Source organism: Cucumis melo, chromosome 11 (assembly GCF_025177605.1).
Source record: "Cucumis melo cultivar AY chromosome 11, USDA_Cmelo_AY_1.0, whole genome shotgun sequence".
NCBI classification, from domain to species: domain Eukaryota; kingdom Viridiplantae; phylum Streptophyta; class Magnoliopsida; order Cucurbitales; family Cucurbitaceae; genus Cucumis; species Cucumis melo.
Window position 1 is genome coordinate 3066447 of NC_066867.1, and position 143129 is coordinate 3209575.

Consider the following 143129-nt stretch of genomic DNA (forward strand, 5'->3'; position numbering starts at 1 on the left):
ACAACAAACAAATTAACAATAATGTATTTTGTAACTCAATTAGTTTAAAATACCTTTTATGAACAACTTTTAATTGGTTCTTGACACGAACTTAAATAAGTCAGTTGACTTATGGTAATTTTAAAGTTCCATCTTTAAATTTGCAAATTCAACCATTTTGTTGATTATTCCATCCAAGATCTTTATTATAATTAGAATGCTTTTTTCATTATAATTCAATCTTGTTTTCATGTGTATCGTAACTTTAAGCATTAATCGTTTCCTTTTTAGAAAAAAATGGTCCAAGAAAATTAGTTAGTTAGTCTGAAGAAAGTTTACAGACTATCTAATAAATCTTCAAAATTTTTCGATTTTTTATTTAATAAGTTCATGAACTTTCATTTTTAAGTGAATAGGTCATAGATCTATTTGACATTACATTTTAACATTCACAGACTATTTGATGTAAAATTGAAAAATTAAGCCTCGTTTGATAAATATTTTATTTTTAAAAAATCAGCTTTATAAATATTACTTTCTTAGGAACCCTCTTCAGTTATGTTACAGCAGTGAAAGAAAAACAAAGTAATTGATAAAATAGAAATTCATAAGCTGAAGAGAAAAGTTTTTGTAAGAGAAGAATATAACTTCCATTGCTCAAACAACTGAGTAACTGTACAGTATTATCCTACTCTACTTCCTAAAATTATAGGTGACAAAACTGTCAATAACATTTTCTTTTTGTTCTTTCAACTTTCAAGATGTGTGCAGCTTAGCAGTGAGATTTATGAAAGCATCCTCTCGGCATGGAATCGTCAAGCCGCCCGTTGGGTGGCAAAATCCAAATTCTTCTTCTGATCTATTGAGCAGATCTACAAAAGAAGGATGCTTCAAGTATGATATAGGGACGACAAATCTCTTCCTTTGAATCTCTCCCACGTAAACTGCAATATGGCCTTTGGGAACATCAGATTGATTTCTGGCTGACATAGCTTGCATTTTCAAAATCTGCTTGGCGTTGAGAAGAATCGATGGCAGACGGATTCCCATATCGAAAATTTATGTGAAACAAGAGAAGAGTGAGCGAGTTTGAGCGGTGTTTTCCTTGATATGGAACTTGATTTAGAAAATAGAGTACTCGTTGGATAAGAATGGCTTCATTCTTATGTGTATTTATAGCAGATATGAAGGAACTACTTCTTCAAAGGCTCACATGGGTTTGCTCTATCCATTAAAATTTCATTTGCTTTCTAACTGGTCCCACTTTTTCTAATAAAGAGAGGCCAAGAAAATTTCACCAAATGTGTCAAATGAGTAGGAACATACCATGTGATACTCTCCAAATCTCATGAAGTGCTCCATTAGTGGACCTAACTAATCTGCGAATCAGTTGAAATATGGTGATATGATATGATCTAATGCAATTTCCTCATGCTAGGAGGTCCGATCACAAGGATATGTTGGCTTGATTTTACAATCTATCTGTTTTGATGTGTTATTCCACCGGAACAAGTTTAGTTGGGGGCATACATATCCAACACACATGGGGCCAAGAGAAAGGATGAGTGGGAAAGGAAATTCTTGTGAGCTGACGAAGTCATGGTACGTGGGTCTTCTAAGTTGTCTGGGAGACCACTTTTAAAAGACCATTAGCAGTGTTCAGTCAACATTTTTCCTCACGATTCTATAAATATAGATCGTGGATGAGTTTCAAATACCTGAAATTTCGCAATTCTACTTCCAACTACTTCGACACCGACCAAGGTCAAACTTGAGATCCGTTTATGGCTTTTCGACTGTTGCATATAGACTTGACAATGGGGATTCGTTTATCATCATTCCTGATTTCTTGTGCAAAATAAACTGTCAAAATGGTAGTGGGTTTTAACATGAATCATCAGATGTTCCTAGAGGTTATTTTGTAGTATATCTGGGAAATCTTCAAACGAAGCTATTGGTAGTTCCCATTTCATTCCTAAAGCTTTCTCCAACAACTACTCAACCAGAGAAGAAGGTTTCAATTTCCATCATTAACAAGAATGTCTTACAATTCCTTGCAAGGACTGCTTCATTGATCTCGCTTCTCTATTAAAACACTCAAAGGATGAACATGACAAAATAACCATTAATGAATTCTTGACATATTCTTTCTTCTAAGTTCCTAACTCGTTTTCTTTCTATTTCCTGCTTGAATGTTGCGTATACATACAACTTCAAGCCTTAGGAAATCCGATGGGTTTCTTTGTTAGTAAATTTCTTACCAAAGCATCATACTAATAGATTTTCAGTATCATTTCCTGTTTCCTTTGCTTATTCTTTGATATTCGTCTGTTCATTGCAATCAAAATTGCAGAAGTGGATACTTGTTGTACATATTTTAAAAATGAACTGATAGACAATCTTCACAATATAAAAAGGTCAAAATTCAAATAAGACAACCATATTCTGTTACATTGAAGAAAATGCAGGTGGAGTTTACAATAACTGAATCTTGGATTGAGTGGTACCACTAGTGGAGAATGAGTTCATACCCTTTGTCATAGTCATTATGAGACCTTCCAGAAAATTGCTCCAAACTGCTGTTAAGTTATATGCGACAATTGCTGCTTGCTGCTTTTCGTTCGTTCGTTCGTTTTTTCAGATGGATAAGCTGAAATTATCAGCGACCATAAGTCCACGACCATAATTGTACGTTTCTTCCATCTCTCTCAACACAAGCATCAGAACTTCTTTATGAACTGGCTTTCTTGACCTATGCCGCTTCTTTTTTTCCTTCTTAATAATTTCTTAGATACAAAGCTTTATGTCTAAATATCTCAACATTGATCTTATTGTGCTTGTAGATTTTTATGTTTCTGTTATTAAAAGTCATTGTAGAAAAAGAAATACATTTATCTATAGCTGTTTCTTCAAGATAAATCATTTCTAGTATTTCTCGGGTTTATGGATAATAAAATATTGTCCACCACGATAGGATAACATATTAACTTATAAATGTAACACTCCAACCATAAGAATAAACGACCTCAATAGTATTAAAGTAATCTTAAGAAAAAGGTTTTGAAGCAAAAGATATGCTCGGAATTTTATTAAACATCCTTTGAAGCCTCATTTGTCTGGACCAGAGTAATAATTTAGATTCCTTCAGTACAAATCCCCTCCCCTTATTTGTAATATAATACTCAAAACAAAGTTAAAAGAAGCATTTGACATCCAACTAAGAAGAAATCATATCTATCACATTGCATTTGACATGCTACCTCCTCTTTTTCATTGCAGCTTTTGCAAGGAAGGGAAATCTTTTATATTGTAGCAACGATGAGCATCACAACTCAACTCAGAAGTTCTTGGTCAAATTTTGTTATAAGTGAATTATTTTGAAGGTTTGTGATAAAACACTGGCAGGAATAAAAAGATTAACTGGTGATATAGCACACAGAGAAAAAGAAGTAATCAGCAAAAATCAAAATTCATGAGCTGAAGAAAATTTTTCATATGAGAAAAATGTAACTTCCATTGCTCAAACAACGAAGTTACTGTACAGTATTATCCTACTCTACTTCCTAAAATTACAGGTGACAAAACTGTGATCAAGAACATTTCTTTTTTGTTTTCTTTCATGACGTGTGCAGCCTAGCAGTGAGATTTATGAAAGCATCCTCTCGGCATGGAATCGTCAAGCCGCCCATTGGGTGGCAAAATCCAAATTCTTCTTCTGATCTCTTGAGCAGATCTACAAAAGAAGGATGCTTCAAGTATGATATAGGGACGACAAATCTCTTCCTTTGAATCTCTCCCACGTAAACTGCAATATAGCCTTTGGGAACATCAGATTGATTTCTGGCAGACATAGCTTGCATTTTCAGAACCTGCTTGGCATTAAGAAGAATCGATGGCAAACGAATTCCCATGTCAAAAATTTATTCTAAACAAGAGAAGGGCGAGTGAGTTTGAATGGTGTTCTGCTTGATATGCAATTTGATTTAGGAAATTGAGTACTTGTTGGATGAGAATGGCTTTACTTCATATGTAGTATTTATAAACTAAAAACCGAAGAGGAAAACAAAAAGATTATACCAGATAGGAGCCTTTGAGGACCCACTTCTTCAATGGCTCACATGGGTTTGCTCTATCTATTATAGTTTCAGTCACTTTCTCACTGGCCCAACTTTTCCAATAACAAGAGGCGAAGAAAATTTCACCAAGCAACATGCCATGTGATACTCTCCAATCGACAATATAAGTCTGCCATTAGTGGATATATTGCAGTGGCTGAGACTGAGAGTACACTGGTGGACAGGATATGCATTAACTCAACAAACCAAGCTGTGAATCAAATGAAATCTGAGATATTGATGGGATATGATTTAATGCATTTGGTACATGTGAAGTCACTTCTCTCACCCAGAAGCTTTGTCCATTGATGAAGCAATTTTCTCTTGCAAGGAGGCCCAATCACAAGGATATGTTGGCTTGTTTTCCATATTCCTTACAAATCCATCTGTTTTGATGTGATATTCCAACGGAACAAGCGTGGTGTTGTTTGGACATAGAATTACAAATTGGCCTATAATTTAGAAGTTATTCCATACATATCAAACACATGGGAGGCCAGAGAAAGAATGAGATGAAAGTAGAAAATTCCTTTGAGCTGACATGGTCAGGTTAAGCGGGTCCTCTAAACAGTAAGCTCATGGCAACTCTTTTCTTCGTAACTTTATAAATATTGATGCTAAATGAGTTTCGAGTACTATTTTGAACTCTAATATATCATGATTCTACTTCCAACTTCAAATTCAATCAAGGATAAACTTCATGTTTTGTTATATTTCCTTGATCATTGCAAATAGATTTAACAATGGAGACTCGCTTGCCTTCATCCCTGCAGTATATGTGGGAGATACCCACAAGAATTAATTTGTGGTTCCTGTTTCATACTCGAATCATCCTTCATTCTAACAACTACTCAAGAAGAGTTCGGTTACCATCATCCACATGGAGGTCTAACGATTCCATGGAAAGAGGGCGCCTTCATCAATCTTGACTTGAACGTTGGTTAAACTGCAACAGTCTTGAAGGACGAAGATAATTGAATGGGCATCAACCAATTTCTTACACATTTTTTTTCCTTCTGACTTGATTTCTTCCTAACTCCTGCTTGAATGTTGTATAGACATACAAACTCAAGCCTTCTGGAATGTAAATGAGTTTCTTCATTGGTGAATTTCCTACCAAAGCATAATACAAATAGATTTTTCAGTTTCATTTCATATTTCTCTTACTTATTCGAAATTCTGTCTGTTCATTGCTCTCTTAGCTGTACATGTTTAAAATGAAACAGAAAGACAACCTTTACATACAACAAGGACAAAGTTCCGTTAACACGACCACATTCTGTTCATAGAAGAAAATGCAGGTGGAGTTTAGAGTAAATCTTTGATTGAATATTGTACAAATGGAGCTCTTTCTCTCATAGCCATTGGGACCGCAAATATATGCAAACCGTGAACTTCACATTTTTTAGTAATTGAGATTTGCATTAAAACTTTCTCCTTACTGATCAGTAAAAGCACCAACAAGGTGACTTCCATTTAACAATCAGAACAAACTATTATGAACCTTGCCTATGTTCCTTCACTACCTTGCCTGTTTCAAGAGAATAGTTAAGCAGCGTACTTTAGAAGAAAGATTAAGAGGGGACTTCCTACTAAAAGACAAATTTGTTGCACCATTGGTTTCGACGTCCAGATCAATAGTAAAGTACATGTACTACTAATACATCATGCACATAGTGGTGTGGTAAAAAAGGTTGGACAATTATGTCAATTAAGTTCACCATTTTCTTTGAGTCATTAAGATGAGCAAAAGAGCTTGTATTGAGATGAGATGAGTTCTAGATCTCTAACTTGGCTAAATACAGTTTTTGTCAACATTAGATGGAAACAGAGAGCTCACTTCTTCATTTTGGTGATAAATGCTCTTTGCTTGAGTTCTGTCAAATGTTTTATCGTAAAATAAAATGAGAAAATACAAAGAACATATGTATCAGAATTCACGAGTTTTGGGATAAAGTTTATCTGTAAACAAACGTAATTTTCTATTACTTCTGTTGTAACCGAGTTGACACAAATTTATACACGTTACGAAGATCAGGAAGAAAAGCAAATTAACAAACTTTTCTATCCCCTAATTTACAAAAAAAAAAAAAAAAAGAAGAAGAAGAAGAAGAAGAAGAAGAAGAAGAACTGTTCAGCGGCATCTACTTTGTCTAACTCAAAATGAACAAAACTATGTTTGGCAAAACTTGGGAGGTTGAGGAAGGTATTTCATTTGTACAAAAATCTTTCAAGAACTATGTAGCCTTGAAGTAAGATCCATGAAAGCATCTTCTCTGCAGGGAATTGTCAAACCTCCCATTGGATGATTGTATCCAAACTCTTCTTCAGCTCTCTTAAGTAAAGCCATGAATGTAGGATGGTTCAAGACGGATATCGGAACTAAAAACCGCTTCCTTTGGATATCTCCAACATAAACTGCTATATGACCTTTTGGAACATCAGACTGAACATGCTTTTTGAGAATTTGCTTGGCATTGAGGAGTAGCAAAGGCAATCGGATTCCCATGTCTAGAATTGGTTCAAGTGAGAGAACTATAAGATGATTCTGAAGTGGGAAATTGGAGTGATTGAAAGAAGAATTTGTAAGAGATTTAAGTTGGGTACTGGTAACTTCTTTGACATGTGTATTTATAGAGTTAAAAGAGGGAAGCAAGTGGAGAGTGGATAGCAGCTTGGTGTGTTAGGGGGCCAGTTCTATTTAAAGCTCACATGGATTTGTTCAGTTGATTGTTTTACACTCACTTCCTCAGGTGTCTCAATTCGTAGTTAGATTAGGTCCACATTTTCAAATAAAGAAAATATATGGTTGAAACGAAAGAGAGCAGAAAAGGAAAAATAAGCAGGAAACATATCCACGTGATAAGTTATAACTATCTACTAGTTGCATTAGCAATGTTATGAGACACAAAGCAGTTGCAGAAAAGTTGTTCAATCCAAAAAGAAAAATCAGAATTCAAACTTGTTCTTTAAAATTAAAATTAGATGCAGTCTCTTTTTCAAAGTGACGTTTTACTTCTTCATAAACACAAAACATAAGACAGTGTAAATGTTATTTATTTGATGGCCTCCAAGACAAATCCCAAATACTGAAGTTTCATATTTTACAGTAAATATATATCATAAGGAATTTCTTACTATGTCTTATATAAGACAGTTCTCCCAAGGAATTTCTCACTATGTCTTATATAAGACAGTTCTCCCAATCTCAGTCATCAATACTACATAATTAACTGGAGTTGGCACATAGGATGGATAAGGACCTCTTTTATTAGATCAAACCATGAGGGAACTTTCCATCGGAAATTTTAAATTGGCACATAAGAATCAACTATGCTTCGGATATGTTAAACTTTGAAGTTTGAATCTTCAAGATGCTACCCAGTTTCTTAGTGATATATCAATTTTTCTTAGTTCCATGGATTGCAAGTTAACCATCACAAATAAAGCAGCAAGAAAAGGCTATAAAGAAATTGAGGGTAAATTTGTGTATCCTTTTAATTAATTTCTGTTGGTAAATGCACCATTACAATGGCATTCATTTACAGGCAAGAAGGGCATTCCATTCTACAAAATTCTACTATAAGTCCAAAAAAAAAAAAAAAAAAAAAAAAAAAAAAAAAAAAAAAAAAGAGTCAGAAACAACCAGAAAAGGTTGTAAAAGAATGGCAAGTTGTGCTCTGCTGTTAATCCTTCAAGATACTTGCAATTTTGAAGTGAGATCAACGAAGGCATCTTCTTTGCAAGGGATTGTTAGGCCCCTTTGAGGATGATGGAAGCCAAACTCTTCCTCTGCGTGGCTGAGCAGTTGCTGGAACGATAGATGATTTAGGTAAGATATTGGAACCACGAACCGCTTCATTTGAATCTCTCCCACATAAACGGCAACATGGCCTTTTGGAACACCCAATAGTTTTTTGGTGAAACCTGACTGCATCTTCAGAATTTGCTTGACATGAGGAACCAAAGATAGAAACCGAATCCCCATTTTCTCGAGATGAAAGGCCGTCAAAAAGATCTAAGGTTCTGATCTGATTGGTAAGAGCAATCTACAAGAGGAATTAGTACTTAAAATGAGTTGAATTTTCTGTTTGAAGACTCATTTTGATGTTTATATTTATAAAGTTTCTGAAGAAAGCGCTATGCTGGTGACTGTGGCCTTTCAAGTGGCTAGTTGGGGTGTTGATGCCTGGTGGTTGGGTATATTTCAGTATACCAGTTCACATGGCTTTGCCCAACTCTTGAAAAGGCCACAAATTTTCTTCTCCCACTCCTTCATATTGTACTCTATACCACAATTCAGGTTCATTGGTCAATCTTTTCCATATATCACAAGTCAAGTCATGGATACTTCAAGACCAAGTCCATTCCATTGGAAAAAGAAAATGTTGATTCTTGGAGTTGAAGAGAAAATATACATGTTTTTTGTCATACAGTGGTTTGAAAATGTTCAAAGAAAACTTCAGATCAAAATAAAACTCTTCAAAATAATTCCATATTTATGAAAAGTAAAAGTTGAGTTATGTTCTTACAATTTAACAAGTTATGTAGTTTTTGCTTTTTCTTTTTATGTAATCATGTTTCTAATTTTTTTTAGAGAAATACTATTCAAGTTCAAGTGTTCAAAACATGTCTGGTAAGTATCAAAGTAGGGTTCAATAAGTGTTGGAAAAAGATATACTACTTTAAGAAATGTTTATGCAATTCAGATTGAGCATTTGAGTAGAGGACGATCAATATGCCCATGTGATTGCCAATTTTTGCAACTTGATATCCAGGTTAAAGGAGTTCATCTATCTATAAATCACCTTACTTTGCCAACACAATATCCCTAACAAAAGCTTCATTATTAAAAAATCCATAAACTTCATGAGAGTGTGACATTTGATTTTCAAGGAGAAAACATTACTACTAATGTTTCAAATGACGTTCAAAGTATTTTTAAGTGAAAAACGTGTTTTCAAGTACTTCATTAGTCATTCCAAATAGGATTTTACTTGTATTTGTCAAATAATCAAAAGCTAGTGGTTGACACCATCATGATTACCCGGAAGATACACTATTTACACTCAAATTTATATTGCTTAGTTTGAACACAGGACAACCAGTCCACAACTCTTGAAGGGTTTTCAAGTCCATGAATGAGGATGGATTAAAGTTAATGAGATAACAAACTGCAACTCTCCCAATCCTCTTATGCCATAGAATAGTTTGCTCTTAAATCTTCTTACTTCACAATGTATATCTTCGTGAAATGTATGATCTCTTGGTCCAAACTACCTTTTGATAGAAATCATGTATGAACCTGTTGGCTTAATTTTCAACATTTCGGTACGATGCACAATCCCCTTAATCATTTACCACTACCCAGTCTGATCTTTGGTCAATGGAGTGCTTAAACTCGAGCTCTTGTAATGAAGACTAAATAGAGTAAACACCATTTTTAAACCGATCACCTATCTCATATACAATTCTTCAGCTTTTCCCTTCAACTTTGAATCCTTGCCAGCTCTGAACAATTTGAGAGAATTTGGACAAAATATAAGTAGCTATTCAGTTTTCAAGCAAATCTAATGAACAGTTAATAACTCTTTTTCTGAACTCGAATATCGATTCTAGCTATGGAATGCAGGACGTCCTTGACACGATCATTCTAAATCCATGGCATCACAATGCAACATCTTTTGACTATGTTGATCCTCGGTTGAAATAATGAGATTGCTGCTATTTGATTTTCCAATTCATTCCATTTCGCACCAAATTCCTTCTAGAGAGACCAAATAACTCTTGCTCTTTTCTAGACACTTTATACAATATCACAAGGGGATAAGACGAGAAAAAGACAAGAATTATCAAGAAATGAAGCATGAAAGAGAAACTATGCAGCTTGTAAATCTGATCTTTCAACGACGCTTTATATAATATCAACATAAGATGCCATTGACATAACATATCAGGAAAGCGAAATGAGTGGAGAGAACTGACATGGATATACCATCTAGACAGAGATGGCTGATGAAAGTAGAAAAGTCAGACCTACAGAGAAACATTATGCATACCTCTTATTATATACAAGCAAACACATATTAAACAATCCTGAATGATAAACCTCTAAGATTATAGCATACTTGAGACAATTATTTTCATTATGTCCGGAAAAATGGTTTACAAGTGAACTGGCATTTCATTTAATGCTTGATTGGTCTTTATCAAGATGACTTCATTTCAGTTTTAATACCCACTGTTGTATGTTTTACCTCTGCATTAGATTAGAGAGTTAGGACATGACCAATAATAAAACCTTCTCACATGGGTCTGTCATCAGTTGATCTTCGACATGGCGTTTGGTTTTGAAGTTTTCTTGACCTATTATTTTGGACGATAACTTCACCTCATTTGAACGAGTGGGACTGCTCACCAGTAGGTAGGGTACATGCTAAAGTGAATGTATTCAAAGCCAAAAAGCAACCCATGTGAGCATTCATGAAGTAGGCCCTCTTAAACACCTACTTGACACTATTTTCTTCTCACCACTTCTGTATTCTTGTATTTATAAATACAGATGAAATAAACTTCAATCTTCAACTCAAATTTCAAACACATCCTCATTTCAAGTGCAACACCTCCCAACTTCTAATCTCCATTCCAGCAGAAAGCCTTTCAAAATTCGTCATGGGAATCAGACTACCTTCACTTCTCTTCAATGCCAAGCAAGTTTTCAAAATGCATACTGTTTCTTCTAGAAACCAATGTGGTGTTCCCAAAGGCCATATTGCAGTTTATGTGGGAGATATTGAAAGAAAGCGGTTTGTGGTTCCGCTATCATACTTGAACCATCCTTCTTTTTCCGCTTTGCTCAAGAGTGCAGAAGAAGAGTTTGGATTTAAACATCCAACTGGAGGTTTGACAATTCCTTGCAGAGAAGATGTCTTCATCAATCTCACATCCAGGCTGCAAATATCCTGAAAGAGAGAAGAAAGACATTTGTCCACACAATTTTGTCAGATTCCCTCCATTTTTTCCCCATAGTTAAGAGTAGAAATCATTAATCAATGTATAGTTAGCTTCAAAGTGTTAATGATCGGGTAGCTGAAAGGTGATAGCACATTGCCCATCTACCTGAACATCATTTACACAACTTACCATTCAAATCTGTAAACATGGAAATAGAAATACAGAGTCATATTATCTTACTAAAGGACTTCCCTCCTTGGTGAATTCTTCAAATTCATAAATTTTTAAGTTTTTCTATTAAATTCTCATGAGAAGTTATTTGGATATATGGGATCACAAATCATTTTACCTGATGGCACCCGTAAGATGTATAGTAATCAGAAAATTAAAAATGTTCTCATTGAAAGGACACCGTTATCATTCAGAATCATCCGATATTGAGAGCCGAGAAGGATGAACGTTTATTGTTAAACTCAAAATTCCCTTACATTAGAAACATGAAAACTCAAAATTTTCATAAGTCAAACCCAAAGCCATAACCATATGCATCCATTTGATATTTATTGATAAGATACATAGTCTGTCTTCTCTCATTTATCAATGAAGTTGTTTCTCTTCTACAAAAATCACATAGTTTTCTTGCTTCATACAAATAAAAGTGAAAATTATGTCCTTTACTAATTTTACTCTTGCGGATCCAGTTGATTGAAGAAAGAGTCCTATAATCAGAGGGAGAGAGGCACAAGTATAATGGGGAAGTAGGTCAGAAATAGTACGGACTATTTGTTTTCTTGAAACGGAAACAAGACTTTTTACTAATACAATTAAATGAGACTAGTGCTCAAAGTATGAAAGTTGAGTGTAAATGCAGATGCAAACTGTGAAAACTATCAAGAACTAAAACTTGACAATACAGAAAGAGTAATACAAGACTAATCCGAGTAGAAGAGTTCATGTCTTGAGAAAACTGCAAAAAAGAAAAAAAGACGGCATCGGATTAGTATGGACTGTACATAGTGATGCCTTTTTTTTACAACTATTTTGTTGAATACACTTGTTAAAACTATTTTAATGCAATTCTTTTATGAACATCCTCTGCTTTCTGCTAAGAAGTCAGATACCAATTGCTAGAAAATGTTTAGGGCCAAGACATAAGAGTTAGTTAACAGTCCTTCTAAGCAGGAGTCGCATATAGTACACGAATAAGTTACAAGAACACATCATGAATTATAAATATCTGCATTTTAATTAATCATATATTACTTAAAATTCGTGACAATGCCATTCATTCACATTCTGGAAGGCATTGTTCTTGGACTTCCTAAAACATTTCATTCTTAGTTTACAAATTAGTCGAGGATCATAAAGAATGTCAAAATTCAATAAGTTTCCATTTCGCTATTCATTGTCTAAGAAACTTGCAATCTAGACGTGAGATCAACGAAGGTATCCTCCTTGCAAGGAATTGTAAGTCCCCCTTGAGGATGTTGGAAGCCAAACTCTTCTTCAGCATATTTAAGCAGTTGTTGGAATGAAGGGTGATTCAAATATGATATCGGAACGACAAATCGTTTCTTTTGCATCTCTCCCACGTAAACTACTACATGACCTTTTGGGACAGATAACTGGTTTTTGGTGAAACCTGATGGCACTTTTAAAATTTGCTTGACAAAAAGAATTCTGAATGGCAAATAAATCCCCATTGGAAAGCTTGCTTGTTCTATTGGTGTAGAGAACCAAAATTAAAAGTGAAATTAGGGAATGAATGTGTTTTAAGCTTAGTGTGTTGTTTGTTTGATGTCTTTATTTATAGTGTTGGAGAAAATAGTTTTGTTGGTGACTGGTGATTTTCTAATGGCCACTTTAAGACAGGTGGTTAGGTATCTAAGAGAGCTATTTTAGAGATCTGCTCAACTTAGAAATGACTTTCACATCTCTCTTAGTTGTATGCAATGCCAGCCAAGTTGTTTGGTTCAAGTGATTGTCCATTCCAGCAACCAAACTTGGTTCGGTGAACTGAACCCTTAAACAAAGAGTGCGTTAGGTAAAAGAAACATGGCATCGAGTTGTAGAGACAAGATCACCTTTCATAGTAAGAGAAATGGTTACATCATTGGTCAATGTCCTAATTTAATTTGGACAAGAGAGACACGAAATGCATCATATTAGAAATACCGATTGCATCATCTTGTAAATCAGAGGCTGAAGCCAAGTACATGTACGCCTAATACATCAAGACAAACCATTTAATAAGAATCTATTCATGTTTTTATTTGTTAAATCTAATAGTTTCATCCACTTAAAACAAATTTTATAGCTGGAAGGAGCTGCATATTGATGAGGGACTGATGATGGATGGAATTCTGATGTTAATACTTCTACTTTCTTCGAATCGTCATTTGTCTATTTTCTTACACCTGTGTGTCAAATCCTGTTTGATCTTGCGGATATAGTTACTGTTGTAGGAATTTCAGGGAAGCTTCTGCACACCATTTTCAATGGGTACAAATCTTTTCAGGATAGGTAGAAGGTGCAATCTTGCTTCTTTCACATCAATGATCGAAGCTTGACGATTAAGTTTATTCAAATAATTTAAACATGCTAAACCATGTTAAACCACTCCAAAATTAAAAGAAGCTAATGAGTGAAGACAAATTTAATATCATATTATCTAACTCTCCCTTCACTTGTGAGCTTGAAATATGAATAGAACCCAACAAGTGGGAGTCGATATTAATTGGAGAGGGTAACATAACAGGGTTTGAACATGGGACCTTCCTAGATCACTTGCTTTGATACCACCAAGATTTGAAAGGAATAGAATATTTTGCATTCCAATGATTCAATTGCAAGATACATAGCCTTCTTATATTGGAGAAAGTCTCATTACATAGAAGGAAAGAATTATAATGAGAGAAAATAAAATAAAATCATTGAAGATTTTACAGCTGATCATCTTATTTACAACCTGCAGTTATTTAATGACATGATAACAAAGCATAGGAAAATTAGATATCCCAAAACCCTTGATCGGAACGAACTTAATTTATGATAAAGTTTAACTTTTATTACGATGTAAAGCCCAGTTAAAACAACCTAGACATATTTTTGCGTAATTGACAAGTTTTCTATTCATTTATATGAGCTGACTATCTAACCATATTCTACTGACTTACTAAAACTGGGTGAGAGAGTTGCTAAGGGAATTTCTTCTCCATAATCTTTCAAGAACTGTGCAGCCTTGAAGTGAGATCAAAGCAAATCCTCTGCCTTTCTCCTCAACATTCATAATATTTGATTGGCAAATTTAATTATATATTAACATATTTGAAAGCAGAGAACTTTTTTGCAAAAAGAAAATGCTTGCTTTTTTGCAACTGTCAAGTGGCTTTGTGAAATTCTGTTTGGTGAAAGTAGAATTTTAGGATCTTCAGTACGGTGAACTAAAAAATAAGATGCTTAGATTATGCTGAATTTATCTATATTTTTCTCTATCAAGTTCTATTGGTCAGTGTTCCTTTACAATGTCACTCATTTACAAGAAGACGCTCATTCTACAACATCATACTGTAAGTCAGAAAGCAGAGAACTTTTTCCGTCAAAACTGATGAATTGCCCTTTCCTCTTCATCCTTCAAGATACTTGCAATCTAGAAGTGAGATCAAGAAAGGTATCTTCTTTACAAGGAATTGTTAGGCCCCCCTGTGGATGATGGAATCCAAATTCCTCCTCTGCATAGCTGAGCAGTTGCTGGAATGATGGATGATTCAAGTAAGATATTGGAACCACAAACCGCTTGCTTTGAATCTCTCCCACGTAAACCGCCACATGCCCTTTAGGAACATCTAACTGATTTTTTGTAAAACCTGACTGCATCTTCAGGAGTTGCTTGGCATGAGGAACCAAAGATAGCAATCGAATTCCCATTTGTTTGAGATGAAAAACGTTCTGAAGTATTGATCAGATAGGAAAAAAACGAGCTAGAAGAGGAAGTCACAGTTGAATTTTCTTTTGTTGAATTTGGTGTTTGAAGCCTCATATGGTGTTTATATTTATAGAGTTTCTGAAGATAAAGCTGTTACCAATGAGTGATCCTTTTCCAATAGCTAAGTGGGGTATTGGAGTCTGGTGGTTGAGTATTTGTATGGACCCTCTCACATGGCTTTGTTTAGCTCATTAAATCTTCTCCTACTCTCTTTTTCTTGCCTCCACTCATTTTCTGTGGATTATATCTTTTTGTATCACAAATTTATATTTTTCTGGCCTAATTGTTCCATTCATCACATGCTATTGTCCGAGCGCATTAGTTCTTTCACTGAATTGGATAATTCAAACAAGTGAGTATCACGTTGATAAAGAAGAACAAATATATTTGTGATTGACTTTCTATGGAACAGCCAATTTCAGCATCATTCAGCCGGTGTACCAGGGACAAGACCTTTAGTAGTTAGTACAATGGGAATGAAGAAAAGTAACTATAACACTATAATCACCTCTTTTTAAGACATTCCAAAAACTTCAGCACTGATTACTGTTCAGCTAAGCAATACAAATGGTTACCATTTTTTGAACATGTATGGAAGTATGAACTTAACAGAATTTTACTCATGAGTTACGAAGATGTTTTCTTCTGTATCTTTGCACAAATTCTGAACTGTTGTAATAAGTTTTCTTCTGTATAGCTGGCAGGCTTTTATTTTTACCTCTTAGTCAAATTATTGTACTCTTCTGTTTTTCTTGCTTTTGGCTTGTTTTGTCCGTGGTTATTAACTCTTTGTATCTTAGTTTTTGGGATGTTTGTATGAGGAAGTCCTTTACTCATTTTGTTCTGATTTTCTTTTATCTGTTGATCTAAGTCCGGATATGATGAGAGTACTAAGGAAATGTCATTCTAGTTGAGATGTCCAATGTACTAGCTAAACCTTAGGGATTTGAACATCGTCTCTTCTTTTTAACATCTTGTGTAATGTCTATTCATTTTCTTAATGAAGAAGTTTGTTTCTTTTTTCAAAAAAAAAAAAAGGGGGTTTTGACACAATGAAGCCATGAATGGATGGATCTTAAAGGAAGAGCAAGAATTTTGCCGAGATGTGTCACCTCTGTGCTTGTGTGGGAGCTTTGGAAAGAACAAAACACGACGATGTCTTTAAACAAAAGTCCCTTACTTTCGGTGATTTTTGTGACCTTTGACAAATTATATTCTTGCTGTGGAGTCTTACACATAAAAGGACTGTATTGATATAACTAACTTTACTGCAACCCATTAGCTTATAATCATATTCTTTTAAGTCTCTATGGATTATCAAAGGTGGTTGATATGATATTTCATTACTAAGGTTATGAATGCAAAAAAAGAAAAAAAAAAAGACTTAACTTCCATTGTAAACACGATTTCTTCTTTTTCCTATCCAGATATTTATCTGGATGGTTTCGATTAGTTAACTGAAAATTGGTGCCCCACATTGCAAGAAAAAAATTGTAACCTTGCCAATTAAATTATCAGAAAAACACAAGGCAAAGAAACACAAGTTTTTTGTGGACAAAGAATTTAACTTCATTTCAACTCATGTGTGTCAAAGTTTCCGTTGACAGTGATATTCAATTCTATCTAATATAAACAAAATTGAAAAGAAAAGTTGTCAAAACTGTCAAGAGAATATTCTCTATGGTCTCAATCTTTCATGAAATATGCAATCTAGAAGTGACATCAATGAAGGCTTCTTCTTTGCAGGGAATGATCAAACCTCCAGTTGGATGGCTGAATCCAAACTCTTCTTCAGCTCTACTAAGTAAATTCACAAATGAAGGATGATTCAAGTAAGAAATCGGAACAAAAAATCGCTTTCTCTGGTTTTCTCCGACGTACACCGGAATATGGCCTTTGGGAACGTCAGACTGACATCTTGTAGAAACAGACTTCATCTTGAGAATCTGCTTGGCACTGAGGAGGACCGAAGGCAAACGGATTCCCATGTCTAAATTTGATTGAGATAAAATGTGCTTGCACTTGAAAGAGAATATGTGAGAGATTTGAGTTGGAGATCAGCTGCTTGTTTTTGGAGTGTATATATAGAAGGAGAAAGGAGAGAAGATAAGAACAAAATATAGCAGATAGATGTTAGAGCTAACCTACTTCATCAAATACTCACATGGGTTGCTTTTAGTGGTTGAAGTACAATCGCTTTCAAATTTGATCCAATTTCTGTTACTGTGGACCCTCTTGTCCCAATAAATGAAGTCATATTCAAACATATCCATCTGGCTGAAAATCTTAGTAGGTATTTGATGCATGTTGCAAAATATGTGGTGTGTAAAATGATGCATGTTGTACTGCTATCACAAGAAGCAGAGGACTTAAATGCCTAAAAGGATGCTTGGGATCTGAGGCTTGTCATTAAGGAAGTTCACATGTATGTTTGCTGGTGCATAATAGTAAGTGGTAACATTGGTTCCCAGCATACCAAAATCGTTTACAACAATAACTGGCTTATCAAGCTGTCTTGCTGAAGTTTGATTTGAAAGGAATCAGAGTATTTTTTATGATAGATCACCATTTTGAATGGATTGTTTTGGAGTTGTTCAGATTAATCATTCGTCTTCCTGTTGCTCTCTTTCCAAGTTTTTCACAGACTTCTCCATTCAAAACTTATGCTTAAATTGGAATGCTTTTATTTTTCCAGCTTAGTATTTATGTTGTAATTGTTATAGTACTTTATTTTATTTATTTATTTATTTTTTGTTCCATTTTATTTTGATCCTTACTCCCTTTTCCTTTCCTTTGAAAAATAAAGGTCGAGCTCTCTGCTTTTAGTAAGTAATAATTGAGCTTTATTGGAAGTTGAACTTGATTCTATTGTAATAACTTGAATTTGATACACTTACAAAAGTTAAATGTTAAATGTATAAATTAATATAATTATTAATTCAAAGTTTTAATTCATAAAATCTGAAATGAAAAAGGGAACTAGTAGGAGCCACAAGAATTAGCTGAAGTAGTTTCTTTTAAGTTTTCTGTTATTGTCAGAACCAAACTCTCTGCTGTTATAATGAAGTCTTCTTCACTATGAAGGCAGCAAATCCATTTGTCACTTCAATTAAATTTGAACATGGGCATTAGACTGTCTTCCACTATTCTCACTATCAAGAAAATTCTAAATATATCAGAGTAAAAAAAAAGAATCTTTTAACATGAAACAATTTCAAGGGATACAATATAGTTAGAAATTCCATCTTCAGTGAAAATTTGCACATGAAGTGAAGGATGAACCATGTTCAAATTCTGAGACAACTACTTAGAAGTTCAGTAGAGCATGCTCTAACTCATATGGAGAGACAACCAGTTGAACAATAACCAAAGCGCTTGAATCTCCACTAAACAAAGCATATTTAGTAGTTTCGTTAAAAAAAACATCACATGAGACTTATAATTGTATCAACAAAACCTCTAAACTTTTGTAGGTTAGCCAATTTAAACCTTTAGTCAGAATTTCCTTTTAAAATTGTTCATACATCAACTTTCAGTTAGAGTTTGCATTAGGCAGAGTAAGAGTTAGGATTTATAGTGAACAAAAGAAGTCACATAGAAGTTGATGCTGAATTGTTTCTGTATAAACTTTTTTATAATCACAATTTCTGTAAGTAATTTTTCTTTACAATGCCACTCGTATACAAGTAAGAAGGCACTCTAATCAAATACATTCTCTTGCAACTAAAAAAGCAAGTGAATGGAGAAAAAAAAATAGAAAAAATTTGTCATAAATGACAGATTGCCCTTTACTCTTCATCCTTCAAGCTACTTTCAACCTAGAAGTGAGATCAACAAAGGCATCTTCTTTGCAAGGAATTGTTAGACCCCCATGGGGATGGTGGAAGCCAAACTCTTCCTCTGCACGGCTAAGCAGTTGCTGGAACGATGGATCGTTTAAGTAAGATACCGGAACCACGAACCGCTTCCTTTGAATCTCTCCCACGTAAACCGCCACATGGCCTTTTGGAACATCCAGTTGGTTTTTGGTAAAACCTGACTGCATCTTCAAGATTTTCTTTGCATGAGGAACCAAAGATAGCAATGGAACCCCCATTTGTGTTAAGACGAAAGATTGAGAAAGAGATTTGAAGTTTTGTTCAGATTGGTACAGAACCAAGTAGAAGAGGAAGTAAACAGTTGAATTTGGTTGTTTCAGCCTCATAGTATGTTTATATTTATAGAGATATGAAGAAAGAGCTTTGAAAGTCATTGGTGTTTATCTAATTTGTAAGTGTGGTATTGGAGTTTGGTGGTTGGGTATTTGAGTAGACACTTCCACATGGCTTTGCCTAACTAATCATAGCTGATCCTATTATCCTATTATCCTTTTCTTTCTCCACAGATATTCTATGGCTTATATTTGTTTGTATATAAGATTTTTTTGTTTGTTGGCTAAATTGTTCCATTCATTATCAGGATTCACTGTCCAAGCACCTTAGTTGTTACACCAAATTAAATGAGTCAAGATAGAGTGAACGACAATGAAAATCGGATAATAGAATATTCTTGTATTTGGATTGCAATGGATGATTTCATTGATGGTTGTACTTTGCTAAAATGTCTTGAATCTGTTATCTGACGCTCTAAATGACCATGTACAGGGGTCTCACATCAGGATACAGGGGTGACACGCTCTTGTAGGAGCTCAAGGACAACATACCAAAACCTAAGGTGTATATGCATTTTCTTATTTATGTGTTTAGCCCTAGGGTTTAGAGAGATGTGATAGATATAAACTCTCTAATCTTAGATGCCTCTACAACTTTTATCATCTTACATTTCTCTCTAATAATAAATTGATCTCTCCATCTACTGTGGATGTAGCAGCTAACACACTTATTGAGACATGTAATCTTCATGTCAATCTTTATTGTCTATGTTTTCTCCCTTATCAATTTCATAACAAATTTGATGTTCAAGTTGAGAAATAACGAAAAAAGGCATAAGCATCAAATTATAAATTAAAGAATATTTTTGCTCTCATTAACAAATTTCTCAGTCCTTGTTTAGTAGATTGAGTGTTGTGAACCATGCAAATTGAAATGAGATTTTAATCGATCTAAATTGCAGTGAGTAGGTCAATTACATCGCATTGGCTCAGTCAATGTATCTGTATTAATTTTCTGACCGACTTAAAAGCTTAAGCAAATTGGTCATGGATAAATTTAATATTTATATCAATGCTCTAGCATTGCTCTCACCTTTGACTAGAAAATTTTTAAATCACTTCCAAACAAGCACTTCATTATTTAGGATCACAACTGGAATTTGTGTAATAATATTGTTAAGTTTCTCTTGAAGGGAAGTTGATATGATAATTCATAACTAAGGTTTTGAGTGCAAAAATAAGATTCGACTTCCATTGTAGCCGATGTTTGTCATTGTTTTACCTTACTGCATCAGAGATTTTTGCTTCTTCCTGTGGAGAGATTTATTCGAATGTTTTCGAAATGTTAGCTTAAATCTTGTAATGTTAATAGCTTATAACTTAGCATATGCAAATTGGTGCCCCACATTTCAAGAAAAAAAGTTGTAATCTTGATTAAATTATCAGAAAAACACAAGGCAAAAGAATAAACACAAGTTTTTTGTGGACAAAAGAATTCAACTCCATTGCAACTCATGTGTGTCACTTTACACATTGAAGTTCCCTTTACATTGATATTCAACTCTATCTTCTATGGACAAAAAATGAAAAGAAAAGTTGTCAAAACTGTCAAGAGTATATTCTCTATGTTCTCAATCGTTCATGAAATATGCAATCTCGAAGTGACATCAATGAAGGCTTCTTCTTTGCAGGGAATGGTCAAACCTCCTGTTGGATGGCTGAATCCAAACTCTTCTTCAGCTCTACTAAGTAAATGCACAAATGAAGGATGATTCAAGTAAGAAATAGGAACCAAAAACCGCTTTCTTTGGTTTTCGCCAACATATACCGGAATATGGCCTTTGGGAACATCAGATTGACATCTCGTAGAAACAGTTTTCATCTTGAGAATTTGCTTGGTGCTGAGGAGGACCGAAGGCAAACGAATTCCCATGTCTCAATTTGATTGAGCTCTTGATATGAATATGGAAATGGTAAAATATGCTTGTACTTGAAAGAGAATATGCGAAAGATTTGAGTTGGAGATCAGCTGGTTGTTTTGAGTGTATATATAGAAGGAGAAAGAAGAGGAGATGAGAACAAAAGATAGCAGATACATGTTAAAGCTAACCCACTTCATCAAATACTCACATGGGTTGCTTTTAGTGGTTGAAGTACAATCACTTTCAAATTTGATCCAATTTCTATTACTGGTGGACCCTCTTGTCCCAATAAATGAAGTCATATTCAAACATATCCATCTTGCTGAAAATACTAGTAGGTATTAGATGCATGTTGCCAAATATGTGGTGTGTAAAATGATGCATGTTGTAATATCACAAGAAGCAGAGGACTCAAAAGCCTAAAAGGATGCTTGGGATCTGAGGCTTGTCATTAAGGAAGCTCACATGTATGTTTGCTGCTGCATAATACTAAGTGGTAAAATTGGTTCCCAGCATACCAAAATCGTTTACAACAATAACTGGCTTAAACAAGCTGTCTTGCTGAAGTTTGATTTGAAAGGAATCAGATTTTTTTTTATGATAGATCACCACTTTGAATGGATTGTTTTGGAGTTGTTCAGAATAATCATTCGTCTTCCTGTTGCTCTCTTTCCGAGTTTTTCACAGACTTCTCCATTCAAAACTTATGCTTAAATTGGAATGCTTTAATTTTTCTTGCTCAGTATTTATGTTGTATTTGTTATAGTACTTTATTGTTTTTGTCTCATTCTATTTTTTATTTCATTCTATTTTGATCCTTAGTCTCTTTTCATACCTCAACAACAATAAAAAAAAAAGGGCTTGTCAGGTGGTCTTAATTCTCAATTTGAAGTTTTAATTGATACAACTCTAAATGAAAAAGGGAAAGTAACAGGATTTACGAAATTGAGTTGAAGCGGTGCCAGTAAATTTATTGTTAATGTCAGAACCAAAATCTGCCTTCAATTTATTGTTGATGTCAGAACCAAAGTCTTCTTCAATATATGAAGGTAGCAAATCTTTGACACTTCAATCAAATTTGGACATGGGCATTAGTCTCCCTTCCACTTTTCTCACTGTCAAGCAAATTCTATATATATCAGAGTCAAGATTTTTTTTTCTTTACTAAGAAATAACTTTTCATTATATGATTATCAAGTTTGATAAAAAATAGAGAGAATTGAGAATTGTATTCAATATTGTTATCAACATTACCATGGGAAGAGAATTAATAGAGAAACCCTAACAATGTCCAATGGACTTGAGATCTGAAGAATACAAAATTAACCGTACATTTAATAACCTAATAATAATGAAAATGAATAAATCTTCAACATATATATATAATTTTTTTGAAACGGATACAACCTCTTTATTAATATAATAATAATGAGATAAAAGCTCATAGTACAAGAGAATTATACAATGAGCATGTAACCAAGGATCCGAAGTGCACCTAGGCATCTCAACTAGGTTGACACCCGAATAGCACCCTCATCATATCCAAACAAGCTAAAAACTAAAACAAAGGAGTAATGTCCGGAAGCAAAACAAAACCAAAAGAAGTACAAAGAAATACAAATACAAATAAAAAGACTAAAAGACTATATCAAACTAAACATCCATCAACTCGCATTGAGACAAACTTGAGATCCTCGGAGAAGGAACAACGTGAGGAGGCTAAAAGTAAGATAATCTGAATCATAAAGAGATGCATTATATTCTGAATTTTCATCTTCACTGGAATTTCACACATGAAACGAATAATGAACAATGCCAATATATTGAGATAACTAATTAGAAGTTCAGTAGAACATACTCTAACTCACCTGGGAGAGACAACCAGTTGAACAATAACCATAGCACTTGCATCTCCACTAAACAAAGCATATCTACTAGTTCTGCTTAAAAGAAATATCAGGTGAGACTAAACTGTATCAATGAAACCTCAAAACATTCATAGGTCGGTCAATTCAAACACTTAATTAGAATTTCCTTTGTGAATTATCCGTGCATCAACTCTCAATTAGAGTTTGCGTTTAAGAGGTAGAGTAAGAGTTAGGATTTATAGTGAACAGAAGAAGTGACATAGAAGTTGATGCTGAATTGTTTCTGTATTAACCTTTTTTATAGTCACAATTTCTGTAAGTAATTCTCCTTTACAATGATGCTCAATATACAAGTAAGAAGGCACTCTAATTTATAAACTCTCTTGCAAGTCAAAAAGCAAGTGAATTGAGAAAAAGAACAAACAAAAACTGTCATAAATGACAGATTGCTCTTTACTCTTCATCCTTCAAGCTACTTGCAATCTAGAAGTGAGATCAACAAAGGCATCTTCTTTGCAAGGAATTGTCAGACCCCCATGGGGATGATGAAAGCCAAACTCTTCCTCTGCACGGTTGAGCAGTTTCTGGAACGATGGATCGTTTAAGTAAGATATTGGAACCACGAACCGCTTCCTTTGAATCTCTCCCACATAAACGGCAACATGGCCTTTTGGAACATTCAGTCGGTTTTTGGTAAACCCTGACTGCATCTTCAAGATTTGCTTGGCATGAGGAACCAAAGATAGCAATCTAATCCCCATTTGTGTTAAGATGAAAGGTCGAGAAATATTTGAAAAATGTTTTAAGATTTGATCAGATTGGTACAGAACCAAGTAGAAGAGGAAGTTAACAATTGAATTTGGTTGTTTGAGCCTCATAGTATGTTTATATTTATAGAGTTAGGATGAAAGAGCTATGAAAGTTATTGGTGCTTATCCAGTTGCTAAGTGGGGCATTGGAGTTTGGTGGTTGGGTGTTTGAGTAGACCCTTCCACATGGCTTTGCCCAACTAATCAAAGCTGATTCTATTATCTCTTCCTTTCTCTCCACAGATATTACATGGTTTATATTTGTTTGTAGAAATTTTTCTTGTTTTGTTGGCCAAGTTGTTCCATTCATCACAAGCCATGGTCCTAGCACCTTAGTTGTTACACCAGATTAAATGGCTCAAGATACAATGAAAATGGAAAAAAAGAATATTAGTGTGACTGGATTTCTTTTCAATGGGTGAACCATTAATTTTTTTATTTTGTTAGAATATCTTGACTATATTATTTGACGTTTCAAATGACCAAGTATAGGGATCTCGAATCAAAGTATAAAAAATGGACTCCAAACAATAAAACAATTTGTTTTATTTTTTAGAACTTTTAAGTTTTATAATGGCATAAGTTACAATAAATTTTGTAGGTTGATTGTATAATGAATATACATCATATTCATATTTTGTATATTAATACCAAATTTATTGAGAGAAAAATGCATATAAAAAACGTTATCATATACCAAATATGAAATATATAATTAAGAATAATATACTTAAAGTATAGCCTTGATATTTCAATTGCATATCAAATTTCAAGTATATCATTTATGTGTCAATAGTATATCACCATTCGTTCATAGTGTAATAACCACTTTCATTGGATTAACTTCTGTAAACTTAGATCACATGAAATTGTTTTTTTAAAATGTAAACATAGCAGTTATTGTTTTTTTTCTACATGCATCTCACAGATACAGTGGAAGAATCGTTGCACCAATTTGATGAATAACCCCTCTCCATCCCAAATAGATGCATCCAAATGGCGTCTATCGATATATAGGATCTTCTACTCTGATTACCATGTAAAATCATCAATTGACTCAAATTTTTAAGGGATAAAAAGATAAATTTAATATTATATCAACACTTTAATATGTTAATTTATTTAGAAAAATACTTTAATATGTTCAATCGCCAATTGATCCAAAAGCTTAAGATGATAAATGATGGTAAACTTAATTATATTAACACTTTAACACTCTTTCTATATACTAAAAAAACTTCCCGTCACTTGAGGGATTGAAAATTTGTAGAAGATCCAATAAGTGAAAATCAATGTTCATTGAAAAAGAAATGACATTACAAAGGTTCGAAAACATGGCCTCCTACTATGATATTACGTTAAATCACCCATCAACTCAAAAGCTTAAGTTGATCAGTCAAACAACCAACAACAAGTGCAATCTACTAAAACATAAACTCAACATCATTGCATTGTTCCATCTTTGGATTTAGGAGGTTGTTAACTGCTTATTAAAGTTGTGCTTAGAGAATAAATCAATGTTTCATATTCACTTTGGTGAATTGTGAATTTTTTGCATTGGGACAAGCTTGTCCCTCTGTTCCATCTGAAGGAAGTGATCACTGCAAGATTGCTACTTTTGGAGAAGATATTGAGTACTCCATCACTCTTCATCAATGAATATAAACACGATTCATTGTAGCTTGCTAATCATAAAGAACTTTCAAACATTATTTTCTTAAAGTGTTTTGCAATCTGTTAAGAAAATATTGTATTCATTGTTGTGGGTGCAATATTTGGCAATTCACCAATGTCTAATGTCTCAAACAATGCCAAAACTCCAGTTTCTAATAACAAGATTCCCATTTAATAAAATCTGCTTCCCTCATTTAATAAAATCTATTTGTTTACTTTATGAAAAGTTTCATTTCTTGTTAAAATTGGAAAAAGAAATCTTTCCCTCAAACCCAAATCCTTCATTAACAAAGTGGAGTCTCCATGTAACTATTTGGGTCTTGCTTCTTACTTTCCACAAAAAGATCAGTGTTTTTGCTGAATAAAATTGTTCCTTTTCCTTTACTCTCTCCTTGTATGACAAAAATGGACTTTCCTCCTTCCCAATGAATGTCCATAACCTATTGATATTAATATTCTGTGCTGAAAACACGACATCCACTAATATAACCATTAGCTTAAAGTTTTGGGTTCTTTTATCATATGTGATGGGTCCTTGACATGATTTTATCATATAAGAGCTCAAAGATATAACTCTAATTCCATGATCGCCTCAGCAACTCTCGGTATAACATTAACAGAGAACCTCTAAATCAAGCACGTGTTTTCTATTTTTCTTTTTCATACTTAAAAGAGAGCTTAACTCACTATAGTTGCTGAAAGTATTATATTCAGCATTTGGCTTAGTTACAGTTTTAGCTCTTTTTTAATATCAGAGGACATTGAAATGATATTTCAACAGTGAGGCCTTTTTCTTTTTCGCACAATGATCTTATTTTCACTGCAATTTATAACTTTTTATTGATGTTCAAGTGGCTTTGTAATTCTACCACCTTTTCATTTCTAATTGCATCTATATATACAAATTTTACTTCATAGTAACATTTAACTTATCTCCGACTGAAAAAAATTAAAAAAATAATGGTCAAAACTGCAAGCAGGATTGCTCTTTGTTGTCAACTTTCATGAAGTGTGCAATCTAGAAGTGACATCAATGAACGCTTCTTCTTTGCAGGGAATGGTCAAACCTCCTGTTGGGTGGTTGAATCCAAACTCTTCTTCAGCCCTCCTTAGCAAGTCTAAAAATGAAGGATGGTTCAAGTAAGATATCGGAACCAAAAACCGCGTCTTCTGAACTTCCCCCACGTATACTGCGATGTGACCTTTAGGAACACTGGATTGACATCTCCCAGAAATGGACTGTGCTTTGAGAATTTGCTTGGCACTAAAGAGAATCGACGGTAAACGAAATCCCATGTCTAAATTGGATTGAATTGAGGGATCAATGAAGAACTTTGAATGGTAAGTGGTACTGCTTGAATGAGAATGTGTGAGAAGATTTGAGTTCGAGATAAGTTGTATATTTGATATGTATATATAGGAGGAGATATGAACAGAGAATGAAGATAGGTGTCTAGGACAACCTGCTATATCAAATATTCACATGGGTTGTTCAAGTGATTGAAGTACACTCAATTTCAAATTTGATCCAATTTCTGCTACTGTGGACCTACTTGTCCCAATAAATGAAGTCATATTCAAACATTTTCAACTGGCTGAAAAATATTAGTAGGTATTGAGTATAGGCCAAATGAGCTGGAATTAAGTTGAAATATTGAATAGTTCAAAAATATGTGGTGTATATCAGGATGGATATTGTATCATCAGCGGAAAATGCTATATATGTCTGAAGGATGTTTATAATCTGAAAGTTTTGTCATTTAGGTGGTTTAATTTGTTATGGAATCGAAAAATAAAGAAAACAGACAAAAATTTACTTGGTTCTGTATTTGTCGCTTCCACGGATGGAGGGAACAACAATTTTATTAAAGAGAAAATTTATAATACAAATGCAAAATTCATAATACAAATGCGATGTGTCTCTAGGATAGAGAGTTTATGCCGTGTACTTCTCTAAATCCTAAGGTTAAAATCATAAATAGTTATAGCAAATATGAATTCAACTTAGGTGTTGGGCGAAGTGGAACATACAAAAGTTCCACCCATCTCATCTCAATCCAAGAGTGACTGCTCATTCGAATAACTTCTCATAATGCATCAAAAGAAGCGCAGAAGGACCAAGCACCAGTGACCCATTAGCCAAATCCATGTGTGGTTTTAAAGACTTTCAGACATAGAAAGCAGCTCTTGTTTTCAAGTTGTTAAAATATTTGTTAGAATGGCTTGAATATGTTATTTGTTGAGTTTTATAAGCATTGGGCCTCGGGTTTAATGTAGTTTTATATATGAATCCTCTAATTCCATTGACACCTCTATATCTGCATGATATGATTTCTGATATCCTCCTCTAGTCTCAATGGCATCTTTATTTTTCTACTATTTCACTTTCTCAACAATATGAAACAAAGAAAGACAGATGTTATGTGGTGAAAGTAAAGTTTGAGGATCTATAGAATATAGACAAGAATAAGCTACATAGGAATTGATTCTGAATTGTTTCTGTATGCACATATATCTACTTTTGTTGGTAAACAGTTCTTTACAATGCAACTCATTTATAGGCTATGGCTAACGATGGAGTATATTCTCTTGCAAGTCAAAAGGCAAGTGAATAGAGAACATTTTGAAAAACAAATGGTCAAAAAATGAAAGATTGCCATTTGCTCTTCATCCTTCAAGATGCTTGCAATCTAGAAGTGATTTCAGTGAAGGCATCTTCTTTGCAAGGAATTGTTAGGCCCCCTTGAGGATGATGGAAACCGAACTCTTCTTCTGCGTGGCAGAGCAGTTGTTTGAATGACGGATGGTTTAAGTAAGATATCGGAACCACGAACCGTTTCCTTTGAATCTCTCCCACATAAACTGCTACATGCCCTTTTGGAACATCTAACTGGTTTTTGGTAAGTCCTGACTGAATCTTCAGGATTTGCTTGGCATGAGGAACCAAAGAAAGCAAGCGAATCCCCATTTGTTTGAGATGAAAGACTACGAAAAGATCTAAGTTACGATTGGATTGGTTCCAAACCAACTAGAAGAGAAAGTCAAGTGAAAATGGTATTTGAATTCTCATATGATGTTAATATTTATAAAGTTTTGAAGAAAGCTCTAGCAGGTGAATGGTGCTTATCAGTAAGGTGTTGGAGTTTGGTGGTTGGGTATCTGAGTGAACCCTTCCACATGGTTTTGCCAAACTAATAAAAATTTATCCAAATAAAGCTAAGGAAGACATTTGAGTGGACCCTTCCACATGACTTTGTCCATCAGTTTATGTCTTAAGCCACACTATCTTTTGTAGTATACTTTTGTATCTCAGAGTATTAGTCTATTTACATTCCTTTAATGAAAAGTTTCTTATCTTTTTCTAAAAAAAAAAAGAAAACATTGCTTTGTCTATTCTACCCTCCACACATATTCTGTGGTTTATATTTGTTTGTATCACAAGATTCTATTCTGCTGGCCTAGTTGTTCCATTCATGGCAAACAACATTGTGCAAGTAAAGTTGTAGCAGTAGAGATTAAATGAATCAAGATAGAATGTATCACATCGATATTAGAAGTACAAAATATCCATGTTTGGCAACCTGTCTGTGGAGGAGTCAATTGGTGCATCATTGAACTAGTGGTGGAATGCCTTGGATTTGTTATCTGACACTTTGAACAACCAAATATCCATTGGAATGCCTAATTTGTTTACATATTTGTCATCTTTATGTTATTTACGTCCTTGCCTTAGTACATTGAGCATTGATTGACAGTGAAGTCTACAAATTGGAACAAAATTTGCTTCACAGGACATAATACACTTAGCTCCACTTAGCTCCATGTTGTAGGACTTTTGTTGTAGCATTTGATTATTGAGTACCTCTATAATGCAAATCAAGTTCATTTTTTTAGAGTACAAATAGAAGTGAGAATTTGAACTTGAAACCTCTTGTCTTCAGATAAGTGATATTTGAGCTAAGCTGTTGATGGTATTCATCACATGGGAGAATGTTAGATTTGCAGTCGCAGCTGCAAAGTCATTTTCTTTTGAAATACACCCAAAAAGAGCATCTGATTCTAAGGTAAAACTTTTACTTGGTTCAATATGAACAAATACCAAGGAAATGTTTACATGTATAAAGACTTAATTGAATACAAGTCAAATATAACTTTCAGTAGATTTTATCTCATAAAAGAGTCATAAAGATAATTAGTAATGAATAAAGCTTTGTTTGAAGAAATGTTTCATTGCAACTGATATTTGTCATTGATGTACAAATGGCTTTGTAACTCTCCACTTTTTCTAATCTAACCATTTACATACAAAATATCTCCGATACACTAAAATGAATAGAGAATTTTTTTTTTTGTCAAAACTGTGGGGAGAATTGCTCCTTGTTCTCAAATCATTCATGAACTTTGCAATTTAGAAGTAACATCAATGAAGGCTTCTTCCTTGCAGGGAATTCTCAAACCTCCAGTTGGGTGGCTGAATCCAAACTCTTCTTCAGCCTTGTTGAGCAAGTCTATGAATGAAGGTTGACTCAAGTACGATATTGGAACGAAAAACCGCTTTCTGTCGGTTTCTCCCACGTACACTGGAATGTGGCCTTTGGGAACAATGGACTGACATCTTGCTGAGACAGACTGCATCTTGAGAACTTGCTTGGCAGCGGAAAGAAGAACCGAAGGCAAACGAATTCCCATGGCTAAATTGGATTGAATCTTTTTGGAAGTGGTAAACTTCAATGCTTGAATGAGAATATGTGAAAGATTTGAAGTTGGAGATTAGTTGTTTGTTTAGAGTCTATATATAGAATGAGAAAAGAGAAGGTATTGTGACATATGAATAGAAGATGGGAAACCAAGAAAGTTGGGTTCATCAATGGCTCACATGGGTTGCTCCATTGGTTAAGGTACATTCATTTTCTCATTGGCACCAATTTCTGGTAAGATGGCCCCATATGTCATAATACGTGAAGTCATATTGATCTAAACAAAATGGGACACAAAAATTGTAACTATTTCAATTAGCATTAAAATCATGTCAAGAAAACTACATTAAATATAGATATATTAGTTAATGATGTAATAATAGTTTCATGTGAGATCAAACTAGGATTTTTTTTTATAAATAATGTTACTTTTAAAAAAATGTCAAAAATATGGTAGAAGAAAAACTATTACAAAAAGTTAAGTCATCTACTCGGTTCATAATGCGTTGTTATGGATCAGGTACACGACAAGGCAATGAAGACATAGACCCAGTCCATGACTTCGATGTAAAATGTGGGATTTTCCTAATTACTCGTAAAAAAATATTTTTGAAAACTTTTCTTTTTAACAAACTTAAATTTTGGTTAATTATATATATAAATACCATCTTTACTTTCTTATTATCCAAAACAATTTACCATATATAATTATATTTATTCAATAAATAATAATATAAAATATTTAGATAAACAAAATCAATTATTTCAATCTTATATATTTTAAATATACACTAAGCTAATTTAAATTTACATTCTGAAAATTTTAATTATATTTCTATCTAATTTAAGATTTTAATTATATTTCTATTTAATTTAAAATTTTAATGGAAAATTAAATTGTAAATAAGAATAAGAGTACAAACTTACTATTTTTATTTCATTTTTAATTTATAAACTTCATCTCTTTTTTCATATATTTTTAAGAAATCCAACCTTATATTTCGAAATTTATTTAAAAAAATTATAAAATTTTTTAAACTATATATAAATAAAAATTGTAATTTTTGAAATAATTTATTAATTCTTACAACAAACTTATAATAATAACAATAATAATAATAATAATGAGGGTACTCGATTCTCAAAAAAACCGAACCGATCAAACAACGTTAGATCACCAACACAGAAGTAGGGTTTTTCATCGGCACATAAAAACCCTCACTTCTTCTTCATAAAAACCCTCACTTCTTCTTGACCTAATTCGCGCCGTTGATCTCCGGTTCGATCGGTTTCTACGCTGTAATCTCAAGCTGTCTCCTACCTTATCCTTCCCTCTCTTTTTCTTCTTCTTCTTCGTATATGCATATCTTCAAATTTGCTGCTTTTTTTGTCTGATTATTCATCTGGGTTTGTTTGCAACAGGAAGGAGGAAGAATTTCAAATCAAGAAGAAAAATGTCAGCGTGAGTGGAATTCTGTTTATTATACGAGCTGCTAGCTTCCCTTTAAATTCATATGGTTTTTATTTTTTTAAGCTGTTGAATGCTCGCCCCCAATTCTTTTCGTTTTTTTGCTTGTTTTCTTTGTATACTTGTAGTCATCAGCGATGCCTTGTGTTTTGTAAAGTGGAATCTGCAGGTTGTAATCAATTATTTGAGTGTCCACTTGTCTAGATTATGAATATGAAAAAAGTGATGAATGGTAACTTGATTGGTGAAGGTGGAGCAATAAATGTAATGCTTTGAGATGAATATTGTATGTTATGGACTTAGTACATATTGAATATTGAACTTTGAACTGAAATATGTTATTTGTTTGTGGATTTGTTACAATACTTTGTTGGGGATTGATATATATTGTCTTAGGAGCCAATATCTAATGAACTACTATTTAGCATCCTTTTGCTATTGGATCAGTTTTTGTTGCAAGTAGCTATATATTGCCTTCTATTGCTTGATTGCCGTATTGTGCAGTGGATATATTATGATCCCTTATAATTAGATTTCTTATGCAGTGATGAAGGTGCAGTTGTTGCCGAGGCTCCGGCCCCAGCTCTTGGTGAGCCAATGGACATTGAGACTGCATTGCAACTTGTTCTTAGAAAATCATTAGCTCATGGTGGGCTTGTTCGTGGTCTACATGAAAGTGCTAAAGCAATTGAGAAACATGCTGCTCAGCTCTGCGTCTTGGGAGAAGACTGCAACCAGCCAGATTACGTTAAACTCGTCAAGGCACTTTGTGCCGAGCACAATGTAAACCTGATGACAGTTCCAAGTGCAAAGACCCTTGGCGAATGGGCTGGTGTAAGTATTTAATCTGTTTAGCCACTGAGATGAAAATGTTTTAGCTTTTGGTGTTTTTTTTTTTTTGCTATCTCTGCCATCGGTTGTATTGTAATTGACAATTGTTCTACTATGATTGAACCTGTACCTGCCACTACTTAGCTAGATGTTTTTACCTGCTGATACTTAGCTTCATGTATCACGATGTGTTTTTACTTGCTTGCCTCGATTCAGCTCGTTTTCTTTCTTCTTCTTGGTGTTCTTTGAAAGGCTAATTATTCTATTCACGATATCAGTTTGTATTGCAGTACTCTCATTTTTTTTTTGTTGTCTTGTTCTCTGAAATTCCTTCAGTTACCGTTTCTTGTATTTTCGAGCATCTGTTTTTATTATATCAATGAAAGGCCCTGCTTCTTTTATGTATATATCCATGCAAAATCCACAAAACCTTTTCTCACTAACATTTCCATTGGGAAAATTCGTTTTTTGCTTGTGATATTTGCACTCTACACCATATATTTTAGTTTGATTTCAAGATGTGATTAATATGTGCATATTAGCACTCAGATCAAAAGTTTTCCCTTATCTGAGTTCTGGATAATGAGTTATTTTCTTAATGTTTGGTCTAATGCAGCTTTGCAAGATTGATTCCGAAGGAAAGGCTAGGAAGGTTGTTGGGTGCTCTTGTGTTGTAGTTAAGGTACGTTGTGTTCATCACCTGTGGAGAAAATGTTCTATCCCATCTTTTCTTTTATTCTCGATACAGTTTTTGTTTACTTGAAATTTGAATTTCCATCCCCAGGACTTTGGGGAAGATCATGAGGCACTTCACATTGTCCAGAAGCACGTGAGTTCAAATTGATTACCCGAATGGTGGTGTTTATTGGTATCACTAAGAAAGTTTTTGATCTTTAGTTATGTTTAGGTTGGTTCCCTGCTGCTGCTGAACACGTTTTTACCCTGTAATGTTTTTCTTTGTTATATTGATTGATGGAAAAATTTTCGGCAAACAGAAACACAATTTGTTTATCAAGAGTCTCCTTGCCAAGGGTATAAGGGAATTTAATTTTATCATATGCTAACAAGTTTTAGGATTTACCTATTCCCTTTCTTTTTGGAGGTTAATCCAACAATCTTCCTGAGTTTTTTTACCTATAAACTTAACATGTGAGCATGTTGATCATGGTTGCGTGGGTTATTTCTAATTTTTAATTAGTTACAAAATGTAAGCATATCCATATTGGAATCCTAATGGATAGGAAGAAAATGGTTTATTATACATATTGGTGGGTAAGTACGGACGATTTTAGTATGGGCTAAATTATATATAAAAAAAAGTGTTCCTGTACTTGGCGTAAAATGTTGTAATATTATTCCATGATGTTTTATAAACTAATCTTTGGTTTAGAGATTCAAAGGTGTGTTTGAGACTAATTTTGAGATGGTTAGGATTGCTTTTCTCTTTCTAAAATCACTTTTCTTTCAAGTGATGGTCTTTGATACAAATTTAAAAAAATATAAAATTGCTTCAAATAAATTTTGGAGGAATTAAGTTTGTTTAGATATTGATTGAGTTGCTCTCAAGCCAATTTAGCTTTTGTAAAGAATTCGTCGGACATAAATTGTCCGTCATTAAATAGTTTTAGTGAATTGTTATTAAAATAAACATTTTATATATGTTTTGAATTGTTTTTAATATCTATATATAAACACATATTTATATAAGACCTTTTATAAAAGACTGAACTCATCTCTTGTTCCTTGGATAAGAATTTATCAATAAAATAAGTAGAAATATATTTTATACAATTATTAATTGAATAATTATAAATTGGAACAAAACATAATTATTAAAAATTAATTTTAAATATATGAAAATCACTTAGGGTTGGGTAGCAAACATAAAATTTGATTGTATTAAATCTCTTTTTCAAAATTTACTGTTCTAATTATCACTCTCGAACATATCTTAAACCTGAACGCAAAGAAACTATTTTTTCTTTGCAAACTTAATTTAAAAAGCTAATCTTATTTTGTTTTTTTGAGTATCTCAAATTTTTAAATTTGTTCTAAATGTCTTTTTCAATTCTAGAACTTAAAATAAAAGCATTTGTATTTGGCTAATGACTAAGATTTTGAGTATATGTTTTAACACGTAGAAAATGAATATGATTTCAAGGCAAAATAAATTAAACTTCTGATGAACTTTGCAAAAAAAATGGCTTCAAGGGATTAAAGTAGCACGACAAGCTTTAGGTATTGAAATATACTTTTTAATAGTTTAGAGATAAAACTGAAATTAATTTGAAAGTTTAACAACCAAACTAAGGATGAAACCAACGAGGACAAGCTGAAATTGATATAGTAAGAGCGAGGATCAAGTCAAGAAGAACAAGTAAGGAGAGAATCGAAAGTGGAAAAGAAAGCAATAGTGAGTAGTGAGATCCGACGTTGGAATGACACGAATAGAAGGTAAAAAAAAAACTTGCGTTTATAAAAGTGTGGTTTATTCATTTTGACCTCCAACGAATAGTTGGTTTGTAAATTTTTGTAAAGAAGTATTTTGTAAGTCCACTTACCAAAATAGAAATAAACTTCAAATTTCATAGATTAACATGAGATTTAAATCTTTAAACAATGTACTCAACTTTCAAGTTGAACTTTTTTTAATCCTTTCCAAGTAAACTCTACAGTATTCGCATGACTTAGACAAGACAAAAAAACAAAAGAACAAAAAGGTGATTTGGGGAATTAAGTTCACACTATATGATGGCTTAATATACTAAAGAGTTTCTTAGAATTATGCATAAGTTTTTTTCCCTCTCCATCTAGAAGAGAAATTATTAGAAAGGTTTGAAGTCTTGATCTGGTTGTCAAAAGAATCATCTGTCTTTTGAGTCTACTTTGTTGTTTGAAGACTCGTCAACTGGTTAACTCGAAGAGTACTGATGTTCCAATGGCCAAGTGGGACTTCGGAGACTGTTAGCTTCGCTGAGTGTTGAGTAGGATTCTTCACATGGCTTTGCTGAATTCAGAAACATAACTGATGTGATAACTCCAACCCATCTTATAGTCCAAGCTGTTGTATTGAATTGAATGCTTTAAGACAGTGCATTAACTAAATTGATGTGGAAAAAATAAAATGAAATCTCCATGTGATCTGCTTATAATAAAAGGGGTTATTGTTGCATCCATGGACCCTGATGTCTGATTTGGTACATGCCATTGGCTCTATTGGTCCTAGTTCATGGAGCCTCTCGGTTTTGGAACTACGACGGTAGCTGGAACTATGACCGTCTTTTACTAATGTAATGTTGTAGCATTGTCAATTCGATTGGATTAGTTACCTTCTCCATTGCGATATCCTAACTATTACTAGAACATCTAGTTGCCTCATGAGATTGGTCAAAGTACGTGTAAGTTAGTTGTTTGAATGAATGCTTGAATTTATTAGTTGTATTTGTGTTTATGCTATTTATGATTTTGGTTCAAGGGTTTAGCGGAGTGTGCTAGATGAATTTTCTAACTTTATAGACACCTATGTTTCATTATCAATAAAAAGTGGTACTTTCTCTTCGTGGACATAGCTAATACATTGTTAGTGAACCGCGTAAATTTATATGTCGATTTTTCTATCATTTACATTTAAATGTTTTTTTTATTGTCAATTTTATAACGCATGTCAATATTGGGTGAAATATGATAACTTATAAGGGGTTAGTTCAGACATGGGCACAGAAAACTAACTCATCATGGAGCCTGAGCTTGTTTTGTATGAATTTGTTGTTTGTTTGTATTGCTCTAATATTTATACAGAAAATCAATATACAATGGTATTCTACTTTGGTTCTCTTCAAACAAGAATGAAAAGAGAAGTTGGCAAAATTGTTCCACACTCTTTTGGTAGGAAATTATAGATTTTGTTTGCTCTACTTTTCACGAGGTATGCAATCTTGAAGTGAGATCAATGAAGGCATCTTCTTTGCAGGGAATTGTCAAACCCCCACTTGGATGGTTGAATCCAAACTCTTCTTCAGCTCTGTTGAGCAAACTTAGAAATGAAGGATGGTTCAAGTATGATACCGGCACCACAAATCGCTTCCGTCGATTCTCGCCCACGTAAACTGCAATGTGGCCTTTGGGAATGTTGGAGTGACATCTTGTTGAGACAGCTTGCGTTCTGAATATTTGCTTGGCATTGAGGAGAAGCGTAGGCAGACGAATTCCCATTTCTGTATTTGATTTAAGTGAAAGAAAGAGCCAAAGAGGAGTGAGTTTGAGTGGTTTTGTCTCTAAGAAATTGTTGTAAAAATGAGAAGTTTCAGAGCTTGAATGAGAATTTGTTGATATTTGGAGGTGAACTTATAATGGTAATGAAGAGGAGATGAGCACCAAAGATTAGGAAATAGGTGTCAAAGAGGACCCCCTCCATCAAATGCTCACATGGGATTGCTCTATTGGTTGAAGCACTCTCATTTTTAAATAGTTTTAACTGTTCATTTTGTCGAGTTTTGGCAAAAGTGTAGTTTTCAAATTATTCCAATTTGAAGTACTCTAAGCTTAGGTATATACTAGCTCAATTATGTGAGAGATAGTGCTATTGTAATTGGGAATGGGGAGAGATGTTTGTAAGATTGTAACAATGTTTCACATAGTGAATTTTTTAGTATGGACTTTTCCTTGGTTGTTTTTCTTTAGTCAGGAGTTTTTCCATGTTTATTCTCGTGTTCCCAGTTTTATCGCCTTCGTTTAATTTTTCTACAGAGGTTGGTTCTTTCCTCCACAATTTCTCTATGCCCCATGTTTTGGTGGTAGACCCTCTTTTGGTCCAAGAAAAGGAAGTCATAGTCCAAACAAGTGGCCAAGAAAATTTCAAAACTAAATGGCAGATCTGTTTGACAAGCTTTCTAATCCTCAACAACTTTCTGTTTCAATGGACCCATTGTAATAGCTGAAAATAGACTAGAGAACAGTGAGATAGGGCCTAAATCTCAATCAAAAATCAGACAGCGCCACAGGTCGTCACCATGGAAGTCATAAAAGATGTTGCAATTTCCATCAGCATAGGGGGCATAGTGTCTGAATGATGTTTATATTTGAAGACTTTGACATTCAAAGATTTTTATTATCTATGTCGCAAAAACTAAAGAAAATCGGCACGATCTCGTGATTGATCTCCTTGACTCCTCTATGATGATTAAGGAAAGTAACCATGGCACTCTTCACTATCTGGTCAGTATGCTAATTCTCCTTCAGTTCTTAACATCTTATTGCTATAAGGAGCTATAAGATTCAGTCATTGAGTTCTTAATATCAAGCAATGGTTTCTTGGCAGCAGCCTAAGTTGGAAGAACCAGAAATGTAGGTTTATGAATCCAATAACAAACACAATCAGCATTAATTCCAAGAGTTTCTAAGTAGTTCCAAGACCAACCGGAACGGAAATGCAATTGTAAGTTACATGCAACCTTCTTCATTTCATGGCTTCTGTTCTATTACATTAGTCCAGAAACGCTTATCCAGGTTTGTAAATTTATAGATTCATGAATTGCCCATTTTAAATTTGTTCCAAAACCACTTTTGTTGTTGTGGAATAAAAAGTCTGTCATATTTTATGCATGTATTTAGTTTATTCGAAAAGCTAATCCTTGCTCATACATGAGCTTCCCTGGAACGAAATAACTAAGCAGAATCGAGAATCTCAACTTGAGTAATGTACATATTGGTGAAAATTTAGTGCCCCGAAAAACCACGGATTTTCGGATGGTGATACAATGTCTAAGGATCAGACAGAAAGGCATAATCAATGGGCAACAAAGATCCTTCTTTTGTAAGTGAACTAGAAAGTTCTTTCTATAGTTTTCAAGTTTATTTTTCTTGAGCAACATTGCATTTGGGAATGGAGATGAAAATATAAAGTTTATATATGGAGTAAAAGGTTAAGTTCATTGTGAAAAGAGATGTGTCAAAGTAGGTTTATTCTTTTGCTGCTGCTTCATAGCTTGACTGACTTGTCATTTTGTTTAAAAATTGAGGAAGTTTATTAGTTGATAATGTTTTTTGCTTGAATTTCTCAGTTATGCCTTAACTGTGGCCATGTGTAGTTATGTTTTTTTCTCAACTCTAACAGCATAAATGAATCTCAACTAGTTTTTTGGTATACCCTTCTCAGGATAGGTTGTAACTATAATCTCTCTGCTTTGACCCTCTAACTTTATCTCCTATGTATACATATTAACATCTCAAGATCTTCCGGCTCATGACGTCTCTAACATTAAACGCATGTTTGGAGTGATTTGGTAAATGGTTAGAAACATTCTTCAAATTACTTTTTTAAGCACTTAGAAAGTCATTTTAAACTTACTCTAGATTGCGAAGATGGAATGATAGGATTCGAAAGTTCCATTTACATCTCTCATGATAGAATTCAAATGTTGTGTACTTTTAACTTATTGAACTTATAATTATTAAGCCATCCTTTACTAAGCAACACATCAACAACTCAAATGGTCCATCCTGTTGGGTGGTTGCCTTGAGAAAGCTAGTGATTTTATCTTTCAACAAAACTCAACCTTGAAATGGGTTTGTAGTTTTTTAAACAGAGAGGATCTAAGTAAAAAGTTGAATAAATTTCTTCGAAATGATAAACTTGTAAAACACTCAACAGAAATACAAAAATCCTCAAAAGACACACCAACTGTAGGTTGCTTGACTTCAACCCAACAAACCCTTAAAACAAAGTTTCCATACTATATCTCATTAAAGAACTAGAATAACCAAAAAGATTTGTTCTTATTTAAGAGGCAGGGTGGCTTGATACCTCAACCTCTTACTAGGTTCCACCTAAAAATATCTCACCTCTCATTTTGCACCGGATATCCACCATCAGCTTGATTTTTCAGTTATATCGGTGGAATGTGATCAAACCTCACATTAGCAAAGAAAGAGAAGAATCGTAGGCATATAAGTAAGGGGCTACAACTCCATTGATATGAGACATGTTGGGTAAAACAAAAAATAAAAGTATGGGAACTTATACGTAAAGTGGACAATATGGAATGCCATTATTGAAATATGTGGAGTTTTATTGTTCCTAATATAATGACAAGATATCCATCGATCTGACAATTGTTCAATGAGTCAAAAGAAAAATATTATCGATTAGATGTTAACTTTTTCTTGTAAATTATTTTGACAAAGACCCTTTTAGCACTTTGAAATTAGAATGGGATAGAGATAGACAATCTTTGAACTAGGTACTCTTCTTTAATATCCTTTGTTTTCCTTTTAGTCCTAGTTATTTAAAGTTTGTTAGCCTAGTGTCAAATCCATTTCACTTTAATGTTTTGACTTAGATTCTTTAGTTGCAACTTTCTCTTTTATAATTCTTATTAATCACCAAAGACTTCCCAATTTTCTCAATTCACTCTGTTTGATAAGCTAGTACGTTCCTCTTCTCCTATCTACCCAAAGAATCAATTTAATACCTTGTCGTGACTCCCTTGTAAAACTGGTTTCTATTTTCCTTTTATTAAAGTATCGATATAATATTAAATTTTCCTTCACCTATTAGCTTAAGCGTTCTGGTAACTTAATGATTTAACATGGTATTAGAGTAAAAGACTCTCTAAACCTCTACGATGTTATTTCCTTCTTAGTTAATATTGATTTCCACTTGTTCAGTCTTCCACAAATTTGATATAATATTAAATTTACTTTTTCACCTATTAGCCTAAGTTTTCTTTGGTCATTCAGTGATTTTAACACCTCGAATCTTTCTTTTCTTCACCATTCTGTATCTAAAACATTCTTCAAATTGAAAGAACTTGTAGTTGGGTTGGCTCTCAAGAATATCCACAAACAAACCCTCCACCCAATGCAAATTGATAGGAAATGAAAGAGAATCTTCTTTATTCTTTCACATTGATCTCATTTACAATTAAAGCCAGTCACTAATCTAATGGAAAAGCACTTGTTTTCAACCCCACTGATTGAATTCCATGGGAACTTTCATCCTTATACCATTCTTGAGGAGAAAATTGAAACCACCCCAAGTGAAAGAAAGATTCTTTCAATCAAAAGATTTTGATAAGAAGCCAAGCTTTCATTGGAAAAGAAATTCAAAGAAGCCAAACAAAAAACAAAAGGCAAGACAGAGCCCAAAAGAACTGCAAAAGGGGGCTCCAATCCAACAAAATCAAATCAATATCACAATGGGGCATAAACTTAGCCCCCTCCCTAATATCCTCGCTTGATCTCTCGATCTCTCTAAAACTACTGTTCTTTCTATCAGAGTTATTTAGTACCTTGATATAGATAGATCAGTTCATTTTTTATACATTAGATTCAAAAATTTCAAATTCTCAAAATTTTGTTGGATCATTTCATGTTACAAAGACAACAATATAATTTATATAATGATGTCAATAATGTAGGTAGAACATGAGTCATTCTACGTTTACGAAAAATAAATTTAACCAAGTTGTCATGGTTTATTGATGCTCTTGGACGAAATTCTTAGAGTAAAGAAAGCCTCTTATACGTTTACTTATTTGCCGCGTAATTTCGCTACTTAGTATTGAAACTTAATGGTTGATATAGATAGCATATGGTTTCTTTGTCCCCAAAAAAGTGCAGTCACTAGTAAACTATTAAAAGCCAAACAAGAGAATAAAACAACTGATGGAGAATTGCTTCGTTTGTATTATGACTTGGTGGGAAATTCACCAAGGAAATGATATTAAACATGAAGCAACACAGTATAACTTTCCTTTATACAACATTTGAATGAATCAAAACACCAACAAATGGTGAAAAAAATGTTGTAAAAAAAATTGGACAGCCTTTGTTGTTCTTCCTTTTAGGAGTGTTGAAATCTAGAAGTAAGATCAACAAAGGCATCTTCTTTGCAAGGAATAGTTAAACCTCCATGGGGATGATGAAATCCAAACTCTTCCTCAACATGACTGAGAAGTTGTTTGAATGAAGGATGGTTTAGGAGCGATATCGGAACCACAAAACGTTTCCTTTGAATATCGATCTCGCCCACATAAACAGCAATATGACCTCTTGGAACATTTGACTGGTTTCTTATTTTAAGAATTTGCTTAGCATGATGAATCAAAGACGATGGCAAACGAATTCCCATTGCTGAGTTGTGTTATCGACTCAAGAACACGTCTAAAGAGGAGATGAACACCCTCTAAAAAGAACACGTCTAAAGAGGAGATGAACACCCTCTAAAAAACTTTCTTTGGTTGATGGATATGTTTGTGAGTGTTTGAATGCTCGTTTGAAGTTTGTATATATAGACTTTTTTTTTAAAAAGAAAAAAGAAAGGAAAAAAAATAGCTGTTTTTCTGATTGCTGATCTGTTCTTGCTTCATTACTAATGATGTGGGGTATTAAAGACTGTTGTTGGGAAGACCCTTTCACATGGCTTTGATCAACATAGAAAAGAACTCTACATTCAAAACAAAGACTGTACAAGGAAATTGCATATCCACGTGATTGACTTTCTGGGAAAGTGCTAATGGCTACATCATTGAAACTAATTTTCAGGTTGAATGAGAGAAGGGATGGATAATGTATTCATCAGATTGAAAATTATATCATGTTTTGGTACGACCTAGTCCTTCAAAAAAGACCAGTTGGTTGAGTTTTTAAGACAGACAATGGAACAAGGATGAGTTATGCTTTTCACTGTCTAAGGGAGTTGAGTATGTAGTTGTGTCTATTTGAGTAGTTGGCATAGCTGGATTTTCACAGCTTTACTACGAGATGGATTGAATCTTATTATACATTATGGTTTGTGGGACTCTTAAGACAGTAGTGTGTCGAAGTTTCGTTTCGTTTTGTTACTTCATGAATCAAATCGCATGGGAGATGACTATTTTGACAGACTGACCTAAAAATTATGTCTACTTAAAGTTTGATATGGTTTATCAAAACAAGTTTTTCTATTTCAAACTTTTTTTTTCTCTCATCCGTTTGCTTTCTCCTCCTTGCCTTCCTTTCGCTGTGCACAACTTCAATTCTCTTTTGCTCATCCATCTCCCTATGACTTGTCTTACCACCACCCTGAAATCTAGTCTCCTTACTTTGGTGATGGTGGTTTTCACCTTTGCTTCGAGAGCGGTGACTGTGACGGTGAGCACAGTGTTAACCTCTCTCTCAAGGGATGTTTGGCTTACCAACTTCATAAAGTCGTCGTTAAATAATTCAACTTCACCAACTTTAACAGTGATCATTATTGAACTTTGTACATTTATCGAAAAACTTTATCTTCTCCTCTCTAATGTTTTCCTATTTCCAAACTTCAGATTGCGCAACTGTACCCTAAACATAGAGTTTCTAACTCTAATGTAAGATAAGACTTAAAAACTAAACTTAGTGCTCCAAACACATTCTCAAAAACTTACAGACGCACGGCCAAAGCCAAATGAAATCACATTGTTGTCACACAACGGTGATACACAATTTGATAACCATTCCATTTTTTGTTTTTGAAAACTAAGCCCATGAACTAATAGACTAAAGTAGTGTGTTTGCATACTCAAACTTCAAAAACAAAAACCTAAAAATCAAATTGTTACCAAACGAGAACTTAATATTTAGTCGACAATTGGTCACCATGTCTATCCAATCCTTTAAATAAGGAGCAACATCTCCATGTGAGATGGTTCCTGCTTTAGACAAGAGGACCCAGTAAATGCAATGGCCAATGGCTAAAAATGGAGTTGTGCTATTGAAAATAGGCTACTGTACCTCAGAACTGTACCATAGCATTCAACTATGAACAAGAGTAGGACATAGAATAAGAACTTTTTATATTTATTGAAGAAGGCAGTTGGATCTAAATGTACTACAGTAGGAAAGGTCTTTTTATTATATAAAGCACTTGGAGTTCTAATGTTTTTGCTCTTACATTTAGAGAAAGTTGGTTGTTTGAAGGCACTTTTCATGAACATTTCGAAAGTATCATCAGAGTATGGGATCATTTTAGTGGACAACATAAGTTTACGCCATAAATAAGGTGACACGTACATAAAATTATAGTTCTAAAATATTAACAGAAGATCAAGAATAATAAATAACTTTTGAAAGAACAACTGTATAAATCTTTCCGAATCTTATTTATTTTTTATCTTTTCAAGTAAATTATTTAAATCTTTTCAAATCCTACCTTAAATTTTAACTATTTTCATACCTTTAAAAAATTTATTTATCTCTACGAGAAAGTCTAAAACTTGATGTCAGAAAAATTGTACTATAATAGAAAATTTGATAATCTCGTTCATCTAGATAAAATTGTATCCAAAAAGTCTAAAAATATCAATTTTTTCGGCTTCTCGATATAACCAACATCATCAAGTATTGAGATTCATATTTTAAAAAAATAATAAAAAAGAATTACATTTTAAAAAAAAAAATCAAATAAGATTTGAAAAATGATACAATCTCTATTTAATGTACCAAAAAAAAACTAAAAACATTTCCTTGAGTTGAAAAAATGTGTTACTTTAAAAAAAACAAAAAGTATGCACTTTTTTCAATTTCATTTAAAAGTTGTGTTTTAGTTTGTTTATATACCCATATTATTTTGTTTTAAAAATACCTCTAAATTTCTATATTTTTTAAAAAATTCAACTTTTTTCTTTGAATTTTAATTTTTTTCAAAATAGCTTCTCTTGAAAATTATGCTTATGTGTAGGGGTAGCGTAAGAATAACCCAAACAACCTGATAACCCAACTACCCAACCCATATAATATGGGTTGGGTTGAATTGAAAATTTTGGTTTTTTTCAAGTTGGGTTGAGATCGAAAATTTTGTATCAACCCAATCCAACCCAAATTAATAATTTATATTATATTTATATTATAGATATTTTATTATTTATTTAATATTTATAGATAATGTTTAAAATGTTGAACTTTTATGGATATTTGAAAGTTTGAATTTATATACATTATGTACATTTGAAACTTTAACTATGATAATTTTAAACCGTATAAACATCAAGAATAAAAAAAATAATAACCCAACCCAACCCAACCCGAAAATATGGTTGAATTGAAAATGTCCTAACCCAACCTTTACACCCCTACTCTTGTGTGACCAATATGCAAATTTGTAAAATAATCCTCACTTTTATTAAGCAACCATTTATACCCTACACAATTTATTTGTAAATTTTTGTTTAAATTTAATGAAAGTTCTTACATTAGATTAATAAATTGATCAACAACCAATATTTTGAAAAAAAAGAAGGTTTGTGACATAATTTTGAAGATATTTTCATAATAAAGACAACCAAGTTGTTGCATTGAAAAAAGTTACAAATTATACTTTGTACTTTAGTATAGAACTAAATTTTGAAAAAAATATTTTAAACAACAAGATATTCAATCCCTCATTCAGAGTTGTTATTACTCCAAAAGAAAAATTGAATCCAAATTGCTAACTAAATAGTTCAAAAACTTTTGGACATAAAGTAGGACTTTGAATCTCAATGCTGATTTTGGATCCAACAGTTAAATTTTTTGAAGTATAATCCAGATTCATCAAAGCATAAACAAGAGAAGATGATAAAGAAAAAGAAAAAAAGTTGTATTTGCATTACAATTTCTGGTGAAAAAGGGTTCACCAATCCATTCCAACACCACTCATTACAACACCCAAAAGCATTGTATTGTAATTGGGTTCCATCAACATTCCAACATCAGTTAGAATGCAAAAATCATCAACAACACATGAACATCTCCATTCCCAAAAGAAAAAAAAAAGAAAAAAAAAAAGAAGTAGAAAGAAAAGAAGAAGCCAAAGGCAAAAATCGAGATCCTTCCTTCCTAGTTCTTCATGGATTTAACAAGCTTGCAATCTTGAAGTAAGGTCGATAAATGCATCTTCACCACAAGGAATCGTCAAACCACCTTCCGGATGATCAAATCCAAACTCTTCTTCCGCTCGACTCAACAATTGTTGAAACGAAAGATGATTCAAATACGAAATCGGAATCACAAATCGCTTCCTCTGAAACTCTCCGACGTACACTGCTACATGACCTTTCGGAACCGCCGATGGATTACCGGAGCTTCTTCTCAGCAATTGCTTGGCCTGAGGAATCAAAGACGATGGAAGACGAAACCCCATTGAGGAGAAAAAAAAAATGGAGAAATGGTTGAAACTGATTGAAGAGAAAATTGAAAAAGAAAAAAGAAGGAAAAGTGTGATTTGGGAATTGGAGTAATTAGGGTTTTGAATTTATAGGAAGGGATTGTTTGGAGAATGGTAGTTGGCTATTGGTGGGTCCTTCAAGAAGTTAATTTAATATATTATTAATTTATAATTGTACTATATCCACTTCATTATTCATTATTAAAGTGATTTTGAAGTTTGATACGACACACCGCGTTACGATAGACTGTCAACTCTAATAAAATAATATCGTTGATGAACTCGAGTTAGATCTAAGAGTCAAGTAACGTTTTGAAATATAATTTCACTTTCATATGTACATACACTGTTATGTATCATAGCATATGTTGTCAACTCTATTGAATGACACTTTTTGAATGAAATGCATAGTCGTGAATTTGAGTTAGATACAAAAGTCTAATTAGGTTGAGAAGTGTCATTATATTTTGGTAGGATATATCCTGTGATGGGTTATATTGTCAAGTTTATATAATAATATTTTTGAATCAAATACATTGTCGATGAACCCAAACTATTTTTTCAAAAATTAGGTTGGCTGTGAAGTAGGATTGCATTTTGGTATGATACAAATATGTATTAGATTAAGATCAAAACAATCTAGGTTAAATAAATTTTCTAATTTAGTTTCATAAATTAGATGATAATTACGTTTTGGTACGATAGGATGCTAAAATAAGTCATCAACTCCACTGAATAAATTTTCAATTTTCACATCAAATGCAGTGCCCATTAACTAGTGTGAATGAGAAGTATAATTACGTCATTGAATAATGATAAAAGAATGGATTCTTTAGTTTAAAAAATCAAGTTACGGTTGGAAAGTTTAATTAATTATATTGGCGATACAACACACTATATTGTATTAAAATACATTGTCAACTCCATTGAATAATTTTCCAAATCAAAGACACACCGACTATACACTTCAATTTCAAATATCAAATTAGGTTGAAAAGTATAATTGCGTTTTGATACGACGTATCCTGTATTAGAACAAGCTGTCAACTCCATAAATAAATAATTTTCTAACAAAAAATGCATTGTCTGTCAACTCGAGTTAGTTTGAAGTATTAGGTTAGGTTGAGAAGTATGGTTACGTTGTAGACTCAGTCATATTTTGTCGTTAAGTACAATAAACTTTGAATATTAAAATAAAACTAATTAGAAATTATTGATATTGTGTACTATTTTATAGATAATACTTGGCAGGTATCTTTTCAAAAATGGTAAAGCATATAGATTATTGCACATGGTGTGCTAATAAACCTTTTTTTTTTTTTAAATAGACTTTGAATAATATATATATATATATATTATAGTTAATAATTATGAGTATTTTGGGAAATTAATTATTACTTGTTTTATTATTGGTAATAATGATTAGTTTATGGGAATATTTTAATATTAAGACTGACACAAGTATTAATGCTAATGTTATTAATGAGTAATGTTTAAGCATATACTTTGAATGAGAACAAATCACATGGCTTCAACTGCCCAATTTGGAGATGGAAGGATTAAACAAATATTTTAATTTGATTTCTGAAGTTTTTAAATCTTTTATTTATTTAATTAAATAAAATATTGGATTTGAATTATATAATGTTGATGTAACGTTTAAAAATATTATTTTTCTGGCTATCATCAAATAATATTATTTGCTTATATCTATATACTTTAATTTAATTAAGCTATGGTACCATGATTTTGCTCTAGAAGTTACATAGTTTGAATTCTAACATTCATATGAATCAAACTTTTGTTTGAATTCTATTTTCAAATACTTAAAATAATTTAAAAGAATTTAGTTTTCTATTGAAAATCATCGTAAATGATTAAATTGTTGAAAATATTTACAAAAATATAATAAAATTCTAAATTTTATTGATGATAGATACCGATAGATATGGATAGACTTCTATCGGGATTTATAAGTGTATCTATATGTGTCGAATTTTTCTAAATATTTTGATTCGTTATGCTATATTTACAAATATTATTTTTTTTATTTATAACTAAATTTCAAAATATTTTATTTTTATTTATATGTTTCGAATTTAAATTTTATTTGGCTCATCGTTTATTTATCGATTTAAAAGAATAAAAAGAACAGGTAATTAAACAGTTTTCGTTATTATGACAATTTATTTTAAGTTTTATTTCATAATTATTTTAGATTAATCAATTGAAAGTTAATATCAAAGACTTATGTAATTATTAGTGAAGGAAAAAAAATCTCATAACTTATAAAATGTAATTTGATTTTTTTTTTATAACATTCAAAAGTTAAATAAGGACAAGAGCAATATCTCCATCCACATATTATAAAACATAACTTTTGAATATTAAGAACAAACAAATATGTACCAACTTGCATTTATAAATATAATTTAAGCTGGCATAAGTTTGTGACACTGAAATTCGAGACGAATTTAAAATTTTTTAATCACATAATCATCGACTATTGATAAATGAACCAACAAGTTTTGATTATAATTCAATTCATGACGATCATCAGTAGAAAATATTCAACGGACATTAATAAACAATTTGTTGAACAACATTCAATGCAGTTAATTACTACAAAACATACATATTTCAAAATCAATACTATAATTAAGAAATCAATATCTGTTTCTAATTTTCAATTAACAATGAAGACATTTGTATATACTTTAATACTTCGAGGCTACTTCGGATGTTGTAAAAAAAAAAAAAATGAAATAAATAAACTTTGAAGTCTCTTTCATTTTAGTTATTATACTGTTCAATTTTATTCTATGTATTTAAAAAAAAAAAAAACCTTAAATTTATTCAATATTGCTTCCTTATCATTAATTTTCATTTTATGTTTTTTATTGACATTTTCAGTCTACAGTTTTTTGAAAGAATTTAAATATGGGTTTGATTTTTTCGAAAAATTATAAAAAATAGCAAAATTGACAAAATATTTAACTGTCATACAAAAATAAAATGTAATAACTTTTTTTTTTTGTCTAAAAGATATTGTATTATTATTAGTATTTTTGAGAAAACTCCTTGTTTTTCAATATAACAAAATGAACCACAATATTTACAAATATAACAAAATATTATTGATAGATGATGATAAATACTAATAAATTACTATCATGTATTGATGATAGGTGTCTGTTGTTGTACTTCAGTCTTCAACGCAAAACTCGTCCAGATCCGACAAACAGTAGTCAAGAAAACAAGTCAGCAAATGGAACGGCAGTAAAAACAGATTGATAGAGGAACATAAACTAAATTAGTAGATGGCTGAGTCGCGGAACACACTCTCTATAAGACGTTTCGCGGCCCTGCTCTGGATCGTGCAAATAGAATAATGTCTCGTTGTCCCCAGGATAAAACATCCTCTTGCGTTAATTAGTTTTGCACATAAACCAATTAGAATCAAATCACTCAAAGATTGCAAACACTCACAGCTCGGGAAACTTTAAGAAAACGTTAAACGGTAACGCTTCACAATTAAAGAAAAAAACGTTTTAGAAAATATCTAGTGAAAATATCTAGTAAAAGTATATATATTATTTTATGTCTCTTCGCCATGGCCGACGGACGGCGGCGCGTGTAGAGATGTAGGCATATCCTCATTTGTCTATCTCCTCCCTCCTTCCAAAACTTAGGTGCCCTAAAGAGCCCAAACCTATTGTTTAATCAATAGTTATATAAAGGAGCATCCACGTTCCAAAATAATTAATGTGGAAATGCTTTGGAGAATAAAATAATATGTTTTTTATTTTTACAAATTTTTCGTTCAATAATCTCCCACTTGAAATTTTTTTACTATCAATATCTATTCGGTGTTTATCATTGATATGTTATGAAATTTTCATATATTTGTAAATGTTTTCAACAATTTTATTATTTAAAACAAATTTCTTCCGATATTAAAAAATATATATTTATATGGAAACTATTATTATTATTATCATTCAACTAATTTCAATATATAAACTTCAAAAATGATATTCAAGCTATTGTGAGGTGGTTGAAATACCTTCCATTCAATTGACAAATTGAACTCTAGCTGGTCTACTTAATTAAAAAAAAACTCAAGAATTTGGTATTGGAATCTTCAAGGAAATTGACAAAATACTTTCTTTCACAATAACAACAAGAAAAACACATCCTCCCCTCCAAATTTTATGAAAATAATATCATCTAAGAAAAAGATTATAATTCACAATGATTAATGATTATGGTAATATTATTTGTTAGCATAATTTAATAGACATATAAAAAGGTAGGTAGTTCGGATGTAACAAAAGCTGCAAAAAATACAACAGTGATACTATTTGAAAGGACGGTTTCAATATTTTCCATACGTAATCCTTTGTATAGACGTTGGGGTGGACGAACATTAAGATGGAATAGGCCCGCTAATATACCCACATGTACCTGCTACAATTTGATGTGAGGCTGTTCCACTTGGAAAAAAATGATCAAACCCTTCGACATCCCACACAAGATTTACTGCTTGTACCCTTCTGGTTAATCCATAAGGATCAGATACTCATATTCCCAGACCATACAATCTGGTTACATGAAATGCACCAAAACCAAAGCAACCCAACCCTAAGACACGGTGAAAAATGAGTAAGATTCTACAGGACTAAACCTATAAGACTTAAGGAATGATCGAAGGGAACAAAAAAGAAAAAAAGTAAATAAAATGACGTAGAAGAGCCCATATTCCAAATGAATGAAAGTGTGATTGAATTGGTCTAGGTCACTCTTCGGGACGGAATGAAAGAAGGGAGGAGATTCTCGAACAAGGAAAAAGATCCAATCACTTCGAAAGAATTGAATGAGGAGTCATATGAGGTTCTCTATCTTCAATTATGTTTAACAAAATTTATGTAGTATGACTTAATATCGTACGTATAATTTTTGCTTTTTCAAAAAGAAAAAGATGGTTGTTTTGAAGTTTCAAATCATTTAAATTAATAATTAAATTATTTTTTTACCTTTTTCTAAACAATTGTTTTCACTCTTCAAATAAAGTCTATTCATAGATATTCTTATAACATATATGACATGTTAAGTAATAAGCAACAAAATTACTTTGCAGTTGATCAAAACGAAGCTTTTAATAGACTCGAAAAAAATAGAGATCATAAATGAAATCAACAAATCCACTAGCCTTATTCACCTATTTAGTTTTTCCAATCAAGAGATTCCAAATAACAAGGAATCAATTACAGGACAAAGAGACGTAGACCGACTTGAAGAGCTCTATATGACCTTCATACAGGGCCAACAGACTCGTAAAAAATGGTATTCCATAACAAACACAATGTCGATATTGAAGTCATGAACTGTATTATTAGTATATAAATTTATAACAATGACTAATCTACTTTGTTTGATTCTAATTGCTTATCCTTTTTTCTTATATATCATAGTTAAAATACTCTGATCTTTATAGTCCTTATTTTCTTCGGCTTTTGTTTTTTTGATTCTTATCCTAAAAAAGAAGATTTTTTGTTGCAAAATAAAAGATCTTTACATATATGTATTTTGTGAGTATTGATAATGAGATAGCCATTGTTTTCTTGTTGTTATGAGATATCCGTTTATTAAAATATGATATCAACGTCCCTCCCATTTAGAGGATTATATACCAATATTTTAATCCATGAATATCCATTAGATATCGTAAATGATCGTATAATCCAAATTCAAACAGCTAGAACTCGACGTAAATCATATGCCCAAAATCATAATCCATATCTGTTCAAATTCGATTCGATCCAATTCAATTGAATTCAATACTTGGCAACAAACTCACATGCAAGAATCTGTTCAATACAGTTCGAATTTATCATCAATTTGTACGTATAGAGTTTGGCACGACGCCATTGTCTTCCAGATTCGACAAGACATTAATCTACAATAACTTCCCGCGTCATTTGGTAGAATTGTACTGATCTCTCTGAAGTAAAGGTACGAAAAATGTTCATACAACGATTGTAATTAATGAAATCCAAAATCGGTGCATAATTTCCCATGTGTTAAGGTCCTATACTTGATAGATAGATACCTAAGACACAAACGCTATTTTTATTTTCAGTTTTCTTTACTGAATACATTGGGGATCAATATCTGTTTGAAGCAAGAGAAGGAAAAAATACGTTACTCTGATGAGTCTACATTGAGTAAGCATTGCTAATCTGTATTGCAAAATGATTGAAGTTTTGATTTATTGATTGGATGTAGTGTAGTAGACGGCTAATTTGTATTGTGAAATGATTGCGTATGATTATTTTATTTTATTTTTGTTGGTGATAAGATTTGATTTTAGACTTCTTGATTAGATGTGGTTGAATCTACTTTGGGCATCTGCCATACCAGATGATATGGCTGGAGTCTGGAGTGTTTTTTTTTAAGGGAAATGTGTTGGATATGATAGAACCTGTGATTTGATGGAATTCATTTTCCTTCCTACACTTGTAAGAGAAGAGAAATATAATGTCTGTCACAACAGTGACAAACTTCATTATGATGCAGATCGATTTGATTTCCCTCGCACAAATTGTGTGCGGAACTTGCAGATTTATAGCGTAAAAAAAGGAAGAAAACTTGTTTGGTTATGTTAGATTAGATATGTAGGCACACAAAGAGAGTTTATTGTTTGAAGTCGACAAGTAAAGTTGATAAACCCTGGTTTCTGATGTGGGTTGTTATGGTTTTCTATCTCTAACTTAGGTAATACGATTTTTTGCCTCTCCCCCTTGAACATCAGAGGACGAAATCCACATTTGCTTCGATAATCTCTTGCTTAAACAGTGTTTGTCCATGTCAGTACTCAATATTGCACAATAGAGGAAAATTTTTTGACAAGGACTTCGATAGTATCCTGAAAAGGAATATAGAAATGTAGGTCGGAATTCATGAGTTGAAGGGGTAAAATTTTCTCTAGGAAAAATGTTATATTGTTGCTCTCCTGCAACTTATATGCGTTGTAGGCATTTCAGGTAGAACAACACACACACACACACACATTAACACACATTTACTTCCTTCCCAATCCCAATACTTCGGAATCCTACTCTAATTTCTAGAAACAAAAAATTAAAGTTGGAATAACTGCATGGAGGGGTGGATCTTTTGCCTTTTCTCTTCATCTCATTATATGTCTAACTTACAAGTAATATCAATGCTCAGAGATTTGTTGCACCATAAATTGGATGGTTTAATCCAAAATCTTCCTCAGCCCTTACTACCAAGTTAATAAATGATTTGGGGGGTAGTAAGTAACTAGAACTGCAATATGACCTTTGGGGTTCTGAGTACAAGCATCTTGCAGGTTGAGAATTGTTTGATGTTAAGAAGAATTGATGAAAACATATTCCATCTTCAAACTTGCTTGAATTCAGAGCAGACCAAGCACATCTAGGTGATAGCGTTCTTGATATTGATTTGAAGTAGAAAACTTAAATACTTTGATGGAATTTTCTCTCTGGTAGCAAAGACCCACTTGTTTGAATGGAAAAACAAATGTCGTGACCAAGAAAATAGATAGACCAAAATGAAGACCACTTGATGAGAAACTTTTGATCACTTGTTCTGCATCACTGGCCCAATGCAATAGCCAAGAAATTAAACCACCTAAGTATTTTGGTATTGACATTGATCCTCCACTATGTGTCAAATTTTCTTGGCTCTCATTTAGGGACTTCAAAGCATTCCTAATCCACTCTTTCGTAATTTCATTATAATATCATTGAACAACTTTACTGGTTTGTTTTCTTTAATGCACCATCAAACAGGAATTTGTGAATTCTCTATGAATTGTCTACCATAAACAACAACTGTATCTTGGTGTACAAACACTGTATTCAACCTCCTCAAGGGTTATTGAAACATGCACCTTTTTGATGTTTTCACATTATTAGGATTAAAATAATCCAGAACTCGAGAATGGTAATTTTTCAAAAAGCATTAGTCGTGGAAAAGGGCATTCTGCATCTTATTTAATTGCTGAAGAGGTGCTTGATTCCTACATAATTTTTTTTTCTTCTTAAAAAAAATCTAATTTATTATTCAGATAACCACTCATTTTATGGAAACATTGTAGGCTTTCAAGTGAACTTCACATAGGCTTGTTCCAAATATTATATATCTATATATCTATATATGTATATATTATAAAATAAGAAGGAACAGTTCCACATTTTATATCATGTAAATTTTCTCCACTTGCGACGACAATCTTATCTCTTTGGGGGTGTTTGGGGGCAAGGGGTTTATTATTATAGTCCTAGGTTATAACCAGAGTACAATAGTTTGTGTTGGGGTTGTAAATTATTTTCGTTTGAGTTATAATAGTATGTATTTGAGGTGTAAACTGTTTTATTTTGAGAAGGAAATAGTAAATACTGTAGCAAAGAATAAAAAAAGCGATGAATTTAAATTAGTCAAAATTGTAACAATAATAAATATGGTAGCAAATGAGAGTTTTGAAATAGTACTTACTGCAGCTCATTGGGGGCTTTTAAATAGTATTTACTATGGCAAGAGGTGGTTACTATAATCTTAGGATTGTTTGTGCCTCAAGGCCCGTCGGTAGTTTAGATTAATTCAATTTGTTTTGGGATTCCAATAGGTGCATTGATGTGTTGCGACAAAGACTTACTTGCCAAGTTTAATTTTGTTCATGTACTCAGCCAGATGGTTTAAATTTTTTAGTTAGATAAATCTTCAATTCCTTTTAGACAGAAAAAATCTATACTATTTAATGAGTGTGCTCCCTGTTATATGTTGGCATAGCACAAAGTGAGGGGAGTGATATACATGTCTCAAGCATGTCTCTTACAAAATTGTTGACTATTGCCTAGGTTCTGTGATTAACATAACAAACGAAGTTTCACTAAGCCACAATTTTCCATGCAAATGGGTCCTCTATGGACTAGTTTTGCCAAAAAGTTCGGTGATTTGATTTCCCAATATTATTTCCTCAGTAGGTGAAGATTTAATCTGCAAGACAGGATCATACACTACAGTAGAGTTCACAAGCACTTGCCTACTAGTTGGCCCCATTCAAACACATCTTACCCAGATCACCCTTTTTTGTCTATCTATAGACACGGTTTTAATTCCCAAGCAACCCAGATCTCAAACTTTCAACCACCTGCCACGCATTCTCACTCTAGCTCTTGTGCGACTTCAAGTTTCTTCAACTAAAAATTCTTTGACTTTCTTTTGTGAAGAATAAAACTACAGGTTTTTATTTGGTGAATATTGTAAATTGCTGTGCAAAGTCTTAGGCTATCTTCACTAACAACAAACCAGATCACAGATTTTCATTAGTTTGCAAAGATAATTTTTCAGGAGGACAGTGTGTTTTCTTACATGAGAATTATTAATATTATTATTTGACCCATTTTGATAAGAGTTAAGTTTGGAGGACTAAATTTAAGATTTATTGAAAGTACAGAGACTAAAATTAGACAATTGAAAGTACATGGACCAAAATGGAGAGAAACTCAAAGCACAGGGACCGATTGTATTTGAACCTGTATTCATTGTTCTCATCCCCCAATCGGAAGAGTTCTGAAGATATATGTGGTTGACACAAACTTTGTAGACTAGATAATTCATTCCATGCAAGTTTTTGTCTTGTTTTTCTTCTTTTGCATGTTTTTCTGTTAACATAAAAGTATAGCCATTATACTTCATCGTGTTATTTTGAAAAATAGAAGCATTGATGATCTTCATTTTTAAAGCGACTTCTGTATGGCCTATAAGACACTAGACCTTGCCCAAGGTTGGACGAACCTGCGTAAGTCTTTCATTAACCTTTTCCATATAAACTTTTCTTTTGACATTGATCCCTTTTTTTTTTTTTTTTTTTTTTTTTGATTTCTCATAAAAGCAATTCAGGATTTATGACGCTTAAATTGCCAAATTCGAGTACTAGAAGTGCTAAATTTTATTAAAAAATGATCGTAGAGTCATTTTTATTGATCTAACTTGTCTAGGATTGCCTGGAAGGTATTAATATTCAAGTAAAAGACAATGAAAGAGTTGGAAGATTGATCCTTCAAGTTTGCTTTCCGTCAAGTGATTGGCCAAGGAGATTAGTATGCTTATTTGAAATTTTCTAGACAAAGGTCTAAATACAGCAGAAAAACTCAAACAGAAAATTGGCTGCTTTGCAACCTTTGATTTGCTTCTTGTATTTGAATGGAAATGGGGTTCAAAATCATATCTTTTATCAGTGTCTTTATGAGAAAGAGAAGACGAGCATGTGTATATGGTCTTCGACTTCATGCCTGCCAATGGTGAGCAAGTGCTGGGCTTACCTTTTGGGGATAGGCAAAATTTTTGCTGATTATTATTTCTTCTCTGAACCATTGCTGCCAAAGCCTTGTTCGAAACTGTGGATTGGAAGACTTTATCGAGTTCCTCTAAGAAAAGGTTTGCATTGGCAAGATAGTCTTGAAGTAGCTTGTTGCCTCTTCTTGGTATTTGCTTTCTCCTTTCCTTTTGAAGATTTTGGTGTGCAAGACTTCAGTTTCAAGTGGGCTCTTTTTGAGAAAGCGTCTAAGTTTTGCTTTGTATCTAGCTTTCTTTGAATTTCATTTGCTTTGATAAACTCGCTGTTTTTATGCTTGAGATTGTTTTAGGTTGTTTTCTTTTTCGTTGACTGGGTATACCTTGCATTTTAGTTTTAGCCCGTTATTTTCCTTTAGTCCTTTTTGCTGTTAGTATAATACTTTTGTACTTTGAGCATTAGTCTCTATTATTAATAAAGAGGCTCGTTTACGTTTCAAAGAAAAAAAAGAAAGTGAAGATGATCAAAGGAATATCAATGTAGGAGTTCGAGGGAACCTACTTGATCAAAGGATCATATGGGGTTGCCAAATTGGTTGTAACATACTCGTTTTTCTCATCTGGCCCAACTTCTAATAGGATAAACCCGCTTGGTTCAATTGAAGACATTAGAGTTGACCAAGTGTTCAAGGAGAACCAAAAACTAAATACTGTGACCGAGGAAATAGACCAAAGGAAAAATCCATGTGATGAGATACCGTCAAATGCAGGTTAATGCATTATTGATTCAGTGAAATAACTACCAAAAAACTGAATTTCGGTTTGTGCATAATGTACTCAACAACGTACAACAAATTGTTTTGGCTCAGATAGGAATTTCAAATCCTCATTGATTTTTCCATTAGCAACATGATCACTGGTTTGTATCTATTGATGCTCCACGAGACAGAAAATTATGTCTTCTACACGAACTGTACGATAAAGCAACAATTTATCTCTTGGTTTATCAACACTGTACCAAACCCCGAGAGCTAAACCTCGAGAGTTATCTTGCACTATGATGTAATTATATTGTTAAGTTAGTCCAGAGCTGGTGAATGGTATGGTAATCTTTCAAAAAGCATTAGTCTTGGAAATGAGTAGTCTGTATCTTAGTTAATTGTTGAAGAAAAGATGCTTCATTCCTACGTAGATATGGGCTCATTTGATTCTAAAAGTATCTTGTATAATATGCCAATATGGGCTCATTTTGAGAAAACAATGTAGGTCACCTTTCACGTGAACTTCACATAGACTTGTTTGGAACACACTAAAAATAAACAAATAAAAAAAAGAAGGGGAAAAAAGGAGGTAGGATCTCACAATCTGGATCAAGAACAGTTGATTTTTCTCTATTTCTGATTGTGATCTCACCTTATTGTCTCATTTTGGTTCATCATTTGTGGGACTCCAATAGCTGTACTGATATATATATGTATTATCACAAAGGCTTAGCTGCCAAGTTTGGTCTTGTCTATTTTCACCTAGATGGTTTAGGTTCTTAAATTAGATTGATATTCAACACATTCAGTCAGAAATAATCTATGCCATTAAATGACGTGTTCATGTTGTATGTTGACGAGGCAAAAAATAAGGGGAAGCATTTAGATGTATCAGGCATGTCTCTAACAAAAGTGATTAACTACTTGCTTAGGCTAAGTGCTTAGCAAGCTTAAAAAGTTTTTACTTGCCCACAATTTTCAGCCCAAAGGGTCCTCTATTGGCTGATTTTCCCAAAGAGTTAGGTGACCTTGTTTACCCAAAAATATATCCCGAGTATCTAAAGATTATGGTCTAGGAGACAGGACCATGTGATACAGTAGACATCACTAGCAACTGCTTTCTAGTAGGACCCATCCAGAGATTTCTATCCACCTTTTTCTTAGAGAACTATTGCCTATATCATCATTTTTCTTCTATATATACATGTTTTCAAGTCCCAAGCAACTCAGATCTCAAACATTCAGCCACCCGCCAAACTTTCTCATTCTCTCAATTGCTACTGTAGGACTCCAATTTTCTTCAGTTCTTAATTTATTGATTTCTTGTTCTCAATTTCAAAACCATGGGTTTTCGCTTCACAAAAATTGTAAATGCTGTGCATAATATAGGTCTTTCTTCTCTAGCAACAAGCCAAGAACCATCAATTGTCCGCAAAGGTTATTGTGCCGTTTATGTTGGAGAGAGCCAAAGGAAGCGGTTTGTGATTCCAATATCTTACTTGAATCAGCCATTTTTCAAAGATTTGCTCTGTAAAGCTGAAGAAGAATTTGGTTACAATCACCCCATGGGAGGTCTCACCATTCCCTGCAGCGATGATACATTCACCTGTCTCATCTCTCATTTGCATTAGTTGCGAAGCAAATACTATATTTGTTAGCCCACAATCTTGTAGATCAGATTGTACCATTTTTATGTACAGTTTTTTGAGGGAGAGCAAAATTGCCTCCCCAAATGATGTATACTGGATTAGATACACAAATGTTTTTTGTTCTTTTGAACTCCTATATATATATATATTTTTTTTCTTTTTTCTGAAAGGAAATATGTATTTTTTATTGATGTAACGAAAAGAGAGAAAGTTCAAAAGGTACCTGAGATTGAGAAGTATAAAGCTCGTATAATCAAGTTACAAAGGCAGAATGAAAACCTTTTAATTAAGGCCTAAGACTTGGAACGAATAATCTGGATAATATATAGAAAGTGAGCAAAAATCTTTTGTACTTCCTATATAGGTCCCTTTGTATCTCTTTTTCTTTTGCTATTGATTCTTTACATTGTCTTTGTCAGAAAAACTTCAGTTTCCTAATTCTTCAAATCACCAACTTCAAGCAGTCAAATAACAATCTATAAGACTGGTATCTTTATATTTGTTTGTAAATGTAATTAAATCTATTTTGAGCAATCACCATGCCAGTAGATATGGATGGAGCTGTAATACTTTTTTTAAGTGAAATGAGTTGGATGGAAGGTAATGATAATATATCCTGTTTCTCTTGAACTCTTGTACCAAAAGATATATAAACGCACACATATATTTATATCAAACATATATGCATGTACATACATATGTGTGTGTTTATATATGTATTACAATTTCATGGAGAATACTGCAAAGCAAAACACAGGATTTTCACAGTTTGTGTGTCAGAAAATCCTATTTGGTTAGATCCTATAACAGATTAGATACAATGCCTGCACATAAAGAGAGTTAAGTGCTTTAAGATAAAAAATTTTAGTCAAGCTTTAGTTTATGGGGAGGGACACTTTAAAGTTCTCTTTCTAATTTGATAAGAGAGGCTAGCTCTCACCCTTCTTGAATACCAGAGGGCAACACTAACCTCTCTTATTTTTTTCCTCCTTTACACTAAATATATTCTTTTTGATTGATTCAATCTGGAATTCGTATCCTATTCAAGATTCATTCGTGTAATTACATGCAAAAAGATAGTGAAAATTTTGATTGGACGTAGTTTTCTCTTAGGAATAACTAGTCATTTTACTGATAAGTGTCCACTCTCTCTTTACAGTCCTTTTTATATACTTCCTATACAGATATGCATTGATATTCTACTACAACTAGGAGAAATTGAAAAAGAATAACAAAGTTGGCAAAACTGTGTGGAGATGTTGATCTTTTATCTCTATCTCTCATGATGTATGCAACCTAGACGTGAGATCAATAAAGGTCTCTTCTCTGCAGGGAATTGTCAGGCCACCCATTGGATGGTTGAATCCAAACTCCTCCTCGGCCGTTTTCAGTAGGTTTAGAAAAGAAGGATGGTTCAAGAAAGAAATTGGGACCACAAATCTCTTTGTTTGGATTTCCCCTACATAGACTGCAATATGTCCTCTGGGAATATCAGATTTAACTTTAGTAGAAACGCCCTGTATTTTGAGAATTTGTTTGGTGTGAAGAAGAATTGAAGGCAAACGGATTCCCATCTTTAAATCTTCCTGAAGTGAAAGAAGAGCACGAAACTGTTGGTCGTTATGCTCTCAATGATCTTGCAGTAGAAATCTGCAATACTTGGATGAAATCTCTCTGCAGTTTGAGTTGGAAGATAGTTGTTCATTTGATTTGAATGTATATATAGGTGAGGAAAAGGAGGTGTGAACGAAAGAATTTAAATGTAGGTGTCTGCATGGTCCTACATCATCAAGGTTCACATGGGGTTGCAAAATTGGTTGAAACAGACTCGTTTTCTCATCTGGCCCAACTTCTGATGGTACGCATTCACTTGTTTCAGTGGGAAGATATTAGAGAAGAAAATAAGTGGTCAAGGAAAACCAAAAATCAAATGCTGTGACCAAGAAAATAATAGACCAAAAATAATCAATGTGATGAGAAACTTCCAATCACAAGTTGCTGTTTTGTTTGCCCAATGCAATAGTAACTAAGAAATAAGACTACCACAAAGTACACTTCATATTGTACCCAAGGTACTCACATTTGTACAATAAATTGCCTTGGCTCTTGTATAGGCACGTAGGTTGGTTCCTCCTTGTTAACTTCTTCTTTACCGCTATTATGGTAACTTTTCTGGTTTGTTGTATCCATTAATGCCCCGAGAAACAGGAAACCAAAATTTTCCACATGATCTACAAACACTGTCTTCATCCTCAAGAGTTATTGGAGTAAGCCTGCAGCATGTTTAATGTTTTCATATTGTTTAGTTAGTCCAGAATTTAAGAAAGATAATCTTTTGAAAAGTACTAGTTTAGGAAATGGGTAATCTATAATTTTAGTTATCGACTAAAAGTTGCTTATTTTTCTTTATAAGGATCTCCTTAAATGTTGAACTCCACATTCACTCATTGTGAGAGAACGTTGTTGGTCAGTTTTCATGTGAACTTCACATAGGCTAGTTTGGTATCCAAAAAGAAAAATTTAAGAAAAAAACGCCAGGACCTCTCAATCTGCATCAGGTAAATACTCTCCATATCTAGCTATTTTATAACCATCTTGAATCTCAACATTTTTTTGGCTTGTTGATTGGTTTGTGAGACTCCAATAGCTGTACTAACATGTCATCAAAGGTTAGCTGCCAACTTTGGTTTTGTTCATATCTTTGAGCCACGTGGTTTAGATTTTTTAATTAGATAGGCTTTCCTTCTGTTTAGACATAACAATGTATGCCATTAAATGAATGTCTCCCTGCTATACGTTGGCATGTCAAAGAATTAGGAGAACGGTTTGGATGTCTCATGCATTTCTCTAACAAATGTAAATGACCGATTCCTTTTCACTAAGTCACAATTTTCAGCTCAAATGGGTCCTTTGGTGGCTGGTTTTCCTAAATAGTTAGGTGACTATGTTTTCCCGATATTATTTTCCAAGTAGTTGAAGATTATTATCTAGAGTACACTACCATGTGATACAGTATACTTCACAAGTACATGTCTCCTAATTGAGCCCATTCATAGATGTCTCACCTGCCACCACTCATTTCTTAGATCAAGCTAGTGGCCACGTCTCCCTTTTAATCTATATATACATGCCTATTCAATTTCCAAGCTACTCAAATCTCAAACTTCCAATTCACCACCAAATATTTCCCTCTCTCTCAAGTGATATTGTGCAACTTCTAGATTCTAAAATTCAAGACTCTAACTTCTTCTTGAGAGGGAGAAAAAAAAAACCATGGGTTTCCGTTTGGGAAGAATGGTAAATGCCGTGCAAAATATTAGACTTTCTTCTCTAACAACACATCACGGATCATCGGCAATCCGCAAAGGTTATTGTGCAGTCTATGTAGGGGAAAGCCAGAAGAAGCGGTTTGTGATTCCTATCGCTTACTTGAACGACCCATTTTTCAAGGACCTGCTAAGTCAAGTTGGAGAAGAATTTGGTTACAATCATCCCATGGGAGGCCTCACTATTCCTTGCAGTGATGATACATTCATGGATCTCATCTCTCGTCTGAATGAGTCATAAAAGAAAATTTATTTGTTAGATTAGTCTCTTGTAGATCAGACATTGCATTCCATTGTACACTTTTTTGAGGGAGAGTCGAACTGCCTCCCCAGATGATGTATACAAAATTAAACAAGCTAATGCTAGAAAAAAGAAGAGATTATTTCCTTCCAAATTTTTCTCTTTCCTTGTTTGGTCATTTTATGGACAATTATGCTCTTCCTGCCACATCGGTTAGTATTTACCAAGCTTCAGAGTACATGTACAAATAATAACTTACATTATGTCATTCATTATGAGGAAAGAATGCTACTCCAAAATTTCTGTCATCTTTTCCTATTTTCATGTTTTGTGAATGGTTTACTTCCCGTTTTTATTCTTCATCCAGCCATAATTTTTTCTAAATATTTGAATCTGTAACAGGATTTTGAGTAATCAAGAACCATTAAATACTAGTTCCAATTTTTACATGGACTTTGTTAGTTCCAGAGAATTGTTGATTGCATCACAAGTTTGATAATTTAACTGACACTATTTTTCCTCCCATATACCATGTGTTAAATTGGTGATATAATTATATTACCATAACTCATCAACTTAAGCTTTTGGGTCAATTGGTGATTTAAAATAGTATTAGACCAAGGTCTTGTGTTGGAATGCTTGAAATCTCGTATACTCTTCAATTAATGTTGATTTCCATTTGTTGTGTCTTCAAAATTTCAATCCCACAAGTATGGGAGAGTGTTAAAGTGTTGATAAAATTAAATTTACCATAATCTATTTGCTTAAGCTTTTGGATTAATTGGTCATTTAACACTCTAAGATGATAGTCAAATATTCAAACAAAACCATACCGGCTCAAATCTAGAATAGTCTAAATGGATTTTGATCTAATTCTCATTTCATTATATATTGATGAAAATATCTTGTATTAGCCAATTAAATTGGTATTATAGTCAAGTCTAACATTGGAGGGTAGCATGGTGGGACAAGATCCTGTGGCTGCAGCCACTTTGGTTTTCTCTTTCATTTAATCACCCTTTGTAGTTTGTACTTAGATATACATTCATTATCATCGGAACCTTCCTTTGTCATTCAAGAAAACATGATTACATTAGTGGACAGGAATTTTAATTTTGGAGCTTTCAAGGATGTAAAAGCTATAAAGATCTTGTTGGACGCGGTAAAGGTAGGTAGAGGTGGTAGAGACACTGAAAAGAGTTATGATAAAGAGCTTTGCCTTCAGCTGTTTATTTTTTTTCCATCTATTGAAATGATTTATGCAGCAAAAAACTTCATCAAAACATGACATGTATATCTAATCCTTCAAGCTTGGAAGGAACACAAGTTTATTACATGCATCTTCTGCTCAACTTCGAGAATATATTTCTCTTCACGAATTACTACATTCGAAAAGGGTAATATTCTCTCTGTAATACATTTATGATGTCTAGCCCTTTGTTGATATATATCTCCTGGACCAAGTAAGCTACAATGTGTATCTTCATTTTTATGCTAAGCAGTTTTTTGTTGAATCATACTCATATGGTTCTAGAGGGCACTTTCAACGTGTTGTACTAACAGTTGAGTTTGCTATTAAATTAGTTATAATTTTAAAATATCTTTTTAAGATCAAATTGTTTCTTGCAAGAATAGTTATAGATATCTGAAGGCTTATCCACTATTCCAAAGGTCATACATTTTATGATCAACAAAGGAGCCTTTCCTAATTTTTTGTGGATTCATTGTAGGTTCTCAGAATTTGTAGGCTTGCTATTTTTTTTAACGAATAGACATTTACTATAAAGCTTTTGGTAAGTACCATCTTTTTTATACCCGTGAGTGTCCAAGTCATCTTTTGCGCATCTTGACTAATCTCATAGGATAACATGCTTGATTGTATATTTGTGTGTCAAGGAAATTCGCATGATATTAAATCCTATGTGGCTCTTTAAACAAGTATGCATCACATCATGTCCAACCTTAATTAGTACGTTTAACAACAATTCATTTTTTAGTCAATATCAGGAGCTATTCCTTGCATTTCCTTGTCTTAGATGTCTTCATCTGATCATAATTCCTAATCATTCTGAAAATTCTCTACTTGGACTGACAGCCATGGCTATTTTATTTGCTAAGCACATTCCCTATGAATCAGGAAATCCCAAAAGCCCACTTGCCAGTCTATGCAGGGTAGAAAGAAGATTTTTCAAATTCCTACACTAACCAGTAACCACCAATGCAAGTTCCTGTGGTCCTGACTTTCTGCATTTATTGCATTTCTGCTTCTTCTGCTTCTTTATTTAAGATAGGAAAAGATAAAGAATGCTTGAGAGCTTTGTATATGTTTCAATCAACAGTAAAAAGAGTCGAAATCATCTAGCATTCATTTATGTTGTAATCTTCTTTCAAACCCACATGAGAGAGAATCTGCTTTCTGTTGGTTTTGTATGTAAATGTTATCCCATAGAATTGTCTCTTTTGCTTTCTTTGAATTTGCACCCACTCCGTCCTAGTTGCTTTCTTTGGACAACATTCACATATTTGGTCTCTCCCCACCTTCCCTATAACCCAAGAGTCACCTAACTGAGCCTCTAAATTTAAGGTTCTAACCATTCTAGCTATCCCTTTCCAATCTTCTGCTGGTCCTCTCAAATTGGGTTATGGTTGATTCTGTAGGACATTTGTTTAGGACCAAAATGTGACACTGTAACTTTCTTAGCCCTGAACCCAAGGTGCAAGTTGGAAGACAGACCCATGTGAAGCCCTTGTGAACAATGCTAACCAGACCCCAGCCTGATTCTTCCTCTCTTCATTGCATCATCAGAACTTTTATGTGATATTGTTACGCCATACGTGCAAGATTCAGATCAGATTTCAAATTTAGATTTGGCACCTGATAGCCTCAGCATTCTCCTAAATCCTTCGCGATTTGGCAACATTATCTTTACTTGTCTTAAATTATTTCTAAGAGTGAAGACTATCCTTACAAACCAATAAGCACCGCTTAACTTTGAAGTTCTTATGACTGAGTCATACAAAAGTTAGGTGCACGTTGATATAGGAAGTAACTTTTGATTCCTTTAAAGCTTTTCTTAACCATACTTTTATATCCTCACGATTCCTCTTATTTAGATGGGATATCGGTTCATTTATGTACCGTTCCTAAACTAGTATAAACATAAACTTGTAGTTGAAGCAGCCCAAGTTTGCATTTTCACTTCATTGTTACGAAAAATCCAACACAAGAATCCACTTACAAAGTGCTAGTCTCACATAGGAAGTTCTTAAATGGTGCCTTTTGAGTGAAAGAAGGGAGTCTCAACATCATTGAAGGTTCCAAAAGGCTTCTTTGCAGGTGTGGTTTCAATATCATACTTAAAACAAACTTCATTTTAGGATTTGCTAAACAGAGCTGAAGAAAAATGTAGTTTTGATCATCCAATGGGGAGCGTAACTAATCCATGTAGAGAAGACACTTTCATTGAAATCACTTCTAGGCTTGGGAAGTAGATTTTTTAGCATTTGAAAGTGAATGTAAACATTATTATTATTATTATTATTATTATTATTATTATTATTATTATTATTATTATTATTATTATTATTATTTTTGTATAGTGAGGGATAATCTCTCCCTTTCCATTTTTAAGGCTTTTCATTTTTTAATGATCCTCTTAGGCAATAGCTCTATGAGAGAGAAAGTTACAGTGATTTCTCAAAGGTATGTTCAGATTAACTAAAAAAATATTTTTCATAAAGTCATTGTCATTTAAACATTTTAATAAAAACTATTTAAAATAAAGATACTCGTGTGTTTGATGATTCCTTTCTTAAAAGTGTATTTATATAGGTTTGTTTTGTTTGTTATATGCTAAAAATGTTTTTATTAATATCAAATTACTATAAAGAGCAACTACAAAGTACTATGTACTAATAATAGTCATTGAAGTTAGTTGATCATGAAGTTAGTGGAGGTGGTCAATGGTGGTGGTGGTTAGAGTTGCTTGTGATGGTGGTTGGGGACGATGATGGCCACGCAGCAGTAGAGGGCAACTGTAGCTATACAACATAATGGAACTGAGGTAGATGACTTTTGAGACGTCTTACAAATTAAGAAGAGATGAATCTTTAAACACTCAAAAATCATTTTTCTAAAAGTTGATTTCAAGTGTATCCTAAACCAACTTATTATACGAACTCATTTGTCTAAAATTCTATTTTGAGTTGTTGTCGAACTCTTGAAAATTTTCGAAGGCTGTCCGCTACACTGGAGCTACTCCGAAAATTTTCATTAACATTAAAGTCCTGAAATGTATGTCAAAGAAATCTAGGAAAATTCATTTCACTTTGTTTAGAGTTTTGTTTTTATTTTATATTTAGGTTTTAAAACATTACACTTTTAGTCCTTTAAGTTAAGTTTGGTTTCAATTTAGTCCATGCATTTTAAAATATTATAATTTTTTCATTTATATTTGAGTTTTGTTTTAATTTGGCCTTTAGATTTCGACGTTTACTTTTTTAACCTTACTCTTTTGCTAAATACTAACTTTTAGTTTTAATTTTAAAATTTTTTGAAACTCAAGTAGTTTTACCATTTCTGTTTTTTTTAGTCAAACAAGTAAAATGATAGAAAACCTAACCAACCTTTGATATAACAACATAAGTATCTTATCTACTTTTTTTTTCTTTTTAAAAAAACTAAAGTACAATTTTGAGATCAAGAGATTCGCTAAAGGACGTAAAATGTAAGCCAACTACGTTTAGTTTTGTTAAGTTGCAAGTGACTTTTTTGCGTATGATTTTCAATCGTTAAAAAGCCACATTATTTTAATATATTTCAACATGATCTTGTCATCTACAAAAAAAAACTATATTTTAGCTTTTAAGTTTTGAGTTTGATCTCAATTAAATTTCCAGAATTTAAAGTTTTACTATTTTACTCTTGAGATATGAGTTTTGTCTCAATTTAATCTTTAGGTTCTTCAATTTCTTATCCAATACTCGTTATTTCACTCTAACATTTATTATTTAATTTAAAATAATTACAAAGTAATATTATAAAAGTAATCTTAATAACAAGAAAAAATAATAATATTTAATTAACAAAATTCTTTAAGTTAATTAATAGGCTATATTATAACATGAAAGTGAGTAGTAAAATTATAAAATTAATCTTAATAATAATGAAAAAAATAGTAGAATTTAATTAATTATAATTCTTTTAAATTAATTAATAGACTATATTATAAGCTGATAGAAAGTATCTCAAAAACAATCCATTCAAAATAAAATTTCAAATCTGAAAGAATAAAATTATAACATTTTAGAACCTAAAGATTAAAATAAATGAAAAGTGGACCGAAACCAATTTTTTTCCTTTTCTTTTTAAAATATTGGTTTTTTTTTTTTTGAAATATTAAAAATTGATGCTTATTCCAAAAAATGTTCTTTCTACTAAATTTAGGAGAAAAAGAAAATCAATAAACTTAATTTGGAAATATTTAAAACAAAACATTACTTTGAAACCTGAATTTGTCGTTATCTTTTAGATTCTCAACTGTCATAACGACATTAATGAAATGACGAAAGTACCCCTGAAATAGGAAAGTAAAAAGACTACCAAATGCCTTTTCTTCTGTTGCTTCATCCCATTCTTTTGTTTGATGTCTATGCGAAGTCTTGATTCCTTCGCCAGTTTCTTCGGCCATTCTTCTCAAATCAAAAATCTTAAAACCATTAAGAAGATTCACGCTCATTTGCTTAGAACCCACTTCCAATTTTTCTCCCCAAATCTTCACTCTAAGCTTATACTATCCTACTCCCAAATCATCCCCAATTTTGATGCGCAAAGCTTAAACAGCATCTTCAAATGCATCATCCCCAGAACTTCTTTAACCTTCAATGTAATGATTTCTGACTTTTCTCGACATGGGTTTCCTGATTTTGCGTTAATGGGGTTCTCTTTCATGCATTCTAATGGGGTTCCTATTGACACGTATGCCCTTTGCAGCTCTTTGAATGGTTGTTCTTTTGTTCAGAATGTGGTTTATGGAAAACAAATTCACGCATTCGTGGGGAAATCAGGTTGGTTGTGTAGTGTTTTTGTTGGGAGTGCGATTGTTGATATGTATGCAAAAAATTCTTTGATTTATGATGCCGTTGAAGTGTTTGATGAAATGCCCATGAAGAATACTGTGTGCGCAAATGCATTGCTGGCTGGGTATGGCGAGGCTAGGATGTGGGTTGAAGGACTTGAATTGCTACGGAAGATGCAGGGTCTGGATTTGAAGTATGACCAGTTCACTCTGTCTGCTTCTTTACGTGCATGCGCTGGTTTATCTGCAATTGCACTAGGTAAGCAACTGCATGCTTATATACTGCGAACGGTTTATGATATTACAAGTGATGTTCATTTGCAAAGCACATTAGTTGAAATGTATGGGAAGAATGGGATGGTGGAAAAAGCATGGAACGTATTCAACTTTGCAGGACTTGGACACCGAGAAGATGGGAAAAGGGATATTATAATGTGGACTTCTATGCTTAGTGTATATGGTAGAAATGGGTGTTACAAAAGAGTAATTGAACTGTACAACCAGATGTTGATGGAAGGGATCAAACCAGATAGAGTGGCTTTTGTGACAGTCATATCAGCTTGTGGTCATACTGGCGAGGTGAATCTTGGAGTCAAGTATTTTGACTCCATGCAGAGTGATTTTGGGTTGGAACCTGGTCAAGAGCACTACAGTTGTTTGGCTGACTTGCTCTGTAGAGCTGGGGAATTGGAAAAGGCATGGAAGCTCGTAAATGATATCAAAAGTCGGGATTACAATGTTTCCCTGTGGGGAGCTTTACTCCGTGCTTGCTTGGAACAGGGAAATATTAAGTTGGGCAATTTGGCAGCTCGTAGGGCACTTGAATTGGATCCTCAGAATGCTGGGATATTTATTATGCTATCAAATCTATATGCTGGTTTTGGCTTGTGGAATGAGATAGAGCATTTGAGGGAATTTGTGAGAAAGGAAGGGCTGTATAAAGATGTTGGATGTAGCTGGATAGAGATCACAAGTTGAGCACTACTCAAATAACCTTATGTAAAAGTTAAATGGCTCAAGATGGCATTGTTTTACGAGGAAATTGTTTATTTTGAGGTGCTATGATGAAATGGTTTCATTGATCATAAGAGAGTAGTTTGTATCATAGTTATAACCAGTATTACTACTCAGTTTTATGTTAAGTCACATAAAGGCAGTTCTAAACATCAATGAGCAAAATAAGAAGGTGAAAGTACAAGTCCTCAGATTATCCGTGAGGTCTAGGGATCTTCCTCTACTTAGTTCAGTACTTGTATAACTCTCCCCACCGCTTTCATCATCTACTTTATATTTTTTGTAACTACCTTACTCGACGAGTCCTTTTTTTATGAACAAAGGTGCCTTCCCAGTCATGTTAACTGACTAGTCAAACACATTCCCTCCTTTCTTCCTCCTAAAGTACGTATTCTTTTGGGGGGTTTGCCAATTTGAGCATCAAAGTTACCTGCTTCCATCGCTTTCTTCTTCCCTGTCCTTGCACATCATGCTATCTGTAATTTTGCATTTTAACTTTTACCATGCGACAGGGCAAATAATGAGACTGTTATAACAATTTTGGCTCGGTTAGAAGACGATGTGAAAACAACAAAAGATCATTGCCAACAAAGATTATATCCCAAGCGAGGTACAGGTATGAATTTCTTTTTAGATAATTCATACACCTTGCAGCATTGACAATAGGACAGGTTGAATTTTTCCCTTTCATTAATAGCAGTTGTATTTTTCCACTTTGAGATCCTAATGACATGCACTCCTAACAAATGTCTGTACCGATTCATTTGGGCTGAGCAAATGGCTGGTCCCTTCAGTCTAATCCCCTTCTCAGTTCTCATCCACTGGTATCACTGCCAAAACCTTTCCTCATCAAGATGTTGTCTGCTTGAAGGAGCTTCACATCTTTGTTGACGTTTTCCTTTGAACAAACATTTTAATAATCCATATATTTTTAGTTTCTCACTTGATGATGCTTTTCAGGAATATGTATTAATTCATTTACTTATATAGATTTTTTTCATCATTGATCAGACTCAATTTGTCTCAGTTTTTTCCGTTGACAGAGAGGATAAAACAATGGAACTTATCATTGAATTTATTTTTCTTTTAAAGTTCTTTATCCCACTAGTTTCCCAAATGGCTGAATAAATCTTATCGGCTAGGATATTCTTAAGATGATGTGATAATGCTTCTAACGTTCTAAAACGCAATGCTTCTAACGTTCTAAAACCCTATTTCTAAGATGGTCTCCTCGTCAAAGCTATACTTTATAAATTCAAGTTGCTTTGTGCATTCTCAGCCTTAACAGGGATCTTCCCTTCCAACATCCACAAGTTTCACTTCATAGATGAAAGAAAGTATTGGCCTATTCATTTTCCGTGGCGGTTTGATGAGCCTGTTAACCATTCATGTGTAAATTTAAGGTTGAAGAAATCAAGTGCTAAGATATTATGTGTGACTTGATAGGTTTTTGGTTTCTATAGATTAGAAAGTCGTCGAAGAGAGACATCTATATGTCCAGGCATCGCATAGTGCTCTTACCTTCCTGCCTTGCCCATCTTTCTCCTGAGACACTCGGCATTCTGTATCCAGAGGATGATAGCCATGCACATAGACACATATTGGCAACAATTTTAAGAAATGGATATATGAAATACAATGTCATTGGTGACAGTTTTCAACTTGTTTTGGTAGGATGTCTGTATGAGTTGACAAGCCAGTGGTTACTTGGCTATATATTCAAATAACATGAATATCCGCGTAGATCTCATGGAGAAACCACGTGAGAAGCCATCCAACCTCATTGAGTGGAAAATTGAACCAAAATGCTTGACGTGTTGCAGTATACAAGACCCTAGTTGTACATTATTAAGGAATAAGGACTAACTTAACAATATAATAGCGTCAATGTAGTAAAGAATTATTACAATTGAGATTGCTAGAACTAGATTTTCATTTGCCACCAGAATTGGATCAGATTGGGCATTGTAGGTCTCACTCCTGACAAGTGATTCCTTCTTAATTTTTCAGTTAAATTTCTTGGGATATTATCTTCAAGGTTATGAGAATGGTGGTAATTTCTATTAATTAACATGACTTTTTGTCACGTGAAATTAAGTAAGAAACCGCGAGATAATGCAACCTTCAATTGGTGGTACTTCAAGTGCCCATTTCTTTTCTTTTATAGAGCTTCATTAAGATTATTCCCTACAAACTAGGAGCAACATTAACCACTAAGTTTCATCATTTATTTATCTATGGTTTGAAATCTTGCCGTACTTCCCGACGAGCTGCCAAACTTTGTAAATGCTGTGTATCTTCGCATGACCATTGAGTTGTTTTTCTAAACTAAGTTGAGGATGAATTGCACCTACTTTTCCATTAGTTTAACTACCGTTGCATAGAATTACTTTTTGGTGAAAGTGTTGTTTGCACTAGGACCTTTGTGATTGGCATTACTTGATCTTAACTCTTTACCTTCCATTGTAAAGGCAAGGACCACTCTGTTATTATTTCTGTGTTGCTTTCATGTGTACGAGTTGTTTGATCTGTTGGACAAGGAACTCTAGGCTTCTTTGTGGGTTCTATATGCTCTTAAATTGCTATCTGCAAATAGGTAGATAATGTAGCACTAGGATGTCTTTCATGTTAAAATACATTTTTGTCCTTCCATTACGAAGAGCTGGTGCTGCAATAATTAGTCCTTTGCCTTTAGGATATAGCTCCTTTCTAAAGAATTTTGATTTCTCCAGTTTACTCATTTACCATTAAATTTGGAGCTTGCATGGCTAGCTTAAACGTGTGTGACTTTTTGGCTTCTCCTAGTTTCTTTTAGCCTTTTGGCTATATTGTGTACTTTTGTAGTTGAAGATTCTCTATAGCCTTTCCTTTTAAGATTTTGACATTTGGCTTTGTCATATGAAATTATACTCTTTAGAGGTCTCTTTATATATGTATATGATTTTGTTCTTTTTCTATTCCTTAATCAGCCAAGATTAATGGATCGTGTCAAATATTGGGGTTCTTTTTCAAAGGATAAATTGGGTTTTGATCTTTCTTGTTTGGTTTGAACAAATTTAGAATGTTTTCCGTTCCTAAATTTAGCAACTTTTTATGATCATCAGAAAGTACTTTAGGTTTCCAATGGAATGTTATTTTGAATAAAACTCTCATGTTGCTGTTTCATAAGTTCATAGTGAGTTGTAAAATATTATTATCAAAGCCTTAGACAACTCAAGCCTGGACTAGTAGTGTTCTAAAGGGAACTCATATAATTTTCAAGGGAAAATTATGTAAGGTTGTATCATTCATTCCATCATTCTAATTCTAACAGTATTATGAAACTTATCAATTGATCAAGCAGACATGAAACGTAAGCAATGTTCAATACATTTAACTTGCAAATAGAAACTTTAATAGGGTACCTTTTGTTTTCTTGTCCAAAGTCCTAACAGCTAAGGTGGCTTTTCGTCGGCCAGATCTAAAAGTAACATTTGAATGTTATAATAGAGCAGTGTCTTAGCCCTGCTTGAGTGAAGTGATATTATGTTCAATTTTACTCTGTTTTCACAGTCATTGCTATGCATTCTTCTTTCTGAAGCAAAGGGACATTTCATATTTAATTTTTTTTTGAGAGCAAAGTTCTTAGGATGTCGCAGAATACCCATGATCAGATTATTCACAAGCCTTTCTCCAGTACATGACATTTAATGGGGATGGGACCCTGCGGCCCTGCTTTTGGTTTGGACCTGCATGTGCAGTCATGTTCATTGTGACATGATTTTGTATCAATCTCGCCCTTGTTTCGCACATTTGCTTACGAGGTACAGCGCAATCCTATCCTCAAATTTTATATTTGCTCCATCAATTTCTAAATGGGTCCGATTGTTCAATTCCCATCCCAATCAATCGTTCTTTCATTATGTATATCTTTCTAATCCAGGTTTCTTATACTCTAGACCTTCATAAGTCATTTTTTCCTCCGTTAATTTTTCAACTATCTCAACTGTATACATAATGTGGTTTGAATATTGAATTCCTACAGATCACAACTAAACTCCCAACCAGAAAACTAAGGCGGCGGCCTGCTGCTGGCTACATTTTCAACATGCCAATGAAACCGGTCATCTTTACGACAACATCCCACATGGAGTTAACCTCTGCTAGCCAGACTAATGTTTGTTTCAGGGTTCGGACATTTCATACCACAGCTTACAATGCAATATTGTAAAGTTTAAAAGTTAGATTAGAAGTAGTAAGGCAATGAGGAAAGCAGTGAGGGGAATACGGTTGCAGTTATGGTAAAAGTAAAAAGTGGCAGTTTTGAAGTAGTTGAGGTTGATCTGCCTTACTATGTTGTCTTCTTCACAAGAAGACTTGGGGACAAGAGTAACATGGCCTTCCATGTGCCAAACACAAGGTATAGTCTCTATCAAACTCTCAAAAGAATATCCCTTTTACCCCATTGGCTCACCGGGTCACCGCATTTGGATGGACCCTTTGCCTTTCACTCTCTCTCTCTACCTCTGATTTTTCTTCTGTTTTTTCCACCATTCAATTTTCTTTTTCTTGCAACATGAAGGAGTCCCTTTTAGGACAGTGACTCGATTTCTCTTTTCGTCTCATCTATCTTACCCTTTCATTGTTTTTCTAGTTTAACATGGTATCATAACAAAAGAGCGTAGGAGGTTTATCAAGTTTATTGAAACTTGGTTTCTTTTTTCTACTGATTATAGTAGTCCGTACATTGGATACCGTGAACTCGAATCAATATTTGAGCCACCATGTTTATTAGAGCTTTAAATTTTTGGATCTAATATTAGTTTTCTTTCTTTATTTCCTTTTTCCCCTCTTGAAAAACAAACCATTTCTTTTACTTTTTGTTTAGGTTATTTTACCAACTGATTGTCCTAAAAAGTACAAAAGATTCTCTTTTCTACCTATGGAACTATGGCCGTTATTCACGCAATCAACTGTCGATAAGATGTTTGGAAAAAGCTTCTAAAGTTGCTTTAAGGACCCTAATTTTGAAGAGATGTGTCTTTTTACGAGGCCTACCCTTTTCTTTTTTCTCTCTTTTGCTATGATTTTGATTGCTTGCAATCAAACATAATCATAGTCCTTTTGCATAAATAATCAATAAAAATGAAGCCAAAGTAATGCTTGTTTTAAGTTTTAAGTAACCTAGCTACAAGGTTTGTTGCACATACCTTATAATTGAAGTATTAAAGATTATCATCACCAAATGTAAAAAAAGTTTATCCATCCTAATGACTTAACTAGTTAAAGATATACGTAACCGATTAAAAAATCAAAATTTCGAATCTCATTCTTTTTTGTTATTCAACAACGGTTTTAATTTTAGAATTAAAGTCTCTTTAAATATTCGAAATCTTTACTTAGGATCCTCGAGTGAACTAAAAGCAATGGTAGAATATATTGAATATACTTCAACTTATCCACTTCCATCTATAAGATGGATTAAAATAAAAGGATAATCACAACGTGTTGCACTTCTACGACTAATAGTTAAATGTGCAACAATAAATTCAAATAATCGCAACATCGCTGTTGTCGCATTATAAAACATAGATTTATGGTAATATCAATCATAAGATAAACGAAAAACCAGTAGTCAAACATAATCCTTAACCCCGAGCTACACAAATCCCACTCCTAAGGCCCTGAAAGGTTACAATTGTTGCTTACATTATATAGAAACGTCTTAGGTACACATACATACATACATATACATACATATTTATATATATATATATATATATAGAGAGAGAGAGAGAGAGGGGGGGGGGGGGGAGGGAGAAGGGATAGATGGACAGTCTACGGAGAAATCAAAGTTTTTGGTAATATAGAAAGTGGGGATATATGTCTTATTGTAGGCAGTTCTGACTTAGTGGCTGTGATGTTATAAGGACCACACCCAAAATTAAAATTAAAACAAATACATAAAATAAAAATAAAAATAAAAATATGATTTTGTGATACACTTCATTTTATCACCAGACATTGCTCTTCTTTCTAATAAATGTGTAGGACATACCATCACTATTGTCTTTCTTCTTTAATAAATAACAAGAAATTTCAAATAAAAAAAAAAGTTATACATTTTCTACAAATCAATTTCTTATAATTAGTAAATGAATTATGTATTTTTTTTTATAAAATATCTTCTCCAAATGGGGCCCACATTGTTATAAAAAGAAGAGTAAATTAATTATGTGCAATGAATTTTTTTTTAAAAAAAAAGAAAGAAAGAAAGAAAGAGAGAAAGAAAGAAAGAATTGATTTGTATAATGTTGAAAATTGTCACATTTCTCATAAGTATAAGGGATGTGTACCATATAATAATCATATAAAAGTACTTGGAAAGTGATTGTACTTTTAAACAACAAATTAGATTGTGACTATTATTTAATACCCCAATTGGAAGAGTTTGGTTGATATATATTGAAGCTTTTTTTTTTTTTTTAGTCTAAAGTTTTTAAATGTATTTTTGTACCAAATTTTCACCTTAATTTTCTCATATGCTTTCACGTGCCCTAACCTATTTGATATTTCCTTCTTCAAAAGGGTAAGATTTTTAGAGATTTGTGCATCATCTTTTGGTACAATGTCAAGTTTGACAAAATTCACAACATCATTTGGGAATATATATAAATGATATAAAATAAAGATTGAGTTAGTTATTTTGGTTAAAAATCACTTTTTATATATATACATATATAAAAAAAAGTAATAGTTTAGTTTCTAAATTTTGATTTGCTAACGACTTGGTCAATTTATTTTCAATTTTGTAATAATTTAAGTGATAGAATTCTATTGTGTAACAATTTGGTTCTTATACTTCGAAGTTTGTAACGATTTAGTTTTTATTCTAGAAATTAGTAGTGAAATTGATTTAGATTTTTTTAAAATAATAAACCAATAAACTAATTAGAGATTCAATATTTTACCAAATAAACTAGTTTGCATCATAAAATATAATAAAAATTGATATCTAACGTTGACAGTTTTATTTCATCTGGGACTAAATTGTAACAAATTTGAAAGTACAAGAACTAACTTGTTACATTCTAAAATTTATAGACTAAATTTTTACAAAATTGAGAGTATAGAGATTAAATTGTTATAAACTAAAGTTTAATGACTAAATTCTTACTTTAATAAAAGTATATGCATCAAAAATGTATTTTAACCAAAAGGAACAATACAAACATAACGATGAGGCTTAAAGTATTAGAAAATATAACAAAACAAAAATTTTGATCCAACTCTCAAAATCTATAAGTAACAGACTATATCACCAACGGAAGTGATCTATTAACAATAGGCGCTATCACTATCGCTAATAGTCTTTACTATATTTGCAATTAATTTCTTTAAAAATATTATTTACATAAACAAATTGTTTTTATTTTAATAGTTAACATTACATTGTACTTTGGGAAGAGAGAGAGAGAGAGAGTAATTATGGTAATTCCAATGCATTTGCATTGAAATATTGAGTAAAATTTAGAGAAATAAATGTGAAGATCAAATGAGTAAAAAAGCATATAGAGAGATCACATGGGTTTACATAATTGTGAACAAAAAGAATTGTAAAGAAATAAGAATCCAACGTCCAAACAAACACTAAAATTCAAAACTTCCAACAGAATTTGTACTCAAACAGTACACTTCCATTGTTAGTCCGTGAGTTCAGGTAGACACCCCAAATGGATACTTTTTTTTTATATATATATAAACCATTTCTTTCATTCACATCATTATATAAGTTAAATAATTTATCGAGTTTCAACTTACCTCGGTAGGTATCGGAATTGATAGATAGTTTGAAAACAAATTATTCAAATAAATATTTTTGAAAGTGTTTGAGGCATCGACATGAGTTGAGTTGAGTTGAGTTTTAATCTCAACTCAATGTTTGGATTACCGATTTCGTAAGTTAATGTCGAATATCTTTGATAAACTTTATGTTTTCATATTTCTCTCTCCCCTCCTTTTAATGCTTCTAATGATCACTCCAGTTGTCGGTTATTATCTATGACCAACTCCAATGACAATCATGATCTTTAGTAGCCATGCTCTGACGACCACTTTAAAACCTAACTTTAGCTATAACGATCGTTGGCGGCATACTTCAATGACCCACACCTCTAATAATCAACTCTAGCAACCACTTTTACGTATCCAACTCTATGCAATTACCCCTTCTATTGATATATTTTGGCTATCACTTTTGGTGACCAACTCTATCGATCATCTCCAACGAATACAAATACACAAAATCAATATATACAAGGAAATATAGACTAAACGTAGAAAAAAATAAATGAGGATAAATACGAAACTATATTGTCATTCCATCTTTTAGAATATCCACATCTTTGAATCTAAAAAGAATACAAAATGTAAAGAATTGAAGAAGAACACTCTAATAATGGTTAAACAAGAATACAAAATTTGGAAGTATAGATTGGTGCTTGCTTCTAAAGAACAAGCACAAAGACCAATATTGGTTAGATTGAGATGCAAGGTGAAGAGTTTTTGTGTCTTTCATTTTATTTTATTGTAAATTCAAGTGTAATTTGCACAAGTTTGATATTTAATTTTTCTAAAAAGTAGGTTTGATGTGATTTGGGTCCAATTTGAGAAGAATCTAAATCTCAAAACATCTAAAAAAAGTCACAGACTAAGCGAATTTTAACTCTTCTATATATTTTACTCAATATGGCACTAAACATCCACTTTTTACCAATCTTTTAACGCTAAATAAATTCAAAATATTGAATCACTTGTTTCTATTTGTTAGATGCCAAAATTTGGTATCAACGATACTTACACCCTAAAAAATAGAAAAATTTGCAGCAGTCTGGTGCTTGGCCACCGACACTACGACAATAAGTCAATTATTGTTTAGATAGAGAGAACTAAAGGATGGAAGTTTGGACAATGTATTTTCGTTTACCTCAAATGTTATTAAACCCTCTTAATTATATAGAAATAGGTTTCATTACGGTTGTTCGCATAGTTAAATCCTCACATAATTAATTAAGGTTCTTACCAACCGTTGTGAATCGCGTTTCACTAATGACTCGACATGTGAAAAGGTGCAGTAATTAGCCATAATCTTTACTATCATATAGTATCGACCTCCATACTTAGGTATTATGGTTTTCCAATGGGTCATTCTCAATAATTCTAAATAAATATATGGCTAGAAGATAGACCCTACGAGTCGATCTCCATATTTAGCCAAATAAATATATGACTAGATATGGTCAACCCTAAGGTCGATCTCTATACTAATTAACCAAATAACTCTAAGACTATAGACGATTGACTTTATGGATTGGTCTCCATACTTTAGCCAAACAAATATTCATTTTCACTCTCACCACATTATTCATTAAATATGACCAATGAAAGAGAGAAGAAGACCTAGATAGATCTACTATCCATATGAATATATAAATGCTTTATTTATGGAACAAAGAATTTAATAAGAAAAAAGAAAATACAAATATTCATATATTAATATTATTGAACTTGTTTTCTTTTTCTTTTTTAAAATTTCTTTTAATAAAAAAGGTTATGATCTCACATTAAAACCCCACAACCATGAGAATTTAGATGGAATGTTACTTCATATTTATCAAATGTGTTAAGCCAATCCCAAAATCCCTTTTTCTACAAAAAAAAAAACTAAGGGTCCCCTCTCCCCCTCAAGAACTTGGGGCCACTACTCTCTCACTATCTCCTTCAAAAGATCAAACCCTTTCAATATATATGGCCGCCATATAATGCAACAACTCTCTCTTGATAATTATGGTTTTGGTGCAAGATCAAAATCTCTATCTATTTCTTCACTTTAATAACTAAATTTTAAAAACTATAAATATATCTATCTCGTTTGATACGTTGGAATGCTTTGAGTCTGTTGGATGATGCTTCAAACGACGACTGTAATAGAATTCATATTTGATTGTCTTTATAGTGTATATTTACGATTATGACTCTAGGGTTTAGAGAAGTATAATATGTAAACTCTCTAACCCTAAAGGCATGCACCGCAATTTAGTATACTTTTAACATTATCTCTAATATAATTGTTTTCTCTAATATTTCAGGGATGTAGCTAACACATTAATTATTATAATCAATCACATAAATATGTGGGTCGATTCTTCTCTATTTTATTACTAAACATTTGAATTATTGAATCAAATTTCAAAACCAATACAATAATTAACGAGTTCTAAAAATTACTTTCTTTTTTCAATTTTCAAAACTCGATTTAGTTTTTAGGACAACTTCGAGTTGTGTTTATAAACTTCATTTTTTTTAGAAAACTCAATGGGTAAATTTGATTGTTTAGTCGGGAAAGACGAAGGCTATGATAACTAACTAATAAAGAAAACAAATCTAATTTTCAAGAACTAAAAGCCAAAATGATTATGAAACCAAGTGCTAAATTTAGTTTCTTAGGTATCAATGTATATACAAGCCACATTGTTACAATCCTTCGATTACTAATTTCTGAGATATTTGGTTTAATTGACAAAATATTAGAAGAGTGGTAGTCTCATTGTGAAAAAGTTTAAAGAAAAACAAGTTATAAAAATTATAAAAGAAAGCATTTGGTCTTGATTAGTTTCAAATCATATCAATTAGAAACACGACTTTTAATTAGTTTGATCAGTGTACTAACTCTATCTAAATTCTTTTCGTGCTCTCTAGTTGCGAGTGAAAAAAAAAAAGAGTGACCGATACAAATTTCACGAGTATTTTTTTTATTTCTTTCTAGTAAGGTGTGATTTTTATTTCATGTTTGCAATTTTTCAAAATCTATTCTTACCTATAGTAACCCCCCTCTCTCTCCCTATCTCTCAATGGGTCCAAGTTGCCATTGGGATGGCCAACATACAAAGCAAAAGTAGACCCATTTGGTTTTTGCCCCTCCTCTCTTTCTTTCTCTCTCTCCCCCTAAGGACACATTACCCAACACTCTCATGGCTTGTCCTTCACTCCTTTCTCTTCTCCATATATCATTCTCAATCTCACCCCTTTCTTCTTAAATACCCCTTTCTCCTCCCCTTCCTACTCATACCCTCCTTTTTTTTTTCTCCTCTATTCTTCAAACCCTTAGAGGAGATTTATTCCATTCCCTATTTTTCCACTCTTTTTTAAAATTCCCACAAAAACACTTATACATTCTTCACCAAATGGCTATCCTCAAGGTAAACAAACTCCCACAACCTACTGTCCTCAAACAAATCCTCAAACGTTGCTCTAGCCTTGGAAAAAAGTCCAACAACGGTGCCTACGATGCCGATGAAGAACTCCCTCTTGACGTCCCCAAGGGCCACTTCGCCGTCTACGTCGGCGAGAACAGAAGTCGTTACATCGTTCCGATCTCGTTCTTAACTCACCCGGAATTCCAATGCTTACTTCGTCAAGCGGAAGAAGAATTTGGATTTGATCATTACATGGGGCTCACTATTCCTTGCCAAGAGCATGTGTTTAGATCCTTAACCTCCTCCATGCTTAGATGAAATTATTATTGCCAACCAAAAAACACTATATTATTTTTCAACTTTCTTCATTTGATGGGGATTTTTCATGAACCAGAATTCACAAGAATTTGAAGATGGGACAAAGAAGAGAGATTATTTGATCATATATCATTATCTCTTTTCTTTTTTTTTCTGTCTTTTTCACCATCTTCTTTTTCACTTTCTTTTTCATGGATTTCACCATCTATCTTCTTCTTCTTCTTCTTCTTCTTTTTTTTTTTTTTTTGGAAACCTTTTATGGGTTTTTTGTGCTTAATGACTTGATCTCTAACTTAGTTTTGAATTTCCAAACCCCTCTCTTAAAAAAAAAAAAAAAAAATCTCAAAAGGGGTTGGGAGAAGAAAAAAAAAAACAAAGAATGTATTCTCTCTTTGTAAAAATAGTTCAATGTTTCCCTCATTGAGGTGGATTATACTTTACACCCTTTGAGTGGTTTCTCTTTTAATGGAAAAAATGCATGGATATTATTATAATTATTATTATTATTCTCAATTTCCTTACCTATTCTTTATTCTTATTTTTCCCATATGCATATTATTTAAATCCCAAACAAAAAAAAAATTAACAAATTCAAATAAAATACTTATAAATATAGCAAAATTTTCGATCTATTACTAAAATTGTAAAAGAGGTTGAGAAACATCTATATTAATATTAATCCATAATTAAATATCTGTCAACATTTACTAGTAATATTTTCACTATATCTATAATTATTTCGACTCATTTTTCTATATTAAAAAAAGAAAAGACACATCTTAATTAATTCAAAATATATCTTTCAATTTTACGAAAATTGAATTAATAATAATTATTTACTTTGAGCTTTGATGATAAAAGAAATATATATATATATATATATATATAAAAGAGAGGTTGGTCAGAGAGAATGTGTGTGTAGGGTACGTTTTTTTTTAAGTGTTATGTGTACGGAACCTTTGAGATCATTATTGGATTCTTAATCTTAAAAACATATATTGTCATTTAATAAAGTTATTGTGTCCTTTCTTTTTTTATCCTATAAATTTTCTTCTCTCTTTTTTCCTTTTTCATAAGAAAAAAACAAACAATTAGATCTCACCTCTCTACATTATTATATTATTTTGTTGGAATTGAAAATTGATTGAGGATAATTTCTAAAATTTTAATGATCAAAGGTAACAAATCATATCTTAAAATTTGCAAGGATTTTACTTTTTATTGGGATAATGAATGAAATTTCTTTTATAGATTTATAAATAACTAATTATGAAGTTCAATAAAATGTCTAAAATCATTAAATATAAATTGTTGTGAGAGGAGTTAAAAGTGATTTTTTATTTTTTATTTAGGTTATGAACAAATATATATATATATATATATATTGTGCATGTGAACTGATTCCTAAGGCAAAGATTCCCAAGTCTTTTTCTAATTTTTGTGGCATATGTGAGTGTTTCACTCTTAATTATTTGGGTTAGAGGTTTTAATATATAATTGTCATAAAATAACAACCATTTATTTGGTTTATATTTAATCTTGTGATTAAAAAATATTATTTTAATATATTGAAAATATAGGAATATATATATATAAAAAATTGTAAAAATTAAAATATAAAAAATTCATAATATAGTAACATTTTTTAAAATAAAAATTGTCAAAAAAAATAACATTTGACAAAATATTTACAAATTTTTCTATTTTTAAAATTATTTCTTGGTAAAAGTAGCCGTTGGATCATATAAACTTTTGCATGTGACATGAATGTGTTGGGTCATATTCACTAAATAAACATATAAAAAGCTTTTTGTTAGTTTTCATTTATTTAATTTTTCTTGGTTTTTCTTTTTATAGTAACTTAGTTGACTTTAATTTGAACGATCATAGTCCAATCAAATACTTTTATATGAAATGATTGATTTTTCAATTTAAAAAAACAAAAAGAGGTTTAAACCCATTTTTTTTAGTCAAAATTAGTATGGCTTGGGAGATTTAAAGGGTTATTGAAGTTTATTATTATTATTATTCGAAGGAAAAATTGCAAAAACTACAACTAATTAAGTAATTATATTTTGAAGTTTTTAAAATTAAAAATTAAGCCCTTAAACTTACGTAAATTTTGTAACTTAGTCCTTATACTTACATAATTGTATAAATTGTACTGATAATATAAGTTTGAGAATTTAATTCTTTTTACCATTTGTGGACTGATCTAAATTTTACGATTATTGAATTTTTTAAGAAGTTATCTCCTCCGTGTAAAATTAATTAAAATATATATATAAACTACTCCAAGAACCATTAAAATACAGGAAAATTATTGTATTTACAAAATATAATAAAATATTTAATTCTATCAATGATAGACATTAATGATCAATGAAAATCTAAAATTTTACTCTAACATATTCTTATAATTAAATCTTGATCCTAACTAAGTATATCTTAAAAACTAAAGAGTATATATTTTAAAGACTCAACAAGGGATAAAATGCAAGAAGTAAAGTTTCATATTGTTTTTAATTTAACCATTGAATTTTTCTTTTTCTTTTTTTCATACCTTTAATAAAACAAATAAGAATAAAAGAAAAGGAAAAGAAAAATGCAAAATTATACACAAAAGGATGAAATTGAATTAACGAATGATATGATGGTGGGTATTTGTGCAAAGTGAAATAGAAAAGTATTTGTTTATTTATTAAATAGAATTTTGGTTTAAATTTTATCACATGAACGATCGTTTTCCAAAGTATGGCTAACCATTTAGTTTCACTCTCTATCATTATCCATCCCCTAAGCATTAAGTTTTCAATAATGATGAAAGCTAAGGATACATATCTTTTAATGCATAACCAAACTATCTCTATTTTCTTTTTTTTAATTCCATACGTAAAAGTTTCTAACATTTGATTTAAGTATTACACGTATAATTTAAGTTCAATAAATAATTTTTTTATTATTATTATTTAAATAAATAAATAAAAATAGAGAGATAATTAATTTAGATATATCGAAAATCAACGAAATCAATATTTTCAATCATTTTATCACTTACGTATTGTTTTCTAAGAAATAAAGTGAAATGGGTCTCCCCATATAATTCGTGAGTTGGAAATATTTAATTTATTATTAATCATTTTCATGTAAGTGGATGTGTATCCATATATATATATATATATATATATATGTATGTATGTATGTATATTTTCTTTTTCTAATTTCTAAGCAATGAGTTGCATGTGAATATATTTGACAATCCCAACCTGGTTTAGCTTCTTAAGATTAAGAATGTGAAATTTAAGGGATTGGATTTGATCCATTTGTGTTGGAGATCTAGTAGTGATGGGTTTTCCTAGAAGAAAAAAAATTGTTAAAATCATTATTAGATCCCAAAAAAATTGTGAAATTGTTGTCAACATATATTGATAATGAATTTAATTTCTTTAAATAGTTTATTCACATTTTTTAAGTTAATCTAGTTTAATCAAGTATAAGCATGTGATTGTGTTATAGATAGAAAGGTTTAAATAATTAATAATATCGGTATTTATATAATTGATATTGATGGATATATTTGTAAATTTGAAATAATATATATCGTCATCAATATATCGATTAATCTTTAATATCAATGTTGAACTCTCAAATTTACAGATATGTTGACATGTATACATATATATTACATATGAATGAATATCTCAATCGAAGTTACGTAAAGCTCAACTTATAGACAAGTCAAAAGACACATTTCAATTATATTATGTATGTAGGTCCAAAAAGTGGCATATATCTCAAGCACAATTTGGCCAAACACAAACCCTATAAGTACTTAAAACCCTTTTTCCTTGAGATGAGAAAAAGGGCCAATACAAATGAGCTGAAAAGTGGCATTATTGTTCCTCTTTTCACCCTTTCTTTTCCTCTCCCCTTAAGTCCCTCTCTCTTCTACCCTTTTCTCCACCATTCTATCTCTCTCACTCTTTGTGTATGTGTTGTTTGTTAGGGAAAACTTTTTAATGCAATATGTCTATATGTTACACACGTTAGCGTCTTTTAAAACTAGAGTGGGACCAATTGACATATTAACGTGTAGTGTCCACCAGTATCTCTGTAAAGACAAATTTATTGTGTGAACAAAGAAAGTATAGTATCTAAAAAAAAATGTAATCGTTTATGTTTTCTAACTAAAATGGATTAAGGAACACTTTGGAAATCAAGGGTTATTGTTTGTGATAGGACGATACATAGTATTCCATGTCTTAATTGTCAACAAATCGTGGTTGAATCTGACTGTCTAGAGGTTGTTAGTCTACATAATTGAACCAGATCTTTGAATGTTACTTAAATCTCTTTTTTCAGTGATGAGGCATTATATTCTCTTTACTATTACATTTTATCACATTATCCAGGGTTGTAACAACGTGTACTGGTGTACTCGCTTGTGTTTAGGACAACGTTAGTAGAGCATTATTTTTTTCTCTTCTTTGTCGATTATATTTTGAGTTGTTTGCCTTTGTTAGTGTCTCTTGATGCACTTCTATTCCATGTTGAATTATCATGGCTTTCAAAAGGAAAAAGAAAATGGAACAAAAAAAAGAGAGAGAGAGAGAGGGGGAGAAGATAATGAAGGAGAATATGGTCCCTTTTTTTCTTGCTATTAAATGTATCTTTTAGCATTGTTTTGGTTGTAGCCACAAACTACAATGGATATTACTGACCTCTTTCCATAACTTCATCCATTCTCAGTCTCTCCATTTATCTTTTCTCAATTTTATCTTCCCCAACACTAAAAATCTCTTTTGTTGTTTTATAAATAAATTTACTCCAAATGTTCTTCAACTCTAGGGTTGGTTTCAATTATGTAGCTTTTTTAAAAATTGAACAACAAACCTGCTGACAAGTATATCAATAACTACTGCAGGTAAGATATGTTCATCGTCTTTTACTCATCCCACACTTCAATGATTGTATTAAGGCTATTGTTACTTTCCCTTTTTTCAATCATTTTTCAATATCCGATGTTATAGATAAGATATATTTTCATATTGATATCATATCTACTAAATAATCTATTTTAATTACAATTTAGCATCTACATTAATTTCTTGTTGAGAACGGAGACTCGTATTTCTTATAAGATAAATGAGCTACTTCTTTCCCTGCCAATTGGTTTTGAGATGGAATCTTGTACTATCAAATATGATATTAAAGCCTATTAAACCCAAACGGGTATTGATTGGTTCAAGATAGGTGAACCCAAAGAGACACCATCTTAAGGGGACATTGAAATATTAAGAGTCCCACATTTGATATGGAACCCATACTATATCAAATATTTTTATCACTCAATTTTTAGTGTAAACTTGTGTTTCCAATATTATATTTGAATCAATTTTAAAAGATTAATGGTAGAAAAAACTTGTAAGATGTTATAGGATTATAATGAGGCTAACTTCATAAAGCTGAAAGAGTTTAAGACGAGTGGTTAGCAGTGGGGTTAATCTTCACTGTTGGAAGTCGTAATTTAAGATAATTAGATAATCGTGTGGTTGGGTCATGCACACCGGAGATGCAAGAAAATGTAAATTTGTGGGTAACTAAACACATTAATCCAAAATCTTCTTTTTTCTCTCTTTTATATTTGAAAGTCGCCATTTTACTTGTAAAAGACAAACCGTTTTAACGTACGACATTTAATTTTCGATCTTAAATATTTTATAACTTGGTAGGTAGTCACGTCCACTCATCATGGAAGGGTTTATTTCAAAAGTCTTTTAGAACTTTTTTTTTTGTTCACATGTTGTAACAACCTCAACTTAGGGCACTTTTTAAACCAATTTTTTAAAAAGAAAAAAAGAAAAAAAATGAAATAGAACCAAAGTTTATTAAACTTTTAATTCCAAACATTAATTATAGTAAGGTAACATACGGATAAAGTCCTTTGAAGACAAAGCTAGAGAGATGATAGATTGAGCCAGCTCAACTAAATAGTACATTGTCTAAATCTAAATCTATCAAATTTTATTTTTCATATACAAATGAATTATTCATTTTCATAGGTAATAATATTGAATTTATTTCATGCCCCTATGAAATTAAAAAAAAAAAAAATAGAGCCCACGGTTTTGGGAAAAACACAGAGGACTACGAATTGAAATCCAACAACACAATATTTCATAAATTAAATTCTTGGTTGGATTAATTATTGGAAAAAACAAAGTCCTTATCATTCAATCAATTTCAAGAAGAAGAAAAAGCAACAAAAGAAAATGTCACGGATCAATTTTGTTAAAAGTATTTCAAGTGGTAGTTGGCGAAGAAACTAATTATTAATTTTTTAAATTAAAAATAAAATAATCTAATCCAATTTAATTTAATTTGTTTGGATATATTATTATTATTATATATTGTTCGATCAACCCTTGATTGATGTTCATTTTGTTAATAATAATGTTGTTGTTGGTGATATGTTCACATGACACTATGATAAAAGTACACCATTTCAACTAAAACTTGTGGAAACAATGTAACCGCACTATATACTACGTGTTGGAATATTGCAACGGTGTTAAGGATAAATGTTGGTGCTAAAATGTTGATGGAGTAAAATGCACATTTATGTGACAACAACGATAAATTGATAATTTTTAAAAGAATATAATGTGACTTGCAAGATGGGAAGACCTACACGTCGATGTGGTGTTTGCTATGTAGACTCTAATACTTAAGTTAGAATAAATATAGCTATGTATCCAAGTAGAGAGTTTAAATATTGGAATGGACTTAATTCCTCTCAAGTCATAATAATGTATTTATAGTAAAATTCTTATCTAAGACATCTATATCAAAGTTTTTGAGTCGTGTTAAGTTAATTCTCGATTGAACAAAATGGGTTAGGGCATGCATTTCTTATATGCCTCTTTCGTCAAATTTGGAGGTTTGGCCTCAACCTTATCCTTAAGTAAAGAGGTTGGTTTGGGCCTTTGACCCAAAACTATATACCCTCTTCTCGAGGCCCATTTTAGTCATAGTATATGCTCTAATCATTAAAAAGAGAGGAAGGTCGGCCTCAACCTCATCCTTGATCGAGGCTAAGGTCGAGCAGGTAATTTTGGGCTTTGGCTCAAACTCTTTACTCTTCTCATGCTTAATCAAGCTCGAATAACATGGTTTTCTAACTCAAAATTTTCCATTTTCTTCTTAGGACAGTTTGTGACCTTCATAAAGTCGTAATTATGTGCTTTAGCCAAAAGTCACTCACTAGCTATAACAACAAATGCAAATTTGTAGTTCAGGAAAAAAAAACATAACTTGCAAAAATAGAAAGATTAAAGTATGACTTGCAAAATGAAAAAATTAACAAACTAGATTAGCATTTGTTATACATACTCGGATCTAAAGTAAAAAAAAAAAAAAAATGATTAAGCTAAGGGGTTTGAGTATAATTAGGATGTGGACGATTTACCTCTTTGAGCTATCATGTTCTATTTATATGCATAGTTTGGCCTTACTCTTTCTAGTAGGATTTCAAAGTTGCATTGGAATTATTCTTTCACCTCGTTATGTCCGATCAGGATATGTGCTCTATTTAACATTATTTTACTAAGTTAATCTCAATCAAAGTTGAGACCGAGCTCTTTCCATTAGGTCCACTTTGGTTCTTGGCCAATCCTTTGAGTCAAGGCATGTGTGAGGTAATGCCTCATTAGGTACTTTGTTTAGCACGTGTTGGCAGGTCTAACTCTTTTCTAGACTCATTTTGGTTCTAGGGGTACCACTTTCAACAACTTGAATCTTATCAATTTTCTTGACTTTGTTGTTTTAACATATTTACGTGTTCTAGTTCAACAATCATCCCTAACAATAAATATTAAGTAAAAACATATAATTTTCTTAAGTTTTCACAAAGATGCTCTGGCAAAAAACTTTCTAATAATTAAGAAAATTATAAGTTAATAAAAACATCAAATCTTGATGGTATAAAGGATCATCAATTTAAAATCGCACACACCATCTTTCTTTAATTAAGATACCAACACGAAAACTATCTCTCGAGCACAAGTTTAGGTTGAGTAAGAGCTAGAGATTAAAATTGATAAACAAAAATCCTTTTGAAGTAGGGATTTTCTTTGTCCCTGTAAAGAGCAAAATCCCCACCAAACACCCACATTCCAAGAAATTTCCATGGAGATTAAAGAAGTTAATGTGTGTGTGCCCTTTCAACTTGGTGAACTATATAAGCTAAGTCTTGAAAATAAAAGGGGCTAATTTTTTTTTAAATTTTAGGTATACACAACATGGAGTTAATGCATATGTCTCTCTTGTGGGGTAATATTAATTATGTGTTTGGAGTTATTAGTATGAAAATAAATAAATAAATAACTATTTGCAAATTGCAATTCTCACCCTCCTCTTGGGTCTCAAATTAAAAGCATGATGTTTGAAATAACTTATATAAAATGACACACTACATAAAAAAACTAACCTAAAGTAATTACTTTGTTTTATGGCATTTAATTAACAACATTATTTTTTTTTTTTTACAATTATTTAAAACATTATTAATAAATAACTCATAAAAATCACTTTCTTGATGGGTCAAAATATATGTACTAATGATATTTAACACCCCATCTTATTCTAATAACAATATCATGAATATTTCTCTTTCTCACATGAATGCTTTGCATTTTCTTCACCTTTTTATTGGTTAAAAATCACAACACTATTTTATATATATATATATATATATATATATATATATATATATATATATATATATATATATATATACCAAACACTTTGTTCAAAATTTGGATTAAATTTCTATTTTCAAAGACTAACCCTTTAGCTTAATCTTTTAAAATTAACATTATTCCTTTTTATTTTTCTAATTTATAACAATTACATGATATAATGTAAAATTTTAACTAATAAAAAAAGTATTAAACTATACTTTCGTAAACGAGCCAAAAAAATTTAAAAAGAATGATGGTAGACGTAAATATGAAGAAACTACCTTATTATCTTGAAGAACGGAATACGTACAAAAGTACGTAGGAATTTAGACAATTTATATATAACACTCATTTGTACATACAACGAGACTCGATGTATAGATATAGAAAGGGAATAAAATGAAAATATCAAAGGAGTTTCTAAATTACAAAGGATATAATGTTGGAAAATTTTAATATATACTTTTTAATAATAATAATAATGAGTATGAATATGATTAAAAAAATTCCATACTATGAAAACGCGTGGAAAGGCAAAGGAATGGGAGCAGTGAGGGATATCTACGGTGGGGGACGACATGTCGGAATCAAATCTACGAAAGAAATATTATTTTGAACTTTGAAGTAAGCCTTTGTCGGATTCTATTATTTCTTTCTTTCTTTCATTTTCAAACTTTTTCATTCTCTTTTTCCAACCTCATATTCTTAATTACAAACAAAAAATTTTCAAAGAGGAATAATAAAGCGAAAATAAAAACACCCCATAAAATTAATTTTGTTTTTTTGTTTTTTTTTTCTTTTTCCTATCATGAACTAGTTGTATTTTTTTGTTTTTTTTTTGTCATTTTCAAATTTATTTTTGTGAATATGAATTATCTATTTATTATCCTTATTTTGTTTTCATATATATATTGCTTACATCATAAATCTATATGACTTTTATCCCATGTCAGAAAAAATTTAGTGGCAGTGGCTATAATAGATTTTCTTTTTCTTTTTCATTTTTTTCTTTTTTAAGTTTGACGATTTTAAATAGAATTATTTTCAAATAAAATGAAATCAATCAAAAGTAGTATGAATATAGCTAAATTTTAAAATTTATCGATGATATAAATCGATAAACACTAACTTCTATCGGTTTCTACCTATAGTCTCGTTATATGTACAAAGCAATGTTATATATATATATATATATATATATATATATATATATATTATTTATGCTTTTATTTATATATATTAATTCTCATTTATGTATTACATAGGTTCTTCAAGATGATAAAATAGTTTTTCTTCGTATTTGTTGATGTCTATTAGTGACTATCAATATCTATAATTGATACTATGAGTAAAAATATTGATAAAATATAAACCCTAAACTCTTTTATCAATTTAGTAGATTTTAAAATTTTGTTATATTGTAAATATTTTCAATAGTTTTATTATTTCTAATCATTTTACTTTTGTATATCGTAAATATTTTCAATAGTTTTATTATTTCTAATCATTTTACTTTTGTATAGGTATCATGTTTGAATCAAATAAATATAAAACTTCAAGCGACAATAATTCTTTAAGTGAAGAAAAAATATAATATATATAGAAGGCAAAAAGACTTGACCCACTTTGCTAATGGATTTTTTTTCTTTTTTAGGGTTATGAAATAATTATAGAACTCCTTTTTCTATATTATTGTGTTTTGTTAAAAGTTATAAGATTTTGAAATGTGTCTATTATATTAAAAAAATGAAAAATAAAAACTAGAATGAAGCTATTTGCTTTTACAACATTCACATGTGAATGTCACATACAAAATATCATATCTTATGTTTTTTTAGTACATTGGATAGAAAAAGATTTTAAAACCAAATATCTCTTCATAGTTAATAAACCTAACTTTTTTATGGATGTGAATAATTAATTTTACTTTAGTTATGCAAAATATTATTAGTACAAAAATTCAAATAAAGTGACTTTTATAAAATATATGAAATATTATCATGATAATTTAAAGAATTTGAGAAAATAAAATAGTCATAAGTTTTAGAATTAATTCACTCGAGAAAACTTGAAATTTTTTTGAGTAAAAAATATGTTCTCTTTATTTTAACTTTTAATGGATTTTTAGAGATATAATGCAATGCAAAAATAATTATGATTATAAAAAATTTAGATTTACTTCTCAAAGATAAATTATATTAATAATAAAAGTATTTCATATTAATTTTGTGATGTTTTAAATTTTCTAATAAATTCTTAAATTTACAATTTTTTTATCTTTAAATTTGGGTTTGCAATTGTTATTGCACATAAAAAAAAATTATATCTAATAATATATATACATATATATATATATATATATTTAAAAATGAATTATCTATCCAGAATAACTAAGATTTTAAAATCTTGACGTCAATAAAAACTTAAATTTCATGTTTAAAAATAAAATGTTAATTATAAGATTCGAAGGCGTTAATGTAGATAGATATTTTTGATAAATTATAAAACAAGAAATTAAAGTAAAACAAAAACATTGGCTTTTTAATCAAATTAAAATGGTTATTGTTTATATTATATTAACATCAATTACATTGTTATCTATTTTTATGTTTCATATATTTTTTAAGATATATATATATATATATATATATATATATATATATATATATAATTTAAATATACTCTAGACAAGGAAAATGTGAAAATGTCAATAAAAATTAGAAAATTATTAGAAATAAAAAGGAACGAAACTCTTTACAAAATATAACACAATTTTAGATTTTATTAATGATAGACATTGATAGATACTAATAGAAGTCTACTAATATTTAGTGATATTAATAGAAACTGAGTCTATCATTCGTAGAATTTGAAACTTTTTTATATTTTGTAAATATTTTGATTTATTTTACTATATTTAAAAATATTCCACACACACACATATATATACATACTCGAAAACAAGTCACAACCTGGCTAAGAACGAATAACAAACACATCATGTCCCCAAGAATTTAATAACGCAGAAGCCCTAAACAAACTATAATCCAACGAAATCAACCGAGTAAGAGAGTGAACAATCTCTCCGCACAAAATGGTAGTTAACATAATAGAAAGAACAAACTAAATTAACCCTAAAACCCATAAAAGTTTAACAACATGGATCAAATTAGACACAAAATTGATGACCGATAGACTAAATTAAATTATAAGATATTATATATATATATATATATATATATATATATATATATATATACTGGGTAGGACAAGCTTGAAAAATAGTTAATATACAAAATGATTAAATAGAGATGGTAAAAATAATAAGATTTGAATTATTTTTTTTTTTTTTTTTTTTTAAGAAAAGTGTTATTGAAAATAAATAAATAAGTATATATATATATATAAAAAAAAAGGGGTACAAGTTGGTCACGTGGGAAGTGGGGAAAAGCAAGATTACTTTGAAACGGATACCGAATATTCGTTTTCCAAAAATTGCCACAGATCCAAATATTCCGTCCTTTTCCCTCTTTCTTTTTAATATTCTAAAATATAATATATAATCTTTTAAAAATTAAAGAAAAAGAAAAAAAGAAAATGTAAAAGGAAGAGTGTGTGTGTGTGTGTGTGTGTGTGTGTGTGTGTGTGTGTGAGAGAGTACGATATCTGTACTGTTAAAGGACCCGGGTCCCACTTACAGATTTCATCATACCATTACCTCCCTCTCTTTTTTCTTTATTTCTCTAATGTTCCACGTGTACGCTTCTTAGCTTTTGTTCTTTTTCTCTCAACCCTTTCTTCTTTGGGTTTGGGCCTATTTATTTATTTGGGCCCACTCTCCATTCCATTTGGGCATATGGCCCGATTCTAGTTTTAAAATGCTTTCACTTTATCTCTCTCTTTTATTAATTTTAAATATTATTTCAAAATCCTCCCTTTTTACACTTTTTACTATTCTACTTTCATTATTTTTTTTTTTTGTTTGCTGTCCTATTTACTATTTACTTATTAAACTAAAATAATTTGCATTCTAAACTCATCCTATTACGATCCAAACTAAAATAATTTACACCTCAAATACAAACTATTATAACTAAACGTTAATAACCTAAAATTATAATAACTCGCTCTTGTCCTAAACACTCTTTTAGTGTTCCTCTGTTTATCATTAAACTATAGGTCTTTGATAAGCCTCCATAACACGAGAAAAATGCCAAAGACAAAAACTGTGAAATTAAAATGTTGACATTGTGTTGGGCCATGAGAGATTGGTCGAGATAATTCACCATTCGGATCTAATGTAGTATACATTTTGGAATACTTTTCATTTATTCATTGCACTTTTACTTTAAAAAATCAGGTTAAGGCAGCTTTGGAAAAGTCATCGGACTAGGGTTTGCTTTCCTAACGTGGTCCAAAAGATATTCCTCCTCTTTACTTTTAAATTGGGTTAGGGCTTCAGGAAAGTCGTGACATGAACATTTCATTCCAAACCTGATGTGAATGTAAGCAAAAGGTTACGATAAGTTTGTGGGGAAGAGTCATAAAATATAAACGTGCCTAAAATAAGGTCATCTATGCAACAACTTTGACTGAAATGCATGTGTATGCTTTGTTCTATGTTCCTTTATTCCTTTAATTTTTCACTCTAGTTTTGGTTGAGTTTCTCTAGTCCTTGTAGAGTATTGACGTGATCCAATGTCGTTTATGTGATTCAACAGTAGTCCAGTTGTAACATAGGTTGCTTCAATAACATTATCCGATACTCGTCAACCATGAGCGACCTTGCTTTGTAAATATGTTTAAGACACGAGCCAACTTGTCTCGTGTAGAAAGCTAGTGTCTTTACCAAAACGAATGACTTAAAATTTTGAGGGTAAAGAAAATAACAATTCACTTGAAAATGTTGAATATTTGATTTTATTGAATTAAATTTGAATATCTCTTATATTTGATTTTAATAATCTATAATGTATTTTTATAAAATAAAAAAAAATCATATCAAATTATGATTTGAGATTTAACTTTTTCAATAAACAGAGAATTCCAACCTCCCAATTTTCATTAGCTATTTTCTCTCCCCTTTATCTTTGTTTTTGTTTTTTAGTCGAAATTTGGTTGTACTTTTTTCTTTTTTTTTTCTTTTTTAATTTCATTAATAGCAACATATTTGTTCTTTTTTTTAAGAAATTTGGTTGTAGTTTTTTTTTTAATTTAGTTAAATAGCACGTTGTATGCACCTATTGATCCTCACGAATTCAAGAGAGGTTGAAGAAAAGACTTTGCTTTTGAAGTTCAAAAAATTTCTCAAATTTCAAGTAATTTAGATGCTGATGAAAACGACAGAGAAGAGAGTGGTTGTTTTAGAGGGCATTTGGCTAGCCATAAAAACAATGAGTTCAGTCGGTAATAATTACGTGAAAGTTATCGAGAGAGTTGATATGAACAACTATGTGAGAAATGTGAATATTTTGGTGAGAAATTTGAGTTGATGGTCAATGAGATTAGCTTTACTAACATCTGTATGTTTATTAAGGACAAAGTCCCGATTCAAATCCCCATCTTCGTGTTGTACTTAAAAAGATATTTAAAAAAATGTGAGGTATAAACATCTTTAATGATTGGTGAACCAAACTTGGGTCCTGTTCTTTTTTTTTTTTTTTTTTTTTTTTGGTTCCTGAACTTTTAAAAAGAGTATTTTTGAAAAAGAGTCTATTTTAGTCTATCTCGTAATGATGAGTTGGTTTGGATGTTTGAATGATTAGGTTGCCAAATAAGATAATCACTCTTAATAATTTAGGGTTTTAAATAATTGTTAGAGAGTTTATTTTATACATGTATTGTAATTATTTTGTTTTTCTAGTTTATTTTACGAGGTTAACATTGATACATTAGTTCTATTTTAATCTACTCGATGTTGTTATTCTTATTTGCTTCATGATTCCAGTTTGAAAAAATAAAAGAAAAATGGTGGGGAGCCAGAGACTAGATGTCGAAAGATTTATAAGTCGTTTAGGAGAAGGGTTGGGTTATAGAGAGTTAGTGTTAGAATAAACCTAGTTTTATCATAACACATGTTTGGGAAAAAAGTTTTAAAATGTAGTTTTACTTGGAGTTGAAAAGATATGGTTATAGGAAGTTGAAAAAAATTGTTTATCTTCATTAAAATTAAAATTTGGAGTTAACTAGATAATCAAATCATTTAAAAAAACTAAGTAAGAGACTATTATCATGAACTTTTAAAAAATAAAAAATTATTATTTTGATTTAATTTTTTCAAACCGGAAATACTTATAGATAATTTGGAAAGCATGGTGGATTATATGACCATTAAGATTGAGTATTTGATAGACACATGACATAAATATTGGATCTTTGAAAGGTTGACATGTGACTATAGCGACTAAGCACACTAATGAACATCTATATATATATATATATATATATATTATTGTAATTTTATTATTTTTAACTAGATATTTAAATTTAAATTTAATTAAATTTAACTTAATATTTATTTTATAATAAATTTTAAATTACGATATTATTTTGGTAAGAAAAATAAAATGAATTATGCTTTTTTTTCATAGGAGTCCATTGTCTTGAAAAAGAGTCTTTTTTATCGCATTCGATAAAAGGAGGGAGAAGAGCCCTTGCTCTCTCTCTCTCTTTCCCTTGAATAGGATATCGATAAAAAAACAAATATATTATATAAGTTTAAATTATATCAAATTAATTATAAATTAACAAATAGTTGTAAAGACATTTTTGAAACATTAGGTAAATTTAAGACATTTTTTAGTAGAAATTTTATGAAACAAACATAGTAATCAAAATATTCCTCAAATATTTACAAAAATATTTTTACAAACAAACATGGTAACCTAAAGATGTCGTACGTAATTTCAGCGTCTAAAGTTTCGATTATCTATCTTTCTAAAAAAAACTAAATGGCCCCTTGATATAAGTACATCTTTATTGTTTTTCTTCTTCTTTATATATTTGATGCATATCATATAACAATGCAAATCTTTTATAAAAGGAAATTGTAATGGATAACAAAAAGAAAATATTTATAAAATATAACAAAAAGAAAATATTTATAAAATATAACAAAAAAAAAACTTAAATGATCTTTAGAAAATTGGATTTTACTATATTTTATAAATAATTTCAATATTTTACTATTTTTAGAGAAGTTTATTTTATAAAGTCATTATTTCTTAACCATCATGGATTGACCTAAGGTAAAAGGGAGATATAATCTCAATAACTAACTAAAAGCTCGTAGCTAAGTTCAATCCATGGTGATTACCTACTTTAAGAATTTATTTTCTACGATTTTCCTTGACGTCATGTGAGATTAGTTTAGGTGCGCGAAAGCTCATTCGGATACTCACGGATATGAAAAAAAAAAACTCATTATTTCAATAGAAATAGAAAGAAATTTTCAACCCAAATAAGTTTAATGAGGCAAAAAATCCAAAATTTTATATAAAAAAATCAAATTTATATATCTTTTTTATTTTATTATATATCTTTTTTACAAAATATACCTAGATTTAAAACACAAACGTATAAGGTAAAGATTGCAACACTTCAATACTTAATTCAATTTTATTATCATCAAATTTCATTAAATTAAAAGTAACTTAAATTGATATAATAGATCAAATATGATTTTTTTTCCTAATGTCACGATCTTTGAATTATTTTTCCTCAAACCTGTTTAAATTTAAGAATTTAAATCTTTTATTAACATATTTTTTTTTACATGTATAGTAAAATTTATAAACATAACGGTAAGTGACCCCATTTTCTAATAGAATATTATATTTACCTAAATCTAGTTTAACGAACACAAGATTCTAACTTATATCTAATTACTAAATGAAGTATTATAACTCACTCAGCAACTAAGACGAGTTAGCAGTTGTGTAGTTTAAGTCCTACAACTCCTAATCTATCGAATTTTTCTTTTAAAAAAAACTTTAAAACCAAATAAGAAATAATAGTATTAACTTTGGTGGAAACTTAATTAAGTGTTGTAATTAAATTAACATAATAAACCACTTGAGAAGTGTAATGGGTACATAATTGGTACGCAATGAGTACATTCAAAATTGAATGATGGGTAGCAAAATTTATAGGGTTTACAACATACATTAAATTACAATCTTAAAAAGTGAAAATTATGGTATAGACATTTTGATTATCTACAAAATCAAAAGTCAAACAAATAGTAATTAAAAGCTAAACAAATATATGGGTTGTGACAACTTGAAAAAGTAGGGAGGAAAATTCAATTTTTACTCTAAATTTGTGTGGTTGTATCCATTTTTCACAATAAATTTTATTTTATTTCTTATTAAATTACACTCTAGACTTAGTAGTAGAGTTTATCCCTTTTTCAAATTTTGCTAATTCACCTCTTTCTTTTTTTAATAAAAAAAACTCAAAGATTTCAACTTTTTTTTTATATATATAAAAGAAATCCTATATAAAATAATAAAAATTATTTTTTACCACATTCAAAATAACTTTTGAAAAAAAAAAATGAGTTGATGCAATAAGATGGTTTGAATGAATGATATGTAACATTATCAAAATATCCTTAATGGTCATGTCTACCATGGTTGTCCTCAGTGCTAGATCCAAAAATTTTGTTGATGAAGAGTTTTATAATTTAGTAAAAACAATCTAAAAATATATATATAAGGAGTGAGGCATGAACTTAGGTCTAAAAGGAGTTGGATGACATTTTTACCACTAAATTAACTATGGACATTAGTATTATATATATATATATATATAAAGAGCATAAAATTGAGGAGAGACCTAGGCTTATACTAAATTGGCTAGTGGTTGTCCTCATCAGTCAGCATCTTTTACAACGACTTCCAGTGACAATCATCTACTCAACAACCATCTCTGGTGATCGACATTGTGATTATCACCGACGACAACCATCACCGACTTCAACAAGCAACTACTTCTGAAGTCCAACTCCTATGGCCCCTTCGACAAGAATCACCTATGCAATGATAAAATGCATCAATTATCTTCAACGACCAACTCTAATCATAGGCAAATAAAAAATAGAAATGAATCACGAGAAGTAGAAGTGTTTCTTTAATTATTAATTCATCATGTTTAATTATTAAAAAAAAAAAAAAAAAAGATGTTTGGAAAATCCATTTCTGTTTCGTAGTCAATCCAAAAAGGGGTTCATGATTGATTCAAAAAATTTGATGGTTGGGATAAAGGTGGGTTGATACGAGATATTATAACAAAGGAATTTGGGCCATTAGACGTAGGCTTAGGGCCTATCTTCAATGCCCTTTTATGTAATATAAATTGCAAGCAATTAACAACTCTTTTCTCTTTGGAAAAAAGAAAACAAAAACCCTTTCTTTTACGACTAACCCACGTTTTTTTTTTATTAATCCCCAATGCACTTCAATTTTTACTTGTAAAAAAAAAAGATTGTAAATTACAAAAATATTAAAAATATTTGCAAGGGAAACCTTCGTAAATGTAACAAACGGTTAAATTATTTACAGTTCTTATAATAAAATGAAAAAGTTCTTGAAGATACAATTTTTAAAAAATATTTTAAGTTTGCCTTTCTTTTACTGTCCTTCTTCTCCTCTGCTATCTTTTTTTTCATCGTCTTTCTTCTCTTCCTCTTTTAATTTTTTTTTTCAAATTGTTATTTGGTTCAAGAACGTATATCAAATATAAAAGATCTATTTTTTAAATTTTTTTTCTAGATCGTCTATTAAATATAAAAGATCTTGAAAAAAAAAGTAACGAATGTGTACAAAAAATAGACAAATCTAAACGACCGTGTACCAAATAATAGTCAAATCAAATCTAAACAATTGTGTAGTCAAATCTAAACGATAATGTAGCAATGAATCTTGAGAAAAGTATCTAAATTTGGCTATCCAAATCTAATTGATCAAATCTAAACGATTGTATACTAAACAATAGCCAAATTTAACAATTATATACCAAATTTATGACACGCTGTTGACAGTGTAATTAACGGGTATTTTTTGTATTTTTCATTGTAGAACTGTGTGCTTTTTCCATTTTCAAATTTGTTCTCTAAACGTAAATATTTTACCGCTTTATTATACTCTTGAGAATACCCCATATTTTTATATATAAAAAATTTAACTTTACAATGTGCAAATGTAAATTGTATGAAATTGAAAATGTTGCATTACAAGAGGGGACAAACAAACCATATGTTCCATGAAATAAGGAAAAATGTGTCACTTTTTATGTAAAAGAAAAAAAAACAAACAAACAAACAAATGTTACTAAATTTAGTGGTTTCAAATTACTAGGCAAACCTCTTGTCATAGTAGAATAATATAAAATTAGTGGGAGATTCGAAATTTCAACTCCAAATATGTTTGAATTCAAATAAATAAAATTATTGAAACTATGGAATTTTTTATTTTTTTTTAATTTTGAAAAAAAAATTGAAGAATGTTGTATATTTGAAAGTAATCTATTTATTATTATTATATTTCTAAACTTTATGGAGTAAACAAAATTCAAATAAATGACAATGACAACAAAGAAAAATTAATGTTGGGTCTAAATTAGGCAGTTTAATCACACTAACCAAATTAAGAGAAACAAAACAATACATATTTGGTAAAATTTCAACTAATTTCCATTTTAGTATTTATTACCATCTATATTTTAAATAAAGAAAAAAAATTAAAAATATCTTTTTATGATTAAAAGAAGGGATTTTGGCAGACAAAGAATGATGGGTTGAGGGAAATTTTTTTTTATTTTTTCTTTTTCCAAAATAAAGGTTTTAAAAGAATCCTAATTATGTCACTTTAATTTAATTATTGTATTTATATAGTCTTTCAAAAATTAACTTTTATCAAAGTCTTTTTAATGAAAGAAGACTTTTTCTTGCTATTTTGTAAATAAGTTTATAGTTTTATTATATATGAAATAACTCAAATAATATGAATATGTTAATAAAATTTATACTAAAAATGTCAAAGATAAGAAAAGATTTCTTAAAAATAAACAACAAACTTACCGTGAGACTAAATTTAAGATTTATTCGAAACAAAACTAAGCTATTAATTTTTGATAGTGATGGCACATAAAAATAAAATGGATCATTGAGAAATAAGTATATAGTGATGGACTTTAATAATGAAACGGTTAATAGTTTTATTGGGAATTGTGAGGATAGAAGTAGGAAGTTGATGGGATTACTAAACGACACGAGAAATTTCTAGTATCTTCGTTCTACTTGTCATAAAAGAAGTATTTAAGTAATAATTGTTTAACGTGTCAAATGTTGAATGAAATGAGTGTTAGTATAAAGTTTAAATTTTGTTTTTTTTTTAATTACTCACTAATATAATATCTTTCGAGTTTTCTTAACATCTACACGTAAATAGAGTCTAAAGTTGGTCGACTGGATCATTTTCAAGCACATTTAGCGTTATACTAAATTGGTTTTCTTAGTGTTTAATGTATTTCAAAACTTACTAATTTCGACAACAATCTCGCTCTTATGTTTTTTTTATTATTTTATTATTAGAACAACTTTTATTGATTTTAAAGTCATGTGTTTTTATATTTGTTAAAGGGTAAACAATAATATTTTTATCAACATTTTTTTTAAATACAAACGAACTAGAAGAAATAAGCTGATCAATCTATGATAGTCACCTCGTTATGATTTAAGATCTTATGAATTTTCGTAACATCACATGTTATGGGAGGTCAACGGTAATTGACATGAACTAATTTAATTCATTCTTGAGATGAAAAGTTCGATCTTCGTATTTCAACGTCTTTTATTTTATTATTATTATTTTTTTTTTTATAATAGGCAACTTTTAGTTTAAGATATAAATGAGTGATATTATTTAATTCATATCTTTATAATAGGGGAAAATAAAAATAAAAGCATGCTTCATAATGTGACATTAAACTACATGTTTATAATTTAAATATGAACATATATTCATCCAAAGATACCAAAAATATGATATGCCAGCATGAAGTACTTGGAAACCCACATGAAAGAAACTTATTTGTTTGAATATTTATTTATCAATTTGATAATTGTTTTCGTTTTCTATTTTTATTTCTTTGTTTACACATTTTTTATAATTGTAATTTTATTATTTTTATTAACCATACTTTTTATATATATTGCTAAAAAAACGCAGGCAACAAAATAGAGACCCATTGGTGAAGTAATACGATGTAGTTTTTTCTCACATTAGATAAGAGTTTCTAGTCTCTAACTCGAATATCGTAACAAAATAAAAACTCATACTAGAAGGAAAATTTATCTGATGATGTTTTACACAAATGTAATTAGGAAAATTATATCAGATGATAAAAAAAATTTAGAAAAAAAAAAAAAGCTTATAGCACATCTTTTTTTCATATTTGACAATTAACTAAATATACCATAGAGTTATTTACTTTTAAATTTGCTACTTTTACAATTTATAAAAAGTAGTGACATAGGTTCTATTATCATAAATTTTTTTGATATTTTTGAAAACTCCTCATGTAACTATCTCGTAATATTCTTGAATGGTGATTCTTTGTGACGCCTTTTAATTAATTTTTCAGACATTTTTTAATTTCTAGTGATAGTAGGGAAGTAAAAAAATATTGTAAAAGACCACTTCTTGTTGAACTACCAATATATATATATATGTATATATACTTTTATTTATTTATTATTAAATACTTAACCCATAAATCAAATAGGTTTCAAACACTAAAGAAAATTATATTTGACTTATAAATTTTTTTAAAAAATATTCTTAACAAGTCTGATAAATTTTTAAATTTTTAAATTTTAAATTTAAGGTAAGAATCTATTTGATACAAATCTAAAACTTAACACTCAAATTTTAATTTAATAGAAAAAAAGAGAGAGATTAAAATCACAAACTTAATCGTTTTTAAAAGTGTTTAATAGGCAATTGAATTATTCTTTTCAAAACAACCCTACAAATCTGGAAAAAAATGTTCAAAATTTGTAATTCTTTCAGTTTTTCAAATTTTTAAATTAGATAATATATTAGAAAAAAAAATTAAATTTATGTGTTTAGTACATTCGTCAATTTTTGTAAAGATGATGAATATATTAAAGATGTAATATAAAACTTCTAACCTATTTAACACAAAATTGAAAAATTTAACAACAAACCATATATTAAAACACCATTTGGTTCTTAAATTTTTATTGGTATATATGCATTTCTATTATATTATAAAAGAATGGTGGAACATAAAAAGATAAGCATTAAAAATTTACTAATGTAATTAGAACACGTTAAAATACCATATAGTCTTTCTAATCTAAAATTGATTTAAGAATTTTGGTTAATGTATTTTCAAATGACCAATTTTAGTCCCTCCTACGACTTATGATTGATCTTTTAAACTTTTTATTACCTATTTAGAAATCATATTATATATATATTTTTGGAGATTTTTTCAAAAATAGAAAAAATCGAAAAAAATACTTATCCTTATAGAAAAATACCACTAAAAACAAAATTAATTAAACTTGATTTTTTTTTGTAAATATTTTATAAAAAATGTTATATTCTCGATAATTTATCTTTATTTATTTTTTATCTGAAAATTATTACTATTAGTCGATTTCACAAGAATTAAATTTGAAAGATTAAATCTAAATTTAAGATTTATTAAAAATATTTATAAAGATTAAAACAAAATAAATATCAAAATTTAAGAACCAAAATGAAATGAAATATCGACATTTTGAGGTAATAGAGTTTAAAAGAAAAAACAAGGAGGGTAAATATGTTGAATATGAAGGGCAGTTTGGTACTCTTGTACTTATTAAGGCTCCTTCAAATCCCCAAAAACGAAACAACCCCGCAAACGCACTACAACAAAAAGCGCTTTTATCGTTTCTCTTTTTCAATCACCTTCTCACCGGAGAAAACCGAAATGTCACCGGAGACCTCAAAAAGCCACAAGATCCGTCGCATTGTCCGCCTCCGTCAAATGCTACAACACTGGCGCAAAAAAGCACGCGTAGCTGCATCTAGAGCACCTCCATCCGACGTTCCCGCCGGTCACATCGCCGTCTGCGTCGGCACCGGCTGCCGTCGATTCATCGTCCCCACAACCTTTCTCAACCATCCGATCTTCCGTCAGTTACTCTCACAAGCCGAAGAAGAATACGGCTTCGAAACCCGAGGTCCTCTGGCTCTTCCCTGCGACGAATCGGTCTTCGAAGAGGTTCTCCGAGTCGTGGCTCGTTCTGAGTTGAGTAACACATCGCGAACTTCGAATCTTAAGGATTTAACAAGGCGATGCGACGAAGACGTTAGAAGTAAAAACCTCGAGTTCTTAGGCGAATCGAGTCCTTTACTGTATGGATTTTCCGATAATAAATCCGTTTGTTGAAGAGTTGTCGAGGTGAGTTGCCGCCGAGTCGACTGGGAGGATCGATGAATCGAGTTGCGGTGTGTCGATAAACTTCTTCTCTTTTACTTTATGTGCTAACAAATATCATAGCCATAAAATTATCGGTTTATATTGAAGCTAGGGGTCCTCCTCCGGTCAGATTTGGCCGGAGAGACGGCCATTAACGGCGTCGAATTGGAGGTTGGTTTTTTTTCTTTAATTCCTCTTTCTTTTATAGCTTGTAAATGCCCTAATGAGAGGCTTCCATTAACTTTTCTTACTAGAAATTAATTGAAGAAAAGTATAGATGAAATCTTCCTTTTTTAAGTATCATTCTTAATTTCGATTTTTAAGATGTTAATTGATAGGAACGAGCATCCAAACTCCCAGATTTTCACCATCACTTTGCTCAAATATTTCAATGATCTCATGTTTGATAAATTTAATTTTCTTTTAGAAAAATTAAAACTTGCTATACTATTAATTAATGTCTATTATTTTCTTAGTTTATTTGGTATTTATAATATTTTAGTTAATTTTGTTGTATTTAAAAATAATCTATCTAAAATTTAGAAAAATTGTAAAAAAAGACAGTAAATTTAAATTTTTGATATAGTTTGTAAATATTTTAATTTATTTTGTTATTTTTAAAAAGATTCCTAAAATTTAATATAACTAATTTAGATTCAATTCGAGTGAATTAGAAGGAAAATTATGTAATGTTATTAACAATAATTAGTATGTGATTAAAGTGATTTAAATAAGATAAGACAAGTGGGTATTAAAGTCAACAAAAGGCTTACCTTTTTTCTTTTTCTTTTTTTTCATTGAAAAAATTGTTTTAAAAAAGTGTGTAAAAGTAAAGTAAAGTAAAGCATTTCTATGTGCTTACATTAGCAAACCTTAAAAAATGATAATAATTGCAATTTCTATTTTTAATTTAACTTTACTATGAACCAATCATTTTGTTTTTGAGCAATATCCTCTTCTATAAATATCAAAAGAAAGAAAAAAAAAATGGTGAGACGATTACGAAAATGTAGTTGAATAACTCATTGAACTGCATAAAGATAGATGTAGTTTAAGAGGTAGTAAGTATTATTTTTCTTTCGATGATCATGAACTTCACTAGATGGTCAATCAACATCATTCATTAATTTTTTTAAAAACATTTTATAAGGCTAAGACTACTTTTGGTGGTTCCTAAACAAAATTATTGTGTTATAATGATAACTTAGTTTACTTGTTAACTTTTACGATTTGAATTGAGGTTTAATGGGTTGAATACATTAAAAATAAGGATTTATTGTTCACTACTTTTTTTCCCCTAAGTAAGCTTTAGCTTAATAGTGATTGAGATGATGTTTTTTCTTGAGGTTGAATATCTGATACCCATCCATGTAATTATAGAAGTGATATTTTTTCTAGAAAAGAACCGATAATCTATGTTTCGGTATAGTACTTAACTCAACAAACAACTTTATGAACATGAATACGTAGTGAAATTAATACTAACTTCAAACTAAATCAACAAATATCTCACGAATTAATCGATAAATTAAACCACATAAAGAAACGTAAAAAATTATTCAAATTGATCAAACTACAAAAATGTCTCAATCAAGCTACAAAAACTTTCAATTCTATTTACGACGGTTTTACCAAATGATAGGGTGACTATCTTTTTTCTTTTCAAATCATAGAGATTAAATTTTTAATACGAAAAAAAAAAGTCATCAGAAATTGGAAAGAGAATAAGAGTGAGAATGGATATGAAATAAACACACCCTTGTTTAGTACAAGATTTTGTAGCCGAACATAAAAATAAACTATCCTCATACATCATTTACGTCCATGAACTATACCTATTCAAAATGATTGGTTTTCTTTTTTGTCCACCATCTTTATATTCTCTTTTAATAAATTTTCTTTTTCTTTTTTATTTTATATGTTATTAAAATTAATTGATTTAAAATAATTAATGAAAATTAAATTTGTGGTTTATAAAATTACTTTATAGTGAACATACTTAAGTACCCTAATTTAATAAATTAATATATACTCATACTTATTTTTAAATGGTAAAGAACAATAACACTATTAATTAATTAATTATATTTGTAGTTATTTAATAGTCATCAAGATCGATATAATATGAATTTATTTCTCAATAATCTTATAATTAGGTTATCATTGATTAATTAAAATTTATTTATTATCTTATTGATTAATACATTATTATCAAATTGCTGATTTTACAATTACTAATAATTAAACTATCATTTTACAAATATTAGTAATTAATAGTTTAATTAATATTATTATTTAATTATTAAATAATTATTTCTTTAAAAAATTTGAATTACGTTTCTTGTTTATCAATTAATATATTAAAATTTTAGAGAATTTTCATTATTAATTTTACAAAGAGAGTTTATTCCTATAAATGTTTTCGTGCACAATCAAACCCAGACATCCTTAATTCTTAGCCATCTTATTTTCAGACTTAATGATTCTCCGACATCCTTAATTACCAGCAATCTTATTTCCATTTCAATTCACCCGATCCGAATGACCTAAAAGGTGTAAAGGTCGGTTAGAAGGGTAATAAAAAGAGATTTATCATAGTGATCAAATCCAAATGGCTCCACACACCCACCTTAGGATATAATATTATTTTGATTAATCATTCACTCCCTTTTCTTTTCTTTACTCGAGTAGAAATTAACTTTTTCAAAAATTATATCATTAATTAAAATTTTAAAAGCTAAAAATGTAAACCTCTAATTTGCACTAATATCAACGTCAATTCAAATGAATCCATGAAAATATTAACAAAATATTTATAGCGATAAATATTCATGAAAGTTATAATAACCCGGAGTTGAACAAAAACATATATAATATTTAATGAACAAATATTTTATGCTTTTTTAGATAAGTTAATACGTTACTATTTATATTATATTCACATTAGTAGCATTTTGTCATTTGTTTTTTTTATAAATTTTTATAAATTAAAAAAATATCGATTTATTTGTGTGAATCCATGAAAATTTAAAATGTATCGATGAAAATATCGACATGTTCGAGAAAAATTTAATATCATAACATGTGGATGTGGTAATTTTTTTTTTTTAAAAAAAATCCCTAGAGAGTGTGTGGCAGATGAAATTAGGTAAATTTATTTTTTTCTAAACATAATCTATTAGACCTTTAGGCCTTAAATCACGGCCAAACTCAAGGCTAAAAAAGAATAATAAATTAATTAATAAAAAATAAAATAATAAATACATTATTTACTCTTCCTTTTATCGACCTTCAACAAAATTTAGCTCAACTATCACTCTATTATATTGTTTTGACAAGCAATTCGTGATTCAAATACCTCACCTCAATTATATACTGAGAAAAACTAACCCTAGTTAGAGAATCAACCATAATTATTAGATCTCACTAACTTGTGAACATGCCATCTCTATTGTCGACATGCAAATAAGAGATCCGTGGTTAAAATGTCTAGTCCCTAATTTATACTAAAAAAAACTTGAATCTTAATTAATTAGATAATCAACCATAATAATTATTATGTATCTCTAACTTGAATATAACTCAACCTCCTTAGGCATAGACAAGTAAACCCTCCCACACATCCAACTAAAAAAGAGTACTCTTTACATTTAATTGGAAAATGAGTAGATTTAAAATACTAATTTACTTGATCAAAATGATCTGGTTTTTAAAAGTATATATATAAATCAAAACAAACAATTTTAAAGTTACAAAGATTAAAGTAAACAAAAGTCGAAAGTATCGAAATAATAATAATATTACTTTTTTAAAAATTTATAGAATGATATATATATATATATATATATATATATATATATTTAAAAAAGTTAACAAGATAATGTAAAAGAAATGTTTGTCGATCCAAAAAGATTGATGTAACATAATTTTGATTTTGACGCAAATGATGGAAAAGTTAAAGATTTTATACTGTGATAATGGTTTAAACTAGATTACAATGAAAAATATTTTTCTACGTTGAGTCATTTAGAAGTATGTAAAAATTCTAAAATTTCAGATCTATCACTGCTATTCTATTAGTGCCTATCGATGGTTGAGAGAAGTCTATTTTTCTTTTGAAATTTTGTAAATATTTTATAACGGTTTTATTATTTACAATAATTTTTCTATATTTTATAAATATACATAAAACATTTAAAAATTACCATCTATTAATCCCAATAAACACGTCAATACATAATATTTAAATCCATGTCTTGGTTATTTAAATAATTTCTATAGTATTTTAATTATAAAATTATCTATCGACATTAATATTGTATGGTATATCCATAGTATTAATAATATCGATATCATACTTTAATCCCATACAAAATCTGTTGTATACAACATTGAATATTTAAAAAAAGGAGTTATTTGACACGAACTTAAAATATAAATTTTAAGATAAAATATAAATTACGACTCTACCTCGTACCCTTTACAGTTATTTTTATATCTATCCTTGTATTTTAACAATATTTCACAAAAAGGCCCTTTTCTATATATATAAATTGAGTTGATCATCAACATTAGATAGACAATAAAGCTTCATAGACATTAATTTGTTGATATGCTCTATGTGTATTATTCCACTTGAAATGGCTCAAAAATGTTGACACTTTTAAAATTTTGTTGGTGAGGACCTCTAGACATTGAAATTTACTTTTTGTGGCTTCAAATTTATATTAATTACTACATGCATGCCAGCTAGCTAGGTGGGTGTCATTGTCATTTTACTGTATAGTGATAGCTATTGATGTTTTTCTTTTTCGTATTTGGTGATGTGTCTTCTAAATTGTACTACTTCTAATATCAAAACATAGGATAATACTATGTTTTTTCGTCCTCTTTATGTCTTAAATCATTTACTATTTAGTAATACGGTATTCTCGACATGATGGTATGTCTTTTTTTTAAGTTAGGTTCACAATTCTTGACTAGATTAGGTTCACAATTCTTGACTAGATCTTTTAATTTTATTAAACTAGATACTCGTGTAGGTTTTATAAACTTTAATATCAATATTTGATAATTGAGTATTTCAATCGTGTTTTTGATAAAAAGACGAAAAAGTCGTCATGATGGCAAGGAGACCCACTAACTAGGAGTGTGTGACATAAAAAGAGAAAAATTGAGAGTGATTTGTCCAAAAAAAAAGTCTCAAACTTTTTATCCAAAAGAGGGCTTTACCATCAAGCCAATTGGATTGGAAGGAATAGACATTGTTTAATTTTTTTTTTCTTTCTTTTTAATTGATAATGATAGTATATTATATGATACAATTTTATATATATATGAAACTCATATGAATATCTTTAATCAATTTCTTAGGAATAAATAGATAGAGAGGGTAATTAAATATCACATATGATAGTGAAATAATTCATATGAAATAATTTTATAGTTTAGTTGTTAATTTTATATATGGATGAATCGATTCAGGCTTACATATTTTTAACGTCTCTATATATAACCTATGATTTAAGAAGTGATAATATAGTCAATAATTAACCCCAAAAAATTTAAATATATATCAAATCTAATTGATATCACACAATCATTTATAGTTTGATCAAAGAAAAGAAAAATATGTAGTTAATGATCATCCAATCGATAATTCAAAAGTAACGAAGGGAAAATCTAGGGTTTTAATTTCAAGCTCTTACAAAAAAAAAAAAGAAATAAGAAATGTTTTCACTAATAAATATTTTAAACTTTCTCTATTTCTTAAAAAATTTAATGTGTCGATTATATTCGTTCATATCTCCAAAACATTTCTTTTAAGTAAAATAAAAATTCACTGAAAATTACGATTTTATTTTTAGATTATATTCGAAAGTCTTAATACATAAAAGTTGATAGTGTATATCCGAGAAACGAAAATGTATGATCTACATATAATTATTTTTATATCCCAACAAGAAAAAAATATTTGATCTAACAACCAATAACAATAATGGAACATGAGAGGCACCTCATTTAAAATTAATAATAGCTTGCTGTTATATATATACACACACACACACCACTTGCTTTAAGGATGGTTACATAATAGTTTAGATGTTACATAAAGGGCCAAGTGAATATTACATAAAGTACTATTCAACCACAAGTTGCAAAGGATGTAAACGACTCTATGTGTGTGAAAGTAAACGCCAATATGAAAATAAAATGATGATATAGAAATATTAGTTTGATTGCATCTCGACTAAACGAACAAAACGATTTACTTTGATTTTACAATATTTTGAGTGTCAAAGAATAAACTTGTAAAATATTAAATTTTAGGTAAGGTAGATACCAATATGAATTACGTTCATTTCCTCTTAGTTTTATATTAAACTCATAACTATTATTGACCACTGAGTTAATCCATGTGATGGTTAGTTTAGTTATAGCCACCGTTTTATAATATTGTGTTTTTTAGAATATTTTCTCACTTGGATTCGAACACTAACTTTTGAGTTAATGATGTGTATTAAGATCAAAAATAGATTTTAAAAAAGTGAGTTATGAAATAAATGAATTAGTATAATCACATGAAATCAACATTTACAGTGACTTATCTCTCCCTGACTCGTATAATTCTTCAAATTATCAAAACACATTCTAAAATCATCTACTTCACTTCCACAACGTTATCATGGATAACACCGCCATTTCGTTGACCAACTTTGGCTATATCACCACCGTCAACCTCTTCCCCACCACCACCTATGATCAACTCCCGACAACTCCGACGATCACACATTAAACCTTCAATAACCATTATTTTAAATTATGAGTTCAAAGTGTTTTATACTCATCTTTTACGGTAACCTGACATTAATAAAAACATATACTGTAAGAGTGTTTTGATTTGAAATAGTTTTTCATTACAAAGTGTTCACTGAATTAATATAAGTATTTTATAATTTGAAGTAAGAGTTTGACCGTTTTATTTATTTAGTGTGAGAGTTTATATATTGTTCTTAAATTTGAGAAGAAAATTGGTTGTATATATTACAATCATGTGGAGTTTCCATGATCCTTCCTTCGTCACTAGTTAGGACTCACATGCCATGCATCCACATACTATTTCATGTTTGAAAAAGATAAACATTTTCCCCTGTAAAATTTTAAAACTTAAAAATATTTTTAAATACACTAGAATGAATAAAATATAACAAACTTTTAGATCCTATTAATAGGTGTTTGTAGTTGACATTGACAGAAACTACAATATCTGTTGTCGATAAAATTTAAAATTTTGCTATATTTTGTATTTAATTAACAGTTATTGTCATTTATAATAGATTTTAGGAAAATTATCATGATTTAATAACGTTTTTTTTTTTAAGTAAACAACACATGTTTTTAATAATGTTTATAAAATAGAATTAAAAGAGAAGTATAAAGGTGTATGAATATGTTTGAATAATATTATATATAATTTAAAATTAATTTTGTAAATTTAATTGAGAACTGTTATGTTCATCAAAATAAAAGACTTTTTTAGAATCAAACTTAATTAAAACAAAAATATTAAATGGGGAGTAGAAACTTAAAATTTTCTTTTAAGTGATGTTTAGAAATTAAAAAATTAAAAGGTTTTCAACATTTAAAAGATAAATATAAATATAGCCAATAAGCATAGTTTAACTAATACTAATGTATGACATACATTCTTAATAAAGAAGTAAGAAATTTAAAATTGTTGTACTAAAAAAACATAACTTATATTATCATTAAAGACTAAAGATAAGGTAACAAGATTAGAAAAAATTAAACCTTCGATCTCTAGAAAAGAAATACATGTCAATTACCACGACATCGTGCTCTTATGGGTAAAATTATTGAGGTGGGCCAAGGTTGAGAATTTAGAGAAATAACAGGCTAAAGTACGAAGATAAAAGCCTAGTTAGCGACCAAGACTAGTGGAACCGATATTCAATTAGTAATCACCAAGGCTTTGGAGACTGATTTAAGTGGATTGGTTGGGACCGATGGGAGAGCTTAGTAGAACCCATATGGAACTTAGATAATTCATGAGAGAGCTTAATTATATGATATATAAGAGCCAGCAGGATCTTAGGAGCTTAGGTGATCCATAAAAGAACTCGGAGAGCTGCCAAGAGCTTAATTTGTAGGATGCTTGAACCAGTTCAAATGACCCATAAAAGATCTTAGAAAAATATGTGAAGAAGCTCGATAGTACCCTTGAAGGAACCTAAAGGATCAACGGATGAGTTCATACGATGGTGAAGCTTAGAGGACCTAACAATCTCATGGAGGAACTTACTAGGAACCATGAAAGACAACAAGTAGTCCTTCGAAAAGCCCATGGAAGACTCCAATAACACGCATTAATTGAAGTATTATGGACTTTTGCAAAAGCCATGAGAAAACTTAGTAGTGTACCCATGGAGAACCCCATGATACCTATACTTAAAGGCCTTAGCAATATCATGGAGGACCTCTGCAGATGACCTAGTAGTACCATGGAGGTCTTGGTAATTAATACTACAAAGGACCTATAAAGATCCTAGTAGTAGTACTATAGAAGACCTAACAACACCATGTGAGAGTCTCAGTAGTGCATTGAAAGTGCCTTTGCATGACCTAGTTATGAACATAAACGTTAGTTACACAATACTAATCTATAAAAACGACCAAAGTTTGAAGATATGTTAAGAGTATCCTACTATATTCTCTATTTTTCTTCCTCAATACAAATTACAACTTATTCAATTTTCCATGTAAACTTTTGCTAATAACAAAGTTTTCTTTTCAAAGAAAGAAATTAGGGTTGACAAGAGGAATGACAAAATAGGAAGTTCACTTTAGATAAATGACAAATTTATTTTTAAATTGACAAAATAGCAAAACAGAAAAATCTGAAAAGAAAATTGCAAAAGCAATGTTTTAAATGCCTCTACCCAAGTGACAAACTTGAATCCTAAATACAATTGTTCAATAAACCCCAAATGTCCTATAATTAAATAAAACTCACAATCCAAAATTAACACCTATCACCATCAAAGGTCCATATAATTTATGTAGCCGTTTCATATCTTTTTCAAACCGTGCGCGTTCAAGCATTCAAAAGTTTAGGTAGAAACGACTGAAGCTAGCTTCCAGCTTCGTCCTCTTCAAACCTTTCAAAGTCTTCATACATTTGGCACAGATCAAGAGATTTTCTTCTTGTCAACTCCTCTAATCGGAGACTTGCATGTCGAACAACCCACTGCAAATCCCAAGAATAACCACGACTGAAAAACAAAACACCCACGATGAAACTCATCGTGAAACCCGCCACAAACCCACGACCAACATTGGACGCCGTCAAACGCTATTCGAAAAAGTTCGTCGTCGCTTGTCGAAACTTCTATGTCTTCTTTTTCGTCGGCTGCACTTTTTTCCTCTCTTGTTTGCAAGAAAAATCTTCTCCCTCTAATGTTTGTCACTTGCGTCGGCTACCCCCTCTCTCTCAATCTTCTTCTTTTTTTTTCTCAAATAAAACCCGAAAGAGGAAGATTCAAATAATTTCAAAAATTCATTGAGGCATAATTACAATTATAAAATATAAATTCAAATTATTATTTAAAATATATATTATGTATTATTTAATAAATTGTTTAAAATATAAAAAAATTAAAAATCTTGTATGCATATTTGACATTATTTTAGGGGAAAATCTAAAATTTAAATTCAAATTGTTATTAAAAATATTTATTGTGAATTATTTAATAAATTGTTTAAAATATAACAAAATTGAAAATCTTATATATATATATATATATATATATATATATATATATATATATATATATATATATATATATATATATATTTGTCATTACTACAGAAGAGGTTGTTAGCAATCTTGTCCAGCAACAAAATAGCACCAAATTTGAATATTGTTTGTAAAATAGACTGTTTTCATTTCATATTCTGTCTCATTTTTGAGTTATTCAAATACACCGTATTTGGAATATATGAATTATCCTATACTCAGGGAAAAGATACTACATATTAATGACCAAATCTTTTGTCTTTTTACGTGTGTCTCAAAATTTGTGTTTATAACATCATTCATACTCGACATTACCATGTTTGGGAAATCTTAATTCTATTGTTTATTATAAAAGTTATTGTTATTATGGTTCAATGACACTATGTAGAAAATCATTCTTATCCTTGGTTTTTGTAACAAATCCATCTTAATGTTAAGTTTTTTGGATTTGAAAAGCATATGTTTATATGAGTAGATAAATATTACTATTTGAATATGTGATGATGATATATAACGAATAGTTTATCATATTATTTAAAAGTATAAATTACAATGTAATTATTTCAGCAACTATACATTATGTCAGATATTGTTGATTAAATATGAAAAGAATAATATTATCATGTAGTATGTACAAATATATTGTAACTCTGTACAAAATCAACGCAATCAAACTTGACTGATATAATCAATAAAACTATTTTGTTAAATTAAGAAAAAAAAAAGAAATAAGTAATAAAACAAATTGAACAAATTAAATATATTCAAATTCAAAGTTAATGAAATATATTTATTTACTAATCATAAAAATATTTTTAAGGAGTTCAATGAAATATTTCGGATTAAATTGAATTTATTAATTTTTTGTTAATACATAAATAAATTTGGAGATATCAAAACAAATTAAAACTAATAAATGTGAATTCTTATTTTTATTTGAATCATCCAATCAAATCGTTATCTGTAGAAAGGGATAATGTATAAAATTTGAATTCAAAATAAAATTATGTATTATTTATAAATTTGGGGATGGAGATGTTATGAATGAAATTTGTTATTTCTAGCATTATTTTAGGAATGGTAATCAACTCAAAGTGTAAATTTTAATTTTAGGGATTAAAACTAACTATTTAAAATAATAAATTTTGGATTTAAAATTAAGATATAAAATTTGAATTAAAACTAACTATTCTAAGGTGAGATATATATTTCTAAACTCAAGATGTTAATAAATATCAATTATGTATTATATATTATTTATGTCTATTCTTTGATAAATAGTTTGAAAAATAAAAAATGCCAGTTGAATTTATTTTTGACATTGTTTCAGATAAAATTTGAATTCAAATTGATGATTTTAGTAATGATATATAATATATATTATTTAATAAAGTTTCGATAAATAATATGAAATATAAAAAAATGTGAATTAATTATTTTAAATCTAATTGAAACAAAGTCATATCTTGAACGGATACGAGTGAAAAAGAATATTTTTTGATTTAGTTATGATTTACAAAGAGTGGATGTGTTTACCAATAGACTTCATTTGCTATAAATCACATTATTTTTTAAATGTGTTATTTTTCTATTTGCTATTCAATATTTTTTTATTTTGACCGTTTTCTCTAAGCCGATCGGAGACTTTTAAAACTATTTATGCAAGATGTGATTATTATAATTTTAGCCCAAAACGGGTATTAACTATGTGTGATTCATACATCACCATTTCATTTGATTAAGAGTTGGATTCTCTAATCATCAAAAACAAAATATTGTGCATTATATTGAAAATGAAAACCCTAGGTAAGAATTGGTGAAGAAAAAAATGTGGAGAGAAAATAAATCAAAGCTCAAAGAGAGCAAATCCAAATCCCATTTTCAGCTCAAAAAGTAGAAATTTTGATCATAAATATCAAACAAACAAATCCCACGTATCAAAAATATTCATCAAAGGAATCAAATTTCAGGATGCCGCATCTTCTCCTGCAGCAAATTCATCCCCAATTCTACTTTTCGCCATTGAAATTCTCATCTTCCTTACAATCTTCACCATTTCCCTCCCAATTTCAAGCTTCCCGCCCATGCTTTTACTCCCCAAGTTCTGTCAACCTTCTTCCTCCACCTCCGGTGATGAGAGGTGCAACCATACGGTGTATGGCCAATTCACGTAGGGTTAAAATGGTGGCTAAGCAGATTCAGAGGGAGCTTTCCGATATGCTTCTTACTGATAAGGTGTTGCAGTTCGCCATTCTTCCTGAGGCCTCTTTGGGAGCTGATAAGTATCTCTCCTCTCTCACTACCATTACTGATGTTGAAGTCTCTGCCGACTTGCAGGTATTGAGAGATTGTTTAAATTGAAGAGCTGGGTTTTGTTTACTTTTCGCTGTTCTAGCAGAATTAGGTTTTCTTTTCTCTTTTGTGCTCTGTTGCCATGAAATTGGAATTGAAGCCAAGGGATAATCCTAAAAGGGTAGTTTTATACTCGAATAGGATAGTAAATATTTGCATTTGTTGAAGAGAAGAGATTCTATCAAGTTTTGACTTTTTAAATTGCTATACAACTCAATTACTGTCTTGGATTGTGTGTATAGTGTAGTTTAGCCACTTGGAAATGATTAGGAGGCTTCAGAAGCTCATTTGCAAATGTTTGGTTGAAGACATTTTTTATATTATTATCTTTGAAGCATAAATGAAGTTATAAGAAATTTAACTTGTTGAGGTACATATTGAAATTGAAGAGCACCCACCTTGAGTAATGCTTGAAAAGTTACTTTAGCCTGGACAAATAATTCGGAACAACAATGCTATTGGAAGAATTCCTGGGAAGTTATACTGATATCAACCGCTGCTAAACCATTGCTTGTCAAGCCAGAACTGATTCTACTATAGAGACCAATGAAAGAAGTCCATTGATATCTTTTTATTTTTTCATAACGCAACTAATCCGGATTGCATCTGCATTTGAACTTGCAGCGCACTTGTGTAAATTGTGGCCATTTCTTTTTATTGACGTTTGAATAAATTTAACATTGAGTGAACTCCCTACATTGTACGATTTTTCTTTTTTGTCTTATTTTAATTCAAAATATTTCTTACATTGAGGTTCAAATATTGATATGTTACACCTTTGACCGTTGGAATAAGATATGTTAAAGGGATAAAAGCCATGGAAGTGCAATATAAACTCTTTGCTCTTAATTGAGCTGTTTTGGTGTGCTCTTTTTAGACAGTAGCAAGCCTTTTGACTTTCAATCTTGCTATAAATCCGTTTGTACGCTCCCCATTACTTGATTAATTTGATGTCAAATGCAACATAGAGATTATTTCATAAAATAGTGAACATATACCTTTTTATTATTTGTGAAAATTTGAGTACTATGAAGGTCAGGCCTTATGTTTGCCATTTAACTCTTCAACTTCCATGAGTTATCAATTTTTCTGTTATTCACAATTTAGGTACCATGTGGATGTGATGTGAATATGCTAATCTCAACCTATACTCAAGATGGAACAATAAAAACCTCTTCTTGTTCATTTTGGTATATATGTTGGCTGCTTTGCCCCATGCTTGAGCTGATAAGTAATGGTTTTAGTCTATTATATTGATACAAACAAACAGGTGGTTAAAGTATACGTATCAGTCTTTGGTGATGAAAAAGGAAAGGATGTTGCTATGGCCGGGTTGAAATCTAAAGCAAAGTATGTTCGAAGTGTATTGGGAAAACGCATGAAGCTGCGACTAACTCCTGAGATTCGCTTTATTGAAGATGAATCTTTTGAGAGAGGAAGCAGGGTAAGTAACAAACTAACACTTTATGTTCTTGCCTCCTAGTTCTTATATAATTTTTCTTGCCATGGCCAGGACCAGTTTCAATTATTTTTAAGAATTCCTTCCGCAAGATGTTTTCATCTCATATTCGTCATGGTTTCCCAATGCATGTGTTTGTCTTACAAACTTCATGTTTATCTCCTATTTACTATTGAAATATTCCTGGAAGCTCTAGAAATAATCATATTTTTGGCTGTTATTTCCTACAACAAATACTTTGAATCGACAAATTTACCGTTGACAAAAAGAGAGGTGGTCTTGTCATTTATGAGAGTAATGGGTCATCATATTAGTAAGGGCTCAAACGGTCATGGTCATATGAAGACTAGTAATTGTGAATTAGATTGACTGTTAAAAAGTACAGCGCAATTAGCCAGGGTCATATGCATTGGTTAGGTTCCTCTTGGGCTTTCAAGTTTCCTATGCCTATTTTGTCTCATTCTTATTCGAGTATTAGTCTCTTTTCTTTCATCAATGAAAAGTCCTGTTTCTTTGCCTATTGTGAATTTTCAAGTTTTTGCATCTCTATAATTTAACTACTGGAAGATTACTTCAAGGTTCTTTTCAGTACTGATTTGGTTTGAACTTTCTCAGGTAATTGCCATATTGGATCGAATCAAGGACAAAAAGAAGGATACCATTGATGAAGACTTCGATGAACCTGAACTATCTGATGCTCTTGATGACGACAGGGATTGGAAAGGTGACGATGCTGATGAAGACATAATATATGTACAATAGGTTATTCCATTTCTTGTCCAACATATGCTCATCTATCATGAGGCATCGGTTTGCTCTCACAGGTTGGTTCTTTTACGAGTTTAAGCAACGAATCTACTCTCTCTACCCTTGTCATTATCTTAGTTTTTTTGTACATATGAAATATATTATTACATTGATTTTGGCTAGATGCTTCTTATGTCTGGAATTCATGGTTTCATGTTATATAGTCAATCATCCAACTGATATTCTTGAAAACTTTGGGGCTCTAGGTTGAAGTTATGTAGCATGCCTATATAGTACTGTAGCTCCTATAATTTCTCATTAAGAGTGAGTTTGGCCATCCATTTCATAGGAATTGCTGCTAGGAAATAATTAATTAGAGTATTAAGGGCATACGACCAATTAGTTAGAGAAATTTTTAGAGTAGCTTGTTATAAATAGTCTCAAGATTGGGAAGGTTCAAATATCCCGAAAACTTGGGGTCATTATGCACTTTGTTAAAAGATGTATCATTCCACCGAATAAATTTTCTATACTTGAAAGAAAGAACTGTTCTTCAAGTGAAAAACCAAGACAAAAACCAATTTAGCCATATTATTCTCATCCCTAGAAAGGGAAAAAAAGAAAAGAAAAGGAAATTGATTCTTTCTGTTTTTTGACTTCAGCCAAAACTTGAACAAAGCAAAAGGAGGAGTTGTATTAAAACAAATTAAACTTATGAAACTAAAAGGTGAAAATGACAATTTTGGTGTGTTCAAGAACTTTGATTTTGGATGGATATAATTTCGAATCCTCAATTGTTATTTGCAGAGCAAGAAGTCAAAGTAAAGATGCTTCAATCACCAAGAAGTCAGAATGATGTTCTTCAAAGATTCTCCTCTAAACCATCCAAAAGACTATCATCCTTAAAGATGGTAGATAGAAATGGCTTGTTTTCTCTTCCGATTCAATTGTTACCTACATAGAGATGATGGTATCATATTCATATGCTAATTTCTACTCGAATCGAATTAAAATATTGATGTCAAGAAGAAAAGTCATTTCCTATTATTATTTATCATGATTTGACTTTATATAATATATATATATACACACACTTTTTGTTGATATTCCCAAAAAAGAAATGAATATATTTGTCATCAAGATCAGTATCGAATCTTTTGATTCACAGGAATGTTGATGGTAGAAATTAAAAGGGTGTTTTTGGTAGCATCTATCTTTTTTTAATATATATATATATATGAGATGGTGTTCATCTTTGCAACTTGTTTTTCTTTTTGTATAGGCGGAAAAGACCTTAAATCATTCCAAATTGTTTTCTTCCATTAGTTAAATGTCAAAAGCAATATATTACTACACTTTTATTTATAGTTGAAGCCATATGGTATGACTGATCATACCTTATGGGAAAATTGAATGGATATGTTAGTTTAAAGTGTGAAAATTGACCCTTTTTTCTTTTTTTTTTTTTTTAGATTTCAAAATTTTGTTGGGTTGACCAAAAAAAAGTAACAGATTTTAACTTTTTATTAAAAAAAAATAGATTTTTTAAAAACACTCTAATTAGAACCACAAAAACTATCAACATAGCTTTAAGGGGTTAGAAAATGTGTTAATAAAATTTTCAAGTTTGGAAGGATAGTTGTGGGTTCATCTTTCCCAAAACCAAAAGTCTTTTTTTTTTTATCAATCACTTCCAACCTTGAAGGAGGAATAACCAAGAGCTCTCCCCTACTCCAAGATAATTCCAAAATAGAACCAAACTCTCTCCATATTATCTCATGATTTATCCACTCTCAAGATCATCAAACTACTCTATTGATATTTAGAAATTTTAAAAGAAAAATCCACAAAATCGTCGATTATTGGTGCTTTGATCGTTCTTTTGGAAGAAAAGTTCCTCAAATTCTAACTCATATTATGGATTTAAACCTTGATCCGTAGCCTTCGACTTTTTTCTTTTTTTTTGACATATGTTAAAAGGGTTGAAGAATATATAAGTCTAGTACAGAGAAAGGAAAAAGAAAACGACAATAAATAGTTTTTAAAGAAGCTAAGTAAAAAAAGCAAAAGAAAACTTGGCACTCGAACTATTCAAGTTAAATGACAAGTCAATTCAAGTCCCTAAACTTACATATTTCTTCCCTATCCAAAACACTATGATAAGAGATCTTATTATACAAGAAAATAAAAATAAGATACGTGAGCTAAATATCATTGAGATGGAGGGAAAATGAAATTTCCTATAATCTAACATCTCCGTGAGATTTCATCATAAATTAGAAGTTGAAAAAAAAATTAACATTAGTTAAATTAAGTTCTTGATTTTGTAGTTGAAAAAGTTAAGCCTCTATGATTTTATGCTTTCCAAGTTTAAAGTTATGGTTGTTTGTTTCTAATTTTTTAATTATAGTTTTAGATTTGTTAACCAAACGCTTGAATTCTTAGTCAAATTTAAACTAAAATATCTTCTTTCTTTTTTCTTTTAAAAAAAATTAACGTGAAATTTTAAAGGTTAATAGAGAGTGGATCCTCAAATATAGATTCTTTTTTTTCTTAGGAATTTTGGTTTAAAAACTTTATTAATTTAATAAAATAAAAAGAAGGAAAAAACCTGTTATTTATAAAACTTTGACATGGATGTTTTTAGTTTTGAAAATTAAATTTAAAATAAATGTCAATTCTTTGGGAAAATTAAAGAGCATGAACCTTGTCATTGACTCAATGTATTAGCTTTATTTTATTTTATTTTATTTTTTTTTATTTTTGTAATCCATATCTTTGAATTAAGGAGTTTGAAAGTAGCATTTTTTTTTTATTATTACAAGTACTCCTTTCTTAATTTTTTAAGTAAAAAATAAGAAGGTTCTATTTGTACAACGGTGTCGTACTTACCGCATATTGCACAGTCCTTGATGCTTAAGTTAGCAAGAAAAATTGTGTATCAAGGATGAAAGTTTTATGTGTGAATGGACTTACTTTTTTTTTCTTCAGGATTTTACAACTTAATTATAGTGTTCGTTTGACCCGGTTTTTTTTTCCTTTTTAGGATCTTTATAGTATATTTAGATTTTGTAACCTAACAACGAGTTCGATCTCCCTTATTACATATGTCTTTGATGCTTAAGTTAATAAGAAAAACTATGTACCAAGGTGAAAGTTTAACGTCTGAGTGGGCTTATTTTTTTAAAAAAATTTATCTCTTATTTATAGCTGATGTTCGTTGACTTGGATTTTTCCCTTATAGAATATATTTTTCCCTCATGGCATGGTCGCATACTTCCTTTATGGATCCTATCCGCTTTGAACTTTGTTCCTAATTTGGCCCAAGCTTTTTTTAAAAAGTTCATTATACCCTTCGGTCCATAATTGTCCAATAACACCTAACCTTTTAGGTATTTGTCGTTAAGTTTTCCAATTCAATACACAACTCTTTTTCTAGTACAATAAGAATGAAAGATTCAAAGAACAAATCTTTTAGTTCCTAACACATAGTACGTATTAAGACATACTCGCTTTGACCCTTACAAATATATGTCTGAAATACTTATTTATCACTTCCGTCATGCTAATTACAAAACTACAATTAAAAGAAACTACATGACCATAAATGTAGATATGTGGACGAACAAATTAACTTTATATACTTAACATAAGAAATACCTCATAATAACTATATATACCCATAGTACAACTAGATATACCCACACAACAATCGATATAGTATACAAAAATATCGTTAGAGTGTATACCATATTATTTTAAAAACTAAACCCAAAGTAATTATTGATGCATTCAATTTACAAATTAGACTCCAAAACAAATATGTAAAACTTTTGGATTAAAATTTAAGATTGACAAGTTATAATATGATCGAATCATAATTAGTATTAAGATAGTACCAATAATCATGTTGTGCTCTCGTTGAGAGTTGAACTCAAGACCTCCCGCTTACTAAACGGGTGCTCTAACCAACTGAGCTACGAGAGCTTGATGATTAAGAATTAATTATAATAAAAGAGATGGAAAGAAGATAAAATAAAAACCACTTTAAGCTAAAACTAATTTACTAATTAATAATTAAAAATGTTGTTACCACAAATACATATTGTCACTTCAAATATGTCATCTCATTCATTTGAATTTGAATTTTAGGGACTAAAGTATATGTCTTCAAATTGTATACAATTAAATAGCCATTAGAGTCTAAATTTTGTTTTTTCTTTTTTTCTTTTTTCTTTTCATTTTATCTTTCCAAAAAAGAGTGAAACCTTTAAGAAAAACAATTGAATGTTATATACTACTATTATATAAAATTAAATACATTTTAAATTAATATCTTTAATATCCAAAGAATCACACACACACATATATATAGTTGCCTTCACATGTAGAACAAAATTTCCATTCGCATAGATCTCAAATTTTCTTGATCGAGTGATTTCATATTACTTTTTTGATATTAGGAATTTTGTCCTAAGATCAAGGGTTGTCAGGTCGTGATTGTCGATCTATTTCTTGCATCTCAAAGAAGTAAAATAATCTTTACAGATTGACGGGGTCAAAGAAAAATGTAAGATTTCAAGACCAGTTTATAAATTATCATGTAACATATATTACTGAATAAGAGATTTGTGATTCAAATTTTTCCACTTTGATTGTACTAAAATGTAAAGGAAAAATGAGTGAAAAGGTTATTACCGATAAGATATAAATGCATAAACACACAAAGAAAAATAAATAAATATATATATGAGTGGAATCAAACCTACAACTATAAAGTTGGTATTATAAATTTTATGTGAGTAGAGTTATTTTAAATATATTTTATTTCGTCTTATATAAATTCAAGAATTAAATATTAGAGTATTTGGGATTATAATGATTTGAAATCAAACTCATATATTCTCATTTTAAAGTTGTTGGAACGTATGACTTTCTTGAACTTTTTTGTCAGTTTTGTCAACATTTTTATTATTTTGACCAAACTGACCGGCAATATCAACACTAACAATAAAAAGTATAAGTCTTATCATCCCATTTTTATGGATTAAAAAATGAAAATTTCGTAATTAAGAAATAGTTTACATGATTGCCTCTAATAATGCTCTCGTTGAGAGTCGAACTCAAGACCTCCCGCTTACTAAACGGGTGCTCTAACCAACTGAGCTACGAGAGCAAGTTGATGGAAACATTTTGATGCTACATATCTAAAATATAATTTTGTTTTGTTTTGTTTTGTTCTTTTATTTGATTTTATTTGTGAAAATAAATGTCATGTCTTTGTTTTTTTGTTTTTATTTTAATATTATATTGGGTGAAAATAATTTTTTATCTTTAAATTTGTATGGAGTTGCTAAAACTTTGTTTTTAACAAAATGTAGTTTGAGTTTAGACATCTTTAACAAAAATGTAACAAAATAAATTTTAATTTATTTTTATTTTATCAAAGATTAAATTGGTTTTTTTTTTTTCGGTTCGTTGTCGATAGCATTTATACTATAAATTTCGTAAATACCCATTAATTAAACAAACTTCAAAAATATAAAGACTAAGATAATACTTTAACAAATATTTTGTTTAATAGGTAGTCCATAATTTCCAACGTGTAAGTTTGTGTTTAATCTATATTTACATAGGCCAATAATAGCATAAAAATAACTTGCAAAAATGTTCCCACCTTAATAAAACAACATATCGAATTTTAAAAACATAAGTAAAGAAGACCAAATTAAAATTTTGAAAACTGATTAAAGATTATAAGAACTAATTATATTACTTTAGTTAGAGCAATTTGAAAACTTGCATAATGATACATACCAATAATAGAGAATATATTCTCTCCTAAAAATTTAACGAAGTCCTTAATCATTATCCTTACGACTCTAAACTCAATAAGTCAAAGATCAAAAGTAACTAATGACAACAAAAGAAAAGAAAAGTAGTTTAATTAATTTTATTATATGCTTTGCTAACTTAATAAATAACTATTGTGTATAGTTAGCAAACTTTGTCTCTCTCCAATAGAAGGGCAAAAAAATGGTATATACATATATACACACACATCAACATCATGGATACATAAAAAAATATTTTAGAAGAATGTTTTGTAAGATGGGGTTTGAGTCATGCCCTCATGAATCATTATCAAACCATTTTATGGATAAAACTTTGTTCAAAATATTATAAATCTCTCACAATTTCTTTTTATATATAAAATGGATATAAAGTGAGAGATTTGGATTGATGAAAGGTTTGCTTAGGTAGTAGTTATCTTCACAAGTTTCAAGTATGATGTTTTTTAAATAATAATAACAATAATAAAAGTTTGATGTGATTGGGAAAATTCCAAAATTGTATATTCTCCATGGCTTTATAATGGTTGGTTTGAAATATTTCTTTTCTTTTGATTAACTTCATTTTAAAATTTGTTTTTACTTTTCTATTTATTTGGGTTGAAACGAATCAAAATATTTATAAATATAGTAAAATGTTATTGTATATCAGTGATAGACACTGATCATATACTATTATAGTTATAGATGTCTATCAGAATCTACCTTTGCTAACTTTTGTTATATTTATAAATATTTTTAATATTTTTTTTCATTTAAAATAATTAACCTATGTATTTTCATACATTTGAGAATAAATTGGATCTTTCCGTATATAACAAAAGGACCATTAAGAAAATGGTTGGATCTAACGTCGAACACTAAATCATAGACAATATATCCGACAAGAAGGTTGTTACAAAAGCAACTAGAAAAATAATCACATAAGTTGATAACCCAGTTTGGTGCAAAATCACCTAAATCTAGGGGATAATGTGTCCATGGAATGAAACTTTATTATATAAAGAATAATTTGACAATTATAGTGAAAGTACTTATCAAATAAACTCCCTTTTAAGTGACTCCCATATAGTTTATATTTCAATTTAGGCTCCCCTAAGTTTGAGATCTCCTCACTTCCACAAAACTCTTCTTGGAGCTATGTGTGAGACGCTCTCGCATTCTCCATATTAGGCTCCTCCTAAATACTCTATCAAAATAAACTCCTCCCGACTTCTACAATGACTACAAAAATCTCAACTTCAACAATAACCACAACAACACCTAACAACCGTACGTGAAGTTTGAGGCTTAGACAAACCTTAAGCTCAAAACATTAAATGTACACATATTTTCTCATGAAGCGGTTAAACTCTGAAAAAGAATAATAATACAATATAAAAATGACTAGCTTTTTAAATATATATTTGGAGAGAATGACCATTATTTGCATGAGAAAAGCTGAAAATATGTAGGCGAATAAATGCTCCACGAATCTATAAATCAATCAATATAGTAACAAACTTATTTACATATATAGAAAAATGAAAAAAAAATTATTTTGTTATTTACCCATTATGTTATATTTGAAAATATTTTTACTGCTTCGTTATTTAAAATAATGGCTAAAAGATGTTTGATTAGGCAAATAATAACTTTTAGAAATATATTTATTTTAATAAAGGGGATTGCAAATGTGGGAATTTCATGAATACAAAAGACTTGATTGAAATAAAAATGAATTAATTTATTTGAGGGAAAGAAAAAAGGAAAAAGAAATGTAATTTAAGAAAGAAAAAAAAGAGATTCTTCACAAGCTCCACGTCAGCAGTGAAAAAGAAAAGGAATCTCCACGTCAGACTTGGTTGCCATTTGATTTGGAAACGCCAGGTGCTGACGTATTGAAGTTTCCATCAAAGTGAATGGCAACCTTTTCTCTTTTAGAATGCTTTTGACAAATTCAATAGAGAATATGTTATAATTTATAAGTTTTATGCTTATAGTCAAATTTAAATCCTAAACCCTAAACCCTAAACCCTAAACCAATAGAATGAGCCTAAAGAAAAAGTGATTGATACTGATACTTAGGCCGAGGGGAGAGTAGTTGGGTCTTTGGGCCAACCTCTCTTTGGAGCTCAACTTCCAAATAGGGACAGGTTGAGTTTAAGAATCTTACACATGTAATTCAAATTGGTTTCAGATAACTGAATCTCGGAAGAGAACATAATAAGATTTAGATTTACTCACAAACCTGCTAATTTTTATATTCTTTCATTCTCAGATAAAAACATCGGTGTTTATGATAAATGTGTAAGAACTTTCCTCTTTGCATGTCACGATCTTTTTTCTTTTAAATAAATTTATTTTTAATATGTCAAGCGAAAGATAATATATGTTTTTTTTTCTATCCAAATTACAGCAACAATCTAAACAATATTTTTATTTTACTTTAAAAAATGAGATTAAAGAATTAATATTTGTGAGGTGTGTGTTGAGTTAGAGAGAATCCATAGATTCCCTTAATCTATTATTTTGAATTGCAATACTAAAAAATGGGAGAGGTGAATTTGTAATTTAGTGAGTTATAATTATTATTGGACAAAAACTGTCCAACCTTTTTAAAAACTTTTGTTTCCACTCTATTTAAAATTAAAAATAGTTTACATCTTTAAATTTCTCCACCAATAAATTTAGTTAAATAGTAAATTATAAAAAAAAAAGTGGAGGAGAGCATGTGAGATAGTAATGACACGTCATTCAATCAATCCTAATGGATGGACCTCTTTATCCTAAACCACCCATTTTTTTAGTTCCAAAATTCCAATCCTTTTTTTATTATTATTATTATTAAAATCTTTTCTAATATAACTATTAATTAATAAGTTGGAGGTTCCAATTTTTTTTTTTTAATTCTCAAATTTTAAATTCTAGTTGATTAAAAGTTAGAATTCTTACCCATTTTTTTAGTATATACATCATAGTTTAATTCTTTAAAATTTTAAATAGGCTCATTTTCAAAAGTTTAGTAAAATTATTAAAATAAAAAAGTGAAAATAGCTATTAAAATTTAAATACTAAATTTAATAGATTCTAAAAAAAATAAATAAAATTAACATAAAATTTGAAAGTTCACTAACCTTATAGTTTAGCATATTTGTTATTGATGTCAGTAAACGAGCAGATGATAGAACTCTTTAATTATATTGATCCATTTTTTAATATAAAGGTATTGAAATTTTTAAAAGTCAATTTTTTTTACAACATTTGACGTTGCAATCAAACATTTGATTTGAAAATCGATAGTCCATATTTATTTTATATATCGTATAGATGAAATTTTAAAATCAAAATTTACCTATGAAAATATTATAAAATATATGAATTACTTTATCGTGAAAATTAAAGTCAAGATTAGTATGATAAAAATATATATAAATTTTATATTATTATTTACGTTTTTTAGTGAATGTGTACTAAACAAATAAAACATGAGACGTAAGGTTTCAAATCTTTTAATTTTTTAATTAATGTATTAATGGGTCAATAGATACCCAAATTAACTTACAAACTATTTAATCATCTAAATATATACCTAACAAAAGTAATTAATATACAATAGAGAACATACCATAACAATTTGTTTATTAAAGGTAAGTACTTAGAGTATAAATAGTAATAAAAGTTGTTTTATGTTTAACCATAAGGTATAAACTCAATTTCATTTAATTAACTAAAAAACCATTCATTTAATTAATTTCAGAGGACAAATCTTCCGACCATTTATAATATAATGATTTTGGTAATTGAGTATAGATTTTGTTTGTTTGTATGTAGAAGACGTATTTGACATGGCATTAACGGTAAATTTGTATTTTGAGAAAGAGAGGACTTGCAAAATAAAGAAAAACAAAGACTCTGTTGTCTAAGTCAATATCATAATTAAGACATAAAAGAAATTAGAACTTTTAAGTTATCATTCTCATATGTTCGGATCACTCTTTTTATAAAAATTTCTTACTACTAATTCTCTTTGGAATACGAACCTTTTATCCCTCTTGAACGTAAGATCTCATATTATTTTATGCTCGCCCTTGGTTTTGAAATAAGTCGGATAACACAACGTGGACTTTTCTATCATTCTTCTCAACTCATACCTAACTCGGATTGGGTCGACCCAAACTGCAATTTTTCCTTTAGGCTCAACTCCAGTTAGGTAGAGCCTATTCTTCTGTGCTCGTGCTCAACTTAGGGTTTGGTCGACCCAAACTGCAACTATCTCTTTGGGCTTAGTCTCAACTAAGTCAACCGAGTAGGATGAAGCTGGTCGAACCCATTCCTAATCTCCATAATGTTTGTTATACTAAATTATACTTATAAAATAAAAGAAGTCCCATCAAGGAAAAATTCTTTATTTTAATTAGTAGGAAAGAAAAACTTTCTTTCAAAATCAGAAGAGCTCTTTAATTATTATCCACCAAAAATAATAAATGATAATAATAATATAAATAATCCGAGTTCACTGAAATTTGGCAAAATTATTTCATCCACACCCATATATATATATCCTAATTTCTTAAAGAATGAAAAAAAGAAACCATTAGAAGTCTCTTTCAAAAATAAATAAAAAGGATATTGTTTTAGAATTATTGTTTTCAATTTGACAACACTTTTGTTTTCCATAGGTTTTCTTTTCTTTCTGTGAAACACGTAAATTGGTAACCAAATGCTAAAAATAAAGAATAAGTCTTTTGAAAAGTTGGGAATGTAAAGAAACAACGAACCAAAAACCAAATATCATTCAAAACTAAAAGCCTTTTGAAACCCTTTTTTTAGTAGGAAATGTATATATATATATATATATATATATATATATATATATATATATAAAGATGAGATTTGGTTTTTAAAAACCGTGTTTGTTTTCTTAAAATGTTTTACTATAATTTCTAAAAACAAAACAAGTTTTTGAAAATTGTTGAAGATTTTGTCTAAAAGAAAATATCATTAAAAAACAATGTAGACACAAGTACTTTTACATATAATCAGCTCCTAAGGCATGTAGGATCGTTTAGGGTCAAAATTTCAATTGCTTTGCCATGGTTCTTCTCTGGTCTGCTACTTCATTTAAAATGTTGTTGTATTAACAACATCTGATGTCCCTGGACTTGTCCCTAGGACCTTATCCCTGAGCTACAGACTTTTTCAAGGCAGTCATATGCCCGATATAGTTCATGATATGCATCCTTCTCGAGGTCCACTCGTGTTCGACACAAATGATTGGGATGAGGATAATGATGGATTTTTTGTTGATCGCGAGTTAGCTTCAAGAATTGTTAATTCTCTTACAGCTGAGTCTCGAGCTCTCTCTACTTCTATTAATCTTTTATTTGAATGACGGTTGGAAGTTGACTCTCTCATTCGTCATTTGAAGACGTTTGCTCCTTCTACAAGTAGGGGGATCATGGTCCTGAATGATATTTCTTTTTGGTCCAAAGGGGGAGTAGTGGCAAGGATGGATGATGGATGCTGGAGGTTGATTGTTGGTTGAATGTACATGAACCATAATGTTGTTTCTTATTTTTTGTTGTCTTTTTGCTGTCTCAGGAGTTTCTCCTTGTTTAGTTTTTGTTTGAACTTTTTGAAAGAAAGTATGTTGTTTCGAAAGCTTGTGTTTTGTTGACGAAAAGCCAACTGTTTTTGAAATGATGAACTGATTAGGTTGTTGTTGGAAGCTTGTGGTGTTAGATATAATGTTTTTGGGAAGTTGGTATGACATGCTGCTGTATCTACACTAGCTATCTGATCCATAAGACGGTACTGAAAAAGCGTTGTATTGAACAAGAAAATAAATCTCTTCTTTTAGACAAAAGGGAGGGTTTGTTGAAGATTTTGTCTAAAAGAAAATATAAGATTATCCTTTTAAAAATAAGATAATCAAAAGATAAAAAGATTCTCCTTTATTTCAGGAATCTTGCAAAATATCTTTGTGAAAATGAGAAATATATATATATATATGGTTATCGAAAAGGGATGTGCTGACAAAAAAACGCAAAACTATACACTGTAGAAGATCAACGAAAAAATCGATTGCAGAAGCTGCAAGTACGAAAAGGTAGTGCGATCTTATGTCTAAGGGATTGATATGTTGATCTAAGTTAATTCTTATGATGATTAATGAAAAGGATGAAGCGGTGATTTGAGCGGTCCCAGTAAACTTCATAAGAGTATGAAGATATCGTCCAAGAGATTCACTCATGCACTCAGGGGGAGCCTGAAATCAGACATCATCGAGAAGGATTACTCATGTATTCAGGGGGAGCCTGAAGTCTGAAGCTATTGAACATGTTAAATAGTCATATAGTAGAACAGAGTTCATATGTTGTATCTATGTATTTTGATTATAAGTGAATCATAATAAAATTACTCATCAGGGTTGTGTGCAGCTCTCCAAACGTAGGCATTATTGGCTGAATTGGGTTACCAAAGTTTCTTGTGTCATTCTTTTCTGCTCTCCTTTTAGCTATTACAATAGTTATGTATTTTTGGATTAACCGAAGGATTATTTGATTATCTCACATTGTTTTTTAAAAAACTATTCTTTCTAGTTTAAAAATTCTATCTTTGATTTTGAAAACACATCGAAAATGTAAATAACAAAACATAGAAAAACAATAGATAAATGTGATGTTTATAAGATTAATTTTCAACGACGAAAACAAAAAATCTAAAACATTGTTTAGTAGTAATTTGTTTTGTTGAGTTACAATTTGGTTTTGGTTCTTTATGTTTTAAAATCAAGGTATTCATTTTCCATAAATGTTTTATAAAAAAATTGAAATTCAAAAACTAGAGTTGCCCTTTGGTTTAACTTTTCAAGTACTTAAATTTTAAAAATAAATCATGTTAGAAAATATTTGAAGTATTCTCACAGAGTTATTATAAATAATTTTTTAGAAAAAAGTTTAAATAAAAGTGACTCACTTGAAAACATTTTTTTAAAAAACATATCATGAAAAGGATAATCTTCAAAATTTTGTGTTTGTATTCTTAAAAAATGCGAGAACCAAAATACAAAATTCAAAAGGAAGTAAACATAAATTCCAAACCGTAAAGCACAAAAAATAAAACTATTACCGAACAAAGTCTAAATATTATTAAAGAAGATCAAAATGTAGAGGATTAAACTTTCAATTTACAACATTTACGAACCATCTAACGCTCTCTTGATCTTGATGTAGTACCTATAATTGCATAGGGTCCCATAGAGGACCTAAATGAAAATTAATCATAAGCTTTTTTTAAGTATATCAAATCATAAATTTCAAAAACTTTAGTTGTCTCGTCAAGTGACTTATGTTAGCACCCCAATAAGTAATCACTTTAACCCAAAATGAACTTCTTTCTTCTACTTCGTTTGACCACTTCTTTTCTTTTTAATCTTTCTTTTTTTTTAAAAAGAAAATGCAATAACATTTAATGAGGAAGAAGATGAAGGAGGGAAAAGCATAAGCAAGAATGTAAGCAAAGGAGAAGAAAAAAAGAAAGAAAGAAAGAAAGAAAGATATATGGTAAGTGCCAAATGAGTAATTTCATACGTAGCTATTAATTCCAAACTAAGATCTTTTTCATTAGTTTTTTTTTTTTTTTTTTTTTAACTTTAACCTCTAAAAAGAGATCATTGGTATAACTTTTCCATAACAATCATTCTAATTCTAACAACTCCTTTTTTTTTTTGGGGGGGGGGGGGGGGGGGGGGTTAAATTTAGACTAAAATAAGAAAATTTTAAAAAGCAATTAGATAAAAAAGAAGTGAAAAAAGGAATTTCAAAAGTGTTGGGGTTTAATTTTTAAAAGTCCAAAAACCTAGAAGAGAAGAGACCATCAAATTAAGGAAACTAAAAACAAAACACCAAACGGCTTCAAAGCCTTCAAAGCCATTCCTTATTCCTACGGTCACCGTCTTCTTCATCTTCTTCATCTTCTTCTTCTCCGAGCCCCTCCCATGGCGGCCGCCTCCACTCTCAACCTCCCTTCTCTCTCTTCCTCTTCATCTCTCTCTCATCCCACTCCCACTCTTCAAACCCATATTTCCATTTTCTCTAAAACCCTCCAAAAATCCCACTTTCCCTCTTCCCTTTCTCTTCCCAATCCTCACAAACCCATCTCCCTCTCCTCCGCCTCCAAATCCCCCATCTCCGATTTCTTCCCCGGTCACGACGAAGACGACTCTTCCGATGAAAAACTCCGCGAGGAGTGCGGTGTCGTTGGAATCTATGGCGACCCAGAAGCCTCTCGTCTCTGTTATTTAGCCCTTCACGCTCTCCAACACCGTGGCCAAGAAGGCGCTGGAATCGTTGCCGTCAATGAAAACGTTCTACAGTCTATTACCGGCGTTGGCCTTGTCTCTGAGGTTTTCAATCAAACAAAACTTGATCAATTACCTGGGGATTCTGCGATTGGTCATGTTCGTTACTCCACTGCTGGATCTTCTATGCTTAAGAATGTTCAACCCTTTGTTGCTGGTTACAGATTTGGGTCTGTTGGGGTTGCTCATAATGGTAATTTAGTTAATTATCGTTCTCTTAGAGCTAAGCTTGAAGATACTGGTTCTATTTTCAATACTAGTTCTGATACTGAGGTTGTTCTTCACCTTATTGCAATTTCAAAACATAGACCTTTCTTGTTGAGGATTGTTGATGCTTGTGAACAGCTTGAAGGAGCTTATTCTATGGTTTTTATTACTGAAGATAAATTAGTTGCTGTTCGTGACCCTTTTGGTTTTAGGCCTTTGGTTATGGGTAGGAGAAGTAATGGGGCTGTTGTATTTGCTTCTGAAACTTGTGCTCTTGATTTAATTGAAGCTACATATGAAAGAGAAGTGTTTCCTGGGGAAGTTTTAGTAGTTGATAAGAATGGTATTCAATCCCTCTGTTTAATGGCTCATCCTCAGCCTAAATCTTGCATTTTTGAACACATATACTTTGCTCTTCCCAACTCCGTTGTCTTTGGCCGTTCTGTCTACGAATCCCGCCGAGCATTCGGGGAGATACTTGCCACCGAAGCCCCTGTTGATTGTGATGTTGTAATAGCTGTCCCGGATTCAGGAGTAGTAGCTGCTCTTGGGTATGCAGCCAAAGCTGGGGTAGCTTTCCAACAAGGTCTCATAAGGTCTCATTATGTGGGGAGGACATTCATCGAACCATCGCAGAAGATTCGTGACTTTGGTGTAAAGCTGAAGCTGTCACCAGTTCGAGCAGTGTTGGAAGGGAAGAGAGTTGTTGTTGTGGATGACTCAATTGTTAGAGGCACAACATCTTCAAAGATTGTGAGATTGTTAAAGGAAGCAGGAGCGAAAGAAGTTCATATGAGGATAGCTAGTCCTCCAATTATAGCATCGTGTTATTATGGAGTGGACACACCAAGTTCTGAAGAACTAATCTCCAACAGGATGAGCGTGGAGGAAATAAGAGAGTTTATAGGCTCTGATTCACTTGCTTTTCTGCCATTTGGTAGCTTGGAAAAGCTTTTGGGAAATGATTCTTCAAAGTTTTGCTATGCTTGCTTTTCAGGTAACTACCCAGTTGAGCCAAGAGAATTAAAAGTGAAAAGGGTGGGAGATTTTGTTGATGATGGGTTGAATGGAAGCTTGGAATCCATTGATGGAGGTTGGGTTCAAGCCAATGTAAACCAGAGTCTTGACAATAATCTCACAGTGGAGAAAGTTGGAGGTCTTTGATCTTTTACTTCTAATATCATCTCTTTTGATTTTGTCTGTCTTTTCTTATATCCTTTCACAAATCTTAGAATTATAGATGTGATTTCTGATGGGAATGCATAATTTAGAGTAATAAGTTATGTAATGATTAATGAGCCCTGGAAAAATGATAATGATCCTTACTTATGCTAATTTTGCATTCTTTGTTACTCTAAATGTCGAATGGTTTGACGGTTGTTCGTTATTGAATAAGTTGGATGTTTTGGGTATGCTCGGACCCAAACCTGACTGTTATTAGGATACTCAACAACAATAAAAGTAGAGATGCCTTTATTCTTTCCTTTTTTGATGGTAGATGAAAATGTTACCAAACATACTTATATTTTCTTGTTTTTTCTCTTCTAAGTTATAGACTTTTTTTTTCTTTTTTCCTTTTTGTCTTTCAAGTCTCTTTTGACATTTCATAATTTACGGTAACGCAGTTATGTAATGCTTAAGATCTACAAAGATAATTTTTACTTGCACTCATTTTGGTTTCTCTCTTACTCTAAATGTTGTATGGTTTGACAGGCTGATTGTTATTGAATAAATGAGATGTTTGGGTATCTTGACCTAAACACGAATGTTATTAGGATATAACAACAATAATAAAACTTGGGGTCTTGCCAAACATGGTTTGATTTGTTTGTGTTTTTGTTTTTCGCATAGCATACTTTTTTTTTCTTTTGAGAAATAGCTTTGATTAGATTTTTGCTAGAAGAAAATGTTTTCTTCAATGTTCAAGATCCTTATAATTCTAGTAAATTTCAGTAGCACGTAAAACTTGTAATGATATAAACGACAAAATGAATTTATATTTTTTAATATTCAAATATGGAAGTATACTTTGTTAGATATGATATTGAAAGATAATTTCTATTAACATAAAAGCAAACACAAAGGGAGATAGGTTAGTACTTAGTAATTTCATTTTCAAGCAAAAGACTTTATATTGTACCAACAAATCTTCCCATTTTAAGTTACTCCATTTGAAAAGATGAAAGATTGGTAATATTTGCATACGTTTCACAAAGTTATTCTTTATTCTTTTACATACATTTAAGAGGATTACTCATAAACTGTTGCTACTTAGTGGATGTTTGTTGTTTATGTTTTTGGCAATGGAATGTTTGTTTGTTTTGTTTTTTAAACCATGGAATGTTCTGTCTTCTTCAATAATGCTAATGTTTTCTTTAATATAGAGAGAGTAAATAAAACTAACAAAAGAAATATTAGCTGGTTTTTATAAGTATCATAAAGATACCATAGGTTTAGTAAAGTCGATTTTTGTCCAAATGAATTAAATTGGCTCAAGCAGATTCTCTTGAAACTTCTCCCTTAAACAATTTGATGAACAAGATATGGAAGACTTTTTGTAAGTCGTAGCTATGGGATGTCTTAACAATCTTCCCACACGTGAGGTTCTGCATTTTTGGCAGATTGTATCTGTTTGGATGTGCTCTTTATGCTACTGTGGAGTTGAATCTAATATTCATGTTCTTTGGTTTTGTGAAGGAAGTAGAAACACTTTAGTCTTGTTGGTTTCCTAGTTTGTCTATCTCTCTCTTATACCATTTACACCAATAATGCATCTTTATTTTGTAAGGCAGTTTAGACAGAGTCTCAGTTGTCAAGATCTAAGGATTTTCTCCCTTATCTTGCCCTCTATTTGGCGTTGTCTCGCAATTCAATAGTGTTTGAAGGTGGCTCTCCAATATTCTCTTAAACATCCTGTTGCTTGGGTGCTTTCTACCGAGTGGTTTGATCGCTAGCCAGCCAACCAACCAAGCTCATTGCCTTTGGGTCAAGCTACCTACTTAGACAATCCCTCCTCCTGCGTCTCTTTTAAGGCGAATTAGGATGTTGCCATTGGAAGTGGTAAGGTGCGTCTTTTGGTAGCAAGTTATTGTTCGTGCTTCTAATTGCAAGATTTTTATAGTCTAAGGAAAAGTTCGACCCTTTCATTCGTAAAATGACAAATATGTAGATAAATACTAATAAACGGTGTCTATCACTGTCTATTGTTGATAGACATCATCAAGTTTTGATACAATTTGTAAATATTTTGACTCATTTTTCTAATTAGATTTGAAAGCATCCTTGTAATTAAATCAATTTCTATTGATTACCATCAAGCGTAAAAGTATAACATTCTAAACCAAATAATATTTTGGTATACCCAAATTTGGCTTATTTACACGCATATGCTTCTACTTAAGAATTGGTATGGATAGAAAAAAAACTTATTTATAAAATATAGCAAAACAAAACAAAAAACTTAAACGTACTACAAAGTTCGATAGATTTTGCTGGATTTTGTAAATAGTTTCATGTAACTATTTTTTAAAATACCGTTAAAGAACATAACACTTCAAAATCTAAAAATTTTTATTTTAAAAAATAGGAAGAAAAAAAAAAGCATTAAGTTTCTTTTTAAGAAAAGGAAAAAGGAAATTATAGTATTGATGTCGTACATCCAAACGGCAACGTTTTGTTGGATGGAGAAAAAGAAAGCTAGGAAACGACGTTCTTCCATGCCGTTTTAGGGGTTTGAAAAATAGAAAGAAAAAGTTGTTTTGTCAGAAGTGGGATTTGAACCCACGCCCTCGTTAGAGGACCAGAACTTGAGTCTGGCGCCTTAGACCACTCGGCCATCCTGACTCAGTGGTAAAAAGTTCGATACTATTATATTTATTATCTATTAGTTTAATAAAAAAATCGATTTTGTTATATTTTTTATTTTTTACAAATGATATTATACACTTAATTATCATCTTTAACAATTTTAAATAATTGAGGTTTGGTTGTAAATTTATTCAGCCCAAATAGCTTTTATAATATATGCATCTAACTCATCCTAATTCGATTCTACAATGTGATTTTTATTCTTTTAACTTTAATTTTTTTTGTTTTATTTTGGGCAGTCAGAAATTTGGTGTAAAAGTTGGATTAATGATAGTACTTTTTTTTATTAAAAAAATTATTTTTAAGTTTAAGGGTTTTATGAAACATTTCAATAGTTTTGAGGTATTTTTAACCTAAAAAAGGTTTGCTATATTTGCAATTTTTTTAAAATGTTGCTATATACTTAATTATTTTGAATATAATTGCTACATTTGCAACTATATGTTAGATAGGGGTCCAACTTCCGTCAATCCAACTAAGTCTTAATAGTTTGACTTAGAATTATAGGGTTAGTTGCAAATGTAGCAATTATATTCAAAATAATTAAGTATATTGCAAATATAGCAATATTTGTCAAAAACTATCAATGATAGAAATCTATCATCGATAGACCATGTAGCAAATGTTGGTCTATCACTGATATACCATAAGAGTCTATCGATGATAGAAATCTATCATTAATAGACTTTACTATATTTGCAATTTTTTTAAAATATTGTTACATATTTAATAATTATTCTAGGAATGGCTACTTATTATAATTACTCTTCACTGAAAGGGACACTGCATCAAAGGAAGCCCATAAACCGTCATGGGCCAATATTTAAGTTGGGCTTAAAAGACAAGAGAGAGAAAAATAATAATAATAATAATAATTGCAATTATCAGCGTTTTTAAGGATTAAAAAAAATTATAAATATAAGAGTATTTTAGTAATTTGTTATATCTATAATTTTTTTTAATTTTGTTATACATGTTAATATTTTAAAGAATGAAATAAAATTTTTTTATTTTCCAATTTTGTTAGTTCTAAAACAAATTAGGGTTGGTGTGGGGACTCAATTTAAAGAAAAAAAAAGTTATTAATGCTTTTAAGTAATTAAGCTCAAAATTGATGAGCTCCTAACTTAATTAATTGCGAGATTTATGCTAATTAGATTCTTGTAATTTAGACCTCATTTTTGTGGGTCCTACTACTTCTCCTTTTCCATGTATTTATTAAGTTATACTCTAAATTTGGGTGGCACTCGTTAAAGTACATCTATTCGAATAATTATATCAATTCAAATACTCGATTTTTATAAATGTATCAATTTACCTTATACATCATGTTCTGTTTGAAAAAAATATAATGTAATCCTCTTCGTAAGTGAATAAATTTAAACTCCCGTTTAAAATTTTCTTTGAGAGTTGTCTATGCATCAACTTAAAGGTAATCATAATGAAAAGCATGAATTGATAATTAAAATTGTTTATTTGATAGAAATTATAAGTGAAACAAAATCTAGATCTTTTCTAATGAAGTAAAGAGATTAGGTCATCAGCATACACTGAAACTAGTTGAACTGAGCTCTGTTGAACAACCACAGATTTTATGGGTATGTGTTATGATACCTTTCCTATTTTATTCTACTATTTTTTTTTTTTTTTTTGAATCTTGCATCAATATAAAAAGTGTTTTCCATTGAGGCATACATATTAGACAATATTTGATCATATTCGTATTTAAAATGAAAAATAATGAAAGAGAAAACAATGAATGAGGAGAATATTATTTTGGGTATATATGCATGAGAGATGGGAGACAAAGTGTGTAAGGGCAAAAACAAAATTTGTTTGTCTATAGAGAGAATTGTTTAAAATTATAAAAGAAAAATGAGCAAGAATATGATTAACAATTTTGTACCCTTAAATACATTATTATTTAACTAATCACCCAATGATTAAATAATAAGTCAACCAAAATTTGTTTCTTTTCCCTTCCAAGAGTACTATGTGTTGGAGTAGAAACATAACCTATGGCAAAATTTCTTCTAATAAAATTCAATAACTATAAGGGTGGGAGATTAAACTGTCACTTTATAAAATAGGTAGATAATTTGAGACTTTGCATTAACTGTTGACATGTGCATACATGTATTTAAAGCTACTTAGATTTAAAAATAAATATTAATTGACCGGATCTTAGAGCCTCGGAAAACAATAACAATAATTAAAGTAATTATTTTAGGAGTTCCAAGATCTATAAAATAGAGAGATTGAGAATTCATGAATCATAACGATCAACTTTTCAAAATTTCTATACTAAAACAATAAAGATTTTAGTATACTAAAATATTTTTAAATATTAAATATTTAAAAAATACTAACATTTTAAAGATTCTAAAACCATATGAAACGAAAATTAGTCAAAAATAATTAAATTTAGTTCAACGATAATTAACCGTTCAAATGTAGTTTAAACCCTAAATTTAATTTCGGTCTCTCCAAACCATATCCAAAGTTTAATGTCCATCCCAAAATGTTGTGAATGCATGTGAGAGAGAGAGTTCGATTTTTTTTTTTTTTTGAGAGAGAGAGATAGAAATGATCAATTTGCAAATAAGTCCCTATCTAGAATGTGCAATAAAAAAAAAGGGGGCTTTTGGGAAAATCAATTAAATACCATATCCCAATCATATAAAAATGTGAAAGGAAAATTAGGTCATGTGGTTGATGAGCTCAAAAAATTAGGTCATATTCGATTCCATCATTTCTTTTCTCTAACTTCTTTGTTGGTATTGGAAGTTGAAACCCTAATTACACCACCTTATCTCAAGACATCTCCCAATCATGTGTAGTAATAATAATATGTTATTGCAATGTCCAAGTCCTACTTCTATACAAAGTATTTTTATTATTATAAAAACAAATAAATACGTTTACATTTCAAGTTCGAAGAATTTTCATACAAATTTTACCTGACATCACATTAATTAAAATGAAAAGAGAGATCTACAACTATGTCTACCAACACGTCAAATGTCTCGTGACTTTTATTCTTAAACTTCAATATACGATTTCTTTCTTTCTTTCTTTTTTTTATAATAATATTTATTTTTCTCCAAAACAACACTTCCTTTGATATGTTTACTAGAAATTTGTTTTCATAAACAATTTTTACGTTGATGGACCTCTATTTTTAAGTATGACACGAGAAACTTTTGAAGTAAAAAAAGTAATATATTCAAAATTTATATCGAACAAAAACGGTAACTCTATCTCTCTTTTGTATAAGAAAAAAGAAATTATAACGATGGATAAGAAAAAATTCTCGATATCTCGAGTCGGAAGGAAGGTTTTAGTAATTAGGATAAGAATTTGATGTAGAAGTATCATGGCTTTCCAAGAAGACAAGGGGCAGAGGCATTATATATTATATAATGGCCTTTTATAGAGTCTTAATCACAAATTTCCCTTTTCAAAAAGGGCCCCATTATTCCAATGTCTACAAAGAAACCCTACTATTATTCAAAATGAAAGAAAAAAATTAGAAATTACTAACAAAGGGATTATTTCATATACATTAAAATAAGTTTGAAGTACTTAAATTTTCTTAAATTTGAAATTTAGTTATTTGTATATGATATAACTGATTAAGTGTGACATGTAAAAGAATGTGAAAAAGATTGTGATCATACACCCAGTGTGTATAAACATATAAAAGTTATGTATATAGTATTATTTATTATCACTTTATTTCATGACATATAAAAGAAAGGATCATTCAATCTCTTTGTGGTTATTGATTTTTTTAAGATTTCTTATTGCTAAGCAATTAGTGGTTAAAATGGGAAGATGGTTGATGGAAAATAAAGTATTCAAAATTATTATTAATTAACAAGTTTGACAAAGATGCTAACCATGTGGACTGTGTAATATTATAGATCCTAGCTCGTTCATAAATTTAGATGGGATTACGACTACGATGATTTTATGGTCAACAATTTAGGTCAAAGAAAATCAAGATAATAAACCGAGTTATTATCCTATTACGATAATTCCCACAAAAAAAAAGAAAAGAAAAGAAAGAACTCGAGATAACGATTTCATCCTATCGAATTAATGAAAATGTAATGCAGATGTTGGTAAATGGATTATAAATTAATGGTTGATTAGGTTTTGAGTTTGATGGGAATAATTAAAGACCTAAATTCACTACTCATGTCTCAACCACTAAATTCTATATTTTCATAAGCATCTCATGACCAATCTAAATTGGAACTCTTAATTAAAGCCACAACCCAAAAGGCCCAAAGCCAAAGAAAGATTATTATCTCCCTTTTTCTCCCTTTGTTTCCTTCTCAATGTGTTGCTTTTTGCTTTTTTTTTTTTATATATTTCTTTTATCTAAACAATGGTGGTTGATTTTGAAAGTGGTAGCCAAGACTAATTGGATCATGCACCAAAATGAAGAAAAAGAAAAAGAAAAAAACTCCTCTTGGAAGAAACCAAGTGTAAGTTTTGTGATGTATAAAGTTTTGTGGAATGGTATGTAAAGCCAATTCATATATAATATATATATGTGTTGGTATATACATAGTATATGTGAGATGATGTAAAAAGGAGTGTTTGCTTTTATGGTAATTGGTTTTGTAAGACAAATAGGAATCAAATTTTCTATTATTGTTAATTTGTTTTTTTAGATTTGTCCATTGTAGCTAGATAGGGATAAGTTTTAGAATATTTGCTGACCTAATTTTTTGGGTTTGTTTAAGGAAAGGAAGTGTGTTTGTTTCGTGGGATTGATAAAATACAAAATGACTCTTTATAATAATGATTAGAGAATTCGGTTTAATTAAGTACGTGCTCAACCTAACATAGTGATTGTTAACGTTGGAATTACGACAACGTAAAGAGTTTGAGAACTTTACGTACGTGACAACAAATGGTAAATCTCTCCCGCAGGTTCAAATTATTTAAATACCTGAAGGTCATACAATTTTTAATACAATCACAAAAATCCCTACATTTTTTTATTACTAAAAAATGTGGTCTCTTAAAAATTTGTAAGCAGCCGTAGATAGCAATTTATGAGTTATGAGACCTTTCGTTTTTAAACAGATGAAACCAAAAGAACTGCAACTGATAGCTATCTCACATTCTCATTAAGGAGAATATGGAGAATATAATTAGAAAAGACATCTTTTCCAAAGCAAAAAACAATCCTAAAAAGATGTCAAAAATGCAATACCTGGAAAGATTCTTCAACTTTAATATATATAGAAGATTCTTTTCGTAGAAAAAAATTTAATTCGGCCTATTTTCTCTTCCCTCATATGAGACACACCTAAAACAATAGCCATAACACAAGGGAGGCTACAAGTTAAAATGGTCTCACACTCAACTTGAGCTAGTGGTTGATCATCAACCTCAATAGACTTTCACAAAGGGCAATTACTCAACACACACCTCATGGCTAAGCCCTTCTTGTTCACATGCTTCTTTTTAGTACCTCTCATCTTCAACCACAACCAGCTGCCACACTATGTTGCAATTAATACATCACTCACTCGTTACTTTCTTTTCTATTGCTACCCAACTTCTATCGCATCCTCAACTCTCTCTTCAATTAAAGGCATAACTCGACATCTTAGGATATTTTGAATATGTTATTTGACATCCCAAGAGATCAAGTATGAGATCTTGTTGTATTTATATTTATGTTTATTACGTTATTCACGATGTAAGTCCTAAGATTTAAAAGGAATAGTGTGTTATATAAATACTTTCTAACTAAAGTCTCCATATTTTGTTAATCTTATATTTTCTTCTTAATAATAAACAACTTTTTCTTCGTTTCACATAGACGTAGCTAACACACCGATAATAAATCATATAAATCTCTATATTGATATATTCTATATTATTTTCATATTTTTCTATTTATCTTTACTTGTTAATTTCTTAACATGGCATTTGATATAAAAAATTTCAGACCACAAACTAAAACAAAGTCAAACGTTATTATTCAAAAAAGAAAATTGTAGGTTTAAGTTCGCTGGTATTTAATAACCATCACAAATTCGTGAATAAATTTATTAATATTACTCGGGATGTAGGTAAACCAACTCAAAGTAAATTTTGCATTTGAGGTAATATTTAAGAATTATCATGTGATTGGTATTGTATAAGAACTTTTGTTTGGTAAAGGTATGAGTCAATTTAGTGGTTGGTATTTCACAAAATGAGCAATTCTTGGATGCCTTAACACTAGGCATCCACCAAATTACCAATTTGCCCTTCACAAAACTTCCCCCTACCAATAAATATTATGTAAGAAAAAAATATCTCGTTAAAAATATCATTCTCGTTCTTGCAATTTCGACTTGAATATACCCTATTTTTATATTTTTCAATTTTTTTAGTAAAAGTATTAACAAATAAAAAAATTGAACAAATTACTTGGATCTAAACTCGTATTTTAATAACAAAATATATATATCATTTTATTCTTTGTATTTTTTATTTCATATTAATTTTATAATTCACGTCCTTTTTTATTGTCGAATTTTAGCTCTGGTATTTTTTCTAAATCATAAATCTAGTTATTTAAAGTTAATTTTTAAATAATAAAAAAAATTATGAAAAATGAAAAACAATGTGGGAATATATTCTCGTTTAAATAGA

General features: G+C 30.7%; 22 protein-coding genes, 2 long non-coding RNA genes and 3 other non-coding genes across 34 annotated transcripts; 9 read left to right on the plus strand and 18 right to left on the minus strand.

The window, feature by feature from the left end:
• Nucleotides 1-604: 604 nt before the first annotated feature.
• LOC107991554 (auxin-responsive protein SAUR21-like) lies at nucleotides 605-1305 on the minus strand. The gene has a single exon (XM_017046656.2). The coding sequence runs from the start codon at nucleotides 1027-1029 to the stop codon at nucleotides 736-738; it is 294 nt and encodes a 97-aa protein (XP_016902145.1). The 5' UTR covers nucleotides 1030-1305; the 3' UTR covers nucleotides 605-735.
• Nucleotides 1306-3452: 2147 nt separating this feature from the next.
• Nucleotides 3453-4154, minus strand: LOC103497287 (auxin-responsive protein SAUR21-like). Its single transcript, XM_008459417.3, has one exon. It carries the CDS (start codon nucleotides 3888-3890, stop codon nucleotides 3597-3599), a length of 294 nt encoding a protein of 97 aa, XP_008457639.1. The 5' UTR covers nucleotides 3891-4154; the 3' UTR covers nucleotides 3453-3596.
• A 1897-nt stretch (nucleotides 4155-6051) lies between these two features.
• Nucleotides 6052-6739, minus strand: LOC103497286 (auxin-responsive protein SAUR21-like). The gene has a single exon (XM_008459416.3). The coding sequence runs from the start codon at nucleotides 6601-6603 to the stop codon at nucleotides 6325-6327; it is 279 nt and encodes a 92-aa protein (XP_008457638.1). The 5' UTR covers nucleotides 6604-6739; the 3' UTR covers nucleotides 6052-6324.
• A 3929-nt stretch (nucleotides 6740-10668) lies between these two features.
• On the plus strand, nucleotides 10669-11292 carry LOC103497285 (auxin-responsive protein SAUR21-like). Its single transcript, XM_008459415.3, has one exon. It carries the CDS (start codon nucleotides 10767-10769, stop codon nucleotides 11058-11060), a length of 294 nt encoding a protein of 97 aa, XP_008457637.1. The 5' UTR covers nucleotides 10669-10766; the 3' UTR covers nucleotides 11061-11292.
• Nucleotides 11293-12457: 1165 nt separating this feature from the next.
• Nucleotides 12458-12751, minus strand: LOC103497284 (auxin-responsive protein SAUR24-like). The gene has a single exon (XM_008459414.3). The coding sequence runs from the start codon at nucleotides 12749-12751 to the stop codon at nucleotides 12458-12460; it is 294 nt and encodes a 97-aa protein (XP_008457636.2).
• Nucleotides 12752-14487: 1736 nt separating this feature from the next.
• Nucleotides 14488-15315, minus strand: LOC103497283 (auxin-responsive protein SAUR21-like). Its single transcript, XM_008459413.3, has one exon. The coding sequence runs from the start codon at nucleotides 14973-14975 to the stop codon at nucleotides 14682-14684; it is 294 nt and encodes a 97-aa protein (XP_008457635.1). The 5' UTR covers nucleotides 14976-15315; the 3' UTR covers nucleotides 14488-14681.
• A 1177-nt stretch (nucleotides 15316-16492) lies between these two features.
• Nucleotides 16493-17101, minus strand: LOC127143857 (auxin-responsive protein SAUR23-like). The gene has a single exon (XM_051079117.1). It carries the CDS (start codon nucleotides 17019-17021, stop codon nucleotides 16728-16730), a length of 294 nt encoding a protein of 97 aa, XP_050935074.1. The 5' UTR covers nucleotides 17022-17101; the 3' UTR covers nucleotides 16493-16727.
• A 1533-nt stretch (nucleotides 17102-18634) lies between these two features.
• LOC107991561 (auxin-responsive protein SAUR24-like) lies at nucleotides 18635-19303 on the minus strand. The gene has a single exon (XM_017046675.2). It carries the CDS (start codon nucleotides 19283-19285, stop codon nucleotides 18836-18838), a length of 450 nt encoding a protein of 149 aa, XP_016902164.2. The 5' UTR covers nucleotides 19286-19303; the 3' UTR covers nucleotides 18635-18835.
• Nucleotides 19304-20686: 1383 nt separating this feature from the next.
• On the minus strand, nucleotides 20687-21303 carry LOC103497282 (auxin-responsive protein SAUR21-like). The gene has a single exon (XM_008459412.3). The coding sequence runs from the start codon at nucleotides 21114-21116 to the stop codon at nucleotides 20823-20825; it is 294 nt and encodes a 97-aa protein (XP_008457634.2). The 5' UTR covers nucleotides 21117-21303; the 3' UTR covers nucleotides 20687-20822.
• A 1936-nt stretch (nucleotides 21304-23239) lies between these two features.
• LOC103497281 (auxin-responsive protein SAUR24-like) lies at nucleotides 23240-23821 on the minus strand. The gene has a single exon (XM_008459410.3). It carries the CDS (start codon nucleotides 23732-23734, stop codon nucleotides 23441-23443), a length of 294 nt encoding a protein of 97 aa, XP_008457632.2. The 5' UTR covers nucleotides 23735-23821; the 3' UTR covers nucleotides 23240-23440.
• Nucleotides 23822-26282: 2461 nt separating this feature from the next.
• On the minus strand, nucleotides 26283-26837 carry LOC103497280 (auxin-responsive protein SAUR23-like). The gene has a single exon (XM_008459409.2). The coding sequence runs from the start codon at nucleotides 26750-26752 to the stop codon at nucleotides 26459-26461; it is 294 nt and encodes a 97-aa protein (XP_008457631.1). The 5' UTR covers nucleotides 26753-26837; the 3' UTR covers nucleotides 26283-26458.
• A 1293-nt stretch (nucleotides 26838-28130) lies between these two features.
• LOC107991558 (auxin-responsive protein SAUR24-like) lies at nucleotides 28131-28424 on the minus strand. Its single transcript, XM_017046669.2, has one exon. The coding sequence runs from the start codon at nucleotides 28422-28424 to the stop codon at nucleotides 28131-28133; it is 294 nt and encodes a 97-aa protein (XP_016902158.1).
• A 1270-nt stretch (nucleotides 28425-29694) lies between these two features.
• Nucleotides 29695-30201, minus strand: LOC103497278 (auxin-responsive protein SAUR21-like). Its single transcript, XM_017046678.2, has one exon. The coding sequence runs from the start codon at nucleotides 30143-30145 to the stop codon at nucleotides 29849-29851; it is 297 nt and encodes a 98-aa protein (XP_016902167.2). The 5' UTR covers nucleotides 30146-30201; the 3' UTR covers nucleotides 29695-29848.
• Nucleotides 30202-31289: 1088 nt separating this feature from the next.
• On the plus strand, nucleotides 31290-33508 carry LOC103497279 (40S ribosomal protein S12-like). Of its 3 annotated transcripts, none has more exons than XM_008459408.3 (5): nucleotides 31290-31452; nucleotides 31576-31615; nucleotides 32167-32455; nucleotides 33069-33134; nucleotides 33237-33508. In XM_008459408.3, exons 2-5 carry the CDS (start codon nucleotides 31608-31610, stop codon nucleotides 33294-33296), a joined length of 423 nt encoding a protein of 140 aa, XP_008457630.1. In that variant the 5' UTR covers nucleotides 31290-31452; nucleotides 31576-31607; the 3' UTR covers nucleotides 33297-33508. The 3 variants fall into 3 exon arrangements, with proteins under 3 accessions (XP_008457630.1, XP_050947591.1, XP_050947590.1); XM_051091634.1 differs by having other exon boundaries at nucleotides 31303-31452; nucleotides 31580-31615; XM_051091633.1 differs by having other exon boundaries at nucleotides 31335-31465.
• Nucleotides 33509-36202: 2694 nt separating this feature from the next.
• LOC103497277 (auxin-responsive protein SAUR23-like) lies at nucleotides 36203-36801 on the minus strand. The gene has a single exon (XM_008459407.3). The coding sequence runs from the start codon at nucleotides 36662-36664 to the stop codon at nucleotides 36371-36373; it is 294 nt and encodes a 97-aa protein (XP_008457629.2). The 5' UTR covers nucleotides 36665-36801; the 3' UTR covers nucleotides 36203-36370.
• Nucleotides 36802-37424: 623 nt separating this feature from the next.
• On the plus strand, nucleotides 37425-42334 carry LOC127151702 (uncharacterized). 2 transcript variants are annotated; one of them, XR_007824818.1, is made up of 3 exons: nucleotides 37425-37666; nucleotides 37773-38264; nucleotides 41996-42334. It is a non-coding gene; the product is annotated as an uncharacterized LOC127151702 (long non-coding RNA). The 2 variants fall into 2 exon arrangements; XR_007824817.1 differs by having other exon boundaries at nucleotides 37454-37666; nucleotides 37770-38264.
• Nucleotides 42335-45023: 2689 nt separating this feature from the next.
• LOC103497275 (auxin-responsive protein SAUR24-like) lies at nucleotides 45024-45673 on the minus strand. Its single transcript, XM_008459404.3, has one exon. The coding sequence runs from the start codon at nucleotides 45585-45587 to the stop codon at nucleotides 45300-45302; it is 288 nt and encodes a 95-aa protein (XP_008457626.1). The 5' UTR covers nucleotides 45588-45673; the 3' UTR covers nucleotides 45024-45299.
• A 5566-nt stretch (nucleotides 45674-51239) lies between these two features.
• LOC103497508 (uncharacterized) lies at nucleotides 51240-65472 on the plus strand. The gene is made up of 3 exons (XR_007824815.1): nucleotides 51240-51626; nucleotides 51754-51838; nucleotides 64073-65472. It is a non-coding gene; the product is annotated as an uncharacterized LOC103497508 (long non-coding RNA).
• LOC103497274 (auxin-responsive protein SAUR23-like) lies at nucleotides 59471-60072 on the minus strand. Its single transcript, XM_008459403.3, has one exon. It carries the CDS (start codon nucleotides 59940-59942, stop codon nucleotides 59649-59651), a length of 294 nt encoding a protein of 97 aa, XP_008457625.2. The 5' UTR covers nucleotides 59943-60072; the 3' UTR covers nucleotides 59471-59648.
• A 1965-nt stretch (nucleotides 65473-67437) lies between the features above and the next one.
• On the plus strand, nucleotides 67438-73822 carry LOC103497272 (pentatricopeptide repeat-containing protein At2g13600-like). 4 transcript variants are annotated; one of them, XM_051091636.1, is made up of 3 exons: nucleotides 67438-69642; nucleotides 72648-72829; nucleotides 73051-73822. In XM_051091636.1, the coding sequence occupies exon 1, from the start codon at nucleotides 67581-67583 to the stop codon at nucleotides 68988-68990; it is 1410 nt and encodes a 469-aa protein (XP_050947593.1). In that variant the 5' UTR covers nucleotides 67438-67580; the 3' UTR covers nucleotides 68991-69642; nucleotides 72648-72829; nucleotides 73051-73822. The 4 variants fall into 4 exon arrangements, with proteins under 4 accessions (XP_050947593.1, XP_008457623.1, XP_050947594.1 ...); XM_008459401.3 differs by having other exon boundaries at nucleotides 72655-72829; XM_051091637.1 differs by having other exon boundaries at nucleotides 72665-72829.
• A 6158-nt stretch (nucleotides 73823-79980) lies between these two features.
• LOC103497271 (protein SMALL AUXIN UP-REGULATED RNA 51) lies at nucleotides 79981-81076 on the plus strand. Its single transcript, XM_008459399.3, has one exon. The coding sequence runs from the start codon at nucleotides 80249-80251 to the stop codon at nucleotides 80576-80578; it is 330 nt and encodes a 109-aa protein (XP_008457621.1). The 5' UTR covers nucleotides 79981-80248; the 3' UTR covers nucleotides 80579-81076.
• Nucleotides 81077-103120: 22044 nt separating this feature from the next.
• LOC103497270 (auxin-responsive protein SAUR64) lies at nucleotides 103121-104112 on the plus strand. Its single transcript, XM_008459398.3, has one exon. The coding sequence runs from the start codon at nucleotides 103174-103176 to the stop codon at nucleotides 103783-103785; it is 612 nt and encodes a 203-aa protein (XP_008457620.1). The 5' UTR covers nucleotides 103121-103173; the 3' UTR covers nucleotides 103786-104112.
• Nucleotides 104113-115387: 11275 nt separating this feature from the next.
• On the plus strand, nucleotides 115388-119330 carry LOC103497269 (probable ribosome-binding factor A, chloroplastic). 2 transcript variants are annotated; one of them, XR_007824819.1, is made up of 4 exons: nucleotides 115388-115969; nucleotides 117255-117428; nucleotides 118059-118267; nucleotides 118998-119330. XR_007824819.1 is itself a non-coding variant. In XM_051091638.1 (3 exons), the coding sequence occupies exons 1-3, from the start codon at nucleotides 115604-115606 to the stop codon at nucleotides 118203-118205; spliced, it is 687 nt and encodes a 228-aa protein (XP_050947595.1). In that variant the 5' UTR covers nucleotides 115442-115603; the 3' UTR covers nucleotides 118206-118442. The 2 variants fall into 2 exon arrangements, 1 of the variants encoding a protein (XP_050947595.1); XM_051091638.1 differs by lacking the exon at nucleotides 118998-119330 and having other exon boundaries at nucleotides 115442-115969; nucleotides 118059-118442.
• Nucleotides 119331-122103: 2773 nt separating this feature from the next.
• On the minus strand, nucleotides 122104-122177 carry TRNAT-AGU (transfer RNA threonine (anticodon AGU)). Its single transcript has one exon. It is a non-coding gene; the product is annotated as a tRNA-Thr (tRNA).
• Nucleotides 122178-123292: 1115 nt separating this feature from the next.
• On the minus strand, nucleotides 123293-123366 carry TRNAT-AGU (transfer RNA threonine (anticodon AGU)). Its single transcript has one exon. It is a non-coding gene; the product is annotated as a tRNA-Thr (tRNA).
• Nucleotides 123367-131840: 8474 nt separating this feature from the next.
• LOC103497268 (amidophosphoribosyltransferase, chloroplastic) lies at nucleotides 131841-133945 on the plus strand. The gene has a single exon (XM_008459396.3). It carries the CDS (start codon nucleotides 132024-132026, stop codon nucleotides 133755-133757), a length of 1734 nt encoding a protein of 577 aa, XP_008457618.1. The 5' UTR covers nucleotides 131841-132023; the 3' UTR covers nucleotides 133758-133945.
• Nucleotides 133946-136352: 2407 nt separating this feature from the next.
• Nucleotides 136353-136436, minus strand: TRNAL-CAA (transfer RNA leucine (anticodon CAA)). The gene has a single exon. It is a non-coding gene; the product is annotated as a tRNA-Leu (tRNA).
• Nucleotides 136437-143129: the final 6693 nt, after the last annotated feature.

Excerpts from the sequence above, each read along its gene's own strand:
- LOC103497272 (XM_008459400.3), top strand. The coding sequence starts at position 67,581 with ATGTCTATGCGAAGTCTTGATTCCTTCGCCAGTTTCTTCGGCCATTCT.
- LOC103497279 (XM_008459408.3), top strand. Across the intron at positions 32,456-33,068 it reads CCCTTGGCGAATGGGCTGGT|CTTTGCAAGATTGATTCCGA; the intron begins GTAAGTATTTAA and ends GGTCTAATGCAG. Across the intron at positions 33,135-33,236 it reads GCTCTTGTGTTGTAGTTAAG|GACTTTGGGGAAGATCATGA; the intron begins GTACGTTGTGTT and ends TTCCATCCCCAG.
- LOC103497270 (XM_008459398.3), top strand. The coding sequence starts at position 103,174 with ATGTTGAATATGAAGGGCAGTTTGGTACTCTTGTACTTATTAAGGCTC.
- LOC103497275 (XM_008459404.3), bottom strand. The coding sequence starts at position 45,587 with ATGGGGTTTCGTCTTCCATCGTCTTTGATTCCTCAGGCCAAGCAATTG.
- LOC103497284 (XM_008459414.3), bottom strand. The coding sequence starts at position 12,751 with ATGGGGATTTATTTGCCATTCAGAATTCTTTTTGTCAAGCAAATTTTA.
- LOC107991554 (XM_017046656.2), bottom strand. The coding sequence starts at position 1,029 with ATGGGAATCCGTCTGCCATCGATTCTTCTCAACGCCAAGCAGATTTTG.
- LOC103497277 (XM_008459407.3), bottom strand. The coding sequence starts at position 36,664 with ATGGGAATTCGTCTGCCTACGCTTCTCCTCAATGCCAAGCAAATATTC.
- LOC103497282 (XM_008459412.3), bottom strand. The coding sequence starts at position 21,116 with ATGGGAATTCGTTTGCCTTCGGTCCTCCTCAGCACCAAGCAAATTCTC.
- LOC103497283 (XM_008459413.3), bottom strand. The coding sequence starts at position 14,975 with ATGGGAATTCGATTGCTATCTTTGGTTCCTCATGCCAAGCAACTCCTG.
- LOC103497268 (XM_008459396.3), top strand. The coding sequence starts at position 132,024 with ATGGCGGCCGCCTCCACTCTCAACCTCCCTTCTCTCTCTTCCTCTTCA.
- LOC103497287 (XM_008459417.3), bottom strand. The coding sequence starts at position 3,890 with ATGGGAATTCGTTTGCCATCGATTCTTCTTAATGCCAAGCAGGTTCTG.
- LOC107991558 (XM_017046669.2), bottom strand. The coding sequence starts at position 28,424 with ATGGGGATTCGCTTGCTTTCTTTGGTTCCTCATGCCAAGCAAATCCTG.
- LOC103497286 (XM_008459416.3), bottom strand. The coding sequence starts at position 6,603 with ATGGGAATCCGATTGCCTTTGCTACTCCTCAATGCCAAGCAAATTCTC.
- LOC103497285 (XM_008459415.3), top strand. The coding sequence starts at position 10,767 with ATGGGAATCAGACTACCTTCACTTCTCTTCAATGCCAAGCAAGTTTTC.
- LOC103497281 (XM_008459410.3), bottom strand. The coding sequence starts at position 23,734 with ATGGGGATTAGATTGCTATCTTTGGTTCCTCATGCCAAGCAAATCTTG.
- LOC107991561 (XM_017046675.2), bottom strand. The coding sequence starts at position 19,285 with ATGACTTTCAAAGCTCTTTCTTCATATCTCTATAAATATAAACATACT.
- LOC103497274 (XM_008459403.3), bottom strand. The coding sequence starts at position 59,942 with ATGGGAATCCGTTTGCCTTCAATTCTTCTTCACACCAAACAAATTCTC.
- LOC103497271 (XM_008459399.3), top strand. The coding sequence starts at position 80,249 with ATGGCTATCCTCAAGGTAAACAAACTCCCACAACCTACTGTCCTCAAA.
- LOC103497269 (XM_051091638.1), top strand. The coding sequence starts at position 115,604 with ATGCCGCATCTTCTCCTGCAGCAAATTCATCCCCAATTCTACTTTTCG. Across the intron at positions 115,970-117,254 it reads AAGTCTCTGCCGACTTGCAG|GTGGTTAAAGTATACGTATC; the intron begins GTATTGAGAGAT and ends ACAAACAAACAG. Across the intron at positions 117,429-118,058 it reads CTTTTGAGAGAGGAAGCAGG|GTAATTGCCATATTGGATCG; the intron begins GTAAGTAACAAA and ends GAACTTTCTCAG.
- LOC127143857 (XM_051079117.1), bottom strand. The coding sequence starts at position 17,021 with ATGGGAATCCGTTTGCCTTCGGTCCTCCTCAGTGCCAAGCAGATTCTC.
- LOC103497280 (XM_008459409.2), bottom strand. The coding sequence starts at position 26,752 with ATGGGATTTCGTTTACCGTCGATTCTCTTTAGTGCCAAGCAAATTCTC.
- LOC103497278 (XM_017046678.2), bottom strand. The coding sequence starts at position 30,145 with ATGGGAATTCGTTTGCCTTCGGTTCTTCTTTCCGCTGCCAAGCAAGTT.